This window comes from Meles meles, chromosome 19 (genome assembly GCF_922984935.1).
Source record: "Meles meles chromosome 19, mMelMel3.1 paternal haplotype, whole genome shotgun sequence".
NCBI classification, from domain to species: domain Eukaryota; kingdom Metazoa; phylum Chordata; class Mammalia; order Carnivora; family Mustelidae; genus Meles; species Meles meles.
In genome coordinates, this window is record NC_060084.1 from 52,019,638 (window position 1) to 52,153,438 (window position 133,801).

At 56.3% G+C, this 133,801-nt stretch overlaps 9 protein-coding genes across 23 annotated transcripts in view; 4 read left to right on the top strand and 5 right to left on the bottom strand.

Annotated features, from left to right (window-relative positions):
- Positions 1–267: 267 nt before the first annotated feature.
- Positions 268–14,429, bottom strand: TSKS (testis specific serine kinase substrate). Its single transcript, XM_045987000.1, has 11 exons — positions 14,260–14,429; positions 13,626–13,851; positions 5,524–5,619; positions 5,244–5,327; positions 4,841–4,924; positions 4,021–4,307; positions 3,301–3,495; positions 2,661–2,834; positions 1,855–1,990; positions 734–858; positions 268–605 (listed from the first exon to the last, which is right to left on the bottom strand). Exons 1-11 carry the CDS (start codon positions 14,427–14,429, stop codon positions 449–451), a joined length of 1,734 nt encoding a protein of 577 aa, XP_045842956.1. The 3' UTR covers positions 268–448.
- An 8,183-nt stretch (positions 14,430–22,612) lies between these two features.
- On the top strand, positions 22,613–52,070 carry AP2A1 (adaptor related protein complex 2 subunit alpha 1). 2 transcript variants are annotated; one of them, XM_045989386.1, is made up of 24 exons: positions 22,613–22,818; positions 33,653–33,721; positions 33,844–33,986; positions 34,135–34,328; positions 40,477–40,606; positions 41,028–41,129; positions 42,564–42,672; positions 45,505–45,655; positions 45,982–46,150; positions 46,276–46,413; positions 46,580–46,762; positions 47,219–47,316; positions 47,544–47,775; positions 47,868–48,035; positions 48,116–48,279; positions 48,595–48,660; positions 48,972–49,028; positions 49,135–49,217; positions 49,336–49,425; positions 50,603–50,726; positions 50,819–50,935; positions 51,026–51,095; positions 51,320–51,454; positions 51,801–52,070. In XM_045989386.1, exons 1-24 carry the CDS (start codon positions 22,752–22,754, stop codon positions 51,876–51,878), a joined length of 2,937 nt encoding a protein of 978 aa, XP_045845342.1. In that variant the 5' UTR covers positions 22,613–22,751; the 3' UTR covers positions 51,879–52,070. The 2 variants fall into 2 exon arrangements, with proteins under 2 accessions (XP_045845342.1, XP_045845343.1); XM_045989387.1 differs by lacking the exon at positions 48,595–48,660 and having other exon boundaries at positions 51,801–52,069.
- A 27-nt stretch (positions 52,071–52,097) lies between these two features.
- On the bottom strand, positions 52,098–56,953 carry FUZ (fuzzy planar cell polarity protein). 7 transcript variants are annotated; one of them, XM_045989392.1, is made up of 12 exons: positions 56,657–56,953; positions 56,273–56,394; positions 55,902–55,986; positions 55,714–55,782; positions 55,413–55,517; positions 54,248–54,445; positions 54,021–54,116; positions 53,601–53,707; positions 53,460–53,524; positions 53,304–53,378; positions 53,031–53,107; positions 52,123–52,502 (listed from the first exon to the last, which is right to left on the bottom strand). In XM_045989392.1, exons 1-12 carry the CDS (start codon positions 56,765–56,767, stop codon positions 52,263–52,265), a joined length of 1,350 nt encoding a protein of 449 aa, XP_045845348.1. In that variant the 5' UTR covers positions 56,768–56,953; the 3' UTR covers positions 52,123–52,262. The 7 variants fall into 7 exon arrangements, with proteins under 7 accessions (XP_045845346.1, XP_045845348.1, XP_045845347.1 ...); XM_045989391.1 differs by having other exon boundaries at positions 52,147–52,566; XM_045989397.1 differs by lacking the exon at positions 53,031–53,107 and adding an exon at positions 53,108–53,171 and having other exon boundaries at positions 52,387–52,502; positions 56,657–56,952.
- Positions 56,954–61,837: 4,884 nt separating this feature from the next.
- Positions 61,838–77,820, top strand: MED25 (mediator complex subunit 25). 2 transcript variants are annotated; one of them, XM_045989388.1, is made up of 18 exons: positions 61,838–62,039; positions 62,136–62,181; positions 62,440–62,564; positions 68,811–68,909; positions 69,287–69,407; positions 69,628–69,790; positions 69,924–70,054; positions 70,310–70,397; positions 70,490–70,683; positions 71,114–71,242; positions 71,626–71,711; positions 71,794–71,851; positions 71,994–72,101; positions 72,214–72,402; positions 72,760–72,831; positions 72,966–73,184; positions 73,485–73,665; positions 76,001–77,820. In XM_045989388.1, exons 1-18 carry the CDS (start codon positions 61,906–61,908, stop codon positions 76,243–76,245), a joined length of 2,388 nt encoding a protein of 795 aa, XP_045845344.1. In that variant the 5' UTR covers positions 61,838–61,905; the 3' UTR covers positions 76,246–77,820. The 2 variants fall into 2 exon arrangements, with proteins under 2 accessions (XP_045845344.1, XP_045845345.1); XM_045989389.1 differs by lacking the exon at positions 76,001–77,820 and adding an exon at positions 74,148–74,280 and having other exon boundaries at positions 61,845–62,039.
- A 10,756-nt stretch (positions 77,821–88,576) lies between these two features.
- Positions 88,577–96,908, top strand: PTOV1 (PTOV1 extended AT-hook containing adaptor protein). Its single transcript, XM_045987908.1, has 13 exons — positions 88,577–88,961; positions 91,514–91,651; positions 91,767–91,849; positions 91,937–91,994; positions 92,086–92,193; positions 93,558–93,713; positions 94,255–94,341; positions 94,445–94,518; positions 94,609–94,666; positions 94,942–95,046; positions 96,217–96,414; positions 96,502–96,571; positions 96,779–96,908. Exons 1-12 carry the CDS (start codon positions 88,791–88,793, stop codon positions 96,511–96,513), a joined length of 1,248 nt encoding a protein of 415 aa, XP_045843864.1. The 5' UTR covers positions 88,577–88,790; the 3' UTR covers positions 96,514–96,571; positions 96,779–96,908.
- Positions 96,909–97,572: 664 nt separating this feature from the next.
- LOC123931119 (polynucleotide kinase 3'-phosphatase) lies at positions 97,573–103,470 on the bottom strand. 3 transcript variants are annotated; one of them, XM_045987905.1, is made up of 17 exons: positions 103,384–103,470; positions 102,935–103,098; positions 102,245–102,291; positions 101,622–101,921; positions 100,900–100,979; positions 100,738–100,795; positions 100,539–100,646; positions 100,161–100,232; positions 99,166–99,214; positions 98,995–99,065; positions 98,819–98,911; positions 98,646–98,742; positions 98,498–98,559; positions 98,193–98,302; positions 98,017–98,104; positions 97,863–97,924; positions 97,573–97,741 (listed from the first exon to the last, which is right to left on the bottom strand). In XM_045987905.1, the coding sequence occupies exons 2-17, from the start codon at positions 103,083–103,085 to the stop codon at positions 97,624–97,626; spliced, it is 1,566 nt and encodes a 521-aa protein (XP_045843861.1). In that variant the 5' UTR covers positions 103,086–103,098; positions 103,384–103,470; the 3' UTR covers positions 97,573–97,623. The 3 variants fall into 3 exon arrangements, with proteins under 3 accessions (XP_045843861.1, XP_045843863.1, XP_045843862.1); XM_045987907.1 differs by lacking the exon at positions 101,622–101,921; XM_045987906.1 differs by lacking the exon at positions 103,384–103,470 and having other exon boundaries at positions 102,245–102,496; positions 102,935–103,072.
- Positions 103,471–104,289: 819 nt separating this feature from the next.
- On the bottom strand, positions 104,290–112,822 carry AKT1S1 (AKT1 substrate 1). Of its 3 annotated transcripts, none has more exons than XM_045989120.1 (5): positions 112,729–112,822; positions 108,379–108,764; positions 107,019–107,096; positions 106,765–106,934; positions 104,290–105,369 (listed from the first exon to the last, which is right to left on the bottom strand). In XM_045989120.1, exons 2-5 carry the CDS (start codon positions 108,755–108,757, stop codon positions 105,226–105,228), a joined length of 771 nt encoding a protein of 256 aa, XP_045845076.1. In that variant the 5' UTR covers positions 108,758–108,764; positions 112,729–112,822; the 3' UTR covers positions 104,290–105,225. The 3 variants fall into 3 exon arrangements, with proteins under 3 accessions (XP_045845076.1, XP_045845075.1, XP_045845077.1); XM_045989119.1 differs by lacking the exon at positions 112,729–112,822 and adding an exon at positions 112,083–112,684; XM_045989121.1 differs by lacking the exon at positions 112,729–112,822 and adding an exon at positions 111,991–112,070.
- Positions 112,823–113,088: 266 nt separating this feature from the next.
- On the top strand, positions 113,089–123,465 carry TBC1D17 (TBC1 domain family member 17). 2 transcript variants are annotated; one of them, XM_045988470.1, is made up of 17 exons: positions 113,090–113,235; positions 113,516–113,614; positions 113,845–113,919; positions 116,314–116,437; positions 117,144–117,351; positions 118,044–118,155; positions 118,264–118,422; positions 118,746–118,874; positions 118,977–119,080; positions 119,670–119,764; positions 120,199–120,315; positions 120,429–120,529; positions 120,615–120,714; positions 121,652–121,749; positions 121,909–122,025; positions 122,557–122,643; positions 122,735–123,465. In XM_045988470.1, exons 1-17 carry the CDS (start codon positions 113,215–113,217, stop codon positions 122,936–122,938), a joined length of 1,950 nt encoding a protein of 649 aa, XP_045844426.1. In that variant the 5' UTR covers positions 113,090–113,214; the 3' UTR covers positions 122,939–123,465. The 2 variants fall into 2 exon arrangements, with proteins under 2 accessions (XP_045844427.1, XP_045844426.1); XM_045988471.1 differs by lacking the exon at positions 122,735–123,465 and having other exon boundaries at positions 113,089–113,235; positions 122,473–122,598.
- Positions 123,466–123,747: 282 nt separating this feature from the next.
- Positions 123,748–133,801, bottom strand: part of IL4I1 (interleukin 4 induced 1) — a 26,172-nt gene continuing 16,118 nt past the window's right edge. The window contains exons 3-9 of one of the 2 annotated variants that reach the window (XM_045987803.1): positions 132,620–132,763; positions 129,133–129,371; positions 128,196–128,308; positions 127,475–127,676; positions 125,616–125,684; positions 125,169–125,305; positions 123,748–124,669 (exon numbers count right to left, since the gene is read on the bottom strand). In XM_045987803.1, the coding sequence (XP_045843759.1) occupies positions 123,748–124,669; positions 125,169–125,305; positions 125,616–125,684; positions 127,475–127,676; positions 128,196–128,308; positions 129,133–129,371; positions 132,620–132,656 (1,719 nt within the window). In that variant the 5' untranslated portion in view covers positions 132,657–132,763. Of the gene's footprint in view, positions 124,670–125,168; positions 125,306–125,615; positions 125,685–127,474; positions 127,677–128,195; positions 128,309–129,132; positions 129,372–132,619; positions 132,790–133,801 lie in introns of both variants that reach the window. The other variant, XM_045987804.1, reaches the window with a different exon arrangement.

Below are 133,801 nucleotides of genomic sequence, written 5' to 3' on the forward strand. Positions count from 1 at the left end.
TTGATCTTGGGGTTGTGAGTTTAAGCCCCATGTTGGGCATAGAGGTTACTTAAATATTAAATTTAATATATATCACCTATAAATTTAATAACTTACAATTTAATACATAATATAGATGAATAGTATATATGTAATAATGTATTTATAGATATATAATTATACAATTATATAAATTTATATTTATAAAATTAAAAATATAATATAAAAAATCACTCTAAAAACATTTAGATTGACAGACCCAAACTCTACCGCAGAACTTTATTTCTTCCCCCCTCTTGACTCGTCAAAGAACTGTACCGCCATCAGCTCCTCTGTAGAAACCAGGACACCCCACTGGCCGAGGATCAAGTCATAGTGAGCAGAGGCCAGTGCTTGGGGTGTGCGCACTTTCCCAGCCTCCTTCTGGGGCCAAAAACGAGACAGAATTCATGCCGGCATGAGAGGCCATTTATTGTTCTGGGGTTGGGCCCCCACGTTTTGGGGGGGTCGTTCCTCCACTTCCTCCCCCCATTGTCCCCGTGGACCCCTCAAGTGGCAGGTTGCTGAGTTGATCGTGGAGGGAGCACATCTTCAAGTGTAGATAGTCTAGAGTGGCCACCTTCTCCCTGTAATGACACAGGTGGGGAGCTGGTGCTGTCAAGGCCGGATGCCACAGGACTGCAGTGAGGAGGGTGATTCCGGCCCGTTCCCCAAGACCTCACCCTCCTCCCATGCCCTCAGCCTCCTTCCTCACTCCGGCTTCATCTTGTCCGTCAGCAGCAGGTTCTTGGCCCGCAAGGCTTCGTCTTGGGCCAGCCGAAGGGTGGAGCTCAGGGCCTCTGCCCTGACGTGTTTGGCCAAGGCCTGGCGCTCCAGCTCCTGGGGAGAGGAGTGTAGGCGCGGCTGGGCTTGCCGGACTGGGCTGGGGGTGGAGGGGGAGCTGGATCGTGGAGGGCAGGGGGCATGGGGCCCAGGGACCCACGTTCCTCCCGCAGGGCATCCCATCATACTCCGGGCCTGAAACTGACCCGAGCATCCCCAGTGTGCGGGCTTTCCAAATTCCCATTGTGTGCTAAGCCGACTGTCTGTGCCTTAGTGTACTGGCTCCCCGAGTCCTGGCAAGCACTAACTGAGCACCTAACATACTGTCCCCTAATGCCCAGGAACCGTCATGCACTGGATATGTGTCTGGGCCCCGGTATCCCATCATCTGGCAAACTTCTGCATCCCCTAATTCAGAAGACCCCACCTCTCTTTATCTATTTGACCAGCATCTCAGTTACAGTCATAGTCCTCGGAGCCCTGGTTCCTCATATTCCCCAATGTCCCAGGTGCCATGTCCCATCATGGATCAGTCCTACAGGTCTGCCACATCGATGTCTGTCTCACTCACTGCAGACCTGTACTCCGTCAGACATGAGGCCAGTATCCCATAATTCATTAGATATCTAGATTTCAGAATGTACACAGGCCTCAAGTCCCATCAGTTCCACTTCTCATAATGCATTCGCTTCCAGTGACCTCTGTTCGCTGGGTCCCCTGTCTAACCTCAGTGAGCCCATATTGCCTCTCTTAAGGTCTGTAGAAAATCAGGCTTGTATTTTATGAAGCTACAGTCTGGTGTCTGTCTCCTGCACCCCACATCCAGTGTGTCATCGTGCTTTGGGTTCCATAGTGACTGACCTATGACTTACCACCAGACTGCCTCCCCCTCTCCTGACCCCATGCATCAGGGCCAAGTGTTTCCCCAACACCTGCTGCCCATAGCTTACTGCTTCCTGTCCTGCCACACACCAACAGTATCCTTGTGTCCTGGACTCCCCTCCCGCTCCCCTGACAGAAAAGTGGGCCATGATGGCCTATGGTTCCTGGTACCAGAATCTTCTTGTGTAGCCTCTGGCAGCTGGGGCAGGCGGGAGCCAGGCCCCTCTGCTTCACCTCGTCCACTAGTGGGGTCAGTGCTCGCTCCAGCAGCTGCTGCAGGGACTCTGACGACAGCTGTGACCCCTGGCTGAGGGAGGGGCAGTCACCAGGTATAAGAAGCCTAGTACCAGCTCCATTCCCAGATGCCCCCTGCCCAGCTGCCCTGCCTCCGCCCAGATCCTGCCGACACTAGACACCCATGCGACCTTCCCACCATGCGCTGGGGCCAACCTACAGTGCATTTTCACTGTGTGGGTAGTTCCTACAATGCCTGAGGATTCCCACTCTCAAAGGGTACCAGACAGCCCTTGGTTCATAAAACAAACCCACCACATTTCCCACAATGCAGTAGTTACATGTGATCCCACATTGTGCCGGAAGTCCGTCACTTCACAGTACGGACCAAGCACGGTTTCCCTTGGTTCTGTATGCACCAAGGTCTCACCTTTCCCACAATGCTCCGAGAAACCCTGCCTCCCACCAAGTACCACATCCCAACCTTCCCACAATGCACTGGAAATCCAGGATCCTCGAAAGGTATCAACTCTTGTGTTCCACAAGACACTGACTTCACTTTGTAGGGAGGGGGAAAGTCTGGCTGCCGCAACGCAGCAGGACTACCTGTCCTAAAATGCATGGGATATCCTATCTCCTAAAGTGAACTCCCCCCCACCCTGGCCAGAGCCCCATCTCCTTCAATGTTCCGTCCTCAGCATGACCCAGAATGTACCAGGCCCCGCCAGGCCCCATCCCCTTACCTGGCACAGCGGGCACAGGAGCCTTGGGGCGGCCGATCCAGGTTCATGGAGAGGTCAGACCCTCTTCGAGAGCTCTGAAATTGCCGCCCCAGCTCCTCCAGGATAGGTTTCACTGGGCCCAGCCCCTCCAGGTCGCTCCTCAGTGAAGCCACAGACACTGCTGATCGCTCCACCCTGAGGTGTGAGAGTTACCAGCGCAGCGAGGTCGAGGTCGCCTCTCCAACAGCCCTGTCCTCTCCGCTGACCACCCATTATCAGCCCGGCTCCTCTGTTCCCGTCTAGTGGGCAGTATCCCCGCCACGCCCACCCTTCGTGGCTCTGATTGGCCCTTCCTTTGTGTTTTAAGTTCTGGAATGTCCCCTCCTGTTCTCTGATTGGCTTTCCCCTTTCAGGTGTAGCTTCTCCCCTCATCCTTTTTAGGTATGGAACGCGACCCTTCTCTAATTAGCCCCGCCCGTCGGTCCTTATTGGGTATAGCACGCCCCCCCCTTCTAATTAGAACTTCCTCCTGCCAGTCCATGGTCTCTACCGCTAGGCCCCAGCTGATTGGCTCATCCCTTTCATTTAAGGCCCGGTTCCTAAACCCTACCGCCCTCCCGCCCGCCGCGCCCCCCCCCCCCCCATTCGCCTTGGTTCTTACATGGTACACAGTTCGTCCGCCCTGCCCCGTAGCTCCTGCAGGCCCCGCGCAGCCTGCGCCTGCTCACGCTGCGCCCGTTCCCACTGGCCCAGGAAGCCGTCGAGCCTGCCGCCCAGGCCCCCAAGCAGCCGCAGGGCCTCCTGCACCGCCCCCTCCTCCTGATGCCAGCGGGCAGTCAGCGAGGACACCTCCCTCCTGCAGAGGCAGAGGTAAGGATCAGGTCAAGGCTCAGGTTTAGACGCGTGCCCAGCAGCGCTGCTCCGCCCCAGGCTCTGAACCCATCCAGCCCCCAAATTCTATCCTGTTACTTTCTTGTAATCTTGCCATGTCCCACAGGACCCTGCCTCTATCCCCCTACCCGGTGTCCTGGCCCTTCCCTGGTCTTGCCTCCAGCCCACATCAGTTCCAGCAGACATTGCTTCGTTAAGGCACTGCTCACCCCAACGTCGTCCCCTTGAAGTTGGAGCCTCCGACTTGTCCCCTACCCAAACCCGCCCACCCTAGCTTCACCAGACGTGGACCTCCCTTCTGCCAACTCTAGGCTCAAACTCAGTTCTTTGAAGTCCGGCCTTTCCAGGTCACCGTTCTCAACGCACTCCTTCCTAAGTTCTGAAGGCTCCACTGCCTGGGCCCTGTCCCCTAAGATCTTCGAGGTTCCACCCTCGGGCCCACCCGTTTTAGCTCTTTGAGGCTTTCCACCAACCCCCCTTTCCCACTCGCCTCAGCTCCTCAAGGCCGGCAGAAACCTTCTGCAGCTCCTGCTCGCTTATGATGGGGCCCTCCCCTGCCCGGGGCCCCATACCCCAGCCGCCTGGGGCCATGCTGCGCGGTCGTGGGGGTTCGTCGGGGCTCCCTGAGGGGCCAGAGCAGCCAGGGGACGGGGCGACGGGGCCTAGGCCGTGCCGAGAGAGGCCGGCGTCCAGCTTCTGCTCCAGATCCTGCAGCTCGGCCTCCTGCCTCCGCGGGGTCTCGTCCTGCAGTTGCTGCTGGAGGAAGCGCAGCTTCTCCTGGGCGGGGAAGGCAGGCAGGGTTGCCGCGTCCCGCCGCTTGCCTCCCATGGCCACCTCCACCCGCAAAGCAGCCCATGGAACCCCCGAGATTGGAAAGTAAATGGATGTGGAATAGAATACCGGGAAGTCCCGCTTCAAGTCTAAGTGGACTTTCCACCAGGGAAGCTTGTGCCATGTGCAGCCTAGCTGGAGGCCCGCTCACTTTAACCCCCGATTGCCCGCCTCCCTGTCTCCATCCAGCCCTCCACCCCCACTCCGGGTCTCGGTGGTGTCAAATTCCAGTCCCTCTTGTTCAGGAAGGACAGTTGAAGCTTTTCCAACATTTTGCTGGGAAGTGAGTGGGAATCTGGGCAGGGCAAGCATTCCTCCTCTCTAGAGTCCCACACGAATCCCTACGGAATGTGACTGTGCATGGAGGAATATGACCATGAACGTGAAGGAGCGAGTGTGGTGGGGGTGGGGTGAAGTCCCACCTGAAGTCTACCTCAAGTACCTCACACATCTGCTCCTCTTCCCCCTGTCCCCCTCACCTCCAGCAGGGCAGAGTTCTGCTTCAGGACGTTGGTTTTTATTTCAGCATCTTCCACCGACCGGGTCACCTTCCGGCAGTTCTCCTGGGTCAGGACACCAGGGCAGGAGCCCTGCCTTCCCATTCCAGTTCCGCCTCCCAACCCCTACCCTCGCTAGTCTCATAGAGGCTCCAGCCCCTCCGACAAGACACACCTGCTTCTTCCCAGAAGAAGTCTGTCTGTTACCCCTGGTCCCCTTGACCTAAGGGATGGCTTCCTCCTGAGAACCCCGCTCCCAGGCTACTTGTCCACTTCCACCTCGCTCCTGGCTATGACTCCAGGCCTCCTTACATTTCTTCCTGCCCTCACTCTTCCTACTTCTTCTCCCTTCTCCCCACCCTGCTCTTGCCCCCCAGTCGCTCACCTTGAGTTGACTACAGTACCCTTCCAGTTCTTCGGCTTCTTGCCGCCTTCTTTCTAGATTCTCACTCAGCACAGAACACTCACTCTGGCACACAGAAGGGAGGAGAGGTTAGCCGGGGCCACAGGGATATCTCCTGGGGAGGAGAGGCTGGGCCCCGCGGAAGGTCCTTTTCCCTTCTGAGCCTCAACCATCCCAACCCAGGCAGTGGGTACACTGGGTTGGAGGAGAGCTATAAGAGGGGAACGTGGAGGAAGAAGAGGTGTTGGGGGAGTCCCCCCACCTGCAGCGTCTGCACATGCTGGTTGACCCTGGTGGTTTTTTCCTTCAAGCTGGTGATGGAGTCTTTGGCACGGACCAATCCGCTGTTGACCCCACTCTGGGGAAAGAAGGGGAGAAGACAGCTCAGTGGGTGTGTAGGAGCAAACCACAACCCCAAGAAAAAGGTCCAGAACTGGGAGGAGGCCAGGTTTACACCTCAATTCTGTCCTGGAGTGGCTGTGTGACCTTGGTCCAGGGCTGCCCCTCCTTTGATTCTTGGTATTCCTGCTCTGTAAAACCAGGGGGTGGACTCGTTTTCTGCTTGGTGGGATGGAAGGAAAATAAGTAGAATCCAGGAGGGAGTGGGGGGCAAGGGGTGCACTCGGAAGTGGTTGAGAAAGATGGTCTCGACAGAGACAAATGCCCCTGGGATCCACAGACATAAGACAAACTGTTAAAAGACATGCGCTTTCTCTCCGGGCATTGGAAAAACATTTTAAGAGAACCCACTTTCCAGATATACGCACTCACTGTGCACCAGGCCACACACACACATTTCCCCCTTTCATCCCTCAAAGTCACACCTCTTGAGGTTATTTGGTCCATTTCGCAAGTGAGGAAAATGAGGCTTAGAGAAGCAATGCCCCTTTGGAATTTAAACCCCGAGCCTTTGTTTTAAACCATGACACCACGCAGCCTCTGATCATCGCCACCTTATATCACCAGAAAGTGCTTTGTGACTCATGCCAAGCAAAACTTGGCTCAAGACTGCTGCATGTGGCAGGATCCACTCTGCTCTTTCACGTTTACAGAGGAGTTAGCCGCGGTTGGGTCTGTCCAGCCAAAGACTACATTTCCCAGACTCCTTTGCAAGTAGGTGTGGCCATATGACAAAGTTTCAGCCAATGGGATGTGAGTAGCAATGATGAGGGCAATTTCTTTTTTTTTTTTTTCCCATTTTATTTATTTATTTATTTATTTTTTCAGCGTAACAGTATTCATTGTTTTTGCACAACACCCAGTGCTCCATGCAATACGTGCCCTCCCTATTACCCACCACCTGGTTCCCCCAACCTCCCACCCCCGCCCCTTCAAAACCCTCAGGTTGTTTTTCAGAGTCCATAGTCTCTTATGGTTCGCCCTCCCCTTCCAGTTTCTGATGAGGGCAATTTCTAAGTCATGCCTTTATTAAAAGAGACGAGGGGAAACGTCCCCTTTCTCTCTTCTTACTGACTGGAGTACAAAGTTGATGGCTAAAGGCTGAGCAACCATCTTGGACCAGTTGGAGGACGCAACAAGATAGAAGCCTGAATCCCCAGCACTGTGGAGCCCGCGTACTCAACTTACAAATGAGAGATGACATTTTCCATCTTGTTTAACCGCTGATATTTTGTGTCTTTTTGTTATGGCAGCCAAACTTGTGATTTAATTTGTGAACCACCAGAACACAGGAGCCTGTAACTTTCTGCATTTAAAGAGCAAGACTGCTTTGCTTGTTGACTTTTATATGAGAAATAAACTATCTTACTTTAGCCAGTTACTTCAGTTTCCTTCACGGTTGCTGAATTAATAATACACGAAGAGAAAAGAGAGGACAATTCCCTCTATTGTAAGATAGGGACAACATCACGTTTCTGGAATGATTGCTCTGGAGAACAGGTGTGAAAAGAAATATGGTATTAAGGTGGCGTAAGGAAAATAGTGGAACCCCAAAATTCAAACCCTCCATAAAAGCAATGAAAAAACTGCCCGAATCTGTAAGAGTCAAGTAATTGAGAAGATACAACCGTTATAAATTCATATGCACTGAACAGAGCTTTGAAAAGCGTGAAAAAGTGGTGCCTGGGTGGCTTAATCAGTTAAGTGTCCAACTCTTGGTTTGGTGTCAGATCATGATCTCATGAGGGGTGAGATGGAGCCCTGTTGTCAGGCTCCGCACTCAATGGGGAGTCTACTTGAAGATTCTCTCCCTCTGCCTCTCTGCCAATGCACACGCACACACACATTCTCTCTCTCTCTCAGATAAATCTTAAAAAAAAAAAAAAGGAAAAGATTCTCTCTCCCTCTTCTTCTGCTCTCCTCCCCCAAAAAAATCTTTTAAAAAAAAAAGTCAATACGTAGGAAATTTGGGGAACTAACAAATCTATAGAAACTAAACACACTCATAAAGAACCGATGAGTAGAAAAATCAAAGAAAAAATAGAAAACACTTTGGGATGAAAGAAAGTGAAAACACAACAGCCAAAAACATATGGGATGCAGTGAAAGCAGTACTTTGAGGGAAATCTAGAGGTCCAAATAACTTCCAAAAAGAAGAACTCAGAATCAATAACCTAGCTTTCCTCCTTAAGAAACTAGAAAAAGAAGAGGAAGACAAACCCAAAACTAGCAGAAGGAAGCAATAAACTGAAGTGAGAAACTTTGAAATCGAGAAAGATGGAATCAGCAAAACTGGAAGTTGGTTTTTTGAAAAGATCAACACAATTGACAGATCTGTTGCAGCAAGACTGACCACGGAAGAGAAGACTCAAATTACTAAAATCAGGAAGGAAAGAGGGGATATTGCTACCAAGATTAGGGAAAGAAAAAGGACTATAAGAGAATACTATGAACAGGGCCCCTGGCTGGCTCATTCGGTGGAGTGTGAAACTCTTGATCTTGGGGTTGTGAGTTCAAGCCCCACATTGCATGTAGATATTGCTTAAAAATAAAATACTATTTTATCTTTTTTTGTTGTAGTTTAGAGAAAGAGAGAGCACGCAAGTGGAAGGAGGAGAAGAGAGAGAGGGACAAGCAGACTCTGTGTTGAGCATGAACCCCGATGTGGGGCTTGACCCCATGACCCTGAGATCATGACCTGAGCCAGAATTGAGTTGGATTAACTCTTAGCTGACTGAGCCAGCCAGGCACCCCAAAATATTTTGTATAATTTTATTTAAGATTTTATTTATTTACTTGAGAGAGAGAATGAGAGAGAGCTAGCATGAGAGGGGGAAGGTCAGAGGGAGAAGCAGAGCCTCAGCCGAGCAGGGAGCCCGATGCAGAACTCGATCCCGTGACTCCAGTATAGTGACCTGAGCTGAAGGCAGTCGCTCAAGCAACTGAGCCACCCAGGCGCCCCCAAAATATTTTTTAAAAAAGGAAATTCTACGAACACTTGTGTGCCATCAAATTTGATTATTTTGATGAAATAGGGAACTTCCTAGAAGCACAAACTATCAAAAGTGATTCAAGAAAGGGCACCTGGGTGGCTCTGCCTTCGGCTCAGGTCATGATCTCAGGGTTCTGGGATCAAGCCCCACATCGGGCTCTCTGCTCAGCAGGGAGCCTGCCTCCCTCTCTCTCTCACTCTCTGCCTGCCTCTCGGCCTACTTGTGATCTCTCTCTGTGTCAAATAAATAAATAAAACCTTAAAAAAACTTTAAAAAAAGTGATTCAAAAAGAAATAGGACATCTGAATAGACCCTTAAGAAGTGAAGAAATTGAGTTAGTTCCAACAAAGAAAAGCCCAGTATCAGATGACTTCACCAGTGAATTCTACCAGTCATTTAGGAAATAACTGCTACCAGTGGAACTCCAACTCTTCAAAACAAAAATAGAAGAAGAGGGAACAGTTCCTAACTCATTCTATGTGGCCAATGTTACCCTAGTACCAGAACCAAAGACATTCCAAGAAGATAGAACTAGAACCCAATATCCCTTCTGAATACAGCCACAAATCCTTTATAAAAGACTAGCAAACCAAATCCAGCAGCATAAAAACAAGAATTTACACCATGACCAAGTAGGATTTTTCCTATGAATGCAAGTTTGGTTAACGCACGAAAATAAATTTTAAAATCCATATGAAAATCAGTGTAATGGATACTGTTAATAGAATAAAAGGAGAAAACACACACGGTTGTGTCAATAGGAAAAGCATTTGACCAAATCTGACCTTCTTTCATAATAAAAACACTCATCGACTAGAAATAGAAGGGAACTTCCTCATCCTGATGAGTGGCTTGTACAAATAACCCCCGACAAAAGATCTTGTTCTGAAACATGTCCACGGATTCTTTGACACTCCTTTAAAATGAGAAGCCTTATCCCCCCCGCCCAACTTGAGCGTGAGCTGGACTTGGTGACTCTCACACCTAGTAAACAGAATCAGAAGTGAGGGTGTGTGATTTAAGAGACAAGTTCATGAAAGGAATCATGGCTTCCTGCTTGCCCTCTCTTGCTCTGGGGAGTAGCTGCCATGTCATAGGCAGCCATTTGTGGGGAGGCCCGAAGTGAATCTCCCACTAAGAGCCGTGTGAACGTGGATGTGCAACCTCCAGCCCCAGTCAAGTCTTCGGATGACTGCAGCCCCTGCTGAAAGTTTGACTCCAGCCTCCTGAGGGATCCTGAGCCAAAACCACCCAGCTAAGCCATTCTAGTTGGTTGGTTGAAGTTTGGGGATGACTTGTTTCACGGTGATAGCTAACCAATACACAAAGTGATATTTTTAACCAAAGACCCAGAAGGTCTTGGGCTTCCTCTAGCCATTCTGGGAAACAAGAAAAGCAGGTCCTGGGGTCAACTCAGTTCTCCCACTTCGTAGTTGTAGGGCCTTAGGGAGGGGGCTTCACGTCTCTGTGCCCGTTACCCTCCCTCTCACATGGAGATCCGGCTAATAGCTACCCTCCCAGGGCTGCTGTTGGGAGGAACACAGGCTGGCTCAGAAAGGCTCATGGTCAAAACTTCTTGACAAGGGTCAGTTTGGGTCCCTGGAAGTGAGTTGCAGCTTCACTGAGAGCAGATCAGGGGACAGTGAAGGCAGAGCCTGTCTGCCCTGGCTGAGAAGTGAGTGGCATGCTGGTGGCGGGGGGAGCCAGAGATGGGGACAGATCCCTCCATGGCCACCTATAGGCTGTAAGTCAGCGATTTAAGCTCCACTCTGAGCCTGCTTCAGTTTCCTTTCTCATAAAATGGGAGTGATGTTACTTTGGTTCAGATGGCACTGAGGAAGGGTCAACAAGATGGTATGATCGAGGGGCACCTGGGTGGCTCTGTGGGTTAAAGCCTCTGCCTTTGGCTTGGGTCATGATCCCAGGGTCCTGAGATCAAGCCCCACATCAGGCTCTCTGCTCAGCAGGGAGCCTGCTCCCCCCCCCCTGCCCCGCCTGCCTCTCTGCCTACTTGTGATCTCTCTCTGTCAAATAAATAAATAAATAAAATCTTTTAAAAAATGGTATGATTGATAAGGCAAGCTCAGTGATTAGTGCCAGAGTTGTTAAAAATAATGACAGCAGGGGAGGAATTACAGGAAGGGGCTTAGTGCCGAGATCTCCCAGCAGCCTCCAGGGATTCTGCAGGCAGCAAGACAAGTCCCAAGCAGAGGTCACAAGCCCTACCCTGTGCATCTTTGTTTTGATTCACTGACCTTCTCAAAAAGCAATACTACCATCTCAGTTCCTCCTCTGTCCTCATAAAGCTGTCAAAGCTTAAGACAGGAGCCAAAGCTGCCTGCTTCGTGTTCTCCTGCTGTTCTCTGTCCAGTCTGGGATTTGTCATCTCAACCATGGTCCCCAGGCATCCAATTATCTTCCTTCTCTCTAGTTCTCTGTCCCATGTCTTTCTGGATCTCTGTTCCCCCTCCCCCACCCCTGTCTCTCTGAGTCTTTGTCCCTGCTCTCTGGATCACTGGGTCCCCTCCCTGGATCTCTGTCCCCCTCCCTCTGGTCTCTGTCCCCCTTCCCGGGTCTCTGTCCCCCTCTTGCTGGTTTTCCACCCCCTCCTCTCTGCCTGTCTCCAGCATTCTCTCCTGATGTGGTCCAGATGCCGAGTGCCAGGATGTGTTCTTGCTGTCCACACTCCCCCGCTGCTCTGCACATACCCCTGGGTGTTGGCCATCATTACTTTTCCATTTCACAGAGAAGGAACCTCAACCCCCTCGGAGGCTGAGGCATCCCTGCAGCCCCATGGCAAGCTCTCCCCTGGGTGTCACGATCCACTGGGGGCCATGACTCAAACCGCTCTGGTGGGAGGCAGACCTCTGCAGATGCAGTCTGAGCAATGCTCACACGGAGGGAGGACACTGTTCTGGCCGGGGAGACGTCTCTCTGCCCAGTTCTCTCTTCTCTCCATCTGGCCCTTCTCTCCTGGACCCTAGCCCAGCCTCCTGTCCCGCCTCCCGCCTCCAGCCTCCGTCTTCCAAACATTCCCACACCAGCTGCAGAAGAGTCTTCTAGGGAAAGAAAGGACCTTTGCTCTCACGTCACCTGGCTTCTAGTCCTGGCCCTGTCTCTTACAGGCTCTCCTACCTTGCAAAGGTCACTCCACCTCTCTGTATCTGTTATTTTTGTTTTCTTCTTTAAACTGGTAATTAGGGGCACCTGGGTGGCTCAGTGGGTTAAAGCCTCTGGCTTCGGCTCAGGTCATGATCCCAGGGTCCCTGGGATGGAGCCCAGCATCAGACTCTCTGCTCAGCGGGGAGCCTGCTTCCTCCTTTCTCTGTCTCTGCCTCTGTCTCTGCCTACTTGTGATCTCTGTCTGTCAAATAAATAAATAAAATATTAAAAATAAATAAAATAAACTGGTAATTAACCAGTTCCCTGGAAGAACTTCTAAGTGAAGAAAAGGAGACCCCCCACCACAGTGCCTGGCACATAGTGGGTGCTCAGTAAATGGGACTGGAGTCCAAACTCCCGAACTGTTCCTCTCCCCCATCCAGGAACCTTCAATGGCTCCCCATTGCCATCAGGCATACACCCCACATTTCTCAGCCTGTGTGGCCTCTGTCGTCCCCACTCCAGCCTCGTCTCTCTCATACACCACACTCCAGCCCCAAAGACCAGTTTGTAGTTACTCCCCTTCTCTGGGCTCTTCCAAACCCCTATCCTTTTTGCACTTAACTGTGCCAGCCAGCTAGAACACCATTCCGTCTTCGGCTTTGGGAACGCCCAAGATCGAGCTTATGTATTGCCTTTTTGGGAAGCCTCCTTTGGTCATGGCCAGCTGGGCCAAGGCCACCCTCTTTAGGGCTCCCACAGTGACCTCTGCTGTCCCATCAATGCATGCAGGGTGCCCCCCCCAACTCCTCAGACTGCCTCCACTCCTTACAAGCTGCGTGACCTTGGCTGTGCTATTTAACCTTTCCTCCTTCAATATCTTCATCTGGGAAATGGGGACAAATAATCATAAGCAATACTTCTAGGCTCACAGCCAGCTACTGTGCTAAATAAACACTCTCCATGAAGGAGCCCTGCTTCACTGTCATGACGAGCTCCTGTAGTGGGTGTGGTTACGTCCAGAACGCCATCTTGCTCAACTTCCTGCACCAGGGCCCGGCGCATTGTAGGTGTTCAAGACGTATTTGGAGGAACCAACACGTGCATTTCTACGTTGCGGATAGGGAAACCGGGGCTCCTGGGACATAGAAAGTGCTCAGTGAGTGCTGCTGAGTCTTATTGGCATCATTACGACCATGGTTGTTACTCGTGTCATTCTCAGAGTCAGTGTCAAGTCCAGTTCTGGGCCTGGCCCAGTGGAAGCCTGGCCAGGATAGAGGTTGGCCGGGAAGTTAAAGGGTCAAACCATAGCACTCCATGCTCTAGCCAGGAATTGTCTAAATTCCCCCTGGCTCTTGCTTATCTCCCAGTTTTGCCTCAGATGCTTAGGTGATCCCCTCAGAGAACTCCTATTACACCGTTAAAGCCCAGGTCCAGCACCGCCTCCTCCAGGAAGCACTCTCTGATTTTCCCAGCCTGGTTTGAGTGGCCCTTCTCTGGGATACCCAGTGTTACCTCCATTATGGAAAAATTTCACCCCAGTCTGTCTCTGTCCCTGCCTCCACCAGACCAGGAGCTCCCCAAGTTCAGGAACCTGGCCTAACTCCCATCTCTGACTCCAGCGTCACCCAGGACATATGTGGAGATGAGTGGATGAACTAAAGTCCGATTCCTAGGCAACAAGCATCATTCCACCCAGGATGGAACTGAGTCATGGCTGGCCATTCCGGGAGGAGAGGGAGTTTCTCTGGGCCTCGAGGGTCATCAGAACCTTCTCATTCCAAGTCGAGAAGACCCCCCACCCCCCACCCTCAGTAGTTGCCTGCCCCCAGGGTGAAGACCCTCGTTGTGCCCAGCCAGGGCCCCTCACCAGTATTTCCGTGATGTCTGGGTCATCTGAAGCCCAGGGTTGGGTGGGGGAGGCGGGTGGCACCGGCAGCGCAAGTGGGCCACTGTCATCCGTGGTTGAGTCTGTCCCCGAGGAGTCCGTGGGCTCCATGGCAGCCAGGTTGAGCAGTGACACATTGGTGCAGGCCGAGGACCGTTTGAGGTTCAGGCACCAGTGCATTGGCTCGTGGGACATCCGAGGCTCCACCCTGGGGAGGAGAAGCCGGCAGGGGGCTCTAGGTGCAGCCCCAGTGTGTTGGGCCCCTCCTGCCTCCCTGTCTCCACACCCCCTGCTCTCCCCGACTCCCACCTCACCACCCACTTTCTTCTTCCTCCTCTGCCCCCGCTGCCTAATGTCCTCTTCCTTCTCCATCTGTTAGTCCTCCCTCCTCCTCCTGTTTTTTTCCTTCCCCTCTGACCTTTTCCTCCCTCCCTTCATCCCCACTACCTTCCTCTTCTTTGCCTCCCAAACCCTGCCACCATCCTCCTGTCTGCCCCTCCCCTGCCCCCTCCTCTGCTCCCCCTCCCCTTCCTCCAGCACCCACGGTGGGACTCGTGCTCTGTTGGAGGCAGCGCTGGGCGCTAGGACCGTCCCCGACAGGGTGCGACAAACCCACCCGTGGAACGACACAGCCTTCTTTTTCTTCGTGATCCCCTTGGCCGGGGTGGTCACGCCCCCAGGAGCCTCGGGGACCACCTGGGAGCGACTCTCGACCCCCGCAGGGGGATCCCCAGCCTCATGGATCTCTTTGGACTGCCAGATTGTCTTCACCACCACGCTCGCCATGGCGTGTGGGGGGCCCTGCTCCCAGGGGCGCCTTCCTCTGAGACTCTCCACCTACTCTGAGCAGGGACCCTCAGAGTTCCTGTCCCCACAGCCTGCCTCATAAAGGACTCAACCACTGGGCCCCAGTAAGGGGGGGGCAAGGAGGAGAGAAAGGTACTGGCTAGCGTGTTCCCCAGGGGGTTTCTGTGAACCATTCCTTGTCTTCTTGTAGGTTTTTTGTTTTTTGGTTTTTTTTAGGTTTTATTTATGGAGCGCCTGGGTGGCTCAGTGGGTTAAGCCTATGCCTTTGGCTCAGGTCATGATCTCAGGGTCCTGGGATTGAGCCCCACTCTAGGGTTTCTGCTCAGCAGGGAGCCTGCTTCCCCCCTCTCTCTGCCTGCCCCTCTGCCTACTTGTGATCTTTCTCTCTCTGTCAAATACATAAAATCTTTAAAAATTTTTTATATATTTGACAGAGATCACAAGGGGGGAAGCAGGCTCCCCGCTGAGCAGAGAGCCTGATGTGGGGTTCGATCCCAGGACCCTGAGATCATGACTTGAGCCGAAGGCAGAGGCTTAACTTACTGAGCCACCCAGGCACCCTGAACACCTTCTAGTTCTACCAATAAGTCCCTTCCATTAGAATGGCAGTGGATTTATTCATTCTTTTTTTGTTTTAAGATTTTATTTATTTAGGGATGAAAAAAAAGAAAAAAAGATTTTATTTATTTATTTGACAGATAGAGAGTACAAGTAGGCAGAGCAGCAGGCAGAGGGAGAGGGAGAAGCAGACTGCCCGCTGAGCAGGGAACCCGATGAGGGGCTCGATCCCAGGACCCTGGGATCGTGACCCAAGCTGAAGGCAGAGGCTTTAACCCACTGAGCCACCCAGGCGCCCCGGGCCCACTGGTTCTTGGGAGGGGTTCGGCTTCCCTTCCCCTGAGACTGTGGAGTCACCCAACCCCAGCCCGCCATTCATACTTGATTCTTCATGAAGTTTCCTAGACTTGGCATTTTCTGGGATCTGGGAGACCGTGGTGAATGAGGACTGAGTCCCAGTGCTGGAGGAGTCAACATTTCGGGTTGGGGGGGTGGGGCAGGCAGGCAGCAGGCCAAAACAAACCAAACTACCAGATGTCTGTAAGTGATATGAGGAGAATCAGCACGAGGGCATGGTGGTGCCTGTGCTCGTGGAGGCCCCTCCATCTGTGAACTTGGGATGTGAGCCTTTTGTTGCGTGTGGCTCTTGCCTATTAAAAAAAAAAAACTCAACAGACATTGAACTATAGTTAATGACAGGCATTTTGAAGGATTTGGGGTTGTAGCTATTTCCTGGAGCTGTCGTAACAAAGACCCACAGACTGAGGAGGCTTCAACAGCAGACATTTATTGTCTCCCCGTTCTGGAGGCCAAGAGTCGGAGATCAAGGTGTCTGCAGGGTGGCTTCCTTTGGAGGCTGCAGGGAGGGTCTGTCCAAGCCTCTCTCCTCACTTCTGGTAGCTCAGGTATGACTTGGCTTGTAGATGTTCATCTCCTAGGTCTTCACATTATCTGTCTCTGCATCTAAGCCTCCCCCATTTTAAACATGTGGTCGTGGGGGCACCTGGGTCAGTGAAGCATTTGACTTTGACTCTGGTCATGATTTCAGGGTCCTGGGACTGAGTTCTGTGTCGGGCTCCAGGTTCAACAGAGAGTCTGCTTCTCCCTGTGCCCCTCCCCCTGCTCGTGCGGTCTCACTCACTCACGACTCACAATAAAATCTTTGAAAAACAGATTTTATTTATTTGACAGAAAGACAGGGAGAGAGGGAACACAAGCACAGGGAGTGGGACAGGGAGAAGCAGGCTTTCTGCGGAGCAGGGAGCCCGATGCGAGGCTCCATCCCAAGACCCTGGGATGATGACCCAAGCAGAAGGCAGATAGTGAACCCTCTGAGCTACCCAGGTGTCCCTAAATAAATAAAATCTTAAAAAAAAAAAAAAGGACATGGTTGTGGTGCCTGGATGGCTCAGTCAGAGGAGCATGCAACTCTTGATGTCAGGGTCGTGAGTTTGATCCCCATGTTGAGTGTAGAGATTACTTAAATGCATGAATAAATAAACTTAAGAAAAAAATAAGGGGGGGCGCCTGGGTGGCTCAGTGGGTTAAGCCTCTGCCTTCGGCTCAGGTCGTGATCTCAGGGTCCTGGGATCGAGTCCCGCATCGGGCTCTCTGCTCAGCAGGGAACCTGCTTCCCTCTCTCTCTCTCTGCCTGCCTCTCTATCTACTTGTGATCTCTCTCTGTCAAATAAATAAATAAAATATTTTTTTAAAAAAAAGAAAAAAAATAAGGGTACGGTCATCTTGGATTAGGGCCCACTCAACTCCCCTCAACTTAACTTGATCATCTGCAAGAACCCTATGTCCAAACAGTCAAATTCACAGGTCCTGTGGGTTAGGACTTCAGCATGGAGACAGGATGATGTTAGGACACAGCTCCACCCACAACAGAGATGAACTGCGTTGATGTCTGAAACTCAAATTTTGTATGGATCAAAACACAAAATGGACTGATGGAAGGAGGGAAGGAAAGCCAGATGGAGAGATACGAGCTAGATCAAGTGGAGTACAACGTTAATAACAGAAGGAGGTCAAGATTCATGTTCGCTGTACCGTTGTTTCAACTCTCTGAATATTTAGAAATTTTTGTAATAAAATGCTGGGGTAGAAACTTGGTGATGGGCATGAAATGGTCTGATATGGACAGCTTGCTTTAAAATAATCCAGTGGGGGCCTGGCTGGCTCAGTCAGCAGAACGTGTCATTCTTGATCTTGGGGTTGTGAGTTCAAGCCCCACTTTGGGTGTAGAGAGTACTTAAAAATAAAATCTTTAAGGGGTTGGGAGAGGGGGAGGGCGTTATGGACATTGGGGAGAGTATGTGCTATGGTGAGTGCTGTGAAGTGTGTAAATCTGGCGATTCACAGACCTGTACCCCTGGGGATAAAAATACATTGTATGTTTATAAAAAATAAAAATTAAAATTAAAAAAAAAATTTAAAAGTAATCCAGTGGGGGGGGGGGTGAGGAAGCGAAGTGGAGGGGTTACAGATGAGAGGCAAGATCATACATTGAGAATTGTTAGAACTGGCTCTATAATAATGGGGGTGCATTATTCCCTCCCAATTTGGGGTATATTTGAAATTTTCTGTAACAGGCTTTTTTTCCAAGAGTGTGAGAGAGCATGCCCATGATGGTGGGGGCAGAGGGAGAGCGAGAGAGAGAGAAAAATTTTTTTTAAGATTTTATTTATTTATTTATTTATTTATTAAAAGATTGTATTTATTCATCTGACAGACAGAGATCACAAGTAAGGTGGAGAGGGAGGCAGAGAGAGAGGAGGAAGCAGGTTCCCTGCTGAGCAGAGAGCCCAATGCGGGGCTTGATCCCAGGACCCTGAGATCATGACCTGAGCTGAAGGCAGAGGCTTTAACCCACTGAGCCACCCAGGTGCCCCAAGAGAGAAAATCTTAAGCAGACCCTGTTCATAGCGTGGAGCCCAAGTTGGGGCTCAATCTTATGACCATGAGATCATACCCTGAGCCGAAATCAAGAGTTGGATGCTTAACCAGCTGAGGCACCCAGGTGCCCCTGTAACAGACTTCTTCAAATGCTGCACAATGTTTTAAAAAAAATGACAGTGCTAACTTAATTCCCCTACATCGAGCAGTTCTCTCTTGAGCTGAGATCTGGGGCTGGGGGAGGCGTGGGTTGGGGTGCAGGAATGGGTCCGGAGGGTCTCAATGGTCAAGAGGAGGCCAGTGTGACTGGAGCATTTATGCTGGGGAAGGACATGGCTGATTGTTGTAAAAAGTGTCCTGGTGTGTGTGGAGGACGGACTGTAGGTGACCAGGATGGAGGCAGGGAGAGATGATGGTGGTGGTAGTCTGCATGGGTGAGACAGTGGCCACAGAGGGAGGTGGCTGTTTTCAGATGTGTTCTGCCCTTAGTTTGGGGTGAGGGACAGGGAGGGGTTCTGGCAAGAGTGCCCAAGAGATTGATGGAGGGCCCATTGGCCCAAATGGGAAGACTGGGGATGAATCCAGTTTTTCTGGAGAAAATAAAGAGTTGGTTTGCTGGGGCCAGATTCTTAGAAGCTGTTGCTGGTTCAATCCATGAGATCCTTGACGGCCCCTGGGGTTTCCTCTTAATTCTCCATCCTAAAGGCAAAAAGGGTCTGCTTAAAGCTCATTAGATGCCCCCAAATGTGGACTTACTCATAGTCTGGTCTTGAAACCTAACAGTGGGTAAGCCCATGAGCCCCTGAGCCCATCATGATCTTGCTCAAATCAGCCCTGTAATTATTTTTTTTATGGTCCTGTAATTCTATACTGTCCAAGTTCACAGCCACTATCAATGGCTTGTAGCTGCTGAGTGCCTACAGTATGGTTAGTCTCAGCCAAGACGTGCTGTAAGTAGAAAATACAGATTTTGGACACTTAGGAAAATTAGGGACGCCCAGGAGGCTCTCTGTTAAGGGTCTGCCTTTGGCTCTGGGCCTGGGATAGAGTCCTACATCAGGCTCCTTGCTCAGCAGGAAGCCTACTTCTCCCTCTGCGTGCTGCTCCCCCTGCTTGTGCTCCCTCTCTCTCTGACAAATAAATAAAATCTAAAGGAAAAAAAAAAAAGACTTAGGAAAATTAGAATGGCAAATATGTTGCTGTGACAATATTTGGGTATATTAAGTTAAATACAATATATTTTTTTTTATTTTTATTTTTTTTTTTAAAGATTTTTTATTTATTTATTTGACAGAGAGAGATCACAAGCAGGCAGAGAGAGTGAGAGGGAAGCAGGCTCCCCACCGAGCAGAGAGCCCGATGCGGGACTCGATCCCAGGACCCTGAGACCACGACCCGAGCCGAAGGCAGCGGCCTAAACCACTGAGCCACCCAGGCGCCCCAAATACAATATATTTTTTAAAGATTTTATTTATTTATTTGACAGACAGAGATCACAAGTAGGCAGAGAGGCAGGCAGAGTGTTGGTGGGGGGAGCAGGCTCCCTGCTGAGCAGAGAGCCCGATGTGGGGCTCGATCGCAAGACCAGGGGATCATGACCTGAGCTGAAGGCAGAGGCTTAATCCACTGAGCCACCCAGGCGCCCTAAATACAACATATTATTAAAATTAATTTCACTTTTGGGGCACCTGGGTGGCTCAGTGGGTTAAAGCCTCTGCCTTTGGCTCAGGTCATGATGTCAGGGTCCTGGGATAGAGCCCCGCATCGGGCTCTCTGCTCAGCGGGGAGCCTGCCCCCCCACCCCCCACCCACTGCCGCCTGCCTGTCTGCCTACTTGTGATCTCTGTCTGTCAAATAAATAAATAAAATCTTTAAAAAAAATTAATTTCACCTTTTTGAAAACTTTTCTAAAAAATGTTGCCAGAGTAAATTGAAAATTACATACGTGGCTCTCACTGTATATCTGTTTGTAAGTACTGCTCTAATTCAACAGGGCTTAGGGCATGAATTCCTTCTGGGTAGGGGTGGGGTGCATGCCCCCCAAACAGGATCAAAGAATCCCAGGTTTTCTAGAATTGGCCTTCCCAGTCTGATTCCCTATTAGAACTTTGCTTTAGGCCCAGTTTTAAAAAATTAAGTTTTGGGGGCGCCTGGGTGGCTGAGTGGGTTAAGCCGCTGCCTTCAGCTCAGGTCATGATCTCAGGGTCCTGGGATCAAGTCCCGCATCGTGTTCTCTGCTCAGCAGTGAGCCTGCTTCCCTCTCTCTCTCTCTGCCTGCCTCTCTGTCTACTTGTAATCTCTCTCTATCAAATAAATAAATAAAATATTTAAAAAAATTAAGTTTTGGCTACTTCATGGGCCCTGGAGTTGGGTATGCGTGGACGGAGGACTGAGTTGCCCCACCTATCTGTGACAGGGCCTTATTTCGGGACATCCTTCCCTCCCCTCCCCCACACACTGGCAAACCAGAGTTATCGCCATCTGGCCCCAGGTGGCTCTGGCTGAAGGGTGGAAGGTGGCGGGTGACAGTTAGGTGGAAAGTTGAGGCAGGGAGACAAACTTAGACACACTTTCCCTGTTCTTGGGATTCTCCATGTCTCTCTTCACATCCTTTAAAAAGAGGACAAGTTTGAACCCCATTACTAATACCCCTTACTAATTTTAAAAAATATTATCGTTAGAGAGTTTCTTCCCCATGTCACGAGTGGGCCCCTCCAGTTCTTGAATGTTTAATGTATCTCTCTGGGAAGGACTTTTTCCAATCCATATTCCTATTAATTGTTTGTTGTTGTGGTTTAATTTTTGGCATTTACTCTTTTTTATTTATTTATTTGACAGAGATCACAAGTAGGCAGAGAGGCAGGTAGAGAGAGAGGAGGAAGCAAGCTCCCTGCGGATCAGAGAGCCTGATGTAGAGCTGATTCCAGGAGCCTGGGATCATGACCTGAGCTGAAGGCAGAGGCTTTAACCCACTGAGCCACCCAGGCGCCCCTTGTCTGTTTTTTTTTTTTTTTTTTAAGATTTTTATTTATTTACCTGACAGAAAGAGATCACAAGTAGGCAGAGAGGCAGGCAGAGAGAGAGAGAGGGAAGCAGGTCCCCCGCTGAGCAGAGAGCCCGATGCCGGACTCGATCCCAGGGCCCTGAGATCATGACCTGAGCCGAAGGCAGCGGCTTAACCCACTGAGCCACCCAGGCGCCCTTGTCTGTTGTTTTTAACAGGGCTGCTGTCTGTTCTTTAGAGGCATATTAGGAATGGGCTCTAAAACAGCTGAGCATGTCCTTTTTCCTAGAACCCAGAATAATTTTCCCAAGTCCCATTCCCAGAAGCCCAAATGGATAGATCCATTAAACCTGGAAGGCACATCCCGGCTCTTGTCCTGGTCCCCATGCCCCCCTGTGTCCCCACCCCCACTCCTGGAGTCAGCGTGGAAGTTCACAGGATCCAGGACACTCCCTCAAACCTAGTTCCAAGAATACTGGAGTACTGAGATTAGAAAAGTGACGCGGGGTTTAGTTCCTCTAAATGACAGAAATGTACTCTTCAAGTTCCCTTTGCCCCAAATTTCTCAATAGCCTGGGGCATCGTAGTTCCTGAGGCTTTGTCTTCCCCCAAATCAAAGAAGGTCTTGGGTGCCAAGAGGTGGCTGTTGAGCCAAACCAAGCAGATTCATCTATTCCTTCCTTTTAACAAGCGTTCTTCAGTACCAGGTCCCACTCTTGCTCAGGAAGAACTCCAAGTTTGGTGGAAGAGAGATTCACGATTTGATATGGTATCTGTAGAATGCCGTTATGGTTGCCCCCCCCAAAAGCATTGTATAGTGGAAAGTGGTTAAAAACCAAAATATAGTTTAAATCCCCGCTCTGTCATGCTGAGCTGTGTGACCTTGGGCAAGTCATGCAACCTCTCTGGACCTCAGGTTTAAGGTCCGCCTAATGCGGCTAGATTTAAATTGCTGTTTCCTGGGTTCTGAGATATTAGGTTTCGACATCTCTGCCGCTAGATACGGGAGGGGGAGGGGTAAAGGAAGACTTCCTGTTAGAAGATTTTAGGAGTCGGGGGTGGAAGAGAGGAGGGAGAAAAGGAAACAAGGGGACGCTTGCGCAGTAAACACCTCACATTTTCTCGCCCCTCCCAACCACTTCTCTGCAGCAGGGAATTGCAGGCGACGCTCCACCTATCCTAGCCCAGCTGAGTGACAACCCCCGTTCCCCTTCCTTCTCTACCTATGGTCGCCCTTCTCCCTCCCCCTCAACCGCCCAGTCGGGGGTGGGAATAGGGCAGACCTGGCGAATCCGCGGCGCCTGCGTGGGCGATCTACCCGCGCATTGGTCATGATCAACACAAGTCCCGCCTCCTCGAGCCCACTCTCCCGCCTTCCTTCATGTCAATCCCGCCCTTCGCTGGATCCAATCAGCATCGGACCCGGCCGCACGGAGGGGGCGGTCCCACTGCACGTATCCGAACTCCTCCCGTCTCTCGGGCAACGCCCCTTCCCCCTCCCTTCCTGCGAACGGAAATAGCGGGCCACTGGGCCAATCGTAGCAGCGTGCCTTTGTCCAGCAACCAATGAGAGAGGAAGCGGGGGGGGAGGGGTGAGCCCGAGTCTGAGCGGCAGTAATCCAAGCCAATGGAAGGCTGATAGCTCAGGACGGCGGACGGGAGGGGCGGGACCGGGGGCGGAGCCGCGGCCTGCCGCCCGCCCGCCCGCCAGCCCGCCCTCCCCCCGCGGCCGGCTAGGCTCCTCGGCGCTGCTTGGGGTCTTTTCCTCCCGGTCCCCGCTTGCCAGCCCCCGCCGCGCTGTTCCCTGCCCGGCCAGGCTTGGAGCCGACACCACCGCCATCATGCCGGCCGTCTCCAAGGGCGATGGGATGCGGGGGCTCGCGGTGTTCATCTCCGACATCCGGAACTGTGAGAGCGCGGCCGGGGGACCCTGGAGGGAGGGGGAGCGTGGAATTGAGGGGCTCGGGGATTACAGAGGGGCCCGGGGCATAGAAAGCCATTTCGGTCGTAGAGGGGGAGGAGAGAGAGGCCCCGGGGGGAACTTTAGGGTGGGGGGAATGGAGGGACTTAGGGTGTCATAGAGTGCCTCTTGAGGTGACGACACGGAGTGGCTAGAGGCGTCCGCGAGGGTCTTAAAGCAGAGGAGGCTAGTACAGTCCCAGGGCTGGGGACATAGAAGTGTCCCCCGGGAATGATAGAAAGGCTTGAGGAACGTATTAGCGACGAGGTTAGAGAAACCCCGATGTCGTTGGAAAGGGAAGGAGATACATGGGTGGGGGGGTACCCTGTGGAGCGATGGAGTGGGAGAGGGCCAGAGGGGACCGGGAGAACGTAAAACACGGGAAGCATATGGGGCCGGGCCTCGAGGGCCTGGCTGAGGGGGTGTCATAGAGGGGAAGGGGCTAGGTAGGTCACTGGGGCTCCTGGCTAGTACACAGAGAGGGCCTGGGAGTAATAGAAAGTCCTAGGGTGTTGGGGAGGAGAGATGCGAAGGTGGGGTACTATAGAGGGACCCTGATGAGGGATAGAGGGGCTCCAGGATGGAGGGCGGTTGAGAGTGGGCTAGCAGGGTCACTAAGAGGGCAGAGTGGATCAAAGAATACAGAGGAGAGGTGCTACTGGTGGAGGGTCTTAGGAAAACCTGAGACAGGAAGTTGGGAGCCTGGAAAAGAAGACATTATAAAGTGGAGGTTTGGGGAATGTGCCAGAATGGGGAGAGCCGAGGGCTCAAAGACGGGCCCAGGAGCCTTAGGAATTTTCGGGGACAAGATCTGGAATCTGGGGGTTGGGGAGGCCTGGTCCCAGAGAGAGGTCAAAGGTCAGGGAGCAGGCCAGTCCTGAATCTGGAGCCCTCTCCTATCTGACCACATCAATCTGGGCACAGCGATCATCAGCAGGAGGGGTTGTCGTGACGAGGAGAGATCTGGCGCCAAGTCAGCTCCCAATTCCTGGGAGTGGGTGTTGGTGTTTGGCGCTGCCAAGAGCTTCAGAGGCTGTATCCGCATGGGCTCTAGGGTCAGCCAGACCTGGGTTTGGGCACTGTCACTCTCTAGCCACGTGACCTTGAATGGGGGACTTCACCTCTTGATTTCCTCATCTGTCAGGAGGGACTGCTGACTGCACCTTCCTGAAGAGGTTGTTGTGATAATGTGTGTGACTGAGGCCTTTTGCACATTCCAGGCCCTGGACGGTCTTGGGTGTTGTTTTTGTCATTCCGTGGATCTGACGCCTGGCCTCTCTGTTAGATGCCCAGAGATTATTTTAGAATTTAGTAGGTATGAAAGGATCTGGCACATAGTAGGTGCTCAGTGAACGAGGGGGGTGGAAGCCATTGGGTGTCAGGTGGAAGAGAGATGTTATGATTGTTATGGAAAGAGGTGAGTAAGGAGGGGCTGTGGATCAGGTGGGGGGGGCAGCTGTCAGGAGTGGGTGTGCATTGCCAGCATGTGAAGCTGTGTGACTTTGGGCAAGTCACTTAACCTCTCTGAGGCTCAGTTTTCTCTCTTTTTTAAAGATTTGCTTATCTTAGAGAGAGAGAGAGAGAGAGAGAGATCATGAGTGGGAGGGGCAGAGGGAGAAAGAGAGAATCTCAAGCAGATTCTGCACTGAGCTCCGAGCCCAACACTGGGGTCAGTCTTACAACAGTGAGGTCATAACATGAGTGGAAATCAGGAATCAGGAGTTGGCCGATCAACCGACTGTGTCACCCAGGCACCCCTAAGGCTCAGTTTTCTTGTCTGCAAACTCCCCCGATAATAGTATCTTATTTCTGAAGGCTCATTCATTTGTTCATCCAGCAAATAGTTTTTGATCACTACTTTTTTTTTAAAGATTTTATTTATTTATTTGACAGAGATCACAAGTAGGCAGAGAGGCAGGCAGAGAGAGAGAGAAGAGGAAGCAGGCTCCCTGCTGAGCAGAAAGCCCAATGTGGGGCTCGATCCCAGGACCCTGGGATCGTGACCGGAGCTGAAGGCAGAGGTTTTAACCTACTGAGCCTCCCAGGTGCCCCTGATCACTACGTTTTGACACTGTACCTGGGCCCGGGCGTCAACAGTGAACAAGAATCCCTGGGTTGGGAGCACCCAGGCCATGAGGGACATAGAAAATAAACACAGAACTACAATAAATGATACCATGCCAGAGGGTGACTGGTAGTGGGAAGGAAAGGTGAGGAGGGACCAGGATTGAGATGGCGCTTGGGTAGGCCTCACCAAGGAGGTGACACGTGAGTAGACTTTTGATTTAAGTGAGGGAACAGGCCCTGCAGATTTTGGAGGGAAGGGAGGGTCCAGACAGAGGGATGGTGTGTCCAAAGGTCCTGGGGTTGCAGCATGCTTGGCGTGTGCCGGTAAAAGCGAGGGGACCCGTGTGGCTGAAGCTGACTGGGAGAGGGCAGGAGATAAGGGCAGAGAGGGGACAGGGAATGTGGAAGGCTTTGTGGGCCGTTCTCTGGGTGAAACAAGAGCGGCAGGAAGGTTTAGAGCACAGAGGGGACGTGAGCTGATTGATGTTTTAAAATAATTCCTCTGCTGCCATGAAGAGGACAGACTCGGGAGGTAGTGGTGGAAGCAGGCAGATAATTAGGGGCTGCTGCAGGCATCCAGGTGAGAGATGGTGTTGGCTTGACTGGGGTGAGAAGGGAATGGCGAGAAGTGGTTGGTTTGGGGACAGATTGTGAAGCATTTGCAAGGGGATCGGATGATGGGGCAGGGAAGGAAAGAGAAAAACGGGTCAGTGTCAGTGCAGGACCCCAGAGGGGGAGACTCTGACTTGGGGCCGCTAGAGGTATTTTGGCCAAATGAGCTGGGGCTAGAGAACCAGGGGTTCCTCTTGTTCTTCGTCTTCTCATCAGTAAATGTCGAATGGCTGATGTGTTTCAAACCTTATGGAGGGTGCTGGGGACACAGTGGTGAACAGGACAGATCTGTCTGCGTCCCTGTGAAGCTCCCAGCCCTATGAAGGAGACAGGTACTGCCCAGAAACCGTAGCCGTCTTTCTCACAAACACGTAAACAGATGTTCATAGTAGGGTTAGCCACCATAGCCGCAAAATGGAAGCAAACCACCCAAACGTCCCATCATCGGATGAATGGGTGTACAAGATGGGGCCCCTCACACAGTGACATATCAAGCCATTAAAATGAATGATCACATGGGGCACCTGGGTGGCTCAGTCGAAGAAGCGTCTGCCTTCTGATCCAGTCATGATCCCAGGGTCCTGGGATCGAGCCCCATGTTGGGCTCTGCGCTCAGTGCGGAGTCTGCTACTCCCTCTCCTTCAGCTCTTCCCCACTGCTTGTGCGCTCACTCTCTCTCTCTCTCAGATTAAAAAAGAAAAAAAAAAAAAAGAATGATGCACACTACAACATGGATGGACCGTGGTGAAAACCTCATTGTAAATGAAAGAAGCCAGACACAAAAGGCCAGATAAATGATTTCATTTGCATGAGATGTCCAGAACAGGCAAGTCCATAGAGATAGAAAGTAGGTTAGTGGCCACCCAGGCCTGAGTAGGGGGTGATGGAAGTAAGAGCGATTGCCAGTGAATGTAGGGTTTCTTTTTGGGAGTGATGAGAATATTCTGGAAATAGATCATGGTGATTATTGCGTGAGACTATAGATATACCAAAGACCGCCGAATTGCACGCTTTAGGATGGTGAACTTTATGGTATGTGAATCGTATCTCAGTTTTTTGTTTTAAGTGGAAAAACCTTGAGCTGTCCTAAGTCCGGTGAGAGAGGCCACAGCGTTGAGAGAATGAAGACTCTGTCTGGTTGCATTGCCCAGACAATGTGGCGGGGTTTGCCAGCCAAGGGAGGTGGGGAAGAGCTGTGAAGACAGAGAGACAGCCACGCAAAGGTCCTGAGGCCCAGAGGAGACTGAGCTGAGGCCTACTATATGCCTGGTGCACAGGAGGGTGGGATGGGATCTGACGTCAGGCAGGTGGGCAGAGGCCATGTTGGTGTTTGCCCTGAGAGCACTAGGGAGGGTTTCAAGCAGGAGTGAGGGGAAAGAAGGCCTGCAGGTTGTGGGTAAGCCAGCGCTCAGAAATGAGCAGGGGGAGGACGGGGAGGGGTATGGAGTCCTCCTGCTGGAGAGAATCTTGAAGATGCCCTGGAGTTCAGCAGGAAGACTGTAGAAGGAGGTGAAAGGGTTTGAAAACGAGGGCAAGAAAGGGCAAACTGCAGATAAGAACGGGAAAGGTTTGCCCTGTGCTGTCTTGAGCCCGAATCTGCCTCTCAACCACTTAATCTGACTGGGAGCTTCCAGGGCCCAAGCTAGGGCTGTCTGGGTGTCTCCTCTCTAGGGCCCCAGCTCCCCCGCAGGCCTGGGGGAAGTTTGCGAGGGAGTGAACTGGAAGGGGGGTCCTGGGTTGCCACAGTGCCCTGAGCTCCTCCATTAGGGCAATGTCCTACTCCAAATTGTGACCCATTCCCTTTGTGACTTCTCCCCAAGTCCCTCGAGCACAGGCCCTGCTCTGATCCCTCCCTGGGTCCCCAGGAGACTGGGTCCCCGGGAGACATTTGCTAGTTGAAAGAATAAGTGAACAAATGAATGAATGAATGAGCAAACTAAACAGTCTTTACTGAGCACTGATTGAGTGCAAGATATGGCTCTGGGTAAGGGGATTGCAACAGTGAACAGAAGTCCCTCTCCGTGGTGCTCAAATTCTAGAGGAAATGGATCAGTACACAAGTAAATATATAGTATTCAGGTGGACAGAGAGTGGTGGGGGCGGGGGGGTTGAGAGGAAATAAAGCAGGAAAGGGATATGGGAACAAAGATAGGGATAGTGCTCTTCTGTAAACTGTTCAGAGAGTTTCTTGCTGAAAAGGTGACATTGGAGCAAAGCATCAAATTTGGTGGGTGAATCAGGCCTGCACAAATCTGGAGGAGGACATTCTTGGCAGCCTGTGCAAAGGCCCTGAGGCAGGACTGTGCTAGGAGGAATTTGAGGAGGAGGAGGAGCAGCAGGAAGAGGAGGCCGCTGATGGCCGGGAGGGTAGGAGTTGTGGTCAGAGAGGGAACTAGTGAATCTGTAGGGCCCAGAGGATGACAATGAGGGCTTTACCTTTAGCCTGAGCCACCTGGGAGCCATGGAGGGATTTGGAGCCCAGAAGGGACAGGATCCCTCTGGCCTCTGTGGAGAGACCAGAAAGAATGAGTCTGACTTTGGTGTGCCATTGGGGGCCCCCCACCCTACCCCAGGCCCTGCGCTTTAAGGAACGAGCTTTAGGTTATGAGCATCCTTGAGATGCTGATGACAGACAACCCCAGGCCGGGCCTCACCCCCTTCTGTGTGTCATCTAGTGAGCTGGGCCCACAATCTGCATTCAACACCTTTCCTGTGCCAGGACTATTCTGAACGTGGGGATGCCCCCTGGGAATGAAGCAGCCACTCTTCCCAGCTCTGGGGGGCTCATTCCGACTGGAGCCAGACCCAAGGGCTGACTACACCCTTCCCTTAACCCTTAAGGTGCCAGGCTGCCTCTCAGGGATGGTCTTTTGCAGCTGTGTTCAGTTTGCAGCTGGTTGTTCCAGGAGACTATTTTCTCCCTCAGGGGTGGTAGTGATGACTTTGCTAGCATGAGCACCACATAACCCAGCCGGCCAGATATAGAAGCTGAAATTTTCCAGTAGCCGCATTCCCAAAGTACAGCCAGTAAAATCAGCTTTAATGCATTTTATTTACACCAGCACGTTCACTGGATTATTTGCACATGTAATCTGTATTTTCACAATTATTTCTGAGATGGTTTACGTGCCTTTCTCAGTGAGGCCATGTTTTTCACTGGAAAACACTTGCTCCGTATTTCAGAGTTCGCAAAACTTCGAGAGTTGAGAAAACAGATTCTCAAAGTGCCCAGCTTGTTCCAAACCTACCTTTTGCGGTGGACTGCTCTGAGAATTGGTTTTTAATTTTGGATGTATGGAAAATACGAATTTCATCCCTCCACAGCACTATCTGTGGGTCGGGTGCCAAGTGACCCCGTGTGGCCCGTGGCTCCCGCATTGGGCAGCGCGGGGCCAACGTGTTCTGGATTCTTTAGTGGTCCAGGGTTAACAGGCATCAGCTTCCAGAACTCTCTTTGGGACTCTGGGCTGTTGGGACTCCTGTGGGAGACACAGCACAGGGGTCCTAGTAGAGAGGAACATCTGTTACCCTGTATTGTTAGCAGGAGATGTCTTCCGCTGAGGTACTAGACCTCAGGGCCTGCTACCTCCCTAAAAGTATCCCAGTCCCGCCAGGGCGGAGGAGCGGGGTTTTAGGATGCCTTCCGTGGCTGTCCTAATTGATGCTGCCCCTTAGTGCCCGCACACGAAGACTTGAGCTCCCGTCACTAGCGGAAGCCCCAAGGTAGGCAGGCAGGTCCTTGCTTAGTCTTTCCTTGCCCTGGCCTGCAGCAAGCCCTCTTTTCCCCCTGCACGCGCTCCTCACAACCACAGCTACCAGCGGACAAAGGGCCCCGCAGCCTCCCATGGCTCCCAGCACTCTGAGAAAACCCAGAAGAGTCTGGGAGTTCTGGGCCAGGCTGCTGTGCTAGCCGCCAGGCCTTTCTACGGCCTGGAGCACATTTCCCCTTACTTCTGCTTGGTCCAGTGCCGCTCCAAATTTTGATCCTCAAATCCCAGGAGCTGTGTACCAGGAAGACTTCCTCCCCTGGTCTGAGTCCCGCCTCCCAGCCCCCATCGCATTTGCCTGTGTCAAAGTACTCACTTGTCCCCGTCAGCCAGCCTCCTTTCCAATCCAGGAGCTCCCCCAGTGCAGGGCTTGTGTGACTCATCCCTGAGCCTGGCCCAGGGACTGTTTGAGGATAAGAAATCCCTTTAAAATGCCCAGACACACTTGCATGCCTCCTGTGATGGTGAGCTCATCCCCCTGTCGCTGGCTGGCCCTGAGTCTCGAAAGTCGTTCCTTCCATTAGCCCGGCTGCCCTCATCCCCTCTTTTCCACATCTTACCCTCAGTAGCAGCCGGGTGCTCTCAAGATCTCTGCAGAGACCTGCCCCCTGCCGGGATGGCCTCCCTCCAAGGCCTCAGCCCCTTCTCTTCTGGAAACCTGATGCTTTTTTCTCTTTCTGAATTCTTTTTCTTTTTTTTTTTAAAGATTATTTATTATTTGAGAGAGAGAGCCCAGCGGGGGAGGGGGTGGTGGCTGGTGGGATCACAAAATGGAGAGGGGAAGCAGATTCCTCATTGAGCAGGGAACCCGATGCAGGGCTTGATCCCAGGACCCTGCGATCACGATCTGAGGCGAAGGCAGATGCTTCACCAGCAGAGCCACCCAGGTGCCCCTGTGAATTCTTTTTTTTTTTTTCCCTGTGAATTCTTTTTTATAGCAAAGTGTATCAGTTGTGCAGGAAGCAGTATCGAACAGGTGTGGACCATTAAAGACTCTTTTAAAGACAAAATTCACACACACACATGTATATTCTCTAAATATCCCTTAAATTGTCCCTATCTACTTGATGTGGTCTTTTGCATAGCTGACTGTTCTGTCTGTGAACGTATATTTATATGCAACTTAATATACAAGTGTAATAACTTATGTCTGTATATGTACATATGGAGATAGTACACGTACATATGGAGATAGTACACGTACGGAAAAGCCCACAGATCATGAATGTCAGGCTTGATGAACTCTTCCTGACTGAACACAGTTGCAGAATCAGCCCCCGGAGGCCGAAACGGCATCCCCGACTCCCCAACCCCGTCCTTGTCCCCTGTCCTCCCCCCCGCCAGAGATAACCGTGGCTCCATCATCCAACACCATGTTACTTTGCCTGCGTCTTGAAGCTTTTAATAGTGGTTTAAATGAAGCCCAGGGAGTGCTCTGGCCTCAAATTCAATTGCTGTTCAAATGTCTCTCTCTGCGATGAAGTTTAAGCAGGTGCTTTGAAATATATGGTCCATTTATAAAAGAGGATTTTTTTTTTTTCCCCTGGTCCCTCCAGAATAGTTTCCAGGCGAGCACTTGAAGCAGCTGTGGTCATTGTCAGGAATAGACTAGAGCCTGCACACTGGTTCCCAGGGCTACCCCTCCGCCCCGCCCCCAGGCCCGTCCTCAGCACTGGCTTCCTTCTGGCCACACTCATTGGGTGAACTGCTCCTGAACCCTCCTCACCTTTCAGAGCCTCCTCAAATGTCCCCTCCTCCTGGCAGCCGCCACCGAGGCCCTGGCAGCCTCTGTCTCTGTGCGGTTCCCTCAGGTGTGGGGATAGGGCTGGTTGCCTGTGCCCTCTCGGAACGGGAACCCCCAGGAGCAGATCAGAAGTGCGGGGTCCGTGTGGGTGCTGGGTGGGTGCCCAGCTTCACCCCCACGCGGTTCCCCATGCCTCGGGAAATGTGTCATTAATAAATGAGGGGTCAGGTGGCCCCTGGGGCCACAGAGGGGAGTCAAGCTCATCCCTGAGGAAGTGGCCCTTTCCCACCTGGGTCCCAGAGACCCTCTCCCACCCTCCTCCCTGGGCCCTCCACCGCCTTCCTGAGGACGGAGAGCTGCCACTCTACACTACTTAAGGCCCTTATTCACGTCTTCGTGCTTTTCCTGAGCTTGGCACTTGGTAGGCCCTGGGAACATGGGCTGGCCACCCAGAAAAGTGGCAGGTGGTGGCCATGCCCTCTGGGGGCGCCTTGTGTGGTCTGGGGGACAGGGACAGACCCCTGACACCCTCAGCAGGTGCTCTGCTGGAGGTGACCCAGGCCGTGTGGGAGCCACACATGTGGTTTTAACTTTAACAGCAGCACATTGTTTGTAAAAGGAGAAAGAAGCTGGCAAATTTCATTTTACTAACATGTTTACATAATCTAATACACCAGAATGTCGTCGTTTCAACACGCCATCAGGACTTTTAAGTTTTTGATGAGATATTTTGGGTTCTTTTTCTTGCCCTCACTCGATCTTCCAAACCCAGGACGTCTTTGCCGCCTAAACCCCTTCTTAGGCCGGAGCAGCCATATTTCAGGTGCTCAGGAGCTGCCTGGCTGGCGGCTGCCGTATTAGACTGTGCCACTCAGGAGCCGGTCAGAAAATACTAATCAGGGGGGCTTCCTGGAGTAGGCGGTAGCTGTAGTGAAGCTTGTGGGAGCTTCCCTGGAAGTTGGCAATTGGAGGTGAGGCGGGATCTGTTAAGACAGGGAGAGCTCATACCCTCGCCTGTTCGCTCGTTCACTCGTCGCACATAGCCTCCCAGGTGCACGGTCACACACACAGGGACATGGATGACATGGCTGTGGGTCTGAGCAGGCCTCTGCCCTTCAGATGAGCGCATACTTATTAAGCACTTGCTGTATGCCAGGCACTGTGCTCGAAGCTCCCCCGTGGTGCTCATAATCTGGAGTGGGAGCCGAGGTTGGACAGTAAATGTAAAGAAAATAGTTACATGGTGTGAAATGTGCCGGGGAGGGGTTTTTGATTTTTTTGTTTTTTTTAATGATGGAAACAAGTATAAGGCATTGACTTGAAAGATCTGGTCAGAAAAGCCTCTCGGAGGAGGCGACAAAAGCTGAGACCCAAGTGACGAGGAGAGAACCTGAGAGATGGGCCCAGGCGGAGTCTTCCTGAGATAGGAGGGAACGTGGTGTGCCCGCGGACGCGGTGGAGGCCAGTGGGGCAGAACACACAGTAACGTAGGGAAGGGTGACATTGATGGGCGGCCAGGGCAGGGCCAGAGGGCTCAGTAGCCATGGGCTGGGTTCCCCCCAGTAGGGAGGCAGGGAGGTCAGAAAGGAGGCCGCTGCCGTGATCTGGGTGAGGAGGTCATGGTGGCGGTCCCATGTCCTGAAGGTCAAGCCGAGGGGACATGATGATGACCTGAATGAAGAGGTAGAGCACCCGGGGTTCTGTCTGGATGAGCTGAGTGAGCCGGTCAAGGACAAGATGGTGAAGTCTGGCTCCAGGGGAACTGGGGGACACAGGGAGGGACACGGCAAGCAGTGGGGGTGCCCAAGACCTGGTCACCGTCTTGTTAGATTGCCCTGACGGAGGTGCTGGGCATCGGGGGCACAGGACCCAGCCTGTGGGGTCAGCGAAAGCCCTCTAGACTCTCCCAGAAGTGGATCTTGTCCGAAGTGTAGGAATGTCGCCGACCAGCCACGGAGAGGTTGGCAGCCAGGAGATGGAAGAAGTAGGTCTGTGGGGCTGGCGGCCGAGGACCGAAGGATGTGAGGAGAGATAGGAAGGGAGGGGGCGAGCTCAGCGCCCAAGGGTCTGGCCTGGCGACTGGGAGGCAGTGGGACCTTCTTAACACCAGAGCAGGTTTTCAGGAGATCCTGAATTCGGGGATGTCGTGGGGGTGAGGTTCCCGGGGATAGCTAGAAGGTAGCTAAGTCCGTCCGTCCGTCCTTCCTTCCTTCCTTCCTTCCTTCCTTCCTTCCTTCCCTGATCACATATTTCTTGCCAGACCAGTTCTGGGGGCCGGTGGTGGAGGCATAAGCTGCGCTGTGGGCGGACACAGGAGCCCTGAGGGCCAGTATAGTTCGGGGACCGCAGTGAGAGGAAGGAGGAGGGAGCAAGTCAGAGATCACCCCGTAGTGCGTGCCAGTCTTCTCCTCTGCGTTGGAAAGACCAATGAACCATGGTTTTCACCTCTCTTGAGGCTCCCAGCTAGAGATGGGGCCCACCGGTGGAGGGAGTATGCCCTTCCAGCTGGGAGGGGCCTTGCCAAGGAGAGAGAGGCATAGGTGGTCTAGCTGTCTGGGGCCCTCGTCATCTGGCCTGCCCTCTCCTCCCCAGGTAAGAGCAAGGAGGCAGAGATTAAGAGAATCAACAAGGAACTGGCCAATATCCGCTCCAAGTTCAAAGGTAGGCTGGAGGCCTGGAGTCCTGGGTCTGAGCGGGGAGGGGCTGGGAACTGGGATACTTGGGACTTACAGGTATGATCTTTCCTCATTCTCTCCCCTCTTTCCTCCTTCCTCTGGCCCTAGGGGACAAAGCCTTGGATGGCTACAGTAAGAAAAAATATGTGTGTAAACTGCTCTTCATCTTCCTGCTTGGTCACGACATTGACTTTGGGCACATGGAGGCCGTGAACCTGCTCAGCTCCAACAAGTACACCGAGAAGCAGATAGTGAGTCTGGGGAGGAAGGACTGGGGGCCTCAATTCCTGGGTCTGAGGGAGGAGGGGGCTGGAAGTACAGACTCCGGGGAGGAAGGATCGGGGCCTTCGACCCATTAACCGCAAGGCTCCCAGAACCCCCACCTCCTTCCTCGCCCAGGGTTACCTCTTCATCTCGGTTCTGGTGAACTCAAACTCCGAGCTGATCCGGCTCATCAACAACGCCATCAAGAACGACCTGGCCAGCCGCAACCCGACCTTCATGTGCCTGGCCCTGCACTGCATCGCCAACGTGGGCAGCCGTGAGATGGGCGAGGCCTTTGCCGCCGACATCCCACGCATCCTGGTGGCTGGGTGAGGCACTGGGGACCCGGGTGGGCTAGGGTCTGGAACGGAACAGACGAGGCCCAACAAGGATGAGGCCAAGGTCGAGGGTCAGAGAGATTGCGTCACCTGCCCAAGGTGTCCTGGCCAGGACGTGGGGGCATAGCGGGGCTGAGAGTCTGGTGGCGGCCCCACGGTTCTCTTGTCACTTCACCAAGCCAGCTCAGTGGTGTGACGCAGCCTCCCAGCAGATCTGATGGGGTGTCTGTCTGATTAACTGACCTTTAAGACCTCCTGTAGAAGAGGGGATAACCGTAAGTTCTGCTGGCGACAGCCCTCCAACTGCTACATTTTGATTCATTCATTCAGCAAACATCTGTTGAGCATCTGTTGTAGGCACCGTGTTGTGCTGATTGCTGGGAATATAGTCATGAGCAGAAGTGGACGTGGTCATCATCTTCCCAAGCATTGGTGGTCCAGAGTGGGAACAAACACTGATTGATACTTGCAGGGTGGAACATAGAATTCCTCATGGAACCATGCTGTTGGTGCACAGGAGCCCTTTAGGACATTTAGCTGGATGCCTGACCTAGTCTCGGGGATCAGGGAGGGCTTCCTAGAGGAAGTGACATCACACTGAGACCTGCGTGAGCAGGAGTTGTTGGCTGTAGAGGGGAAAGGCGTGAAAGGCACTGGGGTCAGCTTTTGTGATCATCCTGAGGCAGGAGGTCATTCATCACATATTTTTTGAGTCCCTACGGTGTGCTGGGCCCTCTCGTGGGTTTGGGGAGGCGGGAGGGAGAAGCAAGGACTTTTGTGCCCACTCTCAGGAGGCTTACATCTAACAGGAAGCTTAACACGATAGGATACCCAAAGAGCAAACGTATACATAAAAAAGTAAGATGAGTTCACATAGTAATCAGTGCTATGAAGGAAATAAAACAGGGTAGTGGGGGCAGTGGGGTGGGGAGGGTGTGGTGAAACTACTTAAATATACTCATCGGGGGGGATCTCTCCAAGACGGTGACTTGCAATTGAGACTGGAATGATGAGAAGATAGTTATTTTAGAACGTTGAAGAGTGTCCCAAGCGAAAGGAGCAACAAGTGCAAAGGCCCTGAGGCATGAGCCTTCTGTATTCAAGGAACCAAGAGATAGTCTCTGTGGCTGGAGGGCAGTGAACAAGAGACAGAGTAAGGGGAGTTTGGATTTTATTTTCGTTGAAATGGAAGGAGTTGGCGTGTGTTAAGTGGGCACGTGACATGATGGGCTTTGTATTTTTAGAAGATCACCCAGCTTGGTATGGGAGAAGGTATGACTTACATTTCTGGCAATATGGTGGACTAGATTCCTGACTAATGCTCTCACTGAAACCTAACAATGTGGGATAAAAGAGGAAAGGAAGTACCCTTCAATATATTCATGAGCTCATGAGAGAATAAGGAGTGGGCAGGCCGCAAGCTAAGAGGGGCCTGGCACCTGGGGATTTGGGGAGAGGGCCAAAGCCAGAGTTTGCCTAGAGGGCGAACCTAGATATTGGTTTGGGGGCTCTGCAGCCTCTGGGAACAGGATACAAAGCTTGTCTGAGGAGAAGCTCCAGAGACCACACTTCAAAGTGAGGGTGACCTAGAAATAAATCCCCTTGGGGACCATAAGCAAAATTACCTGTTTTAAACCTTGGCACAGAGCAGCCCACACACTGGTTTTCAGCCTGATTTTCCCCTACCTGGGTTGTCTACAGATTCTTAAGCCAAACTTTAAAGTGATTTAAGCTAGTAGTAGCCCAGTGCCCGACAGAGGCAAACAAGCCTTTTCAGGAGAAACCCACCTTCACCATAACACCCTAAGTTACGTGAGTAGTGCGCAGTCGAAAGTCACCAAACACAGGCCACACAACACCATGAGGGAGAACCAGCAGAAAGGAAACGGAAAGTAATAATAGAATCGGAATATTCATATAGGATGTAAAATAAATATGTTTAATATGTTTCAATAACAAAGAAAACAATTTAAAAATAGAAGCGCAAGCAGATTCGAAAAAGAAACGGAGACATTATTTTAAGCCCTCTGGCTTAGCGGCAAGATGGACAGAGCCAAAGCAAAGCCAGTGAATGAACAGGAGATAGAACTGAAGAAATGATACCGAACGCAGCCGAGAGAAACAGAGATGGAAGTTTCCAAGAGAGGTTAAGAATCACGGAAGATGGAAAGGTCTAATGTAACACTGTTTAGAGCTCTAGAGGGACACCTGGCTGGCTTAGTCAGTAGAACATGTGACTCTTGATCTGGGGGTTGTGAGTTCCAGTCCCATGTTGGGTATAGAGGTTTTTTAAAAACCTTTAGAGGGTCACCTTGGTGGCTCAGTTGGTTAAGTGGCTGCCTTCGGCTCAGGTCATGATCCCAGTGTCCTGGGATTGAGTCCCGCATCGGGCTCCTTGCTCAGCAGGGAGCCTGCTTCTCCCTCTGCCTCTGCCTGCCACTCTGCCTGCCTTGCTCGCTCTCTCTCTCTGACAAATAAATAAATAAAATCTTAAAAAACAAACAAACAAACACCTTTAGAGCTCTAGGAAGAGAGAAGGGAGAGAATATGACAGAGGTGTTGTTTGAACGGATAACGCCTGAGAATACAGCCTAGAACGAAAGAAAGAGGCTGATCCTCTAAATCAAGTAACTCAAGAACCCAGCAGCAGAACAGGAGACTGGGGTGGGGGTGGCGGCAGGGAGACCACTGAGACTATTGCTGTCCAGGTCTGAGCTGACAGTGGCTGGGACCCCGGTAGTAGCCGTAGAGGACATCACTGGGTACATTCTGAAAGTGTATGTACCCATACATACATGGTTTACATGGGGTTACATGGGGTGGGAAAGCAAGAGAGGGGGAGCTCGAACAGGTGGGCGGATGACGAAGTCTGAGAAGCAAGGGAGCGAGAGGCAGGCACCGAGCCAGGTTTGGCCCTGCTGGATACGAGGTGCCCGGTGGACACCTGGGCAGAGATGTCCCATAGGTGACTGGACGGCAGGGAGTTGGGGCCAGGGAGGGAATGTCGGAGAGAGGGCTAAAAATAGAACTCGAGCCACACACCCCCTCCGTGGTTCTGATCGCTACATCAAAGTGAAAACAAACAGGTAAAACTTCTTTTAATATTTTAATTTAACCCAACCCATCTAAAATATGTTCATTTTGACACTGGATCTCCCTGAAAATTTCCATATAATTGTTCATGTCATCACCACACGTGAGTGTGATATACACACACGTTGTCTCTCAGTTTAGATGGGCCCTCGTGGGGTCCGGTAGCCACGTGCGGTGGGGGCCACCGTTCGGGATAGCACAGGATGGGTGGTAACTAAAGCCGCATCCTTTCTGGGGAGACATGAGAAGGGATGAGAAGCGACCTAAGGGTAAGCCCTGGCGTGGCCCAGTGTGTCCAGGTCTGGCCAGGGAGATGGGAGGGAAATGCAGAGTGGGCTGTGGCTTGGAACATGAAGAAACTTTCATGGAGGACAGAGTGGTCAGTTGTGGCGAAATTGGCAGCCGCCCCAAACGGGTAGAACTTGGTGCTTGTGAGGACCTAGAAAGTGGCCGATGTGACAGGCTCGTACGAGCTGAGGTGATGCCCAGTTTCACACCAGGGAATGGATGCTGAGGAGTTGTGCCCTGCCATTGTCGGGGGCCAGGCTGGGGTTGTCTGCTCAGCTGGCCTCTCTCAACACCCAAAACTTGGCCTTGACAGTGACGGGCAGAGAGCAGTGTATTTTTTTAGGTAGAATTTTTTTTTAAATTATGATAAAATTCACATAACATCAAGTTCACTGTTTCAGCAGTTTACAGTGTACAATTCAGCGGTCTCTAGTGTATTCACAGTGCTTTGCGGCCACCACCACTAATTCCAGAACATTCCTCTCACCCCAAAAAGAAGCCCATACTCAGTAGCAGCTCACTCCCCATTGCCTTTCCCTCTAGTTCCGGACAGCCACTCGTCTGCTTTGTGTTTCGCTGGATTTGGATTTGCTGTTCTGGACATTTCAGATAAATGGAAGCGTGTGCTCCGTGGCCTTTTGTGTCTGGCTTTTTCCCACCTGGTGGAACGTTTTCGAGGTTCTTCTGTGTCGTATGCTGCTCTGCTTCCTTCCTTTTTATGGCCCAGTAATACCGTTCTGCTGTCTGGAGGGACCGCGTTTTAGTTACCCATTCATCAAAAAGATTCCGTTTGACTCTTAGGAATATTGTAGAAATACATTGTGTGAACCTGGTTTTCAGCTCTTGCAGGTAGACGCCTGCACGTGGGATTGCTGGGTTATGTGGTACCACAGCTTTTTTTTTAAAGAAAGGGAACAGTTGAATTCCCCCTTCACATCCCCTGCAGCATCTCCATCTTACCCCCTTCCCTGCGGCCTGTATTCTATGGTGGTTATTCCCACGTACCTCCCTGTCCTTCTATACCTGTGTACACGCCCCTGTGTGCCGTAACCGTAAGCTTTACCTCTGTGGTGCAGAGTCTCTGGCTAAGCAAGACGAAAAACAGCTCTTACTCCTCCGTTTGGGGTACGGTGGGCATTCCCTCCCCCGTAGCTGGAGGGAACGATTGAGGTCATCTCCTTCAAGGGCTTGAACAGAGCCTGGCCTGGGGTCGAGGCTTGTGCTGTGAGCTGGGACGATGGTGGAAAGGCCATGAATGGGACACCGTTCTACCGGTCTTGGACAGACCTTCTACTGGTTTTGGTTTTGAGCTGATGACAGTCAGACGTTGAACATGGATGCGTGCCCGCCCCCAGGGTGGGTGTCCAGGAGCAGCCTCGCTGGGCTGGGTCTGCGTCACTCCCGGTGGCACGCTGACCCGGGGCGGCCCCGCTCCTCTCCTGAGGGCCTGTTCCCACGTCTCCTCGAGGGCTGCTGTGTCCGAGGCCCAGCCAGCGGGCGCGCATCCGCCCAGCTGGCAGGAGGAAATGGCACTGCCTCGTCGCTACCGTTCGTGTTTTGCCTGCAAATCCAGCGAAACCCCCTTTCACCTGGCCTTTGACTTGCTCAGTCACCCCTCCTGGGACTTCCCTCTGTGTCTTTTGCCGAAGCTTCGGATGGATCCTCTCCTGGAGGCGGCAGCCTAGGCAGTCAGGACAGCTTCCTGCGCCCCTCTGTGCCCGAGGCCGTGCCAGCTTCCGGTCCATGGTGTCCTTTCTTCACCCCCCCAAGTCCTCTTGCGGAGGAAACTGCCCATCAGAGAGTCGGTGGCCTCCCGCAGGCGCATGCTCCACTGGTCAGGACCTCAAGCACACGTGTCTGGCCCCAGTTCCTCGGTTTGTCGTGGAGAGATAAACGAGTTAGTCCCAGACTGTGCCTGGCTCAGTGCCGGGAGGAGCGGGAGGGCCCTGGCTGGTGCTTTTCCTGCTGTTACCCCAGTATTGGTGCTTCCCTGCTCGCCATCTGCATCGGCTCCGTCTCCTCCTGGATAAAAAGCAGGGTCGGCGCCATGGCCCTTGATGCCCGGCATGGTCTGGCCCTTGTCCCCTGGTCCCCCGTCCCATCTCCTGGCCTCTCCCCCTCCACTGCTTGCTCACTCACAGCAGCCACACACAGGCCTGTGGCCACCTCGGGGCCCCCACACAGGCTGTGGCCTTTCCCCGGGATGGGCTGTGCGGAGATTTTCGGGGTTTTCTCACTAAGCTCAGCTTTCCATTCACCTGCCACTTCACCAGAGAGCCCTCTTGCAAAATAGCCGAAGTGGCGCTCCTTGCGCCTGTGCTCATTGGCGCCGCAGCACTGACGCCGGACGGTGTCTGGTGCATGTGCTGGGATCCGGGCTGCCTGGCCGGGAGGTAAGCTCTGTGAGGACAGACGTTTGGACCAGTCTGTCCACGCCTCTGTCCACAGTGCCTCCAGCAGAGCCTGCTGCCCCGAGGTGCTCCGGAAGCGTTAGGTAAGCGAGCGAAGGTGCACGGGCAGGCTTGGCGGTTGGCGGAGTTCTGCCAGTGACCCCAAGGCTACTGAGATGGAGCGCGTCTTGCAGATAAAAAAACAGAGGCTTGGTGCGTGATGAGGCCAGCACCAGAGTGGATCACTGGTCCCCCGGCTCTCTCCACCTGCTGCTGGCCGCCCTTCCTAGGAGGAGCGGAAGAGGAGGGAAGGTCTGTGTGGGGCTGGGGAAACGCTGACCTCCCCCCACCCAATTGTGTCCCCACAGGGACAGCATGGACAGCGTGAAACAGAGCGCGGCCCTGTGCCTGCTGCGGCTGTACAAGGCCTCGCCCGACTTGGTACCCATGGGCGAGTGGACGGCCCGAGTGGTGCACCTGCTGAATGACCAGCACATGGTGAGTCCCGGGCCTGGCGCGCGGACGCCCCAGGTGGCCGCCTTCCAGAGCCATCCCTACACACCCAGAGACCCTTCTGCCTTAGATGCTTATGTGGAAAACCGGGGGATGTCCCACTCCTGCCCCGATTCCCACCTGGATGCCCAGGGCCCCCCACCTTTGTCCCTGCCTTTACTCAGGTACCTAGAGATTTTGGTCCAGCGTCCTGAGTACCTATCACGCACCCAAGTATCCAGAAACCCCCATGCCCATCCCTGATACCCTCCCCGACCCCGAATGCCCAGGGATCCTGTCCAGTGTTCCCGGCACCTATCACCCACCCAGCCCTTGAGTCTCTGCTTTCAGATCCACAGGCTGGACACTTGTCCCCAGGCTGACCCTCCCCCTGCAGCCCTGACCCTCCACTTGTCTGCCTCTGCAGGGTGTGGTCACGGCGGCTGTCAGTCTCATCACCTGCCTCTGCAAGAAGAACCCGGATGACTTCAAGACCTGCATATCCCTGGCCGTGTCTCGCCTGAGCCGGGTGGGTGTGGTCTCATCACGGGGTGCGGGAGGGGGCCCTGGCGCCTATGTCCTCTGGAGCAACTCACTGTCCCCGAGAAGCAGCCCAGCACAGTGGTAATGAACTTAGCCTCTGAGCTGGGCTCTCTTGGCCCACACAGCTCATTCCTGCTGTGTGGCCCCGATAAGCGGTTTCACCTCTGGTTCTCGCTGACCCCATCTGTTCACTGGGGACAATACCAGGCCCAGTTCACAGTGTAGCTGCCGTCCGTCAGTGTGTGTAATGTCAGTATGGGCCTGGGCATCACGAGCACCTAGGGCGTGTGAGTGTCTCTCCTCGTTTCCTCCCTCTTACCCCACTGTCTCTTGCTTCCTCCCGCATTCCCTGCTCCGCCTCTGGTTCCTTTTTCTTGAACCTCTCCGTTGCCCTCCTTCCTTCTGCTCCTCTCACCACCTTCGCCCCTGTCCTGGGAACATGCCCAAGGCTGCCTGTGTACCAGGCTCTGGGGACCCAGATGAGGCCTCCAGGAGCTCCCTGTCCTGTTGGTGGGGAGAGATGTGGCAGGGCAGGCCAAATAGCACAGATTTTCATAAAAAGGGTGATCTGGGCTGTCACGGAGGTAGTACAGGACATTGTGGATCCCAAAGGAGGCACTTACCCCAGCCTGGAAGTCTAGGAAGGCTTCCTGGGAGAGGTGATCCCTGAATGAAGACTTGGAGTGAATTTAATATTCCCTGGGCCAGTCAGAGGAGGCCGAGATTTGCAAGCAGAGAACAGACACCCAGATCGTTCAGTCGCTTTGTCATCGATTCACCATATGCCCGAATACTCCCGTTCGCCCGGCTGGCCGAGGAGACATGGACAGGGACACCGGGGGCCGGACACGCGCCATCATGGCCATGGCACAGCGCATGGTGGGGAATGCTTCCCAGAGAAGGGATTTCCCAGGTTGAGCAGGCACTTGCCATGAGGGAAAACGTCACGTACCCTCCTGCTAATTCCCATCTCTTCCCAGAGCCTTTCTTATGTCTGATCTTATATTAGGCCTGGGAACCCCGGAAAGGGTCAGAGCTAGTTCCTAACCCCTGAGCTGCTTCCAGCCATGGGGGACAGCTACAAGGACACAAGTCCACAGTGAGCAGGTGTGATCTATGCTTCATGGAGGAGCCCAGGGCACCATGAGGCTCCCATTTGGAGTAAGCGGCTTGAAGAAGGGAACGCCGGTTGGCAGAGATTTCTGCCCCCCTGAGAGCAGCATTACATGGAAGAGTCAGGAGCCCTGGCTTAGATCTAAGCTCACTACGTGCTCCAGGCTTCCTTACTCCCCTCCCCGGGCCTCAGATGCTTCGGAAGTCGGTGTGGCTCTGCCCCGCCCCGCCCCTGCCCCTGCCCCTGCCCCTGCCCCTGCCCGGTGCCCTTCCCTGTCCATGCCTCACGCCCTCTTCCGCCCCCCAGATTGTCTCCTCGGCCTCCACTGACCTCCAGGACTACACTTACTACTTCGTGCCGGCGCCCTGGCTCTCGGTGAAACTCCTGCGGCTGCTGCAGTGCTACCCACCGCCAGGTACTGCCGCCAACCCCGCCCGCGCTGGGCCCTGACGCCTCGGGCCTGCGCTCTGCCAGGGTTTCTGTGAGGCTGTGGGTGCTGGGGCACAGCCGAAAGGATCGGACAGATCACTCGTGTCTTGTGGATCTCCTGCTGTGGGCCAGGGTCCCTGTGATGCTCTGCTGGGGTTTGCTCAGCCCTGGAGTGTAGGGGTTGTTGTCGCACCTGTCTTGGGGCAAAACCAAGGCTGCGGGAGCGGAGGCCCTTGCCCACGGTCCCCGCAGCCGATCTGAGGGTGATCCCAGGCTGTGCTGTTTGGATGACCATAGCTCTGTGAGAGGTTTTCATGGCCTTGTTGCTCAAGGTCACAGCCGTGGTGTGGATGATGAGCCTAGCGTGAGCCAGGCAGCGCACCGGGGGTGTCTGTGCCCTCCCAGCATGCAGACAGGGAGACTGAGGCTTGGAGATGAGACGTCATGTATCTCGGCCTGGGCAGCGACTGAGGGGCGGAGCCCGATGCCAGCATCTGGCTCCAAGTCCCTCACTCTGTCTCATAGGCCTTGGGTCCATAGGGCTGGGTGCCCCATCTCCTCTGCTGCCTGACCTCGTAGAACAGTTTTGAGGGAACCCGTGCTAAGCTGCTCAGCACACAGGAGGGGATTGATAAACCGGCTCCCTTCCATTCGGCCAGGGTACTGCGCACCTGCTGTTGCCAAGGACTGACACGCGGCCCTGAGTCTGCATGGGCAGCTGTGCACAAGCATGCACGTGAACACATGACCGCGTGTGCAAGTCTGAGTGTGTCCACGCGTCTGTGTGCACCGCATGGCAGTGTGTGTGTGTGTGTGTGTGTGTGCGCGCAGGCAGAGGCCGCTTCCGGCCTGTGAAGGCCACTGGTGAATTTTGTCCTGTGGCCTTGGGAAAGCCTTGTTCGTTCCCCTCCTGGGCCTCTTTTTCATCCTGCAAGGAAGCGCTCAGGCAGATCTCGGACCTCACTTCCGTCCCAGGAGCCCGCCTCCTCATTTCGGGGTGTGCCCGGAGCAGGTGCCTCGCCTCCTGTCACCCCCTGTGTCATAGGAGTTGCAGCCGTGGCCCCAGGCAGGTGGTGCTGGGCCGGAGAGGCCGCCACCTGATTTATCTATGGAAAGTGTTTCTGATACCGTATTATGGAAAATTTTCCAACGTCCAGATAGCTAGAGCTCACCCATCGTCTAGACTTCGCGTTTGGTGGTGCGTGTGTGCTCTCAGTTTGCTTTTTTTATTCCTGAAGTATTTAAGACTGGCATAGAGACACCATGTTTCTAATCTTTGGATATCTTGTTGCACGTTTCTAAAAACTATCGGCATTCTCTACGGTCCCGGTCCCGCTTAAAGTTCCAAAATACTCACAGTGTGTTCAGACTGGGATCCAATTAAGATACAAGTTTTTTTTTTTTTTTTTTAAGATTTATTTACTTATTTTAGAGAGAGCAGGGATAGGGCCAGAGGGAAAGAGAGAGAAGTAGACTCCCTGCTGAGCAGGGAGCCTGACACGGGGCTCGATCTCATGGCCCTGAGAGTATGACCTGAGCTGAAATCAAGAGTTGAATGCTGACCAGCTGAGCCTTCCAGGTGCTCCTTGAGACCCAAGTATCGAGGGAGGCCCGGCTTGTCCAGTCAGTGAAGCAGGCAGCTCTTAATCTTAGGGTCATGAGTTCAAACCCCACACTGGGCTCAGAGATGACTGACACATAATCTAGAGGAATTGCCCCTTTATTCTGGGCCATTGGCTTTCATCCCACCTTTTTATTATGAAACATTTCAAACGGAAAGATCGCCTGCGAGTAGGGTGTCATGAACACGTGAGGCCCCAAGACCCAGCAGAGACCCTGAACGCGGCTCTTGGCACCCTGGCTGGCTTGCCGTCTCAAACACACATTCACTGATTCGCTTACGTGACAAAAGTTGCAGACATCCTCATGTTTCCCCACGCCCAAAATACACCCACACACATTTCATGAGACCCAAGGACACTGCACAAAACCACGGTGCCCTTGTCACACCTGAGGAGCTTCAAGGTCATGGTGTCATCCGCTCTCCAGGCACCATTCACACCCCCGTTGCTGTCTGCAGCCTTATTTGTATGGCTGCAATAAAATACAGTTTAGTCAAGGGCCGCGACTTACATTCCCTTATGTCTTTGTCCCTTTTGGGGGGAGTCTGGAATAGCCCTCCCACCAGTTTGTGAAGAAACTACTGGTTTTGTGAAGAAACCGGGACAGTTTGGCGTTGCAGGGGTGTCCCGCCTTCTGATTTGACCCAGAGTTGCCTCGTGTCCTGCGGTTCATCCCTCTACCCCATGAGCCACCTGATACATCCGGGTGCGACATTTTCCCCTGGAAGGCTTGACAGCCCGTCTGTGCACAGGAGGTCACCTCACACCCCGCGGAATGGCAGTTATTGGTGTTGGTGGGAGCTCCTGGTTGGCGTGTGTCTGTCTCGGGCGCTCAGACCGTTTCTTGGGGCGACCCTGGTTTCACAGCGTCTCTGGGAAGGTTTCTTTTTCCTGTGAGAAACCTAAAGAGTATCAGTGCTGCAGGAGGGGAAACTGAGGCTCACAGGGGTGGGAGTCAGCACCGAGCAGGACAAGAGCCGAGGCCTGGTGTGGTCTCTTCTGTTGGCCCTCTGCCACCTCCCCTGGTCACCTGAGACCAAGGATGAGCTAGAAGGAGCAGAGACCCCAGCCCACAGCTGCAGGGCCCACATTTCCTGTGGGAGATGAGAGCCCTGGGCAAGGGGGTGGGGATCTGCCCTGCACGTGGGCGGGGCTGGCAGAGAGCTCATCCCAGGACGTGCCCTCCATGTCCCCAGAGGACGCTGCTGTGAAGGGGCGGCTGGTGGAGTGTCTGGAGACTGTGCTCAACAAGGCCCAGGAGCCCCCCAAGTCCAAGAAGGTCCAGCACTCCAACGCCAAGAACGCCATCCTCTTCGAGACCATCAGCCTCATCATCCACTACGACAGGTGCCTGCCGGGGGGGCAGGAGGGCCCGGGGCCCAGACTCCTGCATCCTAGGAGGTTGGGGCTGGGAATCGGAACTGCTAGCTAGGAGGACGATGAAGCTGTGAACTCTCACCTCCCCGGAGTGGTGCTGGACCCCCTCCTGGGAAAAGCAGAATTCCTGACTGTCTTCATTTGAGCCCAGTGGCCCAGATGGCCGCCAGGAGTGGTCATGACAGGGACGGAGGGCAGGAGTTAAGACCCAGGCCCCGAAGGGGATGTGGGATGGCTCAGCTGGGCCACAGTCCTCCACCTTCTCATGTCCCCTGGTCTCTGCCTCTTGCTGCCAGCGAGCCCAACCTCCTGGTGCGGGCCTGTAACCAGCTGGGCCAGTTCCTGCAGCACCGGGAGACCAACCTGCGCTACCTGGCGCTGGAGAGCATGTGCACGCTGGCCAGCTCTGAGTTCTCCCACGAGGCGGTCAAGACGCACATCGACACTGTCATCAACGCCCTCAAGGTACACCACCGTGGAGCCTGCCCCGGGCCAGGCCCTGTACGCTGGCCTCTGCTCCCTTGGAGAGGTGCAGGGCTCAGAGGCCACCGCAGAGCCTAGAACATTCCTCCCCGGCTCTCCTCCCTCAGACGGAGAGGGACGTCAGCGTGCGACAGCGGGCGGCAGACCTCCTCTATGCCATGTGCGACCGGAGTAACGCCAAGCAGATCGTGTCAGAAATGCTCCGGTACCTGGAGACAGCGGACTACGCCATCCGCGAGGAGATTGTAAGTCCTGGGAGGAGCTGGGCGCCTGGACCCCCGGCTCTGAGGGCAGAGGGGGCTGGGAGCCTGGACCCCCGGGGTCTCCGGTTGGGGGCAGTGGTGAGCCCAGATCTGGTTCTTCCACGCTTGGACTGTGCACGCACGCACACCTGCCCTCCCTGGCTGGCAGGTCCTGAAGGTGGCCATCCTGGCCGAGAAGTACGCGGTGGACTACAGCTGGTACGTGGACACCATCCTCAACCTCATCCGCATCGCGGGCGACTACGTCAGTGAGGAGGTGTGGTACCGCGTGTTGCAGATCGTCACCAACCGTGATGACGTCCAGGGCTACGCTGCCAAGACCGTCTTTGAGGTCAGTGCCCCCACAGCAGGACAGTGAGGCAGAGCAGGGACAGCTGGGGCTGTGGGGCCCACCCGCTGTGACCACTGTCTTGCTCCCTCCTCTTCAGAACACTGCCTTGGCCTCCCTGGGGGCCGGGTCCTCACAGGCCAGCATGCAGGTCTGTGGGCCACATGGGACACGCGCAGAGTCACCGACCCGCACGTCCTGCCGGTTCCCCATCCTTCTGCTCCAGGAAGGGGGGCCTGGTGCTGCTGGTTTTACCACTTGTGTGAATGTGGGCCAGTCATGTAACTGGCCTGTGCCTCAGTTTCCCCACCTATCGTCCCCCCCACAGCGTAGCGTTTGTGAGAGTTCTACGAGTTAACGGGCATCCCGGGCTTAGCCCTGAGCCTGGCACCCCTGAGCAGTCCTGAGTCAGAGCACACGGCTCCCTGCTGCACTCACCCACCCTGTCCCCACCTCCAGGCACTCCAGGCCCCCGCCTGCCATGAGAACATGGTGAAGGTCGGCGGCTACATCCTCGGGGAGTTTGGGAATCTGATTGCTGGGGACCCCCGCTCCAGGTGAGGCGGTGAACACGTGCATCCCAGAGGGGTCCGGGGCTGGTGGTGATGGGGCCCCCAGGGACCCTCTTGGCCCCTCACACAACCATCTGGTGCTTGCAAGACAGCGCAGCTCCCAGGAGCCTCTGGGACAGAGCGCTGCAGTGGCCGCTGCGCGGGGTGGCCTCGGGGGGGGGCTCCGGGAGGAGGCCGGGCAGCCGCGTGCTGATGCCCCCCGCCCTCCCCAGCCCCCCGGTGCAGTTCTCTCTGCTGCACTCCAAGTTCCACCTGTGCAGCGTGGCCACCCGGGCCCTGCTGCTGTCCACCTACATCAAGTTCATCAACCTCTTCCCGGAGACCAAGGCCACCATCCAGGGCGTGCTGCGGGCCGGCTCCCAGCTGCGCAACGCGGACGTGGAGCTGCAGCAGCGCGCCGTCGAGTACCTCACACTCAGCTCGGTGGCCAGCACGGATGTCCTGGTCAGCGCCGTGGCCCCCGCGCGCCCCTCCTCCACCCCTGCGCCTCAGCCACCGAGCTGTCCCTGACCCACTCTCGCCCTCTGGCCCCACAGGCCACGGTGCTGGAAGAGATGCCGCCCTTCCCGGAGCGAGAGTCGTCCATCCTGGCCAAGCTGAAACGCAAGAAGGGGCCTGGGGCCGGCAGCGCCCTGGATGACGGCCGGAGGGACCCCAGTAGCAATGACATCAATGGGGGCGTGGAGCCCACCCCTAGCACTGTGGTGAGTCCCAGGGGCTGGGCTGTCAGGGCCGGGGCCTCCGGGTGCTGCCCCGGCTCACCTCCACCTGCACCTCCCTGCAGTCGACGCCCTCGCCCTCCGCCGACCTCCTGGGGCTGCGGGCAGCCCCTCCCCCAGCGGCAGCCCCAGTGACCTCGGGTGCAGGGAACCTCCTGGTGGACGTTTTCTCCGACGGCCCAGCGGCCCAACCCAGCCTGGGGCCCACCCCAGAGGAGGCCTTCCTCAGGTACAGCTGCTTGCCGGCGCCCCAGGCTGCCCCTTCTCCGTCTGCCCCCTCACGGTCCCCTCCTCCCTCCCTGTCCCTCTGTTGCCGTGGCTGCCACTTCCCCTGGCCTCCTCTCTCCCTCTGGCCACTCTGGACTCTTGGCTGACCCTGGCCGCCCTGTGTAGTCCTTCCCCCATCGCCATGTCTCAGCCTGCTCTTCCTTCTCTCTTTCCCTCCTCCCTCTTTCTCTCTCTCCCCGGCCCTCTGCTGCCTCTCTGGGATTGGCTGCCTGCCACGCCTGTCTTCTCTTGTCTGCTCTGGGATTGGATGGCCCAGCGAGCTGGAGCCGCCTGCCCCTGAGAGCCCCATGGCTTTGCTGGCTGACCCAGCTCCAGCTGCTGAGTAAGGGGTGTCCCCAGGGAGGGTTAGGGGACTTCAAGCTCTTATCAAGGGGTTCCTGATGAGCTGCAGAGGCAAGGATTTGGAGGGGAGTGAAAGTCGGGGTCCTCTGACGTGGGGCAGGGTGGCAGCACACACCAGGGTCCTAGTCCCGTTAGAGGCAATCACCAGTCTGATTCTGGGGTTCTTTGGGGGAATCTGGGTATGTGGATTCTGGGGTTCTGTCCTTTGAGGGGTTACAGCCTCCCACCTCTAGCTCGGGTCTTCTCTAGCCCCCCAACCTCTTCCCATCTCACTGCTTTCCCCACCTGCAGCCCAGGTCCTGAGGACATCGGACCACCCATCCCTGAAGCTGATGAGCTGCTGAATAAGTGAGTCACGGAGAGGATCAGGGAGGGAATGGGGACAGGTGGGGAGCACCGAGCAGGGCCTAGACAGGCACCCCTGGCATCCTGAGCTCCCCGCTGCCCCACCCAGGTTCGTGTGCAAGAACAACGGGGTCCTGTTTGAGAACCAGCTGTTGCAGATTGGAGTGAAATCAGAGTTCCGGCAGAACTTGGGTACGTCCAGAGAGGGGCGGTGTGGGGATGGGGTTTCGGGGACACCTGGGTTTGGGTGGCATCTGGAGAAGAGGTTAAGGAAGTCAGATGGAGCCCTGCCCCTCCCTACCCTCCGCAGGCCGCATGTATCTCTTCTATGGCAACAAGACATCCGTGCAATTCCAGAACTTCTCGCCCACTGTCGTCCACCCTGGAGACCTCCAGACTCATATCCTCCCGGCCTGGCCCGGCCCCCTCCCCCAAGCCCTGACCCTCCTGGTCTGCCTTCCTGGCTTTGGGGAAGCAAATGAACCCCGGTCCAGAACCCTGTTCAGTACTCTTCAGAGCCTCAGCATATGGTTACGTGTTCGAGGGTTAGTGTCGTATGTGAGACAGGGGCGGGCATCTTCTCCCCAGGACAGCCTGAGGACAGTGAAGTGATGGGAGGGGGTCCCTCCGTTTGTCCCTGTCAGGCCGCTTCCAGGTCCTGAGCTTGTCCTCCAAGGGCTGCACACCCACGATTCCAGTGTCTCCTGCATTCAAGAGCCAGGCCTGCGGGTCTGGATCCCCAAGCAGGGCTGTCTGTGTGATCTGAGCCAGTCACTTGGCCTCTCTGTGCCTTCCTCTACCATGTCTGAAGTGTAGACCCTCTTCCTTCTCATAGCGTTGTTCTGAAGGGCAGTGTGGTTGGAAAACTCTGGAAGGGTGGCTGGCGTAAAGGAAGGTGTCAGTCCTCCCTCCTTTCTCTGATAGTGGTTTTCATGCCCATGGAATGACAGTGGTTAGGCCCAAAAGCTTTGAGGACCTTTTCAGTCCTTTGCTTCATTTAGCCCTCAAACAGCAGCATCTCCAGAGCGCCCGGCGGGCTCAGCTCTGTGCTAGGCATGGGTGGGGGGCAGGGGCGGGAACGCCTAAGATGGCATCCTTGCCAGCTTGAAGGTAGATGTGATCACGCTGCAGCCACTTTCGGTGCCCTGACCGTGTGCCAGACACACGGACAAGTACTCGTACTGGATTATTTCTCTGAATGCTGAGGACACCGTGTCCATTTTGTAGCTGAGGCTAAGAGGTAAAGTAGCTTGCCCAGAGTCCCCAAGGTGGTAAGATCACAGGATTCAAACTCGAGTTAGCCATCCCAGCCCCAGGAGGGCTTCTGCCCTAGTGCGGTGTGACTTGTGCCATAATGGAGGTCCCTTAGCCCCTCGTGGGAGGCCAAAGGGCTCACTGAGGAAGGGCTTCGGAGTTGGGGCCTCCTGCCATGTGCTGGGGTTGGCAGGCCCGGCCCCTCAGAGGCCTGCAGGCCGGGGTTCAGAACCATCAGGGTTCGTGGCCAAGACTGCAGGGGAGAGGAGGCGGGGGGAAGGGGTTGCCGCCTCTTTCTGGCTTCCTTGACCCCCAGCGGGCACAGCTGGCGGTGCAGACCAAGCGCGTGGCCGCGCAGGTGGACGGCGGGGCGCAGGTGCAGCAGGTGCTCAACATCGAATGTCTGCGGGACTTCCTGACGCCCCCGCTCCTGTCCGTGCGCTTCCGGTGAGTCGGGCGGGGGCCGTCTTCTGGATAGGGGGGTGCGGGCTGGGGTCTGATGGAGCCTCCTCGCCGCCCCTCTCTGCCCTCGCCACCAGGTATGGGGGCGCCCCCCAGTCCCTCACCCTGAAGCTCCCCGTGACCATCAACAAGTTCTTCCAGCCGACGGAGATGGCGGCCCAGGACTTCTTCCAGCGTTGGAAGCAGCTGAGCCTGTGAGCAGCGAGGGGGCCGAGCTGCAGCTGCTGGGGGGTGCGGGGCGGGGCCTTCCAAGCACCTGACCCGAACCTTTCCCCTGCCCCCAGCCCCCAACAGGAGGCACAGAAAATCTTCAAAGCCAACCACCCTATGGATGCGGAAGTCACTAAGGCAAAAGTGAGTGACCACTGCGTGGACAGGAGAGGGGGCCCTGGACCCACAGCCCAGACCTGCCTCTTCCTAACTGGGGTTTGGGGAGCAGTTCCCATTTTTCCGTGCCTCTATTTTCCCATCTGTAAAATGGGGCCAGGTCCCACTCGCAAGGATTTCGGGGGAACTGGTTTGCTACTGCCTGGTGGCTCCCAGACCTGGCACCTCCGACAGCTACCCTTCTTCCCCAGCTCCTGGGGTTTGGCTCTGCTCTCCTGGACAATGTGGACCCCAACCCTGAGAACTTCGTGGGGGCTGGAATCATCCAGACTAAAGCCCTGCAGGTGGGCTGTCTGCTCCGGCTGGAGCCCAACGCCCAGGCTCAGGTGAGCAGTGGTCTGGGAGGCGCCCCTGAGACTGACACGTTACCCCCCTGCCTCAGTGTGTTCGTTTTTTTAATCATGCCCCTCTGTGCTGTGTCCCTGTGTCCTCTATCTACTGTCTTCCTTGCCCCACATCCTTTCTCCCCATCTGGGTCTCACTTTCACTCTTCACCGTTCCCTCCTATGTTGTTTTTATTTCTGCCTCCTGTCCCTTCTGTCATCTTTCTAATCCCTTTGTCCTTTTTCTCTCTGATCTCCCTGTATCCTGCTCCTCCCCCCCCCCCCCCCCCCCCGCTTTCTGTCCCCTCTTCCTCCTCCCTGAGTCTGTGCCGCCATGTCCCCCACCCAGATGTACCGGCTGACCCTGCGCACCAGCAAGGAACCTGTCTCCCGTCACCTGTGTGAGCTGCTGGCCCAGCAGTTCTGAGCCCTGGACTCTGCCCCCGGGGATGTGGCCAGCGCTGGGCAGCCCCAAGGACTGAGGCAGCTGTGGTGGATGGGGCAGAGAGGGGACCTCCACTGGTGACAGGGAAGACCCCAGGGGTGGGGGGATGCCTGGAACCTTCCTCCGGCCTTTTGTATTTTTATTTTTGTTCATCTGCTGCTGTTTACATTCTGGGGGGTAAGGGGGAGCCCCCTCCCTCCCTTTCCCCCTTAAGCACAGAGGGGAGAGGGGCCAGGGAAGTGGGCGCCTCCTCCCCTCCCACCCCACCCCATTGTAGCCCCTCCTGCCCCCTCCCTGTCCAGGGGCTGTGTATTATTGTGAGCGAATAAACCGAGAGACGCTAACAGCCGTGTCTGCGTGAATGGCTCAGGCGCAGGGGTCAGAGGAGTGGGCTGAGGGCCTGCAGAGTGTGGGTGGCCAAGCCCCGCAGCGCGTGGGTGGGACTCTGGGCAGACAGCAGCAGCAGCAGCCGCCGCGGGCCCGCCTGCACAGCCACCAGCCGCCAGCCCGTGCCCGGCTCCTCCGGCCCAGACACCAGGTAGCAGGCTCTTGGCACCTGGGTCCTCTGGGCCGCTCCCTCCACCTTGTCCTCTGCTGACCCCGGCTCTGGAGGAAGGACAGGAAGGGCCGAGCTGACCAGGGGGCCCCAGACAGGCCCTAGTAGGCGAACCTGCAGAAGCAACACACATCCTGGGCCTGACAGGTGAGGGCCTCGTGGCTCCAGCTGGCTGTCAGTCGCCTGAAGGACATGGACCTTCTCCCCCTTCTTCCCAGCCAGCCTCCATCCCCCTCTCTCTTAGGGATGCCGTGTGCAGCCCTGGACAGTCCGCCTAGCAGTACAGATCACGGACACGCAGGCATGCTGAGCAGATACAGGCTCAGCCCTTGGAACCCTCCCCGCCCCACCCCCACATTAGGCGGGGAAGCGGGTCCGGGAGGTGGAGTCACACAGCTAGGAGGGGCCAGTCCTCCATCCCGTCCCTTGTCTCCCTAGGGCGTCGTGGGTTCTAAGACAACTTTTCCCTCCTAACCTAGTCTCTGTGACACCCTGCATCCCCAGGGGCAAAGACGGTGGCAGAGTGTGTGCTTGCAGCCGTACAGTGGTGTGGCTCTAGGAACCTGTGTGTGACTCACGGCTCTCCACTGCTTATTAACCGAGCCTGTTTCTTCCTCTGCAGCAGCAGAGTGATGTGACGGGAGCTCCCCCTCACCTGCGAGGGTGAAGTCAGTCATGGCATCCATGACACTCGGCCAGAGAGGAAGTCTCAGTGTAACCTGTTAGGGCTGCCCAGTGGATTCTGCGGTCTCTAGGCTGGACACCCCTGCCCCTTCCCGCCGGTGTGGATGCCCCATCCTCCCTTATGTGATCGGAGATTCCGTGTCCTTGCGTGTGTAAAGGGGGCACACCTGGTGGGAAGTGCGTGGCGGTGACCAAGGTGTAGAAGGAGCGCAGGAGGCGACGACGATGCTCAGGAGAAGGCTCTGGGGGGGGGGAGGGGAGAGGGTGACAGAGAGCCCCCCCTGGGCCCAAGCCCCTCCCGGCCTGGCCCTCCTGTCAGTCACCTTGAACCCCAGAGGGCTCCACCGTGAAAAGGCAACGTTTCAGTTCCAGGTGGAGCAGCAGCAGCCTGTGAGAAAAGGGGGTGTTGTGGCCGAGGCAGAGGGGGTGAGGACCCCCAGCCCACACCCCCGTCCAAGCCCTACCCGAGGATGTCCGTGTGCAGGGGGAAGCCAGCGGGCAGCGCTCGGGATCCCAGCGGCACGCAGGCCCGCAGCGGGTCCAGCACCGGCTGCCACCAGCGGTCCAAAAGCTGAGGCGAGGCCGGTGGGTGAGGTCAGGGGCGGGTACCGGGGAGGGGGCGTGGCCAGGGTGGAGAGGAGGAGCCCACGAGGGCAGGGGACCCGGAGGACCCAGGGGACCAGGGAAAGGGTGAAGCCCGCAAGGAGGGAATGGGAGCGATAGAGGGACCGGGCTGCGGGAAGGTGTAGTCCACGGGGGGCGGGGCCGACGAAGGGCGAGTGCGGAGTAGAGAACGCTGGCCGGGAGAGGTGGTGAGCCAGGGACGGGGCGGGCGGGCAGAGGGTGTTACAGGCGGGAAGAGCGGGGACATGGCCCGGATTCACCTGTGGATCCAGCTGGCTGAGGGGAGGGCGCGGCCCGCAGAGCAGACACAGCTCCAAGCCCGGCAGCAGCGTCAGGGTCAGAAGCCGGTGCGGAACCTGAAGCGGGGCGCAGCAGGGGCTGGCCGGAGCCCCGCCCCTTCCCGCCGAAGCCCCGCCCCCCCGTGTTCCGGCCTCTTGGTCCTTTCGCGGCCCCCTGTCCCCGGCGCGCCCCGACTCTCCCAGCTCACCGTGGGACTCCCGTGCGGCAGGTACACCGGGTAGTCGCGAGCGGCCTGAGGCGGCAAGGACCCCACCAGCCAGGGGAGCAGCACGGCCTCCGGCGTCCCCAGCCTCCACCAGCTCTCTGTTGCTGCCACCACCCGGCCCGACACGACCAGGCTGCCAAAGGCCGTCCCCGCCGCTTCAGCGAACCCAGAGAGGGCTTCCTGGGTCAGGAGACATGAGCAGGGGCGGCAGTGACTTCCCAGGTGGTCCAGGAGTGGGAAGACACAGGCATACAATTCAAATTGGGCCTGTTGGCATGCTCACGTGCCTCACGCTCCCTGGGCCTGGGTCCCTTCACCTTCACAAGCAAGTACCATCCCCAAGTCACACTGTAATTTAAACAGCTAGTGTGGCTGCTCCCGAGACTGACACGTGTTACCGAAGTTAATAATCCCAACACCATGAGCCAAGTGGGCGCAATCAACCACTGGGAGAGGTCATGTCACTTGCCCCTAGTAATGTCACAGGAGGCACCCATTCCAGGGGAATCAACAAGAGCAGTATTTAAGGAAGGATAGATGGAGGGGTGCCTGGGTGGCTCAGTGGGTTAAGCCGCTGCCTTCGGCTCAGGTCATGATCCCGGGGTGCTGGGATCGAGTCCCGCATCGGGCTCTCTGCTCAGCAGGGAGCCTGCTTCCCTCTCTCCCTCTCTGCCTGCCTCTCTATCGACTTGTGATCTCTCTCTGTCAAATAAATAAATAAAATCTTTAAAAAATAGGAAGGATAGATGGAAATTCACCAGCAAAAGGAACAGCTTGTGCCAAGCAAAGAAGTTGGGAAGTTGATGGGGTCCAGGGAACCCCCGAGGCAGCTGGGTGAAGGTGGATTGTGGAGTTAGCAGAGGTCAGGGTGAGCACGTTGGAGGGTTTCAGATTCCACAGGTCCTCCAAACAGCAGGCTGGGGGGACGGGAGCTTGTTCTGGGGGTGATGGAAGCCATGGAAGGGCTGTGAGCTGGGAAGGCGTGGGGTAGCTCTCGGTGAAGAAAGACCCTTCTGGGGCCAAGTGGGGGTTGGGATGGAAGCCCAAAGGATGAGAAAAAGTTGAGGCAACAATCCGGGGGTAAGAGGATGAAGACTAAGCCAGGGCTAGTGAACAGGTTGAAGGGTTCCCAATGCATTCTCAGTACCTGAAGGAGAGACCCCTCTGGAGGAACCACACAGTCCACACACTGGGTCAGGTCCCCGATGAGCTCAGAGTCCCCCAGGAAACTGTCAATGAGGCGGTAACTGGCCTAGCAATGGGAGGGAGGAGGAGTTTAGGACCCAGGTGGGCCCCAGATCTGCTGCCTCCCCTTCAGAAAACTAGCCCTGCTAGGCCTGGCTCTAGGGTCAGTTGACCAGGCTGCCCCAGGGGCAGCTGGGAACTGTAGTTTCTGAATATCCGTGACCTGGGATCTTAACTTCCCTGCTCGCGTACTGCAGCCTCACCCTCAACTCCTTCTTCAGTCTCTCCACATTGCGGATATTGGTCAGTTCTTCGAGTCCTACAAGAAGAACCTAGAAGAACCAAGTAAGAGAGCAGGAGCTGGGGATCTGGACTCCTCTCCTGGTGTGAGGGAGGAGGATGCTGAGAGCTCAGATTTCTGGGTTTGGGGAAGAGGGCTGGGGAGTCTCACCATGGCCCCAAACACCATCTGGAGTAGCCTCTCCAGCCTCAGCTCCGATGTCCCCTCCTCAGATGACAGCACAATGAGGGTGATGCTGTGAGAAAGGAAGGTGAGAAGAAAGAATGAATCCAGGCCAGGGAAGCAGGACCGTGAGGAGAGAATCTGCCCTTGACCCTGGATGCAAGCTACATCTTTTGCCAGCCGGCACAACCTGCTTCTCATACAGAGAAACTCAGGGATCAGATAGGGTAACTGGCTTGTCCAAGATTCCACAGCCAACTAAACAGCTGGTCTTGGAGACCTGGTAGGCCTCAGGGTCATCTTCAACAGGGGCCATCACCCAGCTCCTGGCCCTGCCCCAAAAGCTACAGCTTGGAGACCTGTCATGGAAGCTTTTCCACACCACGGTCGTGTCCTCCGTCCTTGCAGAGCTCAGCTGCACCTCGAGATTCTGCCCAAACATGTGTACACCATTGAGAGAACCGATGACAGAGAACGGAAGCTGGGGAAAAGTTGGGGACATTAGACAGGAGCCCCCAATCCCCTCCGCCTTGGGACCCAAAGTGTCCAGGGTCCCAGCCCCCTCCTCTTTCTACACCCCCTGGCCCTCCTCTTCTGGGAACCAGGATTATAAGACCAGTCATTGCACACTTGGCCCTCTAAATTCGACTCTGAAACTTCCCCAGACCCTACTCCCCTGACGACCCAGAGCCCAAGTGCTTAGTCCTCTTCTATTTTGAAGGACCAGGGGTCCAGGGCCCCACCTGCTGGCGGGCGGGGGCACCGCCGCGGCTGCTTCTGCAGAACAGGGGGACTCCGCTGGAGGCCGCAAGGCAAAGCAGATGTACGGTGCCCTCTGTCCCCTCCTCGCCCATCTGGAACCCTCTCCAGTCCCCTCGTGGGGGCAGTCAGGGACCACCTTGGAGCATGCCCGTGGTCACACTAAGTCGGGCTGCCGGCAGGCGGTCCGAAGCCGCCGGACGGCGAGATGGCGAGCTGATTGGAAGAGAAGTAGATTTCCCGCCTTCTTCACCCAACTCAAACCCATCCTCAGTCTCTATTCCAGTACCTCCCCCGAGCCCTTTAGGTGCTCTTCCGCCTCGACCGGAAGTCATATGCCCCTAAGAAAGATGGCACCCATAGTACTTGTAAAGCTTCGTAGTTTCTCCCTAATTGTTTGATTCCATTTACTTAAAGAAGAGAATGAAGAGCCCGGATTGAAGGTAAGGACCGCGCCAAGGCGTTGTCTGGCGAGCGTCAGGTAAACTAAGATGTTTTTACATTTTAATTTGATAAACAGTTGTGCCCCACTCAAAGATGGTGGCTGTGCCGAGGCGTTGCCTGGCAACCGCATTACGTCTACTTTCCAGTCCAAGGTACAGAGAGCTGTGCCCCACTCAAAGATGGCCGCATGACGAATCTCGAGCAAAACCGAGAGAAATACCATCTCCCCCTTCACCCTCGCGGGATGGTTTGGTCCGGCCACCGTTGCTTAGTAACCACCAAATGAGATGGTTGTTTTTGTTATTAGAAAAAGAAGGATGAAATCCTTTATTTTCCAGAATCATAAAAATAAGATTCTTTTGTAATAAATTTATGCACTTTAGTGCAGCATGCCGAACGTGAAAATACACCTTCCCAAGCCCTTTCCCGAAATAAAAAGTTGACAGTTTAACCCAGAACATTAACACATTTTGACAAATATGATCACTATGTTAATGTTGCCTTCAAACTTTTCCTCATTAGACCAAATAAATATTTGTCGTTTTTTAAAAAATGTCTTTTTAGGGGCGCCTGGGTGGCTCAGTGGGTTGAGCCGCTGCCTTCGGCTCGGGTCATGATCTCAGGGTCCTGGGATCGAGTCCCGCATCGGGCTCTCTGCTCAGCAGGGAGCCTGCTTCCCTCTCTCTCTCTCTGCCTGCCTCTCTATCTACTTGTGATCTCTCTCTGTCAAATAAATAAATAAAATCTTTAAAAAAAATAAAAAATAAAAAATGTCTTTTTATAATCAACATTATGGATCTAACAAAATCAATTTACCAATTCCAGATTGACATACATTAGTTTCCTTCTTCTGTGTGTTTAAACTAATAAAGTAAAATTCCATTCAGTTCTGAATATAATGAGCTAGAACTTTTCTCTCTTGTGAGAACAGGGGCCTTCGTTCAACCAAATGTATTTACGAAATATATAGTAATGTTTAAAAAAAAATGCTTCCTTTCGGACGTGTTTTGCCTGCATTCTAGATTTGGTTTCTTTCTTTCTTTCCTAAGATTCATTTATTTATTTTACAGAGAGAGCATGAACAGGAGGGGCAGAGGGAAAGGATATCCTGCACACTCCCGGCTGAGCCCAGAGCCAAACAAGGGGCTAAGTCTCTGAACCCTGAGAACAAGACCTGAGCCGAAATCCAGAGTCAGACAAGGCTTAAACTACTGAGCAATCCAGGTGCCTCTCTAGATTTGATTTCTTTTTTAAAATTTATTTTAATTTTTGTTATTTATTTGAGAAACAGAGAATTAGAGAAAGAGAACCTGAGAGGGGGGAAGGGTCAAAGGGAGAAGCAGACTCCCTGCTCAGCAGAGAGCCCAGTGCGGGGACTCCAGGATCATGATCTTAGCGGAAGGCTGTCACTTAACCAACTGAGCCACATTTCTAATAGCTGATAATATTAGGATGTTTATCCACACACTAAATTGCATCAAACTTTTAGAGGAAAAATGTACATAGAATAGTATATGAGTCCAGAGGCACCTGGCTATCTCAGTCCAAGGAGCGTGCAACCCTTGATTTTGGAGTCATGAGTTTAAGCCCCATGCTGGGTGTAGAGATGACTTTTTGAAAAATGAGTTACACTGGGGGGCCTGGGGGCTCGGTGGGTTAAGCCTCTGCTTTCAGCTCAGGTCATGATCTCAGGGTCCTGGGATCCCAGCATTAGGCTCTCTGCTCAGCAGGGAGGGAGCCTGCTTCCTCCCCCTCTCTCTGCCTGCCTCTCTGCCTGCTTGTGGTCTTTCTCTCTCTCTCTGTCAAATAAATAAAATCTTTTTAAAAAATGAGTTAGGAGCGCCTAGGTGGCTCAGGCAAGCTAGGCATCCAATTCTTGATTTCAGCTCGGGTCATGATCTCCCGGTCATGGGATGGAGTCCCGTGGCGGGCTCAGTTTCAGTGGTTTCAGTGTGGAGCTCAGTTTCAGTGGTTTCAGTGTTGAGCCTGCTTGGGATTCTAACTTACAGCCCTTGCCTCTGTGCTGGTGGTCTTTGACTCTGAACTCATTACTTGATGTTGACTTGAGTCCTGTCAGGAGTATGTACTTCTAGTTCCACAGATTTTCAGGAGTGTTAGCAACCTGGAACCACTTCAGCTGTCCCGGAAGACCCTGATTTACCTGGAGAAAAAGAGTACCGTTTTCCAGTTCGCAGCTACGTTCGGGCTTTAGGTGATGCCAACGCAGCCCCTGGGCAGGTGGTTCTATTCCAATGTCCTTTTTTTTGGTTAATTATTGGCTCTCTGTTTTGGGGGGGAAGTAGGGGAGGGATTCTTGAGGACCTTTCATGGGGTCTACCTTTAAAAAAAAAATATATATATATATATATATGAGAGAGCACAAGCAGGTGGAGAGGTCGAGGGAGAGGGAGAAGCAGGCTCCCCGGTGAGCAGGGAGCCCAATGCGGGGCTCAATCCCAGGACCCTGGGATCATGACCTGAGCCGAAGGCAGGTGCTCAACCAACTAAGCCACCCAGGTGCCCCATGAAGTCTATCTTTTAAGAAACCACCAGTGTTGGAGAAACAGTGTTATTCCATCTAATCCATCATAATGCCAGAAGCTGAAGTCCAGGCTAAAATATCCACTTGTTCATTTTTATCATTTGTCATACGTTAAAATAAATGTATTAAAAGAAATGTATTTTAAATACTTTAAAAGAAATGTATTAAAAATCGGTTAAGGGTGTCTGGGTGGCTGAGTCAATTAAGTGTCTGTCTTTGGCTCAGGTCATGATCTTGGAGGCCTGGGATCCAGCCCTGGTAGGGCTCCCTGCTCAGTAGGGAGTCTGCTTCCCCCTCTGCTTTTGCCCCTCTCCCCTCAGCTGTGTCCCCCTCAAATAAAGAAATAAAATCTTTAAAAAAAATCAGTTAATACAACCAATCATACACTCAGTTTATCTAAAGAAAGGTTTCCTTTTAGTTAAGAGGGCAGATTTTAATTTTAGGAAGCATTTTATTATTATTTTTAAAAGATTTTATTTATTTATTTGATAGATAGAGATCACAAGCAGACAGAGAGAGGTGGGGGAAGCAGGCTCCCCAACAAGCAGAGAGCCGATTCGGGGCTTAATCCCAGAACCCTGGGATCATGACCCGAGCTGAAGGCAGAGGCTTTAACCCACTGAGCCACCCAGGCACCCCAATTTTAAGAGGCATTTTAATCTTCTTACCTGTTGATCATTTTTTTCTTTCTCCAATTTAATCTTCCTTATAATTTTATTATTTTGTAAAGATTTTATTTATTTATTTGACAGACACACCGAGAGAGGGAACAGAAGCAGGGAGACTGGGAGAGGGAGAAACAGGCTTCCCACTGATCAGGGAGACCGATCCGGACTGGATCCCAGGACCCTGGGATCATGACCTGAGCAGAAGGAAGACGCTTATGGACTGAGCCACCTAGGTGCCCATGTCTGTAACTTTTTAGAGAGGTCTTCCAAGGATATAGAAGTAAAATAATAGGATGTTGGGGCTCTATTTTAAAAGGCTTCACCAAGCAAATAAAAGCAAAAAGTGTTGGAAAAAGTAAACGTGACAAAATGGCAATACGACTGTATGTGAGAGGAGGGCACCCTTTTATCTTAAAGTACATTGCCAAAATACACTGGGGCAAGTGGTGCTGATTCACAGCCCCCTAGACTGTGTCTGAGCCCACACTCTCCCGCCCTCATGGACATTATTCTTTCCAATATTAATTAACATGACAAAGGTAAAATGCTTTTTAATTAGTGAAGATAAGCAGTCTTCAGATTTTTACTTGCCATTTTAAATGGTTTTGTGTGGAGGGAGAGTCTCCCCACCGCTAAAAAACATATATTTCTATTTTCTTAAGTTTTTATTGATGAGTAAGATGTATCTGTGTAGTGAATTTCAGTGAACATATATGTTACAAATGACTTTCCCAGTTTATCGTATTTTTTCCAACTCGGTTTATAGTCTTTTGGACAAATTGATCAATATTTTACGTTTTCTGGCTTTGCTGTGATGATAAACTTTTTTCCAGGCTTCAGGATTGAAACAGTGTGTTTCTTTATTCCTTCGGCTATTTTTAAGGTTTCATTTGTTGCATTTACATTTTTAATCCACCTGGAATGTATTTATGTTCTAGGCCAGTTTCTGGCCGCTCTCCCAGAAAACAACAATCAGGTGTTGCCTAGCAACCGCCACTTGGGTTGGAATTAGGCTTCTTTGAGGGGGAAAAACAGCTGCACTCCCCCTCGAGTGGAAGGCAACCTCGAGCGTTGCCTAGTAACCCTTTTCAGAGGACGTGATTGGACCCTTCACACGACCCTCCCCCTCCAATCTCCCTGCGCCAGAAAAAATTTAACTAGAAACCTAATCTCTCCGATAGAAAACTAGGGCAGCGTGTGCGTTGCATAGCAACCAGGTCTCCTGACCCTCCCACTGAGACCTCAGTCGGAACTGGCGCCTCGCTCAAAGATGGCGGCCGACTGCTCCTCTCTCAATATATGTCACTCCACAGTCCTGACAATGATTCGGTCTTCCCCGTCAGGCCCCCGAAGGGGTTCGCTGTGCTCTTAATCTTGCACGCGGTGCGTACCAACGAGGATGGACACAGAACCAGCGCACCCTCAGTGCCCCGCACAAACATGGCCGCAGGCGCGTCGCGCGACGGCGCTAAGACGTCCGGCGCCGGTGCACGCGCAGCGCAGGCGCACTTCCGCCCATCCCGCAGGGGCTGCGGCGGTGGCGGCGGCGGTGGCGGCGGTGGCGGCTGCGGCGAGGGGCATGGTCCCCGGGTCGGAGGGCCCGGCCCGCGCCGGGGGCCTCGTGGCTGACGTGGTGTTTGTGATTGAGGGCACGGCCAACCTGGGGCCTTACTTTGAAGGGCTGCGCAAGCACTACCTGCTTCCGGCCATCGAGTGAGTCCCGTTTCCGCGACTTCCAGTCCGGCCCTCCGAATTTAGTTTTCCACGGTTTCTTGCCTGACCCCGACCTTTTGCTTCCGACCCTCACAGGTATTTTAATGGTGGTCCTCCTGCCGAGACGGACTTCGGGGGAGACGTGAGTCTTGGGACTCCTGGGTCTGAGGGAGGAGGAGCTGGGGACGGGACTCCCGGGTCTGAGGAAGGAGGGAGCCGGGTCTGAGGGAGGAGGGAGCTGGCCCGAACTCCTGGGTCCGAGGGAGGAGAGAGGAGGGAGCCGGGGATCCGACTCCTGGGTTTGAGGGAGGCGGGAGCTGGGGGTGGACTTCTGGGTCTGAGGGAGGAGGGAGGTGGACTGGGGTCCCAGGTGAAAAGTTCCTCTGTTCTCTCCTCCCAGTATGGGGGGACCCAGTACAGCCTCGTGGTGTTCAACACGGTGGACTGCGCTCCCGAGTCCTACGTACAGTGTCATGCTCCCACCAGCAGCGCGTATGAGTTTGTCACCTGGCTGGATGGCATTAAGTGAGCTTTTTCTTGTGCTTGCGGTGGGTTGGGGGACCCTGCGAGGTACCATACCATGAATGGGTAGTAGCTTGGTTTGAGCTTCAGGAACCGTCCCTCACACTGGGTGGCTGAAAGGGCTGAGAGGGATTGTTTTTGTCCATAAGTCACTTCCGCAGTGGGTTCCGCGTGCTCAGCGGTTCTGCCATCCTGTGTGGAAGTAGAAAAATCTTCCCAGTTTGGGAGGCCTGTTGAGCTCCAGCGCCCATCTGGTACTGTGGGGACCTCCACGTTCTGTGTGATTCTCCACGTTCTTTGGCTGTTTCTCATCCGTACTCCAGTCTTCCTTTTTTCAGCTGGGCCCTTTGAAGCCTGAGTGCGAGGCGGGGTGGGGCCTAGGCCAGGACAGATCCCTCCGTGCTTCCGATGGGACGTGGAATGTTCCCTTTGCCGGCCCAGTGCGGGCACAGACGGCCTGCGGTCAGATCACAGCTAAACCTCGGCAGAACTCCCGGAGTTAGAGGAGTCCCTGCTCCCTTTGTGTTTCATGTAGTTTATCTCCTATCCCTTTAAGGGGTGGGGGGTGTTATAGTGCTTACTTATTTGTTGTATTATTTATTCTCAGTTGTGTAATAGATTGTCCTAAAACTTAGCGGGTCCAGATCGTAAATGTTAATTATTCTGTGCCAGCTGTGTAAGTAAGGAATTCAGGACTGGCTCAGTAGATAGTTCTGGCTCAGGGTCCCCTGAAGTGGTTGTCACCCAGGGACCTGGCCCATCCGTTGTCAAGGTGGCTCCCTCTGTGGCTGCGGAGTGGCTTCCTAACGTGGCAGCAGGCTTCGCTCAGCAGCACAACAGAAGGAGCAAAGAGGAGGCTACGTGGGTTTTTATGATCAAGTTTTGGAAGTCACACAGCATTACCTCTGCTGCATTCTGTTTGGTACAGAAGTCAGTCCTGTTCAGTGCGAGGAGTGTGCCCGGAGATGAATGCCAAGGATGTAAATACCACGAGATGGGGGTCATTGGGAGGCACTGGCTACCAGGACTTCATAGGCATTCTTTGCTAATTAAATGAGTTGGTGATCCCTTCAGACAGCACCTGGGATGTATTAAGTGCTGTGTTCGTGTTTGCTGTTGGTTCACATCTCAGTTTCTTGGTTGGTGAGTGGATGATGGCAGTCCGAATCTCTGTGGTCTTAGAGGATCAGAGGAGCTCATCTTCCTGCAGTGCCTTCATCCTGCCAGGCCCGGTGTCTGGTCTGTGGTTTGAGTTCACTAAATGGCGCCAGTTCATGGTTTCTGTTCTCTTCCTACATTTGTTCAGCACGTGCTTGCTGAGTGCCTGCTTGGTTCCAGACTGTGTGTGCTGGACTGGGGGCTGCACGTTCCCTGGGAAGTTGACACCCAGGTTTGACCCGGCGTGGTCATTCGAGCTGGTAGTCGGGACAGAGTGGCATTTCCTGATCTCAGGACTGTTGACACCTCGGGCTGAGTGATTCACTGCTGGAGGGGCTGTCCTGCGCACTCCCAGGAGTTCAGTATTCTCCCTCGCCTCTAGCTACCAGATGCCAGGAGCCACCTCCAAGTTGTGACACACAAAAATGTCTCCAGATATGGTCGGCTGTCCTCTGGGTGGTGCGTTGGGGGGACAAAACCCACCCCAGCTGAGAAGTACTGAGATTGTTTTGAGACTTGAATAATGGTAATTGGGGGGCTCTTTGAGGCCCAAGTTCAAGTGTGATGTCCCTTAGGTGCCTAGCACCGAGCACAGGGCTGGTCTCCAGGAGGTGTAAGGAGAACTATGTGGAATGAGAGATTACGTGAACGAACGCCCGGAGTGTACTTATACTCTGATTGTTCCTGGTGACCCTCGAAGCTGCAAGACCCAGCTCCGGTGTCCCTTCCCGGATGGGGGCAGGCACCCAGTCGCTTCCTCCTCTGCACCTGCCACTCCTGGCTGTTGCCCTGTCGCACTCCCATGCCTCTGAACCGTGAATGTCTAGGTCCCTGGTGTCCCTTCTGCTTTTTTGTTGCCAGCTGGGGCCTGGCACCCAAAAGGCCTCAGGAGACCTTGACAGTAAATAAATGAGGGAAAGCCATGGAGAAGATAATCACCAAGAAACCAAACATTCTGGTGGTGTTGACTTGTCAGGACACGCAGTTAAACCTCCTTATTTACAGCTTTCCGGGGCGCCCGGCCAGCTCGGAAGAGCATGCTAGCCTTGATCTCGGGGTTGAGTTTGAGCCCCGTGATGGGCGTAGACAGGACTTAAATAAGTAAATAAAAACTTTTTTAAAATCTTAAAAATATTTAAGTAAATAAGTCTTTCCAAAGCGTGTGGAAGAGAAGAGGGAAATGCTTTCTGAGCACATTTGGCGCGTATCCACGCCTCCTCCTTAATCAACTTAGAATCAGCTTTATCCAAATGAAGGAGCTCTGTAGGCTGTGTGCTCACCTCGGAATCTCCCAGTCAGCTGATAAATGTTGGCAGTGCTCATTGTTTCAGCAAGTCCCGTGTAACCATCTAAATTCACTTTCTGTGACTTTGCCGGCTGGTCTGGCACAGAGATCACAAATAAAGTCTGTGGGCTTTGTTCACACTCAGAGAAGAAATCTTATCTTCCCCCGGAACGTAACTTAAGGAACAAAGCATGCAGTGTGATTTTTGAACCGTCCTTGCTTTGGGAAGATTTTTTTCTGCTGTTCCATTTCCTTTCTTTCAAGAGGGGCGGGGTTGGGTGTTTTTTGTTTTTGTTTTTGTTTTTGTTTTTTTTTAATCTCCTCCCCTACAGCAAATGACCCAGAATCAGAAAGAATAGGATAGAAGGAAAAGGAGCCCTGAGTGTTTTCTCCCTAGCACTGTGACAGTCTGTTCGTTCATTCATTCGTTCCTTCAACAGGTGTTTGTGGAGCAAACTGTCCTGGGTGCTGAGGCCTTGGGGATATAAGGCAGGTCAGGTCCTGGCCCTCTTGGAGCTGGTGGTGTTCACAGCAGTATGACTGGCCAGGCGGGTCAAGCCTGGTGGCTGTTCAGTCACTCATTTTGACCAGTACCTTGGGGGGCCTCCAAAGGCTCATTACCTGTGAGGGTGGGCAGTGAAGACTGGGGTGTAGGGAGAATGGGGTCGGCAAGAGGCGTGGGAAGCAGTAAGAGGCCAAGCCCACCCGTAGCACCAGGCGCTGCCGTCTTACTTCACGTGTGCACGAAGGTGAGGGCTTCGTTTGGAATTAAGGCTTATCGTAAACTCGATGGTATTCAAAACGTATTTTGGAACGGACCAGGTTTTATTTCTGCTCCCCATTTCTCCAGCCTTTCTCGTTTCTCGGATAAAATATGTGTTCTGTAGCTCTCTGAGTGGGTAACAGGCAGCCTAGCTCTGGAAGAGAAAAGCAGGTTCCAGGATCTCAAAGTGATTGGTCGATCACATGTTTCCTCATAAGTTGCCTTTTTTAATTGTAAAATTCGCATAACAGAGCTGATAATTTTTTATAATTTTTATTTATTTATTTGACAGAGATCACAAGTAGGCAGAGAGGCAGGCAGAGAGAGAGGAAGGGAAGCAGGCTCCCTGCTGAGCAGGGAGCCCGATGTGGGGCTCCATCCCAGGACCCCTAGATCGTGACCTGAGCTGAAGGCAGAGGCTTTAACCCACTAAGCCACCCAGGCGCCCCCAGAGCTGATTATTTTGAAGTGAGCAGTTCCGTGGCATTTAGTATGTGTACCCTGGGCAGTCCCATGGCCCCAAAACATTTTCATGCCCCTAAAGGGAGACCTGCACACGTGAAGCAGCTGTTCCGTATCTGTCTCTCCCCCTCCTCCCCACCTTCTGGCCAGGCCCAGCCAGGACACTTTTGGCTCCAAAAGCCTCGTGAAAATAACGGTTTGATTTATTCGGGAACAGGAAGCTGAGGCAGGCCTGGTGCGGGGTCCGTTCCGTCCCTGGGGGCTGCCTCCCAACCTGGCCTTCCTGTTCTCGGGCGGAACAATCTCAGTGGTAGGGAAGAGCAGGGCTGGGAGCAGGGCTGGGGGTAAGGAGCAGCAGTGGGGCCTGTGTGCAGGGAGAGGGAGAACGAAGGCTTCGGGGTCGCAGGGCCTCGAGTGAGAAGGGGGCGGAAGCCTGCAGCTGGTAAGAATTGGCATGAGAACTTGGGAAGGGAGCAGAGGTGTGGCTCGGGCGTCCAGGAGGCCCCGTGTGTCCTCGAGCACCTTGCACACAAACTGGAGACGCCTCGGACTGACTGCTTGGTCCCCCTCACTGCAGGCTGCCCTGGCTCCGGGCGTCAGGTGCGCTGTGGAGGGAAGCCTGACAGTTGCGGCCTCCAGTGACGTGGGATATGATTGAGTGTGGGCCCTAAAGCCAGGTGGTCGCTGAGGCAGGCTTCTCCGAGGAGGGGCTGCCCGGCTGGGGAGGTCATAGGATAGATAAGCAGGGATTTCCTCCTGGGCCAGAAGAGGGGTGTGCGTGGTCACGGTGAACAGCACAGGCAGAAGACTGGTTATGTGGCAGAGCACGGAGACCAGGGACAGGGGAGGCATTCTGGATGGCTTGTACCAGAGGAGGATGGAGCAGGAAGGTGGGCAGAGCCCCGCGTGCGTGGAGGGCCCCAGATGCCCAGCTGGGAGCTTGGCTTTATTTGATGTTAATGGACACGGTTGGGTCGGCAGCTCTTTGTTAGGTACATACACGTGTGTGTATGTAGGTAAATCCCGTGCGGGGCACGGGGCTCAAACTCTGACCAGGGATCAGGAGCTGTGTGCTCTACCGACTGAGCCAGCCCCACCCTCTCCTGTAGCCTTTTTTTTTTTTAAAGATTGATTGATTGATTGATTGATTTGACAGAGATCACAAGTAGACAGAGAGGCAGGCTCCCGCTGAGCAGAAAGCCCAATGCGGGGCTTGATCCCAGGACCGTGAGACCATGACCTGAGCCGAAGGCAGAGGCTTTAACCCACTGAGCCCGCCAGGTGCCCCCATTCACCGTCTTTCCTCCTGCTCTGCTCTGCTAGCTTGCGGTCACTGTGCACACACACACCTGTGGCGAAAGTTGGCCTCACAGCCCTGTGACGGGAAGCGGCCGCAGCTGCACCGCTCAGACGCTGTCCCCCTGCCACGCCCCACACGGGCTGGTCACTGGTGACCTGCCTGTGCATCCCATGGAAGGGAAACCCAAGTCTGTGTAGGAGTTTCCTGGGGCTGCCAAAATGAAGTAGTAAGAACTGATCGGCTTAGGGGCGCCTGGGGGGCTCAGTCAGTTAAGCGTCTGACTTGGGCTCAGGTCATGACCCCAGGGTCCCGGGATTGAGCATGGCTCATCTTGGGCTCCGCGCTTAGTGGGGAACCTGCTTCTCCCTCTCCCTCTGCCCTTCCCCCCTGCTCATGCACGGGGGTGCATGGGTGCACTCGCTCTCTCAAATAGATAAATAAAACCTTAAGTTAAAAAAAAAACCAAAAAACGGTTGGCTTAGGACCACAGAAAGGTAGTGACTCACAGTTTAGGATCCAGGAGCCCAGGATCAGGGTGTGGGCAGGGCCATGCTCCCTCTGGAGCCCATAGGGGAAGATCCTTGTCTCTTGCAGCTTCTGGTGTCCCTACACAATCCTCGGCTGGTGGTAGTGTCACCTTGATCTCCGTGTGGCTTTCTCCCTCTCTCTCTACACTGTTTTCCTTCTTAACGTGTCTGCCTCTGTATCCATGTGTCCCTGTTTTGAGCCTGAGGACATGGCCCACCCTGTGACCTCAGTGTAGTCTTCTTATCTCTGTAAATATCCGTTCCCAATAAGGTCATATTCTAGGATTATTTGGGGTTAGAACCTTCAACATCTCTTGGGGAGGGGGACACAATTCAGCCTTTGACACCAGGAGGACAGAGGAGGCCCCCATATTGGCCTGGGAGGGTGGGCTAAGGCCAGGGCTGGCTTTAAAGGTGGAACACATGGCCCCGAGGGGAGGTGCACGGGACAAATTCATAGGCCAGGTGTCCTGGGCCTTCTCCTGTCCGTGCTCTGGCAGGACCTCTGGCGGGAGAGACTCCATCAGAGGAGATGACAAATAGCCCTTGTCCACATTTGGTAGGCCTGGCACCGAGTCAGTGCTGGGGATGGAGCAGGAAACTCCTCGGTGGCTCCATGCCCAGGTGCAGGGTGGAGGGTAGGGAGGAGGGTGATGTGAACTCAGGCTCTTTAGGTGTGGCGGGGTGGGGGGCTGGGAGGTGGCAGCCCTGGGTGCCACGGGGGACCCCAGGGCTGACAGCCTCACCCCTACAGGTTCATGGGCGGGGGCGGCGAGAGCTGCAGCCTCATTGCAGAAGGCCTCAGCACGGCCCTGCAGCTCTTCGATGACTTCAAGAAGATGCGGGAGCAGATGTGAGTGTGCCCGGCCTGTGGGGGGCCCCCAGTGCCTCTTCCCTTCTGGCTTTGTGTGTTGCGGGACTCCACCCACTGCCTCCTGCCCTGGAAAGCACTCTGGGCGGGAGCCAGGCCGTGTCCCCTGGCCAGTGCCTGGTCTTGGTGTCCTCACTGGGAAGAAGAACCTGCTCTGGGTCTGCCTCCTGCTTTCCCTACCTGCTGGGTAACTCAGAGGGAGTCAGGAACGTCTTTGTTCTCAGTGTTCTCAGCTGTGAAGTGGGGCCATTGCTCCTGACTTGCTGTAGGGTGGGGTACTTCCCCTCGGCTGGGGCTGGTCTGTCCTCTTCCGGGGCCTCTGTTGTTACCTTCTCCAAGTCTTTCCTTCTCCCTGGCAGCGGCCAGACCCATCGTGTCTGCCTCCTTATCTGTAACTCGCCCCCATACCTGCTCCCGGCCGTCGAGAGCACCACGTACTCTGGGTACACGACGGAGAGTCTCGTGCAGAAGATAGGGGAGGTGAGGACTCTGGAGTCTGAGGGAGGAGCTCCGGGAGGAGGGGGCTGGGGTCTGCGGAGCTGCGAGCAGCTCTGCTACTCAGTGGGAAGATCTATAACCCAGAGGCCCAGGGTCCCTTGGCTCAAAGCCTGATGGGAGTTTTGCTTCAGAGCCCAGCGGGTGTGGTAGCCTGGGGGTCTCCTGACGGCCCTGACCGGACTGCACCTCTCTCCTCCTGCAGCAAGGGATCCACTTCTCCATAGTGTCTCCCCGGAAGCTGCCTGCCCTGAGGCTGCTGTTCGAGAAGGCAGCTCCCCCTGCCTTGCTGGAGCCGCTGCAGCCACCAACAGACGTGAGCCAGGACCCCCGGCACATGGTGCTGGTGCGGGGGCTCGTGCTGCCAGGTGAGGCCTGAGTGCCAGCAGTGGGGCGACTGGGGGTGGTGTCCCCCCCCCGCCCCCGCTCCCTCTGACTTAGATTTGTCTCCCCTCTCTAATCCCTTCACATGGGGCTCGGTTGTCCATCGTTTGCTCTCAGTTGGGGGTGGTTCAGCCCCAGGCCCCCTCCAGCCAAAGCAGCCTGTCCCCCTGCCTCCAGCCGCACCCTCTGGCGCCTCGCTCTCGGCAGCCCCCCAGCAGCCTCTTCCCCCTGTCCCCCAGCAGTATCAGGTATGGACGTGGCCAGGGAGGGGACGTGCTCCTGGGGCCTTGTGGGAGAGACCTAGCTGGATGTCGGGGCTTATGGGGTGATGGGGAGTGTCCACTGGGACCCCAGGGTGGGTGGGACTCTTGGGGCCAGAGAGTCACATCCCTCCGCAGGGATGGGTGATGGCCAGGATAGCTGTCCCTTGGGTGGGCGCAGTGGTGTGACCCCATGGGACACTCGGACTGGAGTGTGTGGTCCTCATCACCTTCCACCCCCAGGTCCCTGGGAACCTAAGTGCAGCTCAGGTGGCGGCCCAGAATGCAGTGGAAGCCGCCAAGAACCAGAAGGCAGGGCTGGGCCCACGCTGTGAGTCCCGAGGGGGGCACATGGGGTGGGCTCGGGTCCGCCGGGCCTCTCTGCACGTCTGTCCCCACCTTGTCTCTTGGTCTCTTCTGCAGTCTCACCCATTAACCCTCTCCAGCAAGCTGCTCCAGGAGTGGGTCCCCCCTTCAGCCAGGCCCCGGCCCCACCTCTACCGCCAGGGCCCCCTGGTGCCCCCAAGCCACCCCCTGCTTCGCAGCCCAGCCTGGTCTCCACCGTGGCTCCTGGCCCAGGCCTGGCCCCCCCTGCACAACCTGGGGCACCGTCCATGGTAGGCACTTGCACACCTGCCCCACTGCCCTACTCCCCGCAGCTGCTTACAGAGACGAGGCCGAGCAGTTTGCCTTCCTGAGGAGGTGTGAGGGCACATGGGTCTCATCCTGGGTCCTCAGGGCTTCAGGGGGCTTGTGCCACAGACAACTGAGGCAGGAGGGTCTGGGGACGGAATGATGGGGCTTTGGCTCCCAGCGGATGAGGACTGTTGGGAGGACCCCAGGAGATTCTGGGAGTCAGGGCATCACGGGTCCTTAGAGTCTTCAGATCTTATGGAGTCAGAGCATTTGTGGTCCCGGGCACTGTCGGGTGGTATGGAGAAGGAGCCTGAGTTCCAGACTTCCTGCTGGTCTGTCTCTCTCCTGAGTCGCCCCTCCCAGGAGACGGTCTGACCCAGCTCCACTGCCCTCCTTGCTCCCCTCCGGCAGGCGGGCTCGGTGGCCCCTGGAGGGGTGAGTGGCCCTTCCCCAGCCCAGCTGGGGGCCCCGGCCCTTGGGGGGCAGCAGTCGGTCTCCAACAAACTCCTGGCCTGGAGCGGGGTCCTCGAGTGGCAGGAGGTGAGTAGCTCGAAGAGCCGCGGGGACCTCACGGCCTGTTTGGATGTGGGGCTGGGCCGGGGTCCCTGTGGGGCTGTGGCACTTGGGGTCCTGAGGAGAGTCTCAAGGAAGCCTTGAGTTCAGGATGAAGGAGGTAGTAAGGATTGTATTGTAGGTTTAGAACCTAAAAGTCTCAGATTCGGGGTGTGATGGGGCTTAAGGGGATCAGGGCAGGGAGGGGACAGAGGTTGCGGGACCCTGGTCTGGAGGAGGGGCCCAGGGCTCGTGGGACTTGAGCTGGGGCAGGTCCTGAGCTCCGGGGCCCCCAGAGTAGGGCAGGAGAGGTTGAGGGGCCCAGGCTTTGGGGCCCTTCTCGCCGTGACATGTGCTGCTTTTCCACTCAGAAGCCCAAACCTGCCTCCGTGGACGCCAACACCAAGCTGACCCGGTCACTGCCGTGTCAGGTCTACGTGAATCAGGGCGAGAACTTGTAGGTGACGGACGGTAGGGCCGGGGCTGGGTGGGGCCGGGCTTTTGCAGCCTCCTGACGCCTCTCCCCCCTCGGCCCCCAGGAAGACGGAGCAGTGGCCCCAGAAGCTGATCATGCAGCTCATCCCACAGCAGCTGCTGGTGAGTGGCCTGGTGGGGCACCGCCCACCCCTCCAGTCAGCTGGTCTCATTCTCTTCCCTCGTCCCCTCCCTGCCCTGCACCTGCCTCCATCCCTGCTCCTCCCTTCCCCACTCCGCACGCTGGCCTGCGTGTCTCCCGCAGACCACCCTGGGCCCTTTGTTCCGGAACTCGAGGATGGTGCAGTTCCATTTCACGAACAAGGACCTGGAGTCCCTGAAAGGCCTCTACCGCATCATGGGCAACGGCTTTGTGAGTCCGGCACAGGGCGGGCTGCGGGCGCCTGTGGAGCTTCTAGAACCAGCGGGGCTGGGGTGCCCCTCCCCCTCCTCCTGAGGGGTGACTAGGGCGCGTCCTCCGCCAGGCCGGCTGTGTGCACTTCCCCCACACGGCCCCCTGCGAGGTGCGCGTGCTCATGCTGCTGTACTCGTCCAAGAAGAAGATCTTCATGGGCCTCATCCCCTACGACCAGAGCGGCTTTGTCAACGGCATCCGGCAGGTCATCACCAACCACAAGCAAGTCCAGCAGCAGAAGCTGGAGCAGCAACGTGGGGTGAGTGACCGGGGCCCTCTCCCCCTGGGCCCCGCCCCTGCCCCCCCCCCCCACCCCGGGTCCCTGAGCCCCAGAGTCCCTCCTGGGCTGAGACGTGGCCACCTGGGTTCAGTTCCTTCCCCACGTTCTTGCGGTCTTTGTACGCCTTTCACTGTCTGCAGCGAATCTCTGAGGCCCAGCCCTCTTCTTGGGGGCTCGGGAGAGTAAGGTGCACGTCCCAGACCACCCACTCCCGCAGAACATCGCTAGCTCCCAACGGGTTCCCTTTCAGGGTTCAGAAGGCTCCCCCCGCCCAAACACAGGGCCCCCACTGCCAACGCCACCCCCAGTCACTGACCTGCTCCCTGTCCCACACAGATGGGGGCACAGCAGGCACCCCCTGGGCTGGGCCCCATTCTGGAGGACCAGGCGAGACCCTCACAGAATCTGGTGAGGAGAGGGCTGGTGCGGTCAGGGCCAGGGTGGGGGAGACCCCCAAGGAACACTGTCATTTTGACCTGACCTCGGAGGCCAAGAAGTCTGGGGAATCTGCCCTGTCCCTTACCCCTGTCTCTCCCCACCAGCTCCAGCTCCGCCCACCACAGCCCCAGCCTCAGGGCACTGTGGGGGCCTCCGCAGCCTCAGGACAGCCCCAGCCCCAGGGTGCTGCCCAGGCCCCCCCAGGCGCCCCCCAAGGCCCTCCTGGAGCAGCCCCCGGCCCTCCCCCTCCTGGACCCATCCTCCGGCCTCAGAACCCTGGCGCCAACCCCCAACTGCGGAGTCTCCTCCTCAACCCGCCTCCGGTGAGACTCGGGGGTGGGGGGCAGAGGGGAGCCATGGGGCTGCGCCCTGGGCCCTGCTGGTTCTGGTCCTTTTGTTTGGGAGGAAGGAGGTTGGCTTTGATTAGAGTGTGTGAACAGAGCCCTGCCAAGGGGTCCAGGCCGTCTGGCTCTTCTGTTTGTCGGATGTGGGCTTCTGCTAAGATTCCTTTGAAGAAAGACCCACCCCCCAGGGCCACTGGGAGAGATGTTCTCTGAGCAGCTTCTGTGCAAGAGCTTGCTCCATGGGCTGGGGGCTCTGAGCCACTCTCTTTGTTCTCGCAGCCCCAGACTGGGGTGCCTGCACCCCAAGCCTCCCTCCACCACCTCCAGCCACCGGGGGCTCCTGCACTGTTGCCCCCACCGCACCAGGGTCTGGGGCAACCCCAGCTGGGGCCCCCGCTCCTGCACCCACCACCTGCCCAGTCCTGGCCCACACAGCTTCCCCCGAGAGCTCCACTGCCAGGTAAGGAGGTCCCCGGGGAGGGCAGGGGTCTGGACCGACTGAGCCAGCAGTCCCTGGGCTAGAGCCTCAAGACCAAGGGCTCCTTGGAACTGAAGGCTGGGATTCAAGAATGGTAGCTGGTTCCCCCCACCCCAGGGTTCTTGGGGGGCTCTGAGGGCTCCTGGAAAATACAGCCCAGGGGGTCAAGACCTAGTGGGACAAGATCTCTTTTTGTGATTTCTTTCCTGTGTGTCCCGGGGTTGATGGGGAACATAGTCTTAGGGTCGGAGAAGTAGTTTGGGGGATGGGCTCTCAAAGGCTCATGGGAATCAGCGCATTTGTGACCAGACGGGGCCAGAAGGTCCCTCTGATGGGTTTCCCTGGGGCTTCCTAGGAAAGGTATTACCTTGGGATTCCAGAGGAAGAGGGAGGAAGCAGGTCCAGGGCCCTCTCGGGCCCCAGGGACTACTGGGAGATGCAGTCCCTTCCCCACTGCCCCCCAGGTCAGATGCTGCTGAGCGGGGGTCCCCGGGGCCCGGTTCCCCAGCCGGGCCTGCAGCCCAGCGTCATGGAGGACGACATCCTCATGGATCTCATCTGAACCCCCGACACCCAATAAAGTTCCTTTTAACACACGCCCCGGCTCCCGTCACTGACGTCCCCCAGGACTGGGCAGGAGGAGACCTGGGGGAGACCTTTCTGTCCTTGTTCTTGCTTCAGCAGATGTCCCTAAGGCTCTGGGCTGGTGACGCCCAGGCCCCCGCAGTGAGTCAGGCAGTCTGGTGCAGCCCGGCTTTGGGCCGGGGCGGGCGGGACGTGGAGGCAGGCAGGCAGGCAGAGCTCACAGGGCCGTGCGCCCTTGCAGAGCTGGGGCAGGTGCCCTGAAGAGGCCTCTGAGCCAGTGGGGCTCAGCAGTCCGGGAGGAGACGCGGGAGTCGACGAGGCCGAGAAGGAAGGCAGGTGGTGATCTAGGTGCGGGCACAGCAGAAGCAAATGTGTGAGGGCAGGAGAAGGCTTGGGATGTTCAGAGGTGCGAGCCCAGCAGAAGAAAGGAGGGACCCAGAGAGGCGGGCAGGTGCCAGGTTGGGAGGAGGCTCCGGTTTCAAACTGAGTGGCTCAAGGCTTGTCCTGAGGACACGAGAGAGCCAGGGGAGGCCGCACACAGGGCGCTGGTCTGGGCTAGCTGGCCGGCAGGGCCTCTGGTCTGTCGAGTGCAGTGGGACAAGACAAGGCCAGGAATGCAGGGGGGAGGCCGGGGTGGTGGCCTGGGGAGGGGAGAGGCTGGTGGAGCAGCTGGACCAAGTCAGGGGGCAAGAGGGGTGAGTCTGGGGACTCGGCATGCCATGCCGAGGAATTGGGGTTGAAGAGGTGGGGTCAGGGTGCTGGTAGATGGCGGCGCTTTCTGCGTGAGGGGCCTGGAGGAGGAGCGACAGTGAGTGCGCACGGTCCAGGGAGTGTCCCAAGTGACGGAGGACATGTTGGGAATTCAGAAGTGTTGTTAGGAGATGGCATATGTTTGATTGTTGGAGCCACGGGAGTGGACAAGATCACACGTGAGGAGAGACTGGCCCCAGGTCCCAGAGATGGACCTTCCTGGGCTTCGGGTGGGGTGGACAGTGGGGCAGTCCCTGAGACGGAAAACATGGTAGGGGGTAGGTTTGGGACATGGTGAGGCAAGACTGTCCTCAGGGAGACATCTGGATGGGAGGCAGCTGGCTACGGACAGGATGTGGAGTGCAGGGACAGTCCCACCCTGGGGGCAGGGAGTTCATTGTCTATTGTCGGACTCTAGACTAGTTTTGCTCGGCGCGTGGTCCAGGCTGGACCACCAGCATCCGCACTGTTTGGGACACCGGCTAACATCCGATTCCCGAGCCCCATCTCGGGAGAGAGGTTGCAATCTGGTGGCCTATGGGCCACTCTGCAGATGACGTTTTGTTTGGCCTTCCCTGTGTTAGCATATGTAGCATTTTTTCTAACGAGTTAGTTGTAAAAATCAGGATACTTCACACACACACACACACACACACTCACTCTCTCTCCTTGCACACACACACATAGACACACACTCCTCACACACACACGCACACACACCAAATCTGCAGCATTTGCTTCTCTTGACAAGTCTGAAGTTCTGGCACCTCTGGGCCTGCCCTTCTGCCTAGCAACACTGGGCTGGAGCTGCCCCTTTCAATAGGGCGTGTGCTCTCTGGTTCGCCGCAGTCCCCACCACTCCCGTTCGGCTCCCCCCACCGCGAGGCAGAGGGTCATTGCCTTTGGGCTTGCGCTGTGGTTGTTCCTTGGTAGCATTCAGAGGCAAGTGAAATCTTTCTTGTACCCATGTCTCTATCAAAAGTGGCAAAACGAAAGAGAGACCGAGAGGGCCACGTGTTTCGAGAAAAATGGGAGCGAGCGTATTTCTTTGTGGAAGTGAAGAGCATGCCTATGTGTTTAATATGCAAAAAAATCGTATCTGTGTTGAAAGAGTACAACCTGAGACGGCATTACGAATCAAAGCACAGTAAGAGCTTCGACCAGTACACAGAACAGATGCGAGACGCGGTACTCAGTGAGCTGAAAAAGGGCCTCAAGGGTCAGTAGGGTTTGCTCCGGGAGGAAGCAGGTCCGAGAGGCGGTGTGGCTGCAGAGCGCAGTTCGAATCTCGAGCACAGCACGGCCTGGGCGCGAAAGCCTCGCAGTGATGGCGAGTTTGTAAAGGAGCAGGACGGCGGCTCCTGGATGGACGCGCCCGCCCGTTGACACTGTCCCTTCGGCCTGACGGGCGTTTGCACTGCGCCGTGAGTCGAAGATGAAACCGGAAGATTTACAAGTCCAGTTGCTTGAAAGAGTCGACTCCGTTGTGGCCTTCTCTGTCGTTGCTCATGAACTCTGACCACCCGGTCAGCTTTATTTATTTGTGGTATGAAGAATTTGGATGCGACCGAAGAAGTCTGTGACACGGTGCCCAGGCAGGCCCGACACTGGGAGATGGGCTATTTTGGGTGTGTATTGACAGAAATACTCACACAGACTGGCAAGAATTCCTAAGCACAGTCGCGGGCTGTTGTAGCTAACGATCTGCGTCACGGGGGGCCTTGTCTGGACACCTCCATCCCAGGAGGCAGCGCTCGGCGGGGATGCAAGTCAGCTCGTTGCCTTGATCGCCAGGAATTAAGTTGTGTTCAGAAGGAACACAGAGCACACCGCGGACGTCCTCGGCATGCTCCTGCGCTTCAACCACGGGCAGGTGGACGGTGACCTTGACCCAGTGTATTTGACAGAAGCTCTGTGACCTGATCGTCACGTGATGGTGTGGAAGGGATCTGCACTGTTGAAATCCGTCGACTTGGTTCATCTCCAATGAGACAGAAGCCACAGCTTGGTTCCCCTGAGAAGGTCGGTCAAAGACTTTTGGGCAAGGCTACAACCCCCCACCCCCACCCTCCGAACACTAGTTCTCTGCAAAGACGTTCACAAACAGCTACTTGAATGTATGACCGTGTTTGCCCGGTCCTGGCAGAAACAGGGAAGCCACTGGCAAGGAACAGTTCCTTCGCTGCAGTTGGTTTTCAGAAACAAAACATGTGGCCTGGACCATATTCACCCAGCTGGTGGGGTTCGAGACCAAATTCCCCCAAAGGCTCTCTACGTCCAGACTTCGTGAAAACGAACTAGCACTGTCCGTTTGCCTCCGTCGGCTACTGTCGATCGCGTGAATGCAGACCACAAGCAGCACCCACTGAACTACAGGGCGGTAGGGTGCGATCCGAACGGGAGGTCACGCCCCTACCCCCGCCTCCTATGGTGGTCTTGAATCACGGGCTTTGGAGGTGCCCACGCTTGTAAACCGCTGTTTTCCGTTACAGAATTGATTCAAAGTACATAACCGTTCCCAGTTAAGGATTCAGGGTTGAATTCTAAACTGCTTGTCCCAACGTGACAACCAAGGCCTGACGCTGACCTCTTGGTGTAGAAAGGGGTGAGGTCAGGCGTCTGGCTTCAAAATCAAAGGAGCAAAAGAATTATGAAAGAGAAAATTTTAATAATTAAATATTTCTATTTTTCAATTTGTATTTTTTCAATTTTGAATTTGAAATATAAACTCCAGTATCATCCATGTTTGTATTCTGTTCCATGCATTCACCATCGTGCAGTAAAAATACAATTTGACGATAATTCTGGCCGTCGACTTTTCTGCTGCCTGGCTAGTTCACTCATTTATGTGGCCTGCCTGGCTCCTGTCGGCATTCGAGTTTAGCGTCCCTGCCGTGGCACTGCTGCATGGAATCTGGGGGCGGGAAGGAGGCTGGGAATCGCCATTTTAACAAGCCCCCCGGGTGGCCCTCACACAGGCGAAAGACGGAGCAGGAGACGCTGGAGGTGGTCCCAGGGCAAGTGGGTGGCGTTTCCCAGGCAGTGTGTGGAGCCAAGGGATTTTGAAAACTCACGGCTCCAGGGACCAGGCAGGTGATGGAAATGCGTGAAGCGGACGGGTGTAAGACAGTAGGGAGTGATGGGGACTGTGGCGAACTTGCAGAGTGCTCCCCCCACCTAGTGGCATTCACATTGCAACAACAACAAACACTGTGAGGACCAAACAAAATCCCCTTGTGCCTCTGACAAGGCCATCGGGCTGCCATTTTGCGACCTCTGGAAGAAGGAGAAGACACGGGGACAAGGACAACCCTGAGATAGATCCACAAATCCGGGCCAGGCAGGGAGCCAGAAGGCAGGTGGACCAGGCAAGTGTGTTCTGGAAACTGAGGAGAGAGCGATCGGCAGACCTGCTGCAAGGAGAAGCCAAGGGGCGAGCAGCCTGCGCGGTTTCCACCTGTAGGAATAGCTCTGTGGGGGGGGGGACACAGGTTTGAGTCCACGACAAATTGATCGAAAAGAAATGTTTCCAGTTGCTGGTTTGTCCCTCTGTGGCCAGTGAGGCCCTCTGGACCTCAGCACCCAGGTAGATGAACCAAAGGGACCGGCCTCAGGGACTGCCCTGAACCAAAGGGACCGGGTGCACGTTCATAAGGTGAGGCAGAAGAAAGCACGGGGTTCCTAGAACGCCCTGAGAGGGAAGAAATGTCTAGGCACCTAGAAGGCAGCTGCATGTTTCCCAGTGCTGCCGGGTAGAGGCGGCCGGCTACGTGCTTAATGTGCCTCTTAGAACCAGCCAACACCAGGAGCACATCTGGGAAAGGTTTTCACAGAGTGCAAGTTACTACTATTAAAGCCACTTGAATGGAGGAAGAAATAGTGAAAAACTTAGAACAGGAGGGGTTAAAACTCTGGCTGCTGCACCAATTAGCTCTGGCTTTGGGCTGGTCTCTCTGCCTCCCTGAGCCTCAGTTTCCCCCAATGTCAAGTGGTAGCTTTCCCCTGAAGGACTGAGCACATGGCAGGCTCAGCATAAGCCTCCGCACAGCAGAGCTGCTCTTAGCCCCTGCTGTCCTCACTGGCCAGACGTACTCCTAGAAGCCACGAGTAGTGAGTGAACCTGCTCCTATAAGTTCGGAGTCACCAGAGCATCCATGAAGGTTGTCACTGGGTGAGCGACTTGTTGGAAACATTTCATTTTGGATCAGTTTGCTGTGGGACCACACATCTAGAGCTGGAAGCAAGACTAGGAAATTCGTGAGAATTCTCCCAACTGGCAAAAGTGGTAGGACGTAACTGGGAGAAAGAAAAAAAAAGATTAGGACAAAAATGCTTAAACACCAGCACGTTCATTGTGAACCTATCTTGGGTAAGATAAAATGCCCGCCTGATGCTGATGATGGAGAAAAACTGAGAAAACAAGACCTTCTAGAAAGGGTATATTGGCTCAAGGTACACAAAACTCACGTATTTTTCTACTGTTTTGGGTTCTTATTTTTAAATTAACCTTAAACATGTATTGAGTTACACACATGATTACAGTTTCACAAAGAGAAAAAGGCACCGAAGTGTATAGAAGAAAAAGTTCGTTTTTGTGCCTCCTTTTCTCCCCTCAGCCCAGATGCGGCCACACAGCACTAAGGAACCACTTTCTGTCCCCAGAGGCAGATGCACCATTTGGTGCTTGGGTTTCCGTGTATTTGAGACATTTATAGTTGAGACATTTATAGGCTCCAGTGTTTCTCATATAAATGGGGTCAGTTTATTTTGTGTCCCCCTCCCCCACTTAAGTCATGGCCTCCTGTCCGTGTCATTGCACATGGCCCCGTTAAATGGCCCCAGTCCAATTCCACACGGAGTCCGGCCTGTAGAAGTTGTCGGTGGAACAGACCCCACCAGTCACTTACTCAGACCGCAAGCATTTGTCACACGGTCACTCTGGGTCAGGAGTCTAGGCACAGCCCAGCTCGTGCCTCCAGCTCAAGGTCTGTGTGGGCTGCAGTCTCATCTGAAGGCTCAAATGGCGGAAGGCCCATCCCGAGCCCATTCACAGGCTTGCTGGTGGGTTTCAGTCCCTCAGAGGCGACTGGACCCAGAGCCTCAGTTCCTTGCCATTGGCCGGAAGTCTCCCTCCGTTTCTGACCACGTAGGCCCCCTCGGAGCGCAGCTCACAGCCTGGCGGCATGGCTGCTCCGGAAGTAAGAGGACAGCCAAGCTGGAAACCAGAGTCTCTTTGTAGCCCAGTCACAGAAGGGATATCCGATTGCTTGGGCCATACTTTGTGCATTACAACAACTCAGCTGGCCCCACGTACACTGAAGCTGAGGTGTAATGAAGGGAGTGTAATACCAGGAGGTGTTGGGAGCGTGAGGGCCATGTTTGAAGCGCTTTGCCACCCCGTGCATGACGGTTGGTTAGCTGTGCAGGTTTTCACGTAAACAGAAATGCTGCCGAGACGGAGTGTGTAGGGATTTTTACATATGTTTCTGCTCGCTTGTGCAGGCATTCCTGTGGGATTCAGTCTTAAGAGCAAAATTTCAAGATCAAGGAGTGTGCCGATTTTGTTTGGATTTAGTTGACTCTTTAAAAATTGAGTTTATTTTTATTTTTTTAAAGATTTTATTTGAGGGAGAGTGACAGAGAGAGAAGGAGCAGGGGGAGGGAGAAGCAGACTCCCCGCTGAGCAGGGAGCCCCACGCGGACCTCGATCCCAGGACTCAAGGGTCGTGACCTGAGCCAGAGGCAGATGCTTAACCGACTGAGCCACCCAGGCGCCCCATGAATTTATTTTTTGTATTTATAAAACTTTTATGTGGTTCACGGTTTAAGAGGCATCAACCTGATGCCTAGTCTCCTGGTTCCCTCTGGAAATCAGTTACCAATTTTCTACTGGGTTTTTGTTGTTGTTGTTGTTGTTTGTTTGTTTTAGTTTTAAGTAGGCTCCACACCCAACAAGAGGCTTGAACTCATGACCCTGAGATTAAGAGTCACATGGTCTACCAACCAAGCCAGCCTGGCGCCCCTCAAGTACCAGTTTTCTTATGTGTCCTTTCAGAGCTTCGTATAAGTCGGTGGAAGCAAACAGAGGCGTAATCATTTTCTGGCTCTGCTCTCCGGTGGCAGGCTAGTTTATATTTTTAAAATAGCTTTATTGAGGGCTAATTGTAATTATATGTGTGCACGTATGTAATTGCACCCAGTGATGAATTTGGACATCTACATACACCCGTGAAGTGATCTCTGCAATCCGGGTAGACGTCTGTCATCTACAAGCTTTCCTTGTGTCCTTTTGGATTTCTGGGGGGGCGGGTAAGAGCACAAGCCTGAGATCTACCCTCTTAAGTTTCTGCTCACAGTGGAGGATAGCTAACTGTCAGCACCGTGTTATACAGCAGATCTCGACCACTTAGAGTCAGCCCGCTTTCCTCGGTGGGTTGCTTTTTTCATCGGACAACGTATCTTGTCATTTATAGCAGGGCAAAAAGCCCTCTGTCCTTTCTCATGGCTGCAGAATATTCCCGGTGTGAACGCCTCCATTTCTTTTCTTTCTTTTTTTTTTTTTAAGATTTTATTTATTTATTTGACAGACAGAGATCACAAGTAGGCAGAGAGGCCGGCAGAGAGAGGAGAAAGCAGGCTCCCTGCTGAGCAGAGAGCCTGATGCGGGGCTCGATCCCAGGTCCTGGGATCATGACCTGAGCTGAAGGCAGAGGCTTTAACCCACTGAGTCACCCAGGCGCCCGACGCCTCCATTTCTTAAAGCCCCTATTATGGGCCAGATGGGGTGCTTCTGACCATTGTGGGTGCCCGTTTTAAACCGAGACAGAACTGCCAATTGCCCCTCCCAAAACCGTCTGGTTTCTCGCTAGTTTGTGGGTGTAGATCTCCCTGCAGGTGGAGAGACATGGGACGTGGTCATCTCCATTTGAGCAGGAACACCTCTGGAGTATTTGGAACAGTGTGCTAGGGGGCAGCTGTGAGAAGTGCTGTGACAGGGACCGGAAGGTCCCGTCTTGACTTGGTAGTCATGGTGTGCCTCGGGAATGAGGGACAGGAAAGCGAGGCGTTTGCTCCTGATGCCCCTCATTTTTTTCCATCAGGTGCGGGTCAGGGGCTTCTGAAGTTAATCAGGAACCTGGGCTCGAGACTCCCCTCAGCCTGTCCTTGGCTGTGACCTCAGGCTCTTGCCTCCCTACCTGTAGAATGAGGATGGTAAGACTGCTATCCTCATGGCGGGAGTTCAAAAGGGAAACGCTAAACATAGCGTTCAGGAAATACCTATTATTACTGCTTTTCCAAGAGTGATCCTTTTTCGAATGAGGAGATCGGGGCTGGCTGACGACCCCCCACGTTATTACTGAGAACCTTGAGGACCTTGATAGGATACCAGGAGGCAGCTTCAGAGGCCCGGTTGCCCCTGAAGGTGGTCAATTTGCAATTCGTTTATTTGAAAAATACTGATTGGATGCCTGCCAAGGGCTGGGAATGACGCCTTGGAGAGATGGCTGTGGTCGTGCCCTCTGTATTTGGCAGGAAGCGGCCAGGTGGCTCGCCTTGCAGACAGTTCTCTCCTATCTGTCATGGGAAGCTCTAAGAGTAACCTTGAAGGGCCCTTGTGAGAATTTAGTAACTTCCCCCCAGAGTCTAATGTGGGTCGGGCTGTTCCCCCTGGTGGCTGTCCTCCAGTAGGAACTCAGGAGTCGCATTGCTTTGGTTCAATAACCAACCCCTTCCTTTTGGGGTCTTTGGTCTCCAGCTGGGAACAGAGCGTGGGCGTGAGAGTGCATGAGATTTGCACCTGCCTGGGACCAGAAGGGATGCTCCTGACATCAGGATGCCCGTGCGTTTGCTCTCCCTGGTGAGAACGAAATTATCCCAGTCCCCTCTAGGGGAAACTGGGATGGGTGGTTTTCTGGTGTGCCCTGGAAGGGGAAACAGGGTGTTGAATGCATCACACCACTTCCGGAGAGGCATGGAGGGCATTCGAGGGGGATGTGCACTTGGACCTAGAGTGCTCCGTGCTGCCCTTTTGGGACATTGCTGTGAACAAGCTAGACATGGTCCTTGTCCTTACAAAGCTCACAGGCTAACGTGGGAGCCATGGATGATTACAGATCACGATGAGAAAGTTTAAGGAAGAATATATAGAGCCTGAAGAGCATGGATCAGGCAGCTGGGTTTGTTTGTTTGTTTGTTTGTTTTTTTTAAGATTTATTTAATTTTATTTCAGGGAGAGAGTGCTGGGGAGGGGGGAGGAGAGAATGAGCACAGTGGGGGAGGGGCAGAGAAGAGGGAGAAGTGGACTCCCCGCTGAGCAGAAAGCCTGACCTGGGGCTCCATCCCAGGACCCTGAGATCATGACCTGAGCCAAAGGCAGAGGCTTTAACCCACTGAGCCACCCAGGCATCTCCAGATTTTTTTTTTTTAAACACCATTATTTTGTAATTGTGAAACCGAAAAACAAAAACTCTACAAGACAGAGATCTCTTTACTCCCATTTTGTCATGTAAAGCATTCTTATTGTCTGTGTTGCTTTTGTGTTCTTGTCTACAGCCAACCCTTATGTACTCCCAGTTTGCCCTTCTAGGAAATTCAGTCAGCTTGGTTAAACAGGATTATTGGGAAAAGACATGTCTGCGTCAGGGTAGGCTGGGTTGGGCTACAATAACAACTTCTAAACTGCAGGGATTAGAAATAGCAAAGGTGGGGCGCCTGGGTGGCTCTGTGGGTTAAAGCCTCTGCCTTCGACTCAGGTCATGATTCCAGGGTCCTGGGATGGAGCTTCGCATCAGGCTCTCCACTCTGCGGGCAGCCTGCTTCCCCCTCTCTGTCTCTGCCTGCCTCTCTGCCTACTTGTGATCTCTGTCTGTCAAATAAATAAATAAATAATCTTTAAAAAAAAAAAAAAAGAAAGAAATAGCAAAGGTGGGTTTCCTCCCTCCTGCTGCATAGAGGGTCAGCTTGGAGCTGCTGCCGATAGATCTTGAATATTGCTGGCAGCACGGGAAATGCACAGAGAGCTCTGGTCTCGCACTAGTAATTAAATGCTCCAGACTGAATTCACATGTCACTTTGCTCATATGTCACTGGCCAGAATTAATCACATGGACCCACTGGACCATAATGGGGTCAGGAAGTGCAGTCCTCTTCATTGCTGGGCGAAGTGGAGTTAGAAATGCATGGCAGATAGCACTCATGGGCATCGAAACACTTTAAATATTTTGTTTTAACCAAGAGCATTAAGTATTCATCTCTTCCCTTTATGTAGGGCCAGGCCATTTCTCTTAAGTCTTTCCTTCCCATTTATCATACGACATCATAATGCTGTCTAAACTACATCCACAAAGCACAAGTCATTTATCATTTCCAGTGTTCTGTCTTTTTCTTTTCTATTTTTTTAAAGATTTATTAGATTGGTGCACCTGGTGGGGCTCAGTTGGTTAAGCGTCCTAGCTTGAATTTTGACCCTCCTGCTACTGGGTCTCACAAGTTCTCAATCTCTAAAGTCAATAAATCCTGCTGGAAGCAGAGGAGGGGCAGAGGGAGAGAGAGAATTTCAAGCAGACTCCCCGCTGAGCTAAGAACCCGACCTGGGGCTCAATCCCGTGACCCGTTAACCTGTGAGATCATGACCTGAATCTAAATCAAGAGTCAGATGCTCAACCAACTGAGCCACCACGGCGCCCCTGTTTTGTCTTTTTTTTTTTTTTTTAAGTAACTCACTTCTATTTCTCCAATGTGGGCAGCCTGCTTACCATATAAACAACTCTTGAATTAATATTTCAGTGGTTTGATAGGATTAAGTTATTAACTTAAAGCAACTGGCATAAACAGGTTTGGTAACAGACTGCTACTTTGCAGGAAGCGTACAGCACCACAGAGGGGAGCAGAATGGCTTAGTCATATCAGCCTGCCAGCCTGGGCGGCAGTTTCCACAGATGAAATGGGCAGCTGTCTTTCAGACTGGCACACTGGATAAGCCGGTTGGCTTCAGAGGGCTGTACTGTAGTATGACTTAGAATTCAGGTTTACATTTTTATTGCGTATTCTGGGATGTTTCCATTTTGCTCTCACTGGAGTGTATCCTGGCACAACTTTCTCTGCTTAGATGATCCTGGGAATTCCTACCCGCACATGTGTCCTGACAGGAGCTGAAGGATGATGGAGAGCAGGAAGGATGTGGAAGAGATTGGTCTGGATAGAGCAGCAGGGGTCCCACACAAGCATTAGGGGAAGTTTGTGTCGAATTCTAAGGGGATTGGAAAGCCACTGGAGTATTTTAAACCACTGAGCCACCCAGGCACCCTACCACTGGAGTATTTTGATTAGTGAAGGGTGAGACATGGTGGCAAGAGTTAGGAGGGTGTTATCTAGGCAAGAGATTGTGAAGTCTTGGACCAAAGAGAATGATGAGAAATGAGGACTTATGGAAATTAAGGATGCTTCTGTCCCTGTGGTTCTGTCTCCTTGTTGCTGCCAGTGGTCCGTTGTTCTGACATGGCTGATTGTCAGGGGTCTGGAGGTAACTGTTGGTATCTCACTTGTGGTCTGGGTCCAGAGAGCACAGACTCCATTTGGTCACAATTCAAGTCCGATTTGGAACTCAGGCCTGGGCAGGCGGCTGCGTGGGAGGGACAAACAAGGACTGGAAATACATCGTGGCTCAGGGGTTCGCCTGTTTCACGGGCCACCCCTCCTTCTCATTTGTTGGTTGTTCTCAGGGCTCTCACTTCTAAAGGGATGGCATATCCTGGTCCCTGTTTACAAACGTACTCTTTGTGGACTCAGTGTCTTCTTGACTGGAGATGGAAGACTCCTGAAGTTGTATCTTCAGCCTCCCCATCCACATTGCTTAGTCAACATCTCAAAATTAACATATCACAGAAGAAGGGATTTCCGCCTGCCCCCAGCTCCCTGACTTACAGAGCAGCATCCCTTTAACAGGCAAACACCTTGGCCTCATCCTTCCCTCCTCTTTCTCTCGCTCTCCACACAAGTCCTTTGGGCTCCAGCTTGAAATGAATTGTGCAAATGATCACCTCCACTGTGTGTGGCCACCCTGCCTGTGCGTCCTGTCTGGATTATTGGCACAGTCTTCTCTCTGCCCTTCTGCTTTCATTCCTCCCCTTCCATCTGATTTCCAACATCGCAGCCAGGGGAATCCTTCAGAAAAGATGTAAATATTTCAAAGATTATTTTTCAGTAGGCAACATTTGCGTACGGAGAGAATTCCAAATAGTCCAAGAGAGTAAACTGAGTTCCCGTCCATGCTGGTGGCCCCATTCCCTCGGTCTGCTGCCTTCTCTCCTCGGAGGCAACTGTGGGTCCCACCTGTTTCTGTAGACTTGCAGAGATCCTGTGTGCATGTTTCTGTGCATTCTATGAAAGATCTGTTTAAGAACAAGTGAGTCTATCCCACTCCCTTGTTGAAAACCTTCCGAAGGTTCTCCAGCAAAGAGATTAAAATTCAAATTCCATCCTAAGGCTATAGGACTCTGCTTATGGGCCCTGCCTGGCACCTCCCCATATCCACACTCTCCTCTACTCTCAATCCACTCCAGCCATGCTCACTTCCCTTACTCTCTTTCCACTCTCAGGATTTGTGCCCTTGCTGTTCCCTCATCATAGGACTCTTCCAGCCCAAATAGAATCACAGGCTGCCTAAAGGTCACTTCCTTGACTCCTCATGGCCACCAGGCCCTTGTCCTATGTACTTGCACTATTTGTAACACTTATCCCAAAGTGTGATTATTTCTCTTCTCCAGTGGATCTTGGGCTCCTTGAGGGACCCAGTCTCTTTTGGTCATCACAGTATATACTCACTGCCTGTGCAGAATGGAAATAATGGTACTAATAATGATTTTTTTAAATATATTTTTTTAAGATTTTATTTATCTATTTGACAGACAGAGATCACAAGCAGGCAGAGAGGCAGGCAGAGAGAGAGGGGGAAGCAGGCTCCCAGCCGAGCAGAGAGCCCGATGCGGGGCTCGATCCCAGGACCCCGAGATCATGACCTGAGCCGAAGGCAGAGGCTTTAACCCACTGAGCCACCCAGGCGCCCCTAATAATGATTTTTATTTTTTATTTTTTTATTTTTTTATTTTTTAAAGATTTTATTTATTTATTTGACAGAGAGAGATCACAAGTAGGCAGAGAGGCAGGCAGAGAGAGAGGAGGAAGCAGGCTCCCTGTGGAGCAGAGAGCCCGATGCGGGGCTCGATCCCAGGACCCTGAGATCATGACCCGAGCCGAAGGCAGCGGCTTAATCCACTGAGCCACCCAGGCGCCCCTAATAATGATTTTTAAAAGTTTTTATTTTAATCACCTGGTGTTCATCACAATGACTTTTTCGTTTGTTTAAAGAAAAAGTTAGGGGCGCCTGGGTGGCTCAGTGGGTTGGGACTCTGCTTTCAGCTCAGGTCATGCATGATCTTGGGGTCCTGGGATCGAGGACCTGGGATCAAGTGTCCTGGGAATCTCTGCTCAGCGGGGAGCCTGCTTCCCCCCCTCTCTCTGCCTGCCTCCCTGCATACTTGTGACCTCTGTCCGTTAAAATATTTAAAAGAAAAGAAAAAAAGTTAACATTTACGGGGCGCCTGGGAGGCTCAGTCGTTAAGCGTCTGGCTTGGACTCAGGTCCTGAATCCGGGGTTCTGGGATTGAGCCCCACATCGTGCTCCCTGCTTAGCGGGGAGCCTGCTTCTCCCTCTCTGGCTCCTCCTGCTTGTGTTCCCTGTCTCGTTGTGTCTAACAAAGTCTTTAAAAAAGAAAAGAAAAAGTTAACATTTAAGTCGTTACAATACTGAGAACCAATCCTACTACTTGTAACTCATTTAATCCTCATAACCACTTCACGGTTATCCAGTATCCACGATTCCAACAAGCAAATTTAAACAAGAAATGTTACACAACTTCTAGTAAGTGAATACGCAGGCGTGCAACAGTTGAGTGAATGAGTAAATCAATGAACGGCCTCGAGAAGCAGGCGGCAAGAAGCGGGAGGAGGTACCTAGGGCGGTGGGCGAGGCCTGGGGTATGGGCGCCAATGGGCACACAGCAATGACTGGCGGCTGTCTTGGGATGCCTGGCCCCGCCCATGCCGCGCTAGGGCCGCTGGGATTTGTGGTCTCCGGTCCACCTAGCCACGTCACGGCCTCCAAACATTAAGTCCTCCCCTGGTGCGAGGTACGATCTGTATCCCCAAACTTCTAGGTAGGCTCCTTTACTCCCAGACCCCTATTCCTTATTCCTCCTCTTTCTGAGGTCCGTTGGTGTAGTCTCCCAGCTCCCGCACTCAAGGTGGGGTCTCTCGGTGTTCTGTCCTCCCAGCCCGTAGCCAACTTGGTATCATCTTCTACGTTCATCAATCCACCCCGCACCCTTCGGTATGGCCTCTCCTGCCACACCCCCCTGAAGCTGCTGCGCGCACGTCCCCTCAGTTCCTCCCCCTGTAGCTCGAGCCGCCCAGAATATCTTCCAATGGCCGTGTTCCCCGCCCCACACACCCTCTCCGTTTCCTGAGGCTCCCCCGGCCCTGTTTTGGTACAGCCCGGCCACGCCCCCTCGCGGACGCTCTTGGTACGCGCCGCGCTCCCCCGCTCGCCGCAGTGGTTTGGCCGCGGCGACCCCTCTCCGGCGGCGCGTCCCCCGCGCTTGGTACAGCCCTGCCCGTCTCCCCCGAAGCCGCGCGCCCGCGCCCCTCAGTCGGTGGAGCCTGCAGCCCCCGGTGTGGCCCGTGGCAACCCCCAGCCCACTCGGCCCGTGCCCGCCATGGTCCGTCCGCGCCGCGCTCCGCACCGCTCCGGCGCTGGGGGCCCCCTCGGGGGTCGCGGTCGCCCCCCGCGGCCCCTCACGGTGCGCGCCGCCCGCTCGCGCTCCTGGCCGGCCAGCCCTCGCGGCCCGCAGCCGCCGCGGATCCGGGCCCGCTCGGCCCCTCCCATGGTGAGCCCCCCGCCTTTTTTCCAGAGCCTTCCACGGCCCCGCCCCCGTCGGCCCCTCCCCCGGGCTCGGGTCTTTGTCCGCGGCCCCCTCCTCTCTGGGGTCTCCGGGTGGCCCTAGGGGTGGTCCCGAGTGGGACTGGGTTCCCCCGTGGAACCCCCCCGGGTGGTACGCGCCGGGCTCTCCCCTTTGTTACGCGTTTGGGCTGGGGTGGCGGGGGTGGGGTACGGGGGCGGGGAGGGCTCAAATTACTGCTGACTCCGCGTCCCGATTTAAACGCGGGGTGGGGGGCGGGCGAGCGGCGTGCACGCTTGTTTTTCCAATTGGAAAGTTGGGTCTCTCTTCGGGCAGGAAATCTGGAAATGGTGGGGGGGGCCGCGGGGCCGCGGCGAGAGGGGCCCGCGTCTTAAACTCGCGTGCCCAGGTGTTGCACCTGGGGGTGTTCTTCTCCGGGCCCGCGCGGGTCCGCACGGTGCCCGTGGCGTGTGCACCCAGGATTTGCACGCCCGCCCAGATAAAGGATGCCTTTATGGAGTGCAGCAAGCCCCAACATAAACATCTGGCTTTGCAGGTACATTAACTACACACGCTTCCCCAGACCCAAATAACGCACGCGAAAACGTTCAGGCGTACTTGGAATAATAGTAAAACTGCACATCCTGGCGTTTCACGCTCGCCCAGATGTGCGTTTTGCCCTAGGCTGGCTCTGGAGTTCGCTGCTTCCCTCCACTGCCCCGTCGTTGTGCATGGCATGCCGCTGTGGCAGCCCCACAGGAGCCTTAAAGAGGTGTCCTCGGAACTTCAACGTAAATATCAAGTCTCGGAACTCCTCCCACAACTTACACGTATCCCTTCTCTCCATTGGCTCACCCCGAGTTCCGCCATCCCATTTAGTTGTCCGGAGAGTCTGGGGTCTTTAAATGTCCATGGTAAGGCTTTCGATCTCCGGAGTAGAAAACAGACTTTCCTGTAAACAATTTACATGTCAAGAGACACAGGCACATTTTGCACACATTTGCCCAGCTGGGAGAGTTCCTCTGGGATTGCAGTTAAGCCCCTTACAGTCTTCCACTTTGATGGGCCTGTCAGCTTGTTGCAAGTAGACCTGAGCTTTTGGGTAAGTGTTCCTGGTGTTTTCGTCCTAGACCAAAACATCTTTCAGGTGCTGCGGGGTCAGCTCCCCCTCCCAGACAGCCGACTTTAAACAAGTGCGCCTGCAGGTTACTTGGGCCTGGGTCCTTGAGCGCATTCGCCAGGATCGGAAAAGGCCTTTCGGCTGTGTGCTCTGAGCACCTATTGTTAGATGCTCTGTGCCCCACCTGTGGCACCTGCAAACCCAGGGCTTTAGCGCCTGTCCTGCATCTCAGACGCCCGGCCCGGGACACGCACCAGCACGTTCCTACAGCGGGATGCTCTCTGGTTTTCTTCCTGGTTTGATACCACTGCCCAAATTCCAGGATCACCTGCCTGGATGGAGGACGTGCTGGTTCAGGTTTTTCTGTTTACTTTTGAAGCCCCCACGAAATACTTTTCCTGCCTGTCCTTCTGGGACCGGAGACATCTGTGTACCTTGTAGGAAGTACGGAGGGTGCCCATCAGTACTACGATGAAAAGTAACAACTGTTACTTCTTTTGCTGCTTGGAGGCATTTACGAGGGAGGTTTTCGGGGCTTTCTTGCTGCCAGCTTGTTCTAGAGCTTTCCCTTGTTTGCTTTGAGATGTTTTTGGTTTTAAAAAAAAGAAGAAGATGGCTGGGAGAGTGCCCTGGGAAGAGTAGAATGTGGAGCTTTCCTTGGCTTTACTGCTGGAACGTGCTCCTGGTGTTTGGCAAATGCTCTGGAGATGTTGTTTGAGACCCTCCAGGTGGTGGTACACTGCCTGTTCCAGAAGTGTCCCCGCCTCCCTGGATGGCTCTGTGCGCTTTATCTCCTCCCCGCTGAGGTCAGCCTGGTGTGGTTGCAGCATGGGGTCTGCAGGGCGGGAGGGCCCGTGACCCCCTGAAAGGCTTGGCGGGAGCTGGAGGGGGAGGGTCTGGACTTGTCTTGAGGGCCCCGCGGAGCTTTGGGAGAATTTTGAGTGGGGGTGCGTCATGGCAAACCAGTGCGCCAGGCAGCTAGCTGCGGTGCGGTCTGGCTTGTGCGTGGTGGGGGCTCTGAGGAGGCCTTGGGCCCCCAGAGAGTTGTTCTCTGAGTTGGATCTGGACAGAGGGACTAAGAATTGGCTTGGGCCGGGGCGCGAGCGGATGGCATCTCCTGAAAGGGGTGGGAGGGCATTCAAGGCTGAGCGTGCAGCTGGAGCGAAGTCTGGAGGAGGAAGCGGACCAGTGTGGAGGTGCCGAGGAGGGTCTGGGAGGCTTGGGTTCTGGAGTAGCGCCAGGAAAAGCACGTGGAGGTCAGCTGCTTGGGGTCTTGACCCCTGGGAACGGGGTTTGGATGTGGCTCTGGGAGTTGCCGAGAAGGGAATTTGGGTCTGAACGTTGTGAGGTATGTTGGTGGGGGATAGCCTGCCCTTAAAGGGTCCCTCAGCCTCAGTTTCCCCACTCCCCTCTCCTGCAGCAAGGTGCTCGGGTATTCGGCGCCTTGGGTCCCATCGGGCCCTCCTCGCCCGGTCTCGCCCTCGGGGGCCTGGCTGTGGGCGAGCACCGGCTCAGCAACAAGCTGCTGGCCTGGAGCGGCGTCCTGGAGTGGCAGGAGGTGAGCTGTGGCCGGTCTCCTGTGAGTCTCTGAGGGGGCTGGGGGCTGGCCTCTGCGGGTGGGGCAGGCCGGGACATCTGGGTCGTGTCCAGTGACCCCTCCTGCTCCACGACAGAAGCGCCGACCCTACTCAGACTCCACCGCGAAACTGAAGCGGGCCCTCCCTTGCCAGGCCTACGTGAACCAGGGCGAGAACCTGTGAGTAGAGGCAGGCGCGCGGGTGTCAGGGTGGGGGCTGCAGGCAGGCGGCTGGGGGGGGCTCCCCTGACTCTCTGCCCCTCGCAGGGAGACTGACCAGTGGCCCCAGAAGCTGATCATGCAGCTCATCCCGCAGCAGCTGCTGGTAAGACCTGCCTCCGGTCCCCTGCGGGCCACCCCCACCCCGCAGCCCCCTACCCCCTGCAGTGACCCAGAGGTCCCCTTGTTGCCCACAGACCACCCTGGGCCCCCTGTTCCGCAACTCCCAGCTGGCGCAGTTCCACTTCACCAACAGAGACTGCGACTCTCTCAAGGGGCTTTGCCGCGTGATGGGCAACGGCTTTGTGAGTAGGGGGGTTGGGGCCCCTCCTCAGCGCGTGAGGACCTAGCACAGCGGGACGTGGGGGCCTGGGGGGCACGTTCTCTCCGTGGCATCTCGGTCCCTCTGGAAGTGGGGGTCTCAGAGCAGTGTCTGCTGGACCACCCTGGCTGGGGTGGGGGGGCGATAGGGGGCGGAATGTTCTGTGCAGAGGCTCCTTCCTCCTCTGGCAAACAGGGCTAGTGGCCAGACTCCTTCTGTGGGGCTGTTAGGAGGAGTAAGTTTGTGCAGAGTGCTTGGGGCAGTGATTTGCGTGGGTGGCAAAGGCCCGCTGGCCGCGAGCCGGGGAGGCAGGCCATGGTGCTGGGCTGCCAGGAAGTCAATCTCAGCCTGGTCTCTGCAGCCCCTGTGGTCTGGGCCTCATCTCATCTGCCCCCGGTTTCGGCAGAGTGGTTGGGTTGGGGAAGGGGACAGGTGCCAGTGTGGGAGACATGCGAGGAGAGTAGGTTGTCTGCCCAGAACACCATGGTGCTGAGCTCTGGGGTCCCCTGCAGTCCCCGGTCCCTCTGGGGACCAGCACCCCTCCAGCCCCCTCCTGTCTTCGGGTCCTGTCATGACCCTCTGTGTCCAGGCAGTTCCTGTTCTGTAAGGGGCTGGACATATGGGTTGTGACTGGTGCGGTGTTGACTCTTGAGGAAGAGGCTGGTCCCCTTAATTCACCACTTTGCGGAGGGCCTGCTCTGTGTGTGGCCAACAGGGCCCCCAGGCTGTAGGGAAGGCCGATGTCTGCACACCTCCCGTGCCCCCTGGCAGGTCCCATGCCCGGTCCTACTAGTAGTTTTGGGAGGACTTGCTGCACATGGGTCCAGAAGGTGTGGGGGACAAGTTCCCTGAGCAGGTGGCCCCTATGCGACAAGAGACGGCTGGAGAGCCTGGGGAATTCTCTGAAGCGCACGCCCCTTGGGTCCTGAGAGCCGCCACTGCGAGCTGCGTCGGACTCCTGGTTTCCCAAGTCCCACCCAGGAGGCACTAGGATCTCATGTGACAAATGTTTATGTGGCGCGGACTGTGGAGGCTACTGTGAGGCCATTTTACAGATGGGAAAACTGAGGTCCAGGAACACGAGGTGATTGGCATCAGGTGACACAGCTGGGAGCAAGCAGAGATGGGTTTGCGCCCAGGGCCTCCTTGGAGGCTTTTCTGGCCCTGCTGGCAACGGCAGGTCCTGCTCTAAGGGACAGGACTGGCTTTGAGAGGGGGACTTGAGTGGGAGATGGCGCCCCAACCCCAGATTCACCAGGAGGGGGAGACACCGAAGTGCATGCTCAGAGGGGCATTTGGCCCCTTGGGCTGCCCCGGGGCCCCTGACCGCCCGCTCCCCTCCCCCAGGCGGGGTGTATGCTCTTCCCCCACATCTCCCCCTGCGAGGTGCGCGTGCTCATGCTGCTGTACTCGTCCAAGAAGAAGATCTTCATGGGCCTCATCCCCTACGACCAGAGCGGCTTTGTCAACGCCATCCGGCAGGTCATCACCACGCGCAAACAGGTGTGCCGTGGCGCCCAGGCCCGCCCTTGGGTCCCCAGGCAGCGGGTGGGTTGGTGAGGCCTCGAGAGCATGGGGCCTGATGGAGGCGGCTCCTGCCAGGAAGGACACCTGCATGGAGCAGGGCACAGAAGGGACGTGGCTAGGCAGGCTTGGGGGGAGCGCTGCATGTGGCTGGAAGGCTCTGGAGGGTGAGGTGTGTCCTGGCTCATCCCTTAAAAGTTCCTTGTGAATAATGTCTGTCTTGCTCATGTTCCGGCTGTGCAGCAAATTATAGGGCTCTCTAGTTCTTAGAGTCCGACTCTGTGGGCTTGGGACCCCAGGTTGAGCATCAGAGACTGGCTCTGGGGTGTTCAGGAGTCGTGGGCGGTCTGTGAGCAGGCGGAGGGCAGGACCAGCACCGGAGAGTCCTCTGGGGCTGCCAGCAGCCTGGAGGCTGAGGAGCCAGGAAGGAGGCCGGAGCGAGGCTCGTGGCCGGCGGGGAGGCTGCCCAGACGCCTCTGGGGCGCTTCTGGACACCAGACCCCCTTTTCTGCTTCCACAGGCTGTGGGCCCTGGTGGTGTCGCGGGCCCGGTTCAGATCGTCAACAACAAGTTCCTGGCATGGAGCGGCGTCATGGAGTGGCAGGAGGTGAGTCTGGGGTGAGCGTCCTGGGTGACCTCGAGACCAGCGCGTCCTTCCTGACTGGGGTGCCTCCCCTCTCCTGATGTCACCCTCTTCCTCTCCCCAAAAGCCCAGGCCTGAGCCCAACAGTCGGTCCAAGAGGTGGCTGCCCTCGCACGTCTACGTGAACCAAGGGGAGATCCTGTGAGTGGGGGGCAGGGGGGCCGGGAGGCCGAGGCAGGGTCCTGGCGAGACCCAGCTTCCTGACCCTCATCCCTTCGGGGCGCCCCGCAGGAGGACCGAGCAGTGGCCGAGGAAGTTGTACATGCAGCTCATCCCGCAGCAGCTACTGGTGAGTGTGAAGCGGGGCCCTCGGGCTGGCCATGGTGCTTCCCCAGGGAGGGGACCCTGGGGTTGCCAGACGGAGAACATTCCGAAGTGCGAGGGCCCTGTGGCTGGCCACTGGCCAGTGTGACGAGCAGAGAGGCAGGTGGACGCGGAGAGTGGCTGGGGTCGGGGGGCCACACAGGACCCGGCTGAAGGTTGTCAGTGCTGCCACAGTGTGGGGACCGTGAAGGGGCCGGGGCCGGGGCCCCGGGTCACAGAGCTGCCCCGGCTGGCCCGCAGACCACCCTGGTGCCACTGTTCCGGAACTCGCGCCTGGTGCAGTTCCACTTCACCAAGGACCTGGAGACGCTGAAGAGCCTGTGTCGGATCATGGACAACGGCTTCGTGAGTGTGGCGCGGGGCTGTGGGGCCGGGAGATGAGTGACAGGGATCGTTCCACACCAGCTGGGGGCGGGGGGGGGGGGGGCGTCATGGTGGCTCAGACGCGTGCTGGCTCCTAGTCCATGGACTCCCTGGGGCTCTGTGGTCCTGACCCCACTTTACAGATGGGGAAACTGAGGCCTAGAGGCAGGCCCCGGGTTCACTCAGAGTATAGAGGGGCGGATACCACAGAGCGCAGACCTGGTGCTCCCAGGTTCCTGCTCTCCCTGGGGATAGGGAGCCACCGGCCTTGCAGGTTTACCAGCGAAAACACGAGGCTCCCCCAGACCCCTTGCCAGGCAGGGAGGTCTGTCTGCTTCCAGCCGGGACCCTCAGGGCACTGGGTTCTCTGCCAGTGGGTCTTGGCCTCACTTTCTCCGGCGATGAGGGGAGGCAGGTATCCTCCAGGGCTCAGGAAGGTGCAGCGGTCACTGCATTCTTGTGGGTGTCGCTGCACCTGGCCAGCGTCTGTCCTGCAGCTGAACTGATCGCCGCCGGGTGAGGGTCTCTGCCAGCAGGCTGTGGGTTTCTTTCGTGTTCAAAGTTTGCGTTCCTTTGGCCTTCGCGCTCTGCTGCGGGCTCCGGTCGGTACACTCAGGAAGGACTTCACCGGCCACCGCTCTCCCCCAAAGGGGAGCATAGGGACCACAGAGACCTTCTGGCGCCAGGGGCCTGCGAACCCTCTGGCTCCATTGGATCACCTGCGAGGTGGGGGTGGGGACCCCGGGCCAGGAGGAGCAGGGGTCGGTGTAACAGCTGCAGCCGTTGGTCCACTCCCCAAGCTGGCAGTGCGGTGGCCACAGTCGGCTGTGTCCCTGCCTGTGGAGGGCTCACGGGGCTTCAGCCACTCCAGGGCTGCATGTGGGGGACTGTAGGGCTGGGCTTCCAGGGGCTGGCAGGGCCTGTGCGTCTCACATGGCTGCTGTCAGTCAAGGTCAAGGCCGCCACCAGTCGGGTGCTTGACCGTGGGCGCTGCCAACTTCAGGGCCCCTTGGTGCAGAGTCCATGGGTCCCCGAGTGGGAGTGACACCAGGGCTGCGAGGACAGCCGTCAGGGTGTGCTGGCACAAGGCGGCCTGTGTGGGTGGGAGTGTCCGCGCCTGGCCAGACGCCCATGCCCCGCTGCGCCCCCCAGGCCGGCTGCGTGCACTTCTCCTACAAGGCGTCGTGTGAGGTGCGCGTGCTCATGCTGCTGTACTCGTCGGAGAAGAAGATCTTCATCGGCCTCATCCCCCACGACCAGAGCAACTTCGTCAATGGCATCCGGCGCGTCATCGCCAACCAGCAGCAGGTCCTACAGCGGAACCTGGAGCAGGAGCAGCAGCAGCGCGGGGTGAGGCCGGCTCCCTGCCCCCACCTGCCCTGCCCCCCCAGCCCTGTCCCTGCTGCTGACATTGCCTCCCTGCCTTCCTCCCTGCAGATGGGGGGGTAGTGGCCACCCCCAGGCTGGGCCCCTCCAGGAGTCACAGACGAGGCCCCTGCCAAAACTGGTGAGTGGCACCCAGCTCCGGGGGCGTGTAGAGGGGGCTGATGGGTGTGGAGTTTGGGAAGCGAGAGAGTGGCCCTCCCTGGCCTTGACACCAGAGCAGAGAGGCAGGTCCAATCCCGCTGCTCCCAGGAGGTGACAGAGCTATGGTTTCAGGCCATGAGCTGTGGGGTGCCCGGGCCAGCCCCTCCCACGCTCCTCCCGCCCGCAGGTCAGATGCCTCTGAGCAGGGGCCCCTGGGGATGGCAGCTGCCCAGTGAGATGGAGGACCGCGGCCGGAGAGGTCTCCAAGGATGGTCCCCACCCCTGTATGTGTCCCCAATAAAGTCTTTTAAAAGCCCGCTGGCTACCAGGCTCTGTCCAGACGCCTTGGGAGTTGGGTTGGGGGCGGGGGGGTGGAGCCCAGCCCAGCCCCAGGTTTGAGTCTTTCAGCTGCAGGGGGCCGGGAAGGCGCGTTTCTCACGGATTTCCGAGGGAGGCCACCTCTGAGATCAGTCACCCGAGCCGGGAGGGAACTGCATACTTCGTGGAGCTGCCTTCAGTGGCTGGTCCGTCCCTGGAGCCGGCTGGCTGTGTTCTGGGACCCGGTCTGCTCGCCTCCGTCCCTGTGGATTCCCCAGGCTGTACGCCGCTGGCAGCGCACACGGGCTGGGGCACAGACCGTAGCAGGACCCCCTTCCCCCCACCCCTGCCACTGCTCAGGTCCAAGCCACCCCCCTGAGGTCAAGTCCAGGATGCAGTTTCTCACTCACCAAACGGGGGTCCAGCCCTCGTTCTCAGGGTCCCATCGCTTGAGCCACAGCTGGCTCTGTAGCTGGGCAGCCGCAGGCAGGGAAGAGCTCCCTCCACCCCCTTGGGGGTTCCCCAGCCTCAGTCTAGGGTGCCCACAGCCAAGGGTCTGAGAAGCCTACACTACCCTCTGTGGGCAGGCTAGCAGCCCCGTGCTCCCAGCCCTGCCGGTCCTGGGCAGACCACCCTCCTCCCCAGCACAGTGCTGCTCAAGCGTAAAGAGAAACAGGATTTATTGGGGGTGGGGGCAGGGACGGGTGGCGGCGCTCAGCCTTCCGAGAACTGACAGTACAGGCGCTCGAGCGCGGGCTCCACATGCAGCCGGAACGGAATCTCCAGGATTGCCGAGAATCCTTCTGCCAGGGTCGGGGCCTCAAACTGCTTTCTGGTGCCAGGGGGGTGCGAGGGGGGCGTGAGACCCAGCCCAGCGCCCCGCTGCCCCCTCCCCCTGCTGCCCCCCCCCCCACCCGCAGCTCCTGGGGCCTCCCTGCAGGGGGGCTGCTTACCTGTAGCCGTACATGACCACGTCTGACACAGGGGCGTGGGAGGAGCCCGTCATCTCTCGGAACTGCTCGGGGCAGGGGAAAGGGGGTCACAGGGGCCGCCTGGGAACTGGGGGGACGGAGGGGAGCACGACCGTGGGGGCGCAGGCCGGCTCACCCGGTTGTTGTGGCGAGCCTGCTCCAGGGTGGCCGTGAAGAGGAAGCAGCGGCAGGGGACCCCTGCGTCTCGGGCACACTTAATGTACCTGTCGGGGCCAGGAAGGTGGCAGGCTGGTCAGGGGCCCTGACCCTCCCCCCCCCCCCTGCCCAGAGGCCACCCTGGGACCCCCTTACCTGGCCCGGCTTGGAGGGTCTGGGTTGGTGTTGTCAATCACGACCCGTTGCCTTTGCTTCAGAGCGTTCTCACACATGGTCACACAGCGCTGCCACGAGCCCAACGTGTCCTAGGGGACACGAGGCAACACCCTAAGGGGGGGGCAGGGATACAGCAGGACGAGGGTGTGGGGAGACCTTGCAGGAGGGAGGACGGCAGAGGTGCAGGGGAAGCAGGGAGCTGGCAAGGAGCCCACAGTCGGGGTGGGCAGGGGCGGAAGGACCTCCGGTGCTCCTGCGCTCAGCCTGGGGGTGCAGTGGCTCACCCTGTTCACGTGGACGTAGCCCGCAGACACAAGGTGCTCCTGGAGGAAGGTGGACTTGCCAGCTGTGAAGCAGGGGCAGGGTCAGGGGGAGCCTGAGCACCCAGGGCCGGGCTGGGGCATCTGCAGGTCAGGAGTCAGGGTGTCTCACCCCCAGGAAATCCCACGGCAACCACCACTTCGGGGTCGGAGTTCAAGAGGGAGCTGGACTCAGGGAGGTAGAGCGGCCCCGAGGGGGAGACGGTTCTCTGGAAGAGGTGGACACGATGAGTGTGACCCCCTCCTCATCCCCCATGCCCCCCACTCCTGTCCCTAGGGCCTCACCGGGTCAAAGGTGGGGAGCACAAAGCTGGCCACGGGCCACTTCAGAAAGAACTCCTCCGGTGTGGCGAAGGGCAGGCCAAGGTTGAGTGCGAACTGGGTGGGGATTGGGGAGCGGGGCACAGATGTCAGACAAGGTGGGGACACGGCTCCTGGCGAGGAGGGGACAGGGGCCTCACCAGACGGTCTGCACAAGAGAAGTCTTTCTTCTTCCGCCCAGGGGCCCAGTTGGCTGGACGTCCAGCTGCATCTGGAACACAGGAGACACACCCCCATGTCACCAGCGACCTTGGGGACAGAAGTCCCCGGCCCTGGGGGGATCCACACTCTCCCCAGCCCTGGGTCCTTACCTCCCACGAAGACACTGTCTCTGATGGAGATGGGCATACCCTCGTTGGCCTGGGGAGGGACAGGTGACAAGCCCATAGGCATTAAGGACGCCACTCCCGCATCTGTTCCCCTAGAATACTAAAGGGTGCCATGGGGCTGCTCCGCTCTGTGCCCTGTGTCAGGTCCCTTCCCTCCTTCACTGCCACCCCCTGGATCCTGGACTGTCCATCCAGGCGGCTGGGCTCCCGGCTTCCGCCCTCACCCGTCTGTTCCTTCGGCCACCAGAGGGTGCCAGTTCCTACTTCCCGAGATTCCTCTCCTCCCAACCCTCCTGAGCACCCTTTGCTCCCCTGCCCCGCTGGTAAAAGGGAAGCCATTACCTGAGGCCCCCCTCACAGTCACACCTGCCAGCTCTCTGACCTCACGCCCCAGCCTCATCCTGTCATCCGCTCAGCTCCAGCCGCCCAGACCTCCTCATGGTCCCGGAACAGAACACACTAGTCACAGCCCTGCTTCAGGACCTTTATACCTGCTGTGACTCTGACCTAGACCGCTCCTCCTAGATACCCACATGGCTCCCTCCCTCCCCAGCTGCAGGCCTCCGAGGGCATCTGGGAAAGGGGTGACCTGACCACCCTGCCACTCCTCGCTTCACCCCTCCCGCTAGCTCACACACCCGTCTGCGCATTGACAGCCTGCGCCCTGTGGGTACGTGAGCGCCCGGCGCGTCTGTCCCGTACGCTGACCTTCGGCTCAAAAAGCTGTCACGCTTCAGAACAAATGCACACAAAGAAGAACGCACGAACGTGTGATCTGCTGCTCACCCACTCGGATCTTCACGGTCCAGGAGCCCCACCCTCATCTACCCACAGACGGGAACAGGAGGAAAACAGGAGGCAAAGACCAGGGGAGGAGATGAGAGGAAGAGAAGGGAAGAGGCCAAACACCAGAGACCCACAGGGGGAGCCTGGGCTGAGTGAGGGAAGAGGGGAGCCAGGGGGAGGCCACCGCTCACCTGCTCCTGCAGATGGTCCCACATGCCGACCACTGGCTTCCGGTACAAGCCGGCGTGCGTGGCCACCAGCACCTGTGGGCGGAAGTCAGACCCCATCCTGGGCTCGTTCCTGTAATCCTTCGAGGACACGTGGGTGCCAGGGATGCTGCCCCTATCCTCACCAACCCAGAGAGCTCCCGGTGCCCAGGAACCTGCCATTTATACGGGGTTTCTGTCAGCAGAACCACCCAGGGCCTCTGGCTGCTCCCAGGGTCCCCAAACCCTCCCCCTCCCCCTGGATTTTGTGCCTTCTCCCTGGGTCTCTGTTTCCTCCTCTCTGCCCCTCCCGCTAGGTCCCCATCCCACCTCCATGGCCCTCAGATTCCCCTGCAGCCACACCTGAAAGGGGAGCCCCAGTTTCTCCACCACGGCCTCCACTTTAGCCTTGAACTCCTCTGCCGGCAGCTTCCCACGCCCAATGGCCATCTGGTTGGTGAAGATCACCAGCTGGGGAGCACAGGGGTGTCACTTGGCGCCCTCCTCACCAGGGCCCCAGCCTGCCCTGTGATCCGGTCACCGCACACAGAAGCACACACACCTTGTAGCCCTCGGCATCCAGTTCCCGGAGCTTCCGCGGAATCTCAAGATACAAGATCCTAGGGCGGATGGGAAAGCAGAAGGGTGACCCGGAGCCCCACGGGGTGGGGAGGTGGGGTGCCAGCCTCACTCTCGCTGCCCACCTTGTTCTGCCTCTTCTCACCTCCAGTCGCTGGGGCCAGTGGGAAAGACCTTCCCAGAGCGTGTGGTGATGAGGGTCCCGTCCAGATCAAAGCCGGCCACCTGACGTCCGCAAGAAAAGAGGAACATCAACCCTGTCATGCCTCCGACCCCCGGGCACACAGGCTGCATCACATCACCCCTGCAAGGTAGAGACATTACCACTTGCCTGTCACCCAAGGGGAAACTGAGTCACAGAGCACCCGCACATCCTACGGAAGGTTCATGGCAAGGATGGGTCCCTGCCCCTCCCAGAGTGCACAGCCTGAGATCTACACTGGACCGTCTTCAACTCCTTCGAAGCCCCAGGGCTGGCAGTTTTAAAATCCGGTTCACGTCCTACCACCCACCTCCTCTGGCCTCCGCCTCAGAAGGCTGACTGGGAAAATAAAAACAGGAGTGAAGTTGCTCCGGTGCTAACCCCTGTGTCGAGGAGGCGCCACGAGCTTTTCACCGGCTCATCAGTTTACTGGTGGGGCTCAGAGCGGGTGGCCTGGGGCCCCATGAGCTCGAGGCTCCGAAACTCTGCTAAAATGATGGGTGTTCCCTCCTGTGGTTTCGGTGGGTCAGGCAGGGGCTGACAGACATCGATTTCCCCAAGGCTTACAACACCCCCTGAATTTGTCATCAGGTTTGCTTCACAAAAAAGCAGAAGCTAAGAGACGGAAGGACGTGGGGCAGTCTGTGTGGCTCTCTCCGCCTCACCTTGCCGCGGGGCTTCACCCCAGGTGCGGTAAACACTAGCAGCTTCTCAAACTTCTCCCAGCCTGGGGATGACTTTCGCATCCGCTTTTTCTGTGGCTCAACATCCTTTGCCACGTCTGGAGCCACCGGAGGGGTGCGGGGCTGAGTGTCCTGCTGGGATTCAGGCGTGCGGGCCTCTTCCCAGCGCAGGATTAGCGGGTGGAGGCCGTTGACCAAATACAGTGTGTCCCCCAACCTCAGAGAGCCTTCTGACCCCGGAGCCAGCTCCTGGGTCCCAGCAGTTGAGGGGTTAATTCCCAGCTGCAGAGGGAGAGGGAGGAGGTGGGATTGACTGCATTGGAACCAACAGGCCCTCTAATTCAAACCCCCACCCCAAGGAGTCCCTTTCCCCACCTGCCAATCAGACCGGCAAGCCCCGCCTCTCCACTGTGTACCACCAATCAGGGATACGGGAAAGTTACACAGGCTCCAGTCTTACCCATTTTAAATGTGGATGGTTACCCGCTACGTGATCTTCTCTCCTCGCCACACCCTCTCCCCTCCAAACCAGGTCTTTCCTATGGGCCTGCTGAGTTGCCATTCCTCCCCAACGCCACCCCCAGACCTTGCCGAGGAACTGGTACCTGTTTCACTGCCACAGTCTTGGTCCCGGGGTCTGCGACCAGCTCCACTGAGGGTTGAGAGTGTGGAGTCAGAATGTGCATCCTTGTGCGAGTGCCTTCCCCACTACTGGGAGCATGGCCAGCTTCAGGCCACGCGATGGGGACGCTATATCCCATTCGGGACGGAAAGCAGTTTATTTCCAAATGGGATCGGCTGTCTCCTTGACATACAGTAATCAGAGGCCTCAGGATTGCCAGTGAGTCAGTTCTCGCCTAGGGGCAGGGTGGGCATTTTTCTGTATAGAACTGGCTTCTCCTGTATGACGCGTGTGGCTACGTGCAGGTCCTCGGCTTCGCCCATTACCCCCCAGCCCTGCTTAGCAACAAGTACTTTTAGGATGGGCTCTCTCCTTGGGAAGGGTCGTGACCTGACTCAAACCTTCACGGTGACCTGTGAGCATCCTCCTCTGACAATTGTCTCGGGATTGGCTCCACCCTTCCCTACTAAGGGGTCTGGCTAGTTCCAGATCAGGCACAGCATTTCTCTATGCTCCCCAGAAGGCACCTTCAACTTCAGGACTAGTTACACCACGCAATCCAGCCCGGTGGCCAAGCAGCTCCCTTTTACTGAACTGGCTGTCCCCCTTTCCCCAACACCGAGTTCCCGCGCCAGCAGCGGGCCACACCCACCACAGCTCCGGCCCCGCCCACCTTGGTTTCTGGAGCACTTCCGGTCGGTAACCTGGGTCAAGGGTCCCCGGCCCAGGACAAGGACTTGTCCATCCGAGGGCAGGAAGATAGGGGGCGCGCCCCCAGGGGGACTCTCCAACCACAGGCGGCCCTGGGCCTCCACCTCGGTCATCCCGGGCGCGAGCCTGAAGGGAAACAGGTAAACAGGTTTGAGTGGCAGGTCGCTCTCAAATTGCTACAGGAAGTCCCGCCTCCTCTCGCCCCGGGCCCCAGCCAGGAATTTCCCTTCTTCCGCTGAAGGCTCCGGAAATCCCACCCTCTCGTCTGCCGCCGGCTCGCGCCGTTTCCCAGGCGACGACGCCCTGCTCAGTCCCACGGGCAACCCGACCCTAACATTCCAGGGCAAAGGCCAAGAAGCTCGCGCGCACCCCTGACTCGGCCCCGCGCTCACCGTCCGGACCGGGGCTCACCTGCCACTTGCGACCAGGGAATTCCTGCCCGAGGTGCTCTGCCCGCAACTCCGCCGGCTGCTTTCTCTGTTCCTCGGCGGACGGAAATGACTCGCCCTCCGGAAGGGGGCAGGGCCTTGGCTCCTCCCATGACAGAAGCCCCGCCCCTTGACTGCTGCTTTGCTGCTCTGACCTTCATCTCTCCTGCAGCAATGAGAGGCTCCGACCAGTAGGGGGTGTGGGTCCTCTGTTCACAGATTTTCCTCTTTACACCTTGAACTCCCAACATTCATTCCCTTAGTTACAGGGTTAGAAACTTTTCCATTTGAGGATGATTGTCAGTCCCCCGACAGTAGCCCTGACCCTCAGTACAGCAATTTTCTCATCTTTAAAGAGGGTGTAGTTTCCACTTCATGGGGTTACTAGGATGATTAAAGGAATTAGTAGATATAAATAACTTTTATACAAGTGTTTGGCTGGTAGCTCTCCCTTTAAGTCTTGTCTATTGCTAGCATTCCTCCGGTGGTGGTCTGATGGGAGAGGAACATTCCAGGTTTACTTGACCCGACCCAGACATCGCACCAGGTGCCATTTGTTCTCTAATCTTCAGCTGTCTTGTATTAGGCAGAAAACTCCCGGCCTCAGCTGGATGTTCCTGGCTTTGCCGGGGACTATGTGGACTTACAATACTGATTCCTTAAAGACCATCCACATTCCAACACTCATCCCCCAGAAGACTGGGGATTAATGATCACATAGGACTGGAATTCTTCCTTCACACCCCATGGATCTCTCCTCTTGTCTGTAAAAATGGGGACAATAATCCCAACTCCCAGCTTTGCACTGAAAAAAAAAAAAAACCAGTGAGATGCCGCTCTTTCGGCTTCACAAAGTGTTTGTTGAATGAACACACTTTATACTCATTTGTCAGAGGTAAAACTCTTTAATCTCAGACCACCCCTCCCAACTCCCGATCCCCACCCACGACTCTCTCCCCCACACAAGGGCCGGAGAGCGAGGGCCCCTGCCCCCCACCTTGGGTGGACGAGGGCCCTTTAAGGCACCTGTGGGGGTGGGGGGAGAGGGGCGGGAGCTGGTGCCGTCCTGAGTTCAAGGACGGACTACGATTGGCAGGCTGTTATGGGATGGAACCAATGAGAGGGTGTCAGATGCAGGGACAGGATTGGGCCGTCCCTGGAAGAGGGCAGAGGGGCACGTAGTCAGGACTCGGTCAGAAACGACCCCAGTCCCAGTAGTGTAAAGAACGTAAATTTAAGGCCGCAGGCCAATCCTGGGCACAAGAGGAAGGCTTGGCCACGCCCTCAGGAGGCTAGAGCCAATCAGGCGGGGAAAACCCAGGAAGGGTGGGGATGGCTACGCCCAGGATATTGGTTAAGCCCTTTGGGTTCAAGCCAATCAAATGAAGGAGCTGCCCATTCTCTAGGCCGAACTGGCTTGCCACTACCCAATCCTGGGGCTTGACTGTTCTCTTTCAATCAATGCCGCGTGGGCAAAGCCCTTGCTGCTAGGCAAAAAAACGACGGGTAACCCCTGCAAGGGCTTTAAACTAGCCACGCCCCGATCTGGGAGCTACCCAATCCCTTAATCGAACGAACCTGTCGCCGGGTAAAGAAAGCGGCGACAGACCCAATCGGGAAACTAGATAGGTCCCGCTCCTCGGCGCGTGAGGGGGTCGTGGAGGGGAAGGACGGCAGGGATTGGCAGGGAGGGGGCAATCCCGGGGCCCCGGGGACCTGAGAGGCCGGTCCCGGGTCGGACTCGGATTGGCTGGCCCCGGGGGCGGGGCAGGGGTGTAGTGTGGGGCGGGGCGGACGCTGGGCCGGGAAGCGCTCTCCCCGGGCCTCAGTATTTCCGCTTCAGCTTCTGGAAGTCGCTGGTGTTGAGCCGCGGCCGCGGCAGGTCCCCGAAGACCTGGGTGTCCTCGGCCTCCCGCAGCACCAGCGCGCGCATGCTCGCCGCGATGCGGTCCAGGTCCGGCGAAGAGGGCTGCGGGACCGGGGCGGGGTCAGCGCCCGCCGCGGCCCTGCCCTCGCCCCACCCCTCCCCCACTCCCGCCCCAGCACTTTGCCTACACCCACGAAGGCCCCTTACCCTGACTGGCTCCGCGTAGGATCCTCCTACCAAACTCAAAACACCACCTCCTCCATGAAGCCTTCCTGCCCCTCTCCTCTTCTTGGCCTGACTCTATGTGCAAGAACAGCCACCTGTCCCACTGCCTTCCAGTTCCTTCTTACACAGCGGAACTGTGCTGCTCTGGTGACCATCAGTCTGCTGACCATCAAGGCTGTGTGCACCCAGAGAGAGTCAGGTCTAAAGATTTGGGTTGGGCTTGGCATTGACACGGAACAATCAGGCCTCTGCCGCCGGCTAGCCGTCAAGCATTTCATCTCCTGAGGCTTTGGTCTCCCCTTTTAAAACACGAGGCTGATGACACGGCCTGAGACAACCAGCACAGTGACTGCTCAAGGGCTGTCCACTACCATGCTGCCCGCGCTGTAGGGAAAGGATCCCTCTTCCGGTTGGCCTCCCCCAAGGAGGGGCCCTGTCATCCTGTCTGCAGCCCCAGCAGCTAGTGCAATCTCCCTGATGGCTGGACGCCTTGAGCTGGGCCGGGCCTTCCCCAGAAAGGGAGAGGCCACAGAGAGAGGCTGGACCTAGGCCCATTTAGAGACCGGCCCAGCGCCACCACTCGGGCCTCATTGTTAACTGGGCTTCCCCTAGTGGCAGCGCAGACAGCAGCAGCAGCAACAGCAGGGGAGGGAGGCTGCCACTGTGTGAATGAGGCCCCTGAGAGGCACCATGCGGAAGGGGACCATGAGACCCCAGGGCTTCCTCCCTTGCCATCTGTAACTCCTTTCCAAAAGGAGGCTGCGTTCCAATCCCAGCCCCGCCCGTCCCAAGCTGAGGTCTCAGGGAAGTCACAGATACTCCCTGTGCCTCGGGGAGGTTCAAGGCTGGGTGAGGAAGAGCCACCCAGACCAGCCCATGAAGGCCACAGGGAGGACTGGGTGGGAAGCGGTGGGGGAGGGGCAAATTCCAGGAAGAGCCAGGAACAGGCAGGGTGGGGACAGAAGGTGATCTAACCCCTCTGAGCCTCAGTTTCCCCTTCTGGAGGGGATACTGAAATATCCACGTCTTGGCTGGAGCAAGTATTCTGTAAATGAAGCTGTTCCTGAAAACCTAGAAGAGACCTTCTCTGCAAGTACATTGTAAGGCTGCAGTTGTTAAACCTTTAGGGTTCTGGCCCAAAAACCTGCCTCAGGAGGTGGAGGGCAAGATCAATCCTAGGAAATGTGGGTTCCATCCCTGAGGGCTTCCTGGAGGAAGTAGCTTTGGTCCCTCCCTCCACTCTCCTCTCCTCTCCTCCCCTTTGCTCCTCACCGGCCCATTCTCCTCATCCGATGACCGTGCTTCTGTCCTCTTCTCCTTGAAGGCCCACACGGGCACGGACACGGGCAGGGACTTGGCATACTGCTGTGTGGGCAAGGCTGAAGCCGGGGGCACTGAGTAGGCTGGGGGGCCAGCAGGGGTCTCCTCACTCAGGCTGCCATCTGGGAGAGAGGGTAGACTTCAGCCTCTGCCCTTGCCTTCATCCCAGCACCCCCCCAGGGGTGGGGATAGCCCGGGACTCTTACCGTCTGTGCTCTCGGGGTCCGACTCACAGAAGGGGGGCAGGTCCTGGAGTGTGGCGTCCTCGTCCATCACAAAGAGCCCTGTGGATATTAGCAGCCCAGGCCAGTCAGGTCCCCGCTGCTCTTCATGTGCTCTCGGCTCCAGCCACTTCCCACCGCCTCTCCACTTCTCGCATTGGCCAGGCCCTTGCAAGCCACAGGGCTCCTGCCTCAAACACCCTTCTCCTAGTTATCCGCCTGGTCATCGGCACTAACAAATCCAGTTTCTGTCTGTTACACCCTCGGATGAAAGCAACTAGCTGAACATACATGAAATCTGCACGATGTCTGGAATGAAGGACTCAAAATACAGACCCGAGTACAAAACGATTATGATCCCTGTTTGAACGACAGAGGCACAGAAAAGTTAAACCACTTGCCCCAAGTCTCCCACTTAATAACCATGTCACCAGGATCTGAACCAGGGCCACCTAGCTCTGAGGCTGTGCCCTGAACCCTATGCGGGTTTTCTCTAGTGATGAAGTCAGCGTTAGTAGTAATGACAAATGAGTAGGTCTTGCTTACTGAGCCCTTCCTGCAAACTCCTAATCACTCTTCAAAGGCCAAACATTATAGTCCAGTGTTTTCAAAGTACCCAACCTCTGGATTCCCCTCCAAAACAGCCAGTGGCTTTTCCTTCTGGCCTCCTTAAGCCGTTGCCTGCACCCCTGACTCCTCTGTAACTTCTCACAAGCATTAGGCACCACATGTTTGGAAACAATTCCTCTTCAGCTCAAGCTCCCAGCTCAGGTCCCAACCCCATGGGCTCCACAGGGCACTGCCTCCTGTCAGGACTACCAATTCCTTGGCCAGACAGGGAGTCTCCCCAAGAAAAGGGCCCCAGGGGCGCCTGATAGGCTCAGTTGGTTAAGCATCTGCCTTCGACTCAGGTCATGATCCCAGGGTCCTGGGATCGAGCCCCACATAGGGCTCCCTGCTCGGCAGGGAGTCTGCTTCTCCCTCTCCTGCTCCCCCTACTTATGCTCACGCTCTCTCTCTGTAACAAATAAGTAAATAAATTCTTTTAAAAGGGGGGGGCGGGGCCTGAGTTGCTTTTTGTCTCTGTCTGGCACCTTCCAGCCCTTCCAGCCCAGAGCTGGCCCCAGGTTAACATGCAAGGATACAGGCTCGGAGAGGGGCCATGACCTGCTCAGAGTCACACAGAGGGGCACAGGCAAGCCAGCCCGCCCTGCCAGGGCTCTCTGTGACTGCGGCCGCCACAGAACACCAGGGCTCAGAGACAGGCAAGCCCCACCCCTCCAGGAAAACTGCCCTTAGAGGCAACTTGCCAAGCCAAGAGCCACCCAGCCCCGGCCTCTCTCACCTCCGTTGTCGCTGACACCCAGCCGCTCCCCAGAGGTCTCAGTCTCTGTCGGTTCGTCCTCATCTTCGTCGTCGTCCTCCCTGGCCAGGGTAGGCCGAGGTGGGCTCCGCGCAGGACTGGGTGGCTGTGGTGCTGGCGGGGGCGCGGGGGGCCGGGCGGCGGCAGCAGCCCTGTGGGCCAGGGCGATGTCGTGGAGGCAGCGGCGGGCGGCCTCGGCCAGAGCCCCACGCCCGTGGGCAGCATAGGCACAGGGGCCCGGGCGGGGCGGTGGGGGCGGCGCGGCAGTCAGCAGCACCAGCTCCGTGCCTGTCCGGGCCCGGAAGCGCTCAGCGGCCCCCACCACCGCCTCCCACAGCTCCTCGGGGCGCCCCGACGCCATCCACGCCCTGCAGAGCAGAGCAGGACAGAGAGCTGAAGCCCAGCGGATCGACTGCGCAGTCTACACCTGCCCCCAGGCGTCCACCTGCCCCTAGACGCCACTCCCATCCCTCCCCGCCACGTTGTTTGTCCTCAGCTGGGCTCACCCCCTTCCCCCAAATTCCTCTCCATCCGGACCTCCTGGCCCCATCCGTGCCCAACCCTCCAGCCCCATCCTTCCTGGTCCCTCCAGTCTTCACAGGCCCAGTCCCGCCGCTTGGCCCTGCCTTGTCCAATACAGACCCACCAGCCACATGTGATTAAGGAGCACATGAGATGTGGCAGGTCCAAGGGGAGAGGGACCAGTAGTATGAAATTCACACCAGCCTTTGAGGACTTCGTACAAAGAGGGAGGATGTTAAAGATCTCAGTGGTAGTCTGACGTCGACCACGCGTCGACCACACGTCGAAAACACGACATTTCAGACATAATGGCTAAATAAACTATATGGTGGAAATGAATTTCATCTGTTTTCCTTCTACTTTTTTAATGTGACTTCCAGGAGATTTGACATGACAGGCCTGGCCGGCGCTCCTTCTGCTGGACCACGGTTCCCACCTCTTCCTGAACCTCTCAGCCTTTCCCTGTCCCTCCCTAGTCTCCCCAGCACAAAGTCGGGGCCGCTCAGCCTCACACGCTTCCAGACTTCTGAGGCCTGAGGCCTACAGTCCAGATCACGTGTCCACCAGTTACGTGTCAATCCTTCTCTCACCCTAGCGTGGAAGGAGCTTTCCCTCACCCCAGATCAGATCAGTCCCCCCTCTTCGGGCTACAACATCTGTGAATCCCCCCATTCTAGCACAGGGCGCTATGGGGGAGGACTGTGTGGGTCCATCTCCGTCTCCGTCTCCCCAGTCACTGCGGAGCTACCGGAGGGTGAGCCTGGAAGGCTGATCCCGGAGCCACCAGCCTTGCCCCGTTCAGTGGTTGGCCTCAGAGAGCAGGGGCGGAGCTCTCTGCACGGAGACTCCATTCATGAATCTCTGTACTTCCGAAAAGACTGTTCGCCAGTTCCTCTGGAAGTCGTCCCTGATCCCCCAGGATGGATCAGCTGCCTCCCCCAGACCCACAGTGCCCTGGGCTACCTCCATTACAGCTCACTGTCCCTTGAACTTAAGACAATTGTACTGCTGTCTGCCTCCTCCATCACGCTGTGAGCTCCCCAAGGTCAAGATGAAAAGAGCAAAGGGCTGGGACACCTGGCTGGCACAACTGGAAGAGTATGCGATTCCTGATCTTGGGGTCATGAGTTCGAGCCCCACACGGGGTACAGAGATTACTTAAATAAATAGACAAACTTAAAATAAGAGAAAGAGAGGGAGAAAACAGCAAGGGGCATGGGGGCTGGCTTCCTGCCATCTCAAACCTGCTGTGTGACCTTGGAGCACTCACTGGCCCTCTCTGTGCCTCATTTTTCTTCTTCCTGTAGAGTGGTTGAGCCAGGGCAGCTGGGAAGCTGAGGAGCCTCCTCAAGGAGGTAGGGGGCACCCCCCCTCACTGGAGGATTTCAAGCAAGGTTCTAGTCCAGCCAGGGTCATGTGTAGCTTGATTTCAATTTGCTGGCCCTTTCCAACTCCTAAGCACATAAGCCAGTGTTTGCTGAGCACCAACTCTGTGTAGGGAGCCCACATCTGTCATTTCACTTCCGACCTGACCCACTAAGGTGGGAGCTGTTCCCTCCCAGACGAGACAAGCAAGACTTGTGGAGTACAAAGCCCCTGCTGGAAGCCACAAGCAGCAAGAACACAACCAGCACTATTAGTGACAGACCCCAGAGCAAATTCACCCAGCGCTTCCCACAGGCCAGGTAGGGATGCCAAGCAGGTCGTCACCATTCTCATCTCACCCTCTCCCCAACCCTACAAGGCAGGGTCTGTTATCACCCCACTTCAGCTGCAAACTGAGGGCCAGGGAGATTCAGTATTTTGATTAGGGTCATAGGGTCGGAGAGGGGAGCCTATTCTTAGTTACAAATGCCATCTTGCCTTCCTTAGCAGGAAAGGTTTATGTCCAGATGGGGAAAGTGAGACTCAGAGAGCCTCAGGGACTCGTCAGAAGGCCCAGAAGTTAAATGGGTCAGAGTAGGACTGACTTTGCTCTCTGCCTGACTCCAAAATCCAACAGAACTGAGAGGCGCTCAGAGTCTCCCCTAGCTGATGGAGGAAACCAAGGCTCAGGGCAGGGAAATGACTGGCCCAAGGTCACACAGCCTGGCTGTGGTAGGCCTGGGGATCTCACATCCCTGGGACATCAGGATTGAACACTCTGTCCTAGATCTTAGAGTAGTTACAGGACTGAAAAGATTGAAATGGGGGAGAGTGGGTGGGAGGGTCCTCCCGCTGTAAGGAGGAGGCCTGGGCAAATAGGAGGAGGGCAACTCACGCCTCTCTGCGAAGGCCTGAGGGCTCTCTGGAGTGAGTTCTCCAAAAGTGGACCAGGGAAGACCAGGGAAGACACCACCCTTCCAGCTGCTGGAGGAAGTCCTGTATCCTCTAAGGAGCTCAGAGATGGATGGAGGGTTCCCCAGCCCCCCCAACTGAGGACTTTAGGATTAAGGAAAGGTGAGACTTGTCCCCCCACAGCAAGAGGAGGGGAAAGCTAAAGTAATTGGCCTCTTAAAATGAGACGAGGAGGTGAACTGAAGAAAATGACTCTAGGAAGTGGTGAGGAAAGAAGCGAAGTCCGCCAAAGAATGGCAAAGAATAGCATCCGCCGGATGCTAGTGAAGCCCCCTTCCAACCACCTGTCAAACTGGCAGTGCCTCCCACCCCCGCAAAGTGGGAGAAACTCGAGGATGCCCTCCCCACCCACTACTCCGCGTAGCCGGGGGAAAGATGAACGTCTGGGCATTTCCTTGACCTCTCAGGGACCTCCTCCCCACCTCGGCCGGGGGTCCAGGAAAAACCCACTTCTCTAGGAAGAAAACAGGAAATCCCGCCCAGGTGGGGGCCAGGACCGGAAGTCCCGCCTCTGGACGGGTGAGGGGCGCCCCGAGTATCCCCAGAGCGACCCCCAGACCCCGTGGACATGGTCCACGACCAAGGCAAGGATCCTCGTGGGTCTGGAGACCGGAGGATAAAGCTGTCTAGGTTTTGCCTTGGGTCAGACACGACGGTTCCGGCGGGCGACCCCTTTCCAGAGCTGAGCGTAGGGTCGCTGGAAGATCTCTGCCCTCTGATCTACGCAGGCCATACCCCTCCCGCGAGCGGCTCGCCCTCCCAGCGCCCCTCTCCTCGGACGGCCAAATCCTCCCCACACCGCGGTTCACAACGCCGCCTCCACTCACGTGCCCGTAGCCAGCATGGCCGGCCCGGCGCCGTCGCCGCCCTCAAAAGACATGGCGGCGCCTTGCGTCACTTCCGCGCGGCTGGCCCGCCTCCACGCTGCATACTCCGCCTCCCTCATCCGGGCCGCCCGAGACCAAAATGGCCACGGGAACATCATCGGATCACAGTGGGGCAATGGCGACTTCAGGGTGCCCATAAGAAAGATGGTGAAAAAAACGGCTTCAGCTTGCCCGGAAACGAGCCAGAACCATTTCGATTTGCTCCCAATACGGCCGTCGTCACGTGCATTCTCAGGACCACAATAAACTAAGGCCAGCGACCTGACTGACGCCCCTTACCCATCGTCGACCTTTTCCACAGAAGTGAAGGAAAGCAGTGCCCATTAACGACATGGCATCGCTTGCCCCAAATGTATATGGATTCTCCCTCCAACTTATCCCCCTTCAGCACCAAAGTGGGAAAAGATCCAATAAGGCAACTTTTTTTGCTTCGGGTTGCCAGGCTTCAATATGGCGGCTCAGGCCGCCGCCTCCCCACGGTGACTCAGGAATTCGACGGGGTCCGCTTCGTTCCCGGGGATAGTGACGGCTTCATCCCGTTAACCCAGGTCCCTCAGCACCTCTTGTGACGTACACCTCCTCTCACCTTCTTTTCCTTTACCCGTTTCTTTTCCAGGACCTCGATGTCACGCCCCTCAGGGAGATGGGACTGCCCCTCATTAACATGGCCGCAGCAGCCAGGCTTTGGCCATGCCCTCGAGCAAAATGGCATCTCATTGGCTTCGATGCCAGTACACAATATGGAGAAAGAAGCCGGCGTTTTGGCAAGAGCTTGGGCGAGGAGGTGGAGCCCTTGGACCCTCCCCCTTGTTTACTTCGTGGCGGGGGAACAGCACTGCGCTTGCGCACTCTCGCTGGCCTGCTCCACCTTCGCCGTTTGCGCCATGTGACTTACACCCTCGTGGTTCAAGTTCAACCACCCCATTCTGAAAGATGGTTACATCCACTCCTGTTCTAGAACAGGCAAGGGCGCTACCACTGCCCAGGCTTGAGGGGAGTCTTTTATCCGGATGTGACAGCACGATGACCCGGAAAGGGAGAGGGCCGGAGGAGTGGGACCTTGGCGGCGACTATGGAGGGAGCCGGTTACAGGGTAGGCAATGGAAACGCGTTCTTATCTTTCTGTGGATGCGAAGCGACGCCCTCCGGTAGTCGGCTTCGCCCCAACGCCCTGTCCGGGCTCTGGGAGCCCCGCTGAGCCTTAGTGAACACACCGTTCGTTTATAAATGCGCTGTCACCCTCTCCTCCACTGCCCTAGGTTAGACGCTTACCTTTTAGCCCCGCCCCGGGGGCGGCCGGGAGGCGCCTGTGGGCCCCGCCCCCTGGTGTCTTCCTGCGCTTGGGTCCCGCCCCTCACTGGTTCCGTCCCCAGGTGGTGTTTGAGAAAAGTGGCGTGTACTTGCACACCAGTGCTAAGAAGCACCAAGACCCGGACTCCCTCATCGCTGGCGTCATCCGCGTTGTGGAGAAGGTGGGCCGGAAGGGAGCAGGGCTCGGGCAGGCCCAGAGCCGGTTGGAGTTGGCATCTGGAGGCGTATGGTCTGGAGGTCCCGATGGGACTGTGGGAAGGCAGGGGGTGCGGACTGGAGCGGAAGAAGGGGCTTTGTAAGTCTGAGGGGCCAGAGGAGGGAAGAAGTCTGGAAATACGGCTTGGGGAGATTGGGGGGGGAGATGACCTTTTAAACCCTCTTTTTTTTTCAGGACAGTGATGTCCTTCTGCACTGGGTTCCAGTAGAGGAGGCTGGAGATTCCACCCAAATTCTCTTCTCCAAGAAGGTAGGCTTTCCTCCCTTCCCCTTTCTCCACTTGTTTTTACCCAGGTTGGGGCAGTGGAAGACATTTGAAGGACCTGGGTGTAATCTCAGACTTACTCTTGGAGCATATGTATGTGATCCTGGTTGGGGTCTAGGCTCTCTTGGCCGTTGGTTTTCTTTCTCTGTGAAATGGGGCTGAAGGTGCCCATTTGAAAGAAAGCAGACACCATGAGATTCACAGCGGTGGGAAGGCAGCCCCCTCATCTCCTTTCCTTTTTGGGAGAGTCCTGCGATGGTGCAGGAGGTCAACATAGCCCGTGGATTCAATTTCATGGACTCTCAGTCCACAAGAACTTGAAGGGGTGTGGCATTTCCCCAGGGGCGGAAAGTATACTTTCTAGGGCTCCTTCCTACTTTCAGTACCAGACTTTGCTCTTTTCGTTATGAGAGATTCCTGAGGCTTTTATTAGAGATTGTTAACAGAATTTTCATCACCAGGCCCTGTGCTGGGACCCGGAGATGAGTTTACCCCAGACCCTGCCTCAGTCTTCACCCCCATTCTATTTTGGGGAACTGAGGCACAATGATTGGAAGCCCCTTTTGTAAGGTCAGAAAGCTAGGAAGTGTTGGAACTGGGGTTTGAACCCGGACTCTGTGGTTTCAAAGGCATGCTCCTTTCTGGAGGGAGCAGGTATTTGTGCTGAAACTCTAAGGATGACAAGGGGGCAAGAAGGTATTTCAGGGACGGCAGGAGGAAGAGCATTTCAGGATACAGGAGGAGATGGGATGTCTCTGTAGAGGGGGGTTTGCTGGGATTGTGGTTGGGCCTGAAATGTCCAGCTGAGAAACTTGGACTGTGTTCTGGGGGTCCCTGGGGGAACCACGGGAGGAGAAGGGTGTGGATGTGGAAAGCTCGGTTGGGAAACCCATGCGGGGGATGGGCAAAGGGTCCAAATGGAGAGAGGATGGAGGCTGGGAGGTCAGGGAGGTTAGAATGATGGGTCAGGGAGAGAGAAGGAAGCCGCACCTGGGGCTTTGAATAACCTGGTGGGAGTGGGTAACAAATGGAGATTCCAGAACTCTGCTGAGGAACCCGGCTTCTCAGGGTTTGTGAAGAAGCAACCAGCATTCTGCATTTTTCGCCAGCCTCACAGGCCAGCTGAGTGCTTTTCTTGAAAATGTGGCTGTCCTTCTCGGTCCTCTCATTTTTGATTAACAGATACCCACTGAGGCAGGCTTCAGTGGAAAAGGCACGTATGCACACAGGATACACTTGGCTCCAAGGAACACAAAATCAGGCTGGTGACAAGTTAAGGAGACAGATTTATTCCTCTCTTCTCACAAGACACTCGGAGAGATGGGGCTGCTGGCCTTGGCTGGCGACGTCAGGGCCTGGATCACGGAGACCCTCCTGTGCATGCCCTGGTCACCTTTAGATGACTCATTCAGCCGCACCTCCTTTTTAGGCAGGAAGAGGGGGGCGAGCAGGGTGACAGTCACATCTCCTCTGCTCATCGGGAAAAGCAAGACATTTCCCAGACACTCTGCATCAGCCAGGAGCTGTTTTCAGCTGTGTGGGATAGAAAGAGAAGTGACGGCAGCTTCACCTGCATAGAAGCACCTGCCTCTCCCGTTGTAAAGGCCACTTGTCACCACCAACCCGGCTTCCTTCCAGCTTTGCTCTGCCATCCTCACGGCTGCCTTGTGGCCCAAAAAGGCTACTGGAGCTCCAGTTTTTGGGGACTGGTTTGGCTCACTGTGTTGCAGGCTGACAACAGGGAAGCATGCTGCTAGAGCAGCTACATTCCTTGTGGCAGAGGGCAAGAGCTCTTCCCTGGCAGTTAAACAGTCCATCCTGGAAGGGGTACCTTGCAGTCCCCTGGTCAGAGCCAGCTGACCCGAGCTGCCACCCAAGGGCAGGAAGCCACTGGGCCCTCACCAAGCCAGTGACTGGGCGCTGGGACGTAGAGCTAGCCACCACCTCCACCCTAGTCACCCCTCTGTGTGTGGGGGGGGAGGGGGCGGGGAGCAGGAGCCTACCTCTTCAGCAGCCCCCCTGGGAGCGGCAGGAAGTTGCCCCTGCCTCCTTCCTGCCTTCTGCCTCCACCTTGTGGTGTGATCCGTAGCTGCAAAGGAGTCTGGGAAATGTAGTTTTCACCTTCCAGCCTCTGCTGGACAGGCAGGCGTACACTAGCCGGTGAAAGGGACTCCTAACCTCTGCAGCGCTCCTGTACTTTGTCCCCTCCCTGTCCTTCCCCATGGTTTATGGCCAGGACTATTGACTGACTGCACTGTCGTCTGCCTCAGTTTCCCTATTTGTTTACTGGGGCTGCCTTCTAGGGCAGCCTCCCGGCTCAGATCTGGAAACCCTGAATCTACAGCGCCTCACTCTCTTCTCTTCCTTTCCTCTCCCAAGGATGTCAGTGGGGGTGATTCCTGCACCTCTGAGGAGGAACCAACCTTTGACCCTGGCTATGAACCCGACTGGGCTGTCATCAGCACTGTGCGGCCACAGTCTCGGCACTTAGAGCCCACCAGAGGTAGGCTGAGCCCAGGTCTCTGAGGGGCAGGTGGAGACACGTCTTAGACTTTGTTGGCCATAGTCAAGGTGACCGTTCATCGCTGGCCTTCCAGTCTCAGGCGCGTGGATCGGGGTGCAGCACTGTCCCCAGCCTAGGTCCCGCCTGGCAGGGTCTCCGGGGTTTGCAGTCTTGCTCATCTTTCCGGGCTCCTGGGTGGGTTGTGGGCACCCCCGCAGGAATCCTCTGCTTGTGAAGGTGTCCAGGCTGTGGCGGTGACAGTTGTGAGGTGAGAGGGTGATTTGGGCTATCCTGGAGTCCTTCAAGGTTCTGGGGGCACCAGAGGAGGCATCCGTCCCCTCCGGAGAATGGAGAAGCCTTCCAGGAGGAGGTGATGCCAGCCCCTGGCCCTGGGGAACACCTGGGAGTTTTCTCCCCAGCAGAGAAGGTAGCCAGGCAAGGCCAGAGGCCCTGGGTGGGTTTAGGGCGCCGGAGTGTAGGGTCTGGAGTGAAGGAAGGGCCGGAGATGAGATGCTCGGGGGGGGCAGGAGATGGACCTCAGAGAACTGCCACCAGGTTAAGAACACAGTCTTCGCTCTGAGGGCCGCAGGGAGCCAAGGGAGATTTTTGAGCAAGTCAGTTGTGTTTCCGGGGAGACGTGGCTCCCCATGGATATCTGCACTGCCTCTGCCTCCCCAGGCCTGCTCCCAACATGTGCTCTTCCCAGGTGCAGAGCCCAGTTCCCCTCGGGGCTCCTGGGCCTTCTCGGTGAGTCTCGGGGAGCTCAAGTCCATCCGCCGGTCCAAGCCGGGCCTCAGCTGGGCCTACCTGGTCCTGGTGACCCAGGCTGGGGGCTCCCTGCCTGCCCTGCACTTTCACCGAGGGGGGACCCGCGCCCTTCTCCGGGTCCTCAGCCGCTACCTGCTGTTGGCCAGGTGAGCCTTTTCCCAGCACTGGGCCTTTGTGGCAGGCCCTGGCCCCCTGAGGCTGCAGCCTGGCCCCTCAGGGCTGTGAAGCAGATTTAAAGGCAGACGAAGGGGGCGGCGCCTGGGTGGCTCAGTCGTTAAGCATCTCCCTTCGGCTCAGGTCACGATCCCAGAGTCCTGGGGTCCAGCCCCGCGTCAGGCTCCCTGCTTGGCAGGAAGCCTGCTTCTCCCTCTCCAACTCCCGCTGCTTGTGTTCCCTTTCTCACTATCTGTTGGTCTAATAAGTAAATAAAATATTTTTAAAAAAGAAATAAAGGCAGACGAAGGGAATCAGCTGATACGTGTAATCACAAAGCCAAGGCGTGGTTTGATTGCAGGCAGGACTTGGGTCCTGGAACTTAGGAAGAATTGCTCTTTTTCTGTCTTAAGTTGGTATTGTTCTCTGGGGGTCCCTTAGCAGCCCTGGTGACCGAAGCAGCTCCTTCCTCAGCAGCACCCCAGAGCTGCGTCTCCCTGGCCTGTCTCTGAATCGGTTCCTGTGGGAGGCAGGAGTGAGGCAGGGGTGGGTTGTGTGTCCACCCCTGGGGTCCAGCTGTGGTCGGGCTGTAGGGGAGGGACTCCCCAGGGGCGGTTGGACTGAGAGGCGGAGGGGACGCCCACGGGGCCCTCCGCCTGGGCATCACCACATTGCCCCTCCCCAGCTCCCCGCAGGACCCCCGCCTCTACCTTGTCTTCCCGCACGACTCCTCGGCCCTCTCCAGCTCCTTCCACCACCTCCAGCTCTTCGACCAGGACAGCTCCAACGTGGTGTCTGTGAGTGTCCCACTGACCAGCCTGGCCCCTGTGGGCAGGGAGGGGCGGACCGTACTGGGTGAGGAAGGTGGGGTGCCACGGTGAGCACCCTGTTGGCCCTGTCCACAGCGCTTTCTGCAGGATCCCTACTCCACCACCTTCAGCAGCTTCTCTCGTGTGACCAACTTCTTCAGGGGAGCCCTGCAGCCACACCCAGAGGGGGCCTCCCCTGACCTTCTTCCACCCCCTGATGACGAGCCGGAGCCTGGGTTTGAGGTCATTTCCTGTGTGAGTATCAGGTGGATCCTGCTGTCTTCTGGCTGTCACCTGGGCAGGGGACTGTAATTCTATGGGCATCCTTTTCCCCCAGAAAGGGGATGACACAGCACCCGTCATAGATCGCATGAGGAGGGACTTCGAGGAGAGTGCTTGGAGCCTCTGTACCTGTTTCCCGTTATTGTGGGGAGGGGGAGCTTCCTGGCTTTGGCACTGACCCAGGGGAGGGACGCTTCCCACCCTGCATGTTAACTGTCCGTGGAGCTAACCTGCCGGTGGGTGGCCCGAGGCCGGGGTACGGGAGGCCCTGAGCTCACCGGCCTTATGTCACGTAGGTGGAGCTGGGGCCGCGGCCGGCCGTGGAGCGGGCACCGCCACTCACCGAGGAGGAGTGGGCCCACCATGTGGGCCCCGAGGGCCGCCTGCAGCAGGTCCCCGCGCTGAAGGCCCGCATCTTCTCCGGGGTGAGGCGCCGGCTGTGTGCTGTGGGGTGAGGGGACTAGGCAGGGCTTGCAGGCGGCCAGGGGGAGGCCCCTCTGAGCCACCGGCCCCGCTCTGTCCCCCAGGGTCTGAGCCCTGGCCTGAGGCGCGAAGCTTGGAAGTTCCTCCTGGGGTACCTCAGCTGGGAGGGCTCAGCCGAGGAGCACAAGGCCCACGTGCGCAAGAAAACGTGAGTGAGAGCTGCTGCGGCCACCCCAGCCGACCATGTCCCCCATCCCAGCACGGTGCCTGGCCCCTCACAGGTGCACCGATGGGCTCACTCCGCAGGCGTCAGTCACGAGCCCACCACGTGCTGGGCACCCGCCGTCACACACGGAGACGGCGGTAAGCAGGCAGGCTCGTCCCCCCGTGGGCATCAGTTTTTGTTCCGGCGGCATAATGTCGTAACTGTCGTCGCTCTGCAGCCGGCTTCCTTACCCGGGGGCGCCCGCTTCTCATTCCTGGTACACTACACGTTGTGCCCCTGCTGCGTGTCCTGGTCCCCACCCTGATGCTCTCCGTCCGGTGGGGATGACAGACTGAACAAAAGCCCACAGTGGGGTCCCTGGCTAGCTCAGGAGAGTGTGTGACTCTGAATCTTGGGGTCATGAGTTTGAGCCCCATGGTGGGCGTACAGATCACTTGAAAAAAAAAACAACCAAACTTTAAAAGCTCACAAGGATGTTCTGCGCCATGAGAGAGGGCAGGGGGCGCGGTGGCCAAGATGAGAAGGTGGCCTGCTTCGGTCGCCTCGTGTCTCACCTCCCCTCCCCCCTCAGGGATGAGTACTTCCGAATGAAGCTGCAGTGGAAATCCGTGAGCCCCGAGCAGGAGCGGAGGAACTCACTGCTGCATGGTTACCGCAGCCTCATCGGTAGGCTGCTGGGCAGGGGTGGGGTGCAGACATGGCACACAGCGGGGAGGCCGCAGGGAAAGCTCCTGCCGCCCCAGGAGCAGAGATGATGTCATCTTCGGTGGAAGATGGGGTGGGGCAGGGAGAGGGAGCCAGACTCGTTGGGCTCAAATCTGCTGCCTACTTGCGGTGAGATCTTGGCAACTGATTTTGCCTCCTTGGGCCTCAGTTTCCCGTCTGTGGATGGTGCAGTAACCGTTGGTTGCTGGGAGGCTGTGGCGATCTGGCAAGTGGCAAGCATAGTGCCTCATGCGAGGGCGCTCGAGGTGGTTTCTGGAGCAACTCACACCTGCCTGGGGTCTGCCGAAGAGAAGAGCAGGGGCTGGTGCCCGTGGCCAGGAGGGACGGGCCCCCACGGCATTCTCACTTTCGCATTCTGCGCCCTGTGTTCGCAGAGAGAGATGTGAGCCGTACTGATCGGACCAACAAATTCTATGAGGGTCCCGCGAACCCGGGGCTGGGCCTGCTGAATGACATCCTTCTCACCTACTGCATGTACCACTTCGACCTTGGTGTGACGCCAGCCCCGGGGGGGGGGGGGGCGCTGGGGGCCAGGCCTTCCCTTGGGGGGTGCTGGGGGCCTGGGCTGGGCCCTGACCTCCTATCCCCCACCACCCCCGTCCAGGTTACGTCCAGGGCATGAGTGACCTCCTCTCCCCGATCCTCTACGTCATTCAGAACGAGGTGGATGCCTTCTGGTGTTTCTGTGGCTTCATGGAGCTTGTGGTGAGGCCCCAGGCAGGTGCGGAGACCGGCCCCTCAAAGAATGGGGCGGGGTGTCTGCTTCCTCACGTGGCCCTCCCTCCCGCAGCATGGGAACTTTGAGGAGAGCCAGGAGACGATGAAGCGGCAGCTTGGACAACTGTTGCTGCTGCTGCGGGTGCTGGACCCACAGCTCTGCGACTTCCTGGGTGAGTGTCTCTGCGGGCAGGCGAGGGTGGGGGGGGGGAGCCCAGACCCTCCCTTCCTCCGCCCCGCCCCCCCCACCCCAGTCTCTGGAAATGGCCACGGACGGGCTCCAAGATGTTTGGTCCTGATCCAGACAAGGGAAACATCCCTGCAAAAGCCAGAACGCAAAATTCCCATGTAAAAGCAGGATTGTGGTTTGGAGCGATCCTCAGCGAGTCCCTGCCCCACGAGCGCGCCCCACAAGCGGGCTCCTTCAGGCTCCCCGCGGTCCTGTGCTTGGCAGATGGGCCTGGGGCCTCGGCATGGCCACTTCCGGGGGCGCTTGGACACCAGCCTCCCGACTGTGCGGCGATCTGTCTGAACTATGTGCAAGAACAGATTTAACCTGTCCTGCTGGACACTGCGATTATTTGCAGTTTTGCATTACGACGTGTATCATCTGGATGGTTCCTTTGGGCTAAATTCCAACAAGTGGCATTGTATTCCGGGTGGTATTTTTACGGCTTTTGAAATGTTTGTTCCCATCACTGCTTTCCTGGAAATTCTTACCAGCTGATGTTTCTGCTAGCCGAGTCTGTGAGTGTCCATTTCCTCACACCTCCACCAGCACTGGGTATTGATAGATTTTATTTTTGCCCTGAGTGTCCTGTATCCCTTTTATGTGATGGTGGGGCATGGAATTAGCGCACCTCATCTGGAGTCTGGAAGGCAGGATGGGAAAGCTTCCTGTTGACCCAGAGCGTTCTTGGCTCAGCTCCGAAGCCTTCCCATGCTGGGCATGAGTTACTTGCCTAGACTGGTAGAGATTCCTACAGCCAGGATAACTTTTTAGAGTCTCGGGCTGACCAGCCTGCACACTGTGAATTAGGAGGGGATTGGAATGGAGTTTGAGCTTGTTCTTTGCCAAGCACCATCCCTCCCACCACTGTCTTCCTCCAGATTCCCAGGACTCTGGCTCCCTCTGCTTCTGCTTCCGGTGGCTGCTTATCTGGTTCAAGAGGGAATTCCCCTTCCCAGATGTCCTTCGGCTGTGGGAGGTGGGCCTGCCGCTGTGGGTGGGAGGGCAGAGAGGAAAGAGAAACCAGTCAGCTGTCCTGGGTTGGGACATTGGTGGGAAGTGGGCAGGGGGTAGGGCAGGCCTGGGTGGGACTTCAGGCCGAGGCTGGGCCATAAACACCTCGCTCTGGCTCTCCTAGGTACTGTGGACAGGGCTCCCTGGCCCCAATCTGCACCTGTTGGTGGCCTGTGCCATTCTGGACATGGAGCGTGACACTCTCATGCTTTCTGGCTTCGGCTCCAATGAGATCCTCAAGGTGAGGCCCTGGCTCCTTCCAAGTTCCCCTCCCTGCCCGTCCTGACCTCTGTAAGTGGACATGTTAGCTGAGGTGTGAACTCCGTGGAGGCTGGCACTGTGCCTGTGCCACAGGACCTTGGGGTAGTAGGTACTTCCGATAGAACTATTGAAGGTATGGTTGGCTGAGTGGTGCGCACCATGGCCAGGAGACCCGGCTTGTTTTTCTCCTCTTCCATCCCATCCCTGGCTCCCAACAGTGCCCGCAGAGTGCGGCCAGCCCATGGTGGGGGGGGAGGGGACCTGCCCCTTCCCCAGTACATGAACGTGAGGCAGGGTCATGGGAGAGCTCAGTGTCCTTTCCTTTCGTTGTACCCTTCCTGTGGCAAGCGACCTGAAAGGACATGACCTCCCCTTCCCCCCAGCCCCCAGCTCCACCCAGTCTGTCTTTCCTCCGTTGTATCCCCAGCACGAGGCACAGAGTGGGCGATCGGGCGGTGGTGGTTGAGTGCTGGCCGGCAGGCAGGCTGGCCTGACCCACCCCCTCCCACAGCACATCAATGAGCTGACCATGAAGCTGAGCGTGGAGGACGTGCTGACGCGGGCGGAGGCTCTGTACCGGCAGCTGACCGCCTGCCCTGTGAGTCCGGGCCCTCTCCCAGCAGCCTCCCCCTACCCCTCCCTCTGGGGGTAAAACTACTGACTTTGCGCCTCTACCCCCACCTCCCTAGGAGCTGCCCCACAACGTGCAGGAGGTCTTGGGTCTGGTGCCCCCCGCAGAGCCCCAAAGTCCCTCGCCCCCTACCTCTCCACTGCCTCTCTCACCCACCCGGGCCCCACCGGCCCCACCGCCCCCCGAGGACACAGCCCCCCAGCCCGACAGCAGCCTAGAGATCCTGCCAGAGGAGGAGGAAGAGGAAAGTGCTGAGTCCTAACCCCGGGGCCGGCCGGCTGGCCCGCCCAACACAGGCACTTTATCCTGCTCTCCGAGGCTGGGAGGAAGGGTGTGGCGGGCCCTTCCCGCCAGTGCCTCCGCGCCCCCACAATGAGCTGATTTGCTTACACGGACACTTCTCGTGTCCAGTTGTCCTCATGTAGGTGGAGGAAGGAGGCTGCCTCTTTGGCATGGACCCGCATGGGGAGGGGGTGGTGGCTCATGGTCCCTTTTGGCCGTGCGGTGGAGCGGACACCTGACCACGTGATCCTGATCCAGCCAATGAGACGGAAGAGAAGGCCCCCTGTGGGCTGGTGGAGGTGGGGCCCTGACCCCTTCCTGGGTCTGGGGCTTTGGGAGGAGTGAGGATGTGGTGCTGGGGTATGGCCGCCGCCAGTGCTGTGCGGGGACACATCCCGGACATAACCGAGATGGAAGGGCCTGCAGAGCTGTTCAGACGCTCTGGGGACTCTGCTTACCAGCTTCTTGTTATGTGAACAAAAAAAATAAAACTCGTGTTTAACCTACTGTTTATCGTGCTTTCTGTGACTGGCATCAGGACTCCCATCTGTTTCGTGACAGCCGGAGCGGACACTGTGATTACCATTTCCCAGGGGCGCAAAGCTGTTTCGGTCCTGTCCCCCTTCCCCAGTGGAGCCCTGCTGCTCAGGGAGAAGTAGGACAGCTTCTGGGGGTTCCAGAATAGGCGCATCCTTCTACCGCGAAGGCTAATGGTTTGCTCCACACAACCGGGGAGCAGACCGAACCCAGGGAGCAGGCAGGACCACAGGGCTTTTTCTGAAAATACTTTTAATGCTCGGGTCTCTTGTGGGTGGTGTGCCGAGCGGTTATCCCGTGCACAGCCTGGGCGTGGGTGGCACCGCCCTTTTCGAACTCGCAGCGGGTACGGCTGGGCACCAGGCGCACTACGCCCTCCTCGGTGTCGCTGTCGACCATCATGTGCCCCTCTCGGCTGTTGATCAACACCGCAGCTCGAAGCGCCGACTTGACAGCGGTCTCCACCCAGCCGTGCGGGTAGGCCGTGTGCTCACCGGCGAAGTAGATGCGGCCGTAGGGGACCGCCCAGTCGTAGTCCGGCCCCTCGTCCTTGTCTTCACGCCAGAGCAGGGGCGGCTGCACCACGAAGCCGCCCTGGCTATGCGGGTCCTCCGCCCAGCGTTTGACGATGCCGCTGCCGTCCCACAGCCGGTACACAATCGGCCCGTGCAGCGCCGCCACGTCGTCGAGCGCCACGCGCATCGCGTCTTCTGGGCGCAGGCCAGCAAACGACGCCGCCGCGTCCGACCAAGTGTACGAGGCCAGCAGCAGCGCGCCCTCGCCCGGAGGCGGGTAGAATATCACCCGCGACGGGCGGGCGGTGCTCGAGTGGCCGCCCTCGATGTGCTCGTCGTGCCAGAAGGGTCGGCGGAAACTCAGGAACACCTTGGTGGCCGGCACGTAGTGCAGCGCGCGCAGCGCCTCCTGCCGCCTTCGAGACAGCGGCGGCGAAAAGGTAATGCGCTGCAGCGCCGGGCCGCTGGCTGTCAGCAGCACCACGTCGGCGGTCATGGCCTTCAGACTCCGGGCCCTGCGCGAGCTGGCGATGTGCACGCGCACATCGTGCGTCCCCTGCGTTATCGCCACGACAGGCGCGTGCAGCAGCACCGGCCCGGACAGCGAGCTCAGCAGCGCTCGCGGCAGCAGGTCCCAGCCGCCCACGATGCGGCTGTACCTGCAGGCAGGGCGGGAGCGTGAGCCCGGAGCTCCGGCCCTGCAGCTCCTCGTCGGCTCCTCCCAGCGGGACCGTTCCCGCGCACTCCCGGGTGGGCGTAGTTTTTGGCTGCAGGTCCCCTCTTCTCCCGCCCCTTCTCGGAGGGCCCGCCCACTCCCTTACGGGCCCCAGCACCTGCCTGCTCCTCGCTGACCCCGCCCACTCATCACCCCTGCCCTCGCCAGTCCCCGACGTCCCCCAAGGACCAGGGAGCAGAGAAGTGTCCAGAGCCCCACACCGCTCCCCTTCTCCTCTGGGCCACGCCTTCCTCTGGGAACCATTCCTACCCCGTTCCTCCCGAGGACCCGGGATGAAGACGCGAGTGCGGCAGGACACGGGCACCCCTTCTCATCTTCTCTCCAGTCCCGACCCCACCCAACACCGATGGTCCCGCCCGCCCGATTACTCGCGAGCCTGGATCCCGTTGGCCCCGCCCCTGCCCGCTGGCCCCGCCCCTCACCGGAGCCGGTCGCTGAGGCAGCTGTGGGCCCTTAGGGCCTCAGCAAAGCTGAGATAGAAGAAGCCATCTTTGGACATCACGTCTCCCAGGAGCCGCACGGCAGGCTGGCTCAGGTTCCCCTCCCCGAGAAGGTATTCCTGCAGGACCGGTGCACGCGCAGGTAAGGACCCAAGTGGGCTGCACCCGCCGGCTCTGGCCCCAGCCCTGTGGTGGTCCCTCCCAGGCTGAACCTCTTGGTTCCCTGATGTGACAGTGAACTACGTACGGTTCTCTGAAGCTCAGGGATCCAGTCCCCGCTGTTGGGACAGATGAGAGAAGAAAGCCCGGAAAGGGATCGTGTGCTGAACCCGGGGTTAGGCAGGGTTCCCACCTTCTGACTCCAGGGCTACCGCTCCACGGGCACCCTCCTTGTTCGGGTTTCTCAGTGACGCTGAGGCCCCCACTTACCAGGAGCGTGTGTCTTTCAAACTTCTTCATTGCCTTTCTGCAGCCCAGTGTCTTGAGATCTTTGAGGGCCTGTGGTGGGACAAGGGGATGATGCTGAGCTCCAGGGGCAGGACGGCAGAGGCCAGGTTGGTGTGCAAATCCAGGGTCTCCTCCTGCACCTGCCCCCGCCAGCCATTTGCCAGTCCTGCTCAAGCCACCAGGCCTTTGCCCATGCTGTGCCCTCGGCCTTGCCCTCCACTGCAATCCACTGTCACCACTCTGTAAAGTCTCCCCAGGTTGTTACTGCCCCTTCCTGCCCCAGCCCCAGCGCACCCTGACGGTGTCACGCTCAGCCCCACTGGGCACGGTTTGGTCTGCATCTGTCCCTAGCCTGTGAGTCACTGCTGTGTCCTGCTGGTGCTCAGTGATTGTCACCTGGATGGCTGTGGGCACAGACAGAAGCAGAGTCCCTTCTGCCACCCGTCAGCCCCGAGGGGCTTAGTCACTGGTTTCTCCCCTGGCCAAGGCCCTCCGGTGGCTCCCCAGTGCCCAGAGCCCCAGCACTGTGCCCACAGTCGGCCCCTCGGTCACCATCTCTTGGGGCAGCTCCAGTTCTGCCGCACTATGTACAGGACCCAGTGCCCCCCTCCCCCCACATCTACACCGCTGCACGGTTCCCCACAAGCGGCCACCCTTTACCGTGCTGTTCAAGTCTCTTCCCTTCCTGACAGCCCCGTTTCACCTTAACCCTCTTCACTGTCCACCTGGCTTCTCTCTCGTGGCCAGGGAACTCCCCAAAGGATGTGCCCCTTCACTCACTCACTCACTTGTCATTCACCTCGAGTCTCCCTAGGCTCCCTGGACAGTGCCAAGCCACAAAAATGGCCTCAACTCGGTGACCACCCTTGTCCCAGAGGGAAGACAGACAATTAGGAGCTCCCAGAGGAGGCCAAGGCCTGCTTCTCCCTGAGGGCACCAGGGAAGGCTTCCTGGAGGAGGGAGGTTGGAGCTGGTTCTTGGGGGATGAGCAGGGTTCTCCAGGTGGGAAAGGGAAAAGGCCTTCTAGGCAGGGCAGGAAGCAACAGCAAGCAAGGGCATGGGTGCAGAATGGTGCAGGAGCACACTGGGTATGGAGGAGGACGGAGCTGGGGTGTTTGGGGCACCATGAGGGCTTTGGGGGTAACAAAAATTTCTTGGAGGAGACATGAGGCTGGAGCAGGTGGGAGAGACCAAACCATTCAGGGCTTGAACTTGAGGCTAAGGCCACTGCTTCACCACTGGGATGAGCAGGGTGAAGGTCCAGGGTAAAGGATGAAACCTGAGCTGGAGCAGGGGCTGTGGGGACCCAGCGGTGGGAACAGTGCAAGTGATCAGGGGGCAGGAAGGATGGGGTCGGGGGGTACTGATGGTGGAAGGGAGAGGGAGGGAACTAGGATCTCACCTGGGCATCTGCCTGCCTGGGACTGGGGTGCGGGTGATGGGGCCATTATGAGAGGGGAGAACACAGGACTATGAGTGGGGTTAGGGAAGGATGCTGAGCTCAGTGGGAGCTGCCAGGTCCCGGGGTACGGCCAGGGGGGCACAGACAGAAGTCTGGGTCTCCAGAGATGGATGGGGAAGATCTTTGATCAGCAGATCAAAGTTTAAGCCAAAGAAGGGGAGGCTGTCGGGACTGTGTGTGTGCGTGCGTGTGTGCGCGTGTGTACAGGGGTCAGAGACCAAAGGCTGATGGCGCTCTGGGGGCCCGCAGCATTTACGGGAAACCACAGTTAGAAGAGCCAGCGCCAGCAGACCGGAGGAATGAGAGACACAAGCAGCCAGGCGGGGAGGAGGCTGGGCAGAGGTAAGAAAGGCCCAGCCTCAGGCCTCCGGCTGCCTACCCGGTTGAGAGCCATCTGGTAGATCTCTTCGGGCGAGTGGCCCTTCTCCCTGGGGCGCAGCTTGTAGCCCAGCTTCTCGGGCATCTTCTCCACCACGTAGTTCCGCAGCTTCAGGTTGTTCACTTCTATCCACGTGTTCTCATCGTACTGAGTGAATTTGGTCAGGTTGAGCCCTAGGCTCTTGCAGAGCTCATGGAGGATCCTGCGGGAGATGGAGGGGCTGGTGAGAGCCAGGCAGGGCGAGCGTGTGTGCGGGGGGGAGTCGGAGCCCCTCTCCGGGGGTCTGGGGATGGGCATCAGGCTGCAGCGGGGCTAGAGTTGGGGTCCTGAGTGCGGGGGCCTGGAATGAAACGGGAGCAAGACTCGAGGCTGGACGGCTGAAGGTGTGGCGGTTCTGGTCTGTGTCTGGAGCAGGAGCTGGCTTTCTCTGGGGCGGAAGTGGTCCTGGGGACAGAGTTCGGGTTGGGGAAGGGACAGGTTAGGGTCTGTAGGTCTGGCTGGACGTGGTGGGGCTGGAGATGGGAGATCCTGAAGTTAGAAGAAGGACAGAGGGGGAGGTGGAGTCTTGACCAACTTGACTGGGGGCTTAGGTTTGGGGTCAGAGTTGGAGTTCAGTCTGGCCCTGGAGTGGGGATGGAGTTGGGGATCTGGCTGAGTCTGAGCATAGCCGTGGGACTGTGGGTGGCCTCGGTGCATGCCTGGCTGCCTGGTCAGTCCTTACCTGTGTGAGCTGGGCATGCGCATGGCTCCCAGCTCCCCAATCCAGCCCGTCTTCCGGTCCCGGTAGGTGAAGATGCGGCCCCCGATCCTGTTGTCTGCTTCCAGGATGGTGACCTGAAGGATAGAGGGGACAGCAAGCAGGGCCCTTCAGCTCCTCCCACTGAGCCCCCATCCCCAGCCTTCCATCCCCACCCAAGGCAGCACAGACCTCAACTAGAGAAGGACCCCCTTCTTTTTTTATTTTTTTAAGATTTTACTTATTTGACAGACAGAGATCACAAGTAGGCAAATAGGCAGGCAGAGAGAGGGGGAAGCAGGCTCCTTGCTGAGTGGACAGCCCGATGCAGGGCTCAATCCCAGGACCCTGAGATCATGACCTGAGCCAAAGGCAGAGGCTTTAACCCATTGAGCCCCCCCAGGTGCCCCTAGGACCCCTTCTTTATAGAGAAGTGAGAGGAGCTGGGAGAACAGATGTCACAGCAAACATGGACCAAATGACACTCTAGACTACAGCAGGAGACGGCAAGCCAGATTGCAAGGGACTTCCCAGGTCAGAGGGTGGGGAGATTTCCTGCAGGAACAGAGGTCCTGGCAGAACCCATTCTCATTCTCGGATTTCGGTGACAGGGGCAGTCGTTAGATCTCACGGGTCACTTCTCCTTGAGTGGAGTTTCCATCTCCACCAACACAAACTCCCCCCCAGGAGGTCGGAGGACATTCAGAGGGAATTCCCTCAGGAACGTGAGAGAGCAAGACAGGGAAGTCAAAGGCCTCTCAGCGTCCCTCTGGGTTTCACTCCCCAGACCAAGGGGCAAAGCATAGCTCTTCTCCCCACCTCCTACCAGCCCCGTAACAGGGATGTGGCCAGGCCCCTGTACCCAGGGCTCTCAGCCCGCAGCAGGAAAGACTCAAGGCAGACTCCAAGCAGCCCTTCTCACCTTGTGTCCCGCATCACTGAGCACCTTGGCAGCTACCAGCCCAGCTGCACCAGCACCAACCACAATGACCCTCTGAGGCTTCGAGGTTCGATTGAGGCCCAAGGTCACAACCTTGAGCAGCACCTCATAGTCAGGGTCATGCATACATTTTTCAAAGGGATCCTGGCTGTGGGAAGTCTTCCAATCCAGGGAGGCCTCCAGGCTGAGGAAGAAGGAGACCAGGACGAGGAGGTACCGGGCTGGAGGTAGGAAGGACGGGGACAGTGGGCAGGTCAGTAGGCGTGTGGGGGGGGGAAACGTGGGCTCCGTCCCCGTCCCTGTGCCCCTTCCTTTGCTTACTTACCTAATGAGGCCATAACTCTCGGTGGGAGATGGTGTCTAGTTTGGAGGGGAGGCAAGGGTCACTGTGACAGGGGCTTGGCCGCCCCTATGACCTCATCCCTCCATCTGTCCCATCTATGCGCCTCCTGTTCTGTGCTCACCTGTCTGCCCTTCGGTCCCCCTCCCTGCCCTCCTTTCTCTTCTCCGTTCCCCTCTCCTCTGTTCTCCCTGTCTCCAAGTGTCTCTTTCTGGGGGTCCCAGTCTCTGCAGCCTCCTCTCTACCTTGGCTCTCCGTGGACAGCAGCAGCACCTCTGTCCTCTGTCGCTCCCAGTGGTCTGCCCCGTCCCCCGTTGCCTGTCCTTAAAGGAGCTGAGCCCCGCCCTCCCCGCCCTCTGGGAAATCTGTGGCGGGAAACGAAACTACTTTCCTGAGTTGTAGGGTCAGGTGCTCAGGGTTTAGTTGAGGCTGGAGGGAGTGGGTGTTGGGGAAGGGGGGTTGAGAGAAGCAAATCAGTCTATTTTCTTCCTCTTGCCCCAAATAGTTCTGGGGTAGTTGGAAGGCCAGAAATAAATGCTCAGGTAACCATGTAAAGGGGGGCCTGGTCTCAGGATCCCTGCATCTGCCCTTGGGGCTGCATGCTCCCTGTGACAGCCTCCAAGTCCTTCTGTGTGTCAGTTGTCGCTGTGCCCTGAAGGGCCCTTGCTGGCTCCAGTCCCCTCCCACAGAGCTGCTCTGAGCCTCAGTCTCTGAGGCTGGCCTGCCCGGGTCCTGAGCACTCGGTTCTGGTTTGCAGCTGTCAAGTGGGGGCCATTAGTGTGGGTAGAATTAGGCAGTGAGTCCAGGTCCGGCCCTGTGAGCAAGCACCTGGGTCAATACTAGAACTTGCTCCTCAGGAAATGCCAGCTGCTGCCACCGTGCGGGTACTGGGAGGGGCTCAAGGAGTGACCCCCTGCCCCCCAGCCCCGTGCAAGGAGCAGCCGGGGATATGCGCTCATCCTTCCCATCCCTCACTGAGATGCTCAGCTGTGGTGCTCAGCTCAGGCTAGGGTGCCAAGGACCACCTCTGCAAAAGGCTGCAGGGGCCTCTGGCCTTGGCTTTCACCACCCCTATATGTGGGGTGCATTTTCCCGAGGCAGGCAGTGAGAAGAACAAGATGACCCGGCTCCAAGGAGCGCCCTCACTTGTGGCAGCAGGGGTCCTACGGCTTTTGGGGCTTTAGCCAAGGGGACATGTGGTAGGTCCCCTGAAGTGGGTGGAGGTAGAAGACGCCACTTCGGGGATTTTTCCTGGCGTGGGCACCAGGCAGCTGGGGAGGAGTTAAGCCAGAGGCAGCAGATCCTCTGCAGCAACAAGATGGGAAAACCCGAAAGGGTACATCAAAGGGGGATGTGGTTTGATGGAGGATGGGGGAGGGAGGGGGCCTATGAGTCAGAAAACATGATGCGGGGGCCTGGGAGGAAGCAGCCAAGAAGGAAACACAATCCGCTGGACAGAGCCTTGAGCCTCGAGACTCAACGCCAAGGAAGCGAAGGGCACAAGTCAGCACAAATGGCAGAGACCGTCCCACGGTGAGGACCCACTAAGGTGGTCCTGGTTTCAGTGCTTTGCACCGACTGTGCACCTCACTGCGCTGCACTTGACAGAGGAGGGATCTGAGAGATGGAGAGGGGGTAGGCAGGGGAAGACCCCAGGACTTACCCAAGGCCTCAGGGCAGGAAGGCCTTTCCCCTGGCTGCCCCTGTCTGCTTCCCTCCCGGTGGCACGGGGCACCTGAGCACTGCCACGCTTGGACGGCACTCACAGTAGCTGCCGCCGCAGGAGCACGTGGCACGATCGCTCCTCTAACCCCAGGGGCCTCGTTGGAGGGGAACCTGGCCCGCTGACCAAAAGGCTCATGCCCCGGGTTCCACAGCAGGAAATGACAGAGCTGGGGGTCGTGTTGGCCCCTGGCCGGAGGCCCATCTGTTCTGCTTCCTTAAGGCAATGTCCGCACAGAGAGGGAGCAGCCACAGCACGGAAGCAGAAAGGGTGGACGCGGCAGCCATGAACTCCTGCACTTGTCTGGGCAAGAAGTGTTGGTCCCCAGCACAGCTTGAGGGGTCCCGCTGGGGTCCCTAAGCCAACCCCCCTGGTTCCTCTCCCATATAGGAGAGAGAGCCCCCTGGCTCTGGGCACACCCCCCGCTGGCTTCCTGGACTCTTCGAGAAGTGAAACACCCACCTCAAGGGGTCAGCAGGGCAGGGAGAGGGAGGGAGAGGAACCCAGCTCGTGAGGTGCCCCAGGACTGGGAGCCAGCAGCGCCTGAGAGGGTAGGGATCCTGCTGGGGCAGGGTCTGGTCTGTCTGCTTGCTGCTGTGTAATGCCTACAGGAGCTGTGTACCACGACGTCCCAGGTACTTCATACGTTTTACTTCATTTACTCCAGTAAGGATCCTGACAAGATGGGCTTAGCTGTCCCCATTTGCCAGTGGAGAAAACTGAAGCCCAGACAGTCACCCGTGAGAAGCGGCAGCACCTGGGTTTGAACCCAGCAGCCTGGCTCCAGGCCCAGGTCTCTCTGCCTCATCACCACTGACGTTTGGTGCGATCTCTGTGGGGGTCGTCCTTTGCGTTGTAGGATGTCGAACAGCCTCACTGGCCTTTACCCACTAGATGTCAGTAGCACTTGTCCCTCGAGCTGTGACCACCACAGATGTCTCCAGATATTGTCAATCATTCCCAGGGGAAGGGGAGGCAAAATCTCCCCAAGAACCACCGGGCTAGGCTCAGGTTGATGCTGAATGGAACACTGAACCAAGTGGCCAGCTATGGTCCCAGAGAGAGACCTGAGTCCAGCTGGCAGGAGAAATACTGGGGGCCACACAACTGTGCAGGGGACAGGGCTCATGCTTTCTCTGAGGCAGTTCAGAGATACGGAGTGGTTGCTACGAAAACTTTGACCAAGTCCCTGAGGCAGTAGGGCGTGCCCAGGGGATGCCCAAGGCCCCAGGGGGAAGTCAGGGGCCCAGACCTGGATCAGGGAGGGGCTCAGAGAGCAGAGGACAGACTTACCCAAGGCCCTTGGTCTATGGCCTGACTCCTGGACAGAGTCCCCCTTCCCAGAGAGCACTCCTGCCCCTCCTCCCCCCTTCCAGAACCCCTGGGCCCCATGGGGGGGCACTCACTGCATGGCTGGCTCTGGGGGGCTCTCTCAGCGCCCATGGCCTTTCTGGTTAGCCCGGGACAGAAGTCATCATTGGGCGTGTACGAAAACGGGGTCAATGGTGGTAGCTTTGTCCTGATTCCGTTAGACCAAAGGTGCCAGGGTCCTGGTGAGTTCAGAGCAGTTGGGAGGCTGTGGAGGCAAGTCCTCCCTTCTCAAAAGCTTTTTATTACGGAAATTTCAAACATATATAAAAACAGAGAGACTGGGATGATAAACCCGAGTGCATCCATCACCTCCTAGCCCATCTTGTCTCATTTACATTTTCTCCCTCCCCCACTGCATTATTTTACAGCAAATCCCAGACATCTTATTTCGTAGGTAAATACTTCAGGATGTTTCTCTACAAGAGAGGTCTACAAACGTTTTCTATAAATATTTGGGGCTTTGGGGACCACACTGTCTCCATCTTGCCGACTCAACTCTGCTCTCCAATAAGTAGCCACAACATGTATAATGATCTGGCATGGCTGTGTTCCAATAAAATTTTATTTACAGAAACAGGAAGTGGGACTGTAGTTGGCCAACTAACTTTTTAAAAAAATTTTTTTTTAAAAGATTTTACTTATTTATTTAACAGAGAGAGACACAATGAGAGAGGGAACACAGGCAAGGCAGTGGGAGAGGGAGAAGCAGGCTTCCTGCTGAGCAGGAAGCCCGATGTGGGGCTTGATCCCAGGACCGGGGGATCATGACTTGAGCTGAAGGCAGACGCTTAACGACTGAGCCCACCCAGGCACCCCGTCAACCAACTTCTGCTTTCAAAAAATATTACAACTTATTTGCTTTAAAAAAAAAAAAACAAAAAAAAAAAACAACCCACAGAGGGGTGCCTGGGTGGCTCAGTGGGTTAAGTCTCTGCCTTCGGCTCAGGTCATGATCTCAGGGTTCTGGGATCGAGCCCCACATCGGGCTCTCTGCTCAGCAGGGAGCCTGCTTCCCTCTCTGCCTGCCTCTCTGCCTACTTGTGATCTGTCAAATAAATAAATAAATAAAATCTTAAAAACAAGACAAACTACAATACCAGTATTACATTTAAAAATGGCATTAAACTAAAGCCCAATTTCCTGGATTGTCTCAACATTTTTTTTTTCCAAGTAGGCTCCATGCAGTGCAGAGCCCAATGCGAGGCTTGAACTCAAGA

Excerpts from the sequence above, each read along its gene's own strand:
- AKT1S1 (XM_045989119.1), bottom strand. The coding sequence starts at position 112,279 with ATGGGCACCCTGAAGTCGCCATTGCCCCACTGTGATCCGATGATGTTC. Across the intron at positions 107,097-108,378 it reads GGGTGTCAGCGACAACGGAG|GGCTCTTTGTGATGGACGAG; the intron begins GTGAGAGAGGCC and ends TAATATCCACAG. Across the intron at positions 105,370-106,764 it reads CGGATGAGGAGAATGGGCCG|CCCTCTTCGCCGGACCTGGA; the intron begins GTGAGGAGCAAA and ends CCGGTCCCGCAG.
- FUZ (XM_045989390.1), bottom strand. The coding sequence starts at position 56,767 with ATGGGCGAGGAGGGGACAGAGGGCACCGTACATCTGCTTTGCCTTGCG. Across the intron at positions 55,518-55,713 it reads GACTGAAGAAGGAGTTGAGG|GCCAGTTACCGCCTCATTGA; the intron begins GTGAGGCTGCAG and ends TCCCATTGCTAG. Across the intron at positions 52,567-53,303 it reads CGCCACGCACTTCCCACCAG|GTTCGCCTACTAGGGCCTGT; the intron begins GTGTGCCCCCTT and ends TTGCTTCTGCAG.
- TSKS (XM_045987000.1), bottom strand. The coding sequence starts at position 14,429 with ATGGCGAGCGTGGTGGTGAAGACAATCTGGCAGTCCAAAGAGATCCAT. Across the intron at positions 5,328-5,523 it reads AGCATGTGCAGACGCTGCAG|AGTGAGTGTTCTGTGCTGAG; the intron begins GTGGGGGGACTC and ends TCTGTGTGCCAG. Across the intron at positions 2,835-3,300 it reads GCGGACGAACTGTGTACCAT|GGTGGAGCGATCAGCAGTGT; the intron begins GTAAGAACCAAG and ends CTCACACCTCAG.
- MED25 (XM_045989388.1), top strand. The coding sequence starts at position 61,906 with ATGGTCCCCGGGTCGGAGGGCCCGGCCCGCGCCGGGGGCCTCGTGGCT. Across the intron at positions 69,408-69,627 it reads TCGTGCAGAAGATAGGGGAG|CAAGGGATCCACTTCTCCAT; the intron begins GTGAGGACTCTG and ends CTCCTCCTGCAG. Across the intron at positions 70,055-70,309 it reads CTGTCCCCCAGCAGTATCAG|GTCCCTGGGAACCTAAGTGC; the intron begins GTATGGACGTGG and ends TTCCACCCCCAG.
- TBC1D17 (XM_045988470.1), top strand. The coding sequence starts at position 113,215 with ATGGAGGGAGCCGGTTACAGG. Across the intron at positions 113,615-113,844 it reads TCATCCGCGTTGTGGAGAAG|GACAGTGATGTCCTTCTGCA; the intron begins GTGGGCCGGAAG and ends TTTTTTTTTCAG. Across the intron at positions 119,765-120,198 it reads TGGTTACCGCAGCCTCATCG|AGAGAGATGTGAGCCGTACT; the intron begins GTAGGCTGCTGG and ends CTGTGTTCGCAG.
- LOC123931119 (XM_045987905.1), bottom strand. The coding sequence starts at position 103,085 with ATGACCGAGGTGGAGGCCCAGGGCCGCCTGTGGTTGGAGAGTCCCCCT. Across the intron at positions 98,303-98,497 it reads GCTACGTCCACGTGAACAGG|GACACGTTGGGCTCGTGGCA; the intron begins GTGAGCCACTGC and ends CGTGTCCCCTAG. Across the intron at positions 98,105-98,192 it reads GACCCTCCAAGCCGGGCCAG|GTACATTAAGTGTGCCCGAG; the intron begins GTAAGGGGGTCC and ends TGGCCCCGACAG.
- PTOV1 (XM_045987908.1), top strand. The coding sequence starts at position 88,791 with ATGGTCCGTCCGCGCCGCGCTCCGCACCGCTCCGGCGCTGGGGGCCCC. Across the intron at positions 91,850-91,936 it reads GTGAACCAGGGCGAGAACCT|GGAGACTGACCAGTGGCCCC; the intron begins GTGAGTAGAGGC and ends TGCCCCTCGCAG. Across the intron at positions 94,667-94,941 it reads TCATCCCGCAGCAGCTACTG|ACCACCCTGGTGCCACTGTT; the intron begins GTGAGTGTGAAG and ends GCTGGCCCGCAG.
- AP2A1 (XM_045989386.1), top strand. The coding sequence starts at position 22,752 with ATGCCGGCCGTCTCCAAGGGCGATGGGATGCGGGGGCTCGCGGTGTTC. Across the intron at positions 41,130-42,563 it reads CCGTGTCTCGCCTGAGCCGG|ATTGTCTCCTCGGCCTCCAC; the intron begins GTGGGTGTGGTC and ends TCCGCCCCCCAG. Across the intron at positions 51,096-51,319 it reads CGGAAGTCACTAAGGCAAAA|CTCCTGGGGTTTGGCTCTGC; the intron begins GTGAGTGACCAC and ends CTTCTTCCCCAG.